A 103,150-nucleotide genomic window follows, 5' to 3' on the forward strand; every position below is an offset into this window, starting at 1 on the left:
TGCCCACAGGGGTTAGTCCTACAGATACTCTGTGAACAGGGACTGCTGACAATACATCCTAGACACACACACACACACACACACACACACACACACACACCTTGTTTCTCATGGAATATGTGGAAGATTGCAGTTACTTCTGTAACAAGCAGTCCTCCCAGAAGACCTGTTTATTGAGCAAGCATCCAGATTAGACAGCTGTTTAATGAGCATCCATCCTGATTTGTCTGCTGGGAGGTTAGATGCCATTGCATCCAAGCAAGTGTCTTTTGGGGAAGTGGGTTTGCTGTGCAGGATCTCCCATTCAACTCTCACTGTGCAGCCCAAATTTGCCAGTGTATGTGTGAATCCTATTGGAAGTGGGCAGGGTGGATAATGCATCTTGTGATTCTGCTCCTAGTCACCAAAGTAGCCACAGCAGTGTCCCACATGTGGCCCGCTTCAGACATTAGCAGTGCTCATGCAAGTATGACAGTGGCATGGAGTTAGCCAGCTGCAGCAAAGCCTGCATTGCCCCTAAATGGCACTCAGAATACCTTGGGCAGCTTGCCTTGTGGTAGAACTCCCTTTCCCAACAACATCTCACACCTCCAGATGTTTGGACAACAACTCCCACTGGCTGGGGCTGATGGGAGTCATAGTCCAAAACATCTGGAAGGCACCAGATTGGCAATGGTTGGTATGGCACAGTGCTGTCCATCCTACACTGGGAAACTTGGAAGCAAGAGAAGGCAAATGGAGCTTCTTTTGGTGGGGGCATCGAATCTAGCAATGATTCAAGCCTCCATAAGGAGGCCTACACTTAGAGGAGCTTAGCCATGGGCATGGACACCCCCCAAACCTAGGGTTGCCACTTGCCCCCTGAAAGATGGTCTGAACCCTGAACAGGTTTTTTGGGGGGTGGGGTGAGGGAGGAAACGCCAGGTGAAAGTTTTCCCCACATAAATATGTGGTGCAGCTGAAATGTCACCTATTAGATTTCTGCCTGTGAAAACTACAGAGCATTTGTCAAGGATGCAGCAACTCTACCTGTGCTAGAACCCAGAAAGTCTGGGGATCTATTCCACTGAGTAATTTAGGTGTGTGACTGGGATGGAAGAACAACAGCTCCAAAGACACACACAAACACACACTCACCCCGCTATTGACTTGGGTTACCCTAAATGGAAGAAGGCTGTTTGCCCTTTGCATATGTCAAACCCTGGGAATATTGCTATCTGTTTCAAGAGGTTGGAGTATTCTTGTTTGGTATTGAGGAAGTTAAACATTGGGACATTGTCCTCTGTGCTATACCTAGCAGGGAAAACGGAGCAGCATTTATGTTCAAGAGAAATGACATAGTTATGCTCTGCTCCAAATCTGTCCATGTTGTCTCTCTCAAGCACCCCAGGGTGAGCAGGGAGGACAGGAACTGTAAACTACAGATTGATCATCCAATCATTATCTCATCTCACACTGTGGGGGGTCAAGAGTGACCCCTGCGGTGTTTTGGGACACATTCAATGTGGTCCCAGATGTAAAAGAGTGGCGAACAGCCAGAACAAATGCCTCCTCCTGTCTTTGCTTAAAAGGAAAGTAGTTGGAGTAGATATTTCATTCACAGTTACGTAACTGGAAGCCAGCCTGATTCTATGCAAATTTGCTTGGAAAAAAGTTCCACTTTGTTCAGTGTATCTTGACCCCAGCTAAGTGTGCATAGTAGAAATTTAACCTCTGTTAGGGTATAAGGATCCCCCCCCAACTTTTTTGCAGTAGAGAAATAGACACTGGAATGTTTGATTCAGCTCAAGGAACCTTGTTCTGATTCTTCTTACTTCCTCTCTACACTTCTGTGCCTTTGCGGCAGCCCTTAAATCCACTTATGAGACATTTCCACCGCGTCTTGTGTCATTCATTCATCGCTCCCGCTAGCAGACACTATGATTTTCAAAAGTGCATTTGAGTTAATTGATCCGCATTAAAGTGCCCTGAAATAACTAACTGTTATTTCTTTAACCATCCAACAGGGGGAGATGTTGATTTACAGGTACGTAATAATAGTTGGAAACCAAAACTCTGGTTAGAAAATGAATGTGGGATCCGGGGCGAGAGACAGCCCAAGTACGCTCCATGTTTCACATGGTCCTATCGAAGGATGCTAACTTCAACACATCCACTTGGATCCCCCTACTTTGCCAGAGCTGGAGACTGACCAGAGGAATTTCGTCCCCCGGGCATCCTCACGCTCCATTCTTCCTCATTCATTTGCTGCTGTTTCCTCCGACAAGGCCTATGTCATAAGCCACCAGACCTTATTCCTCTCTGAACTTAACCCACAGGTGACTCCTGGCTACCCAAGGCCATGCTGACTCCCCACCAGTAGCCAGGAGAGAGAAAGCCAAGACGCTGAGCAAAATAAAGAGTGGCCAGCGGATCAAAACAAAAATGGCTGATCCTGTTGAGAGAGCAACCTTTGCTGGATGCTGAGAGCCAGCCAGCTTGATGCATGCGATAGGACTTGTGGCTCGCTTGATACCTAGAACGGTATCCGCCATCCCACCCAAGTTCCTTTTCTTTGCTTTTCTGCCAGGTTCGGTTCCTTCTCCGGTGAGCACACGGAATGGTGCGAGGTTTTCAGGACCAAGTCTCTTTCTCTCTCTTGATCATAACCTAAAAAATGTCCAGAGGCGGAGGAGGACCACAGACCACAGCCCTGCTCTACAGGTCTGCTTCAGTTCTTCACAGCGTATCTTCCGTCCGGGTAGGCGGGTGGGGTAGGAATGGGGGACACGGCTGCACATGCCATGTGGTGCTCTGTAGCCGTGGGCTTTGGATCCCACTCTTCGGAGGTATAATACACATGCACAGTCTCGATGCTACGCAGTGGGGTGCAGGGCTGTGTGGGGTGTCGGGAGAATGATACATGAGATTCCCATGAGGTGTCGTGTTTTGGTGCAATAGACTTTTTTCTTTTTTCTTTAAAGTGCAGTTTCCAAGTTACAGAACAGGTATCGGGAGGAGGGCAGAGAGAAAAAAAGGCAGAGAGATAGACAGGGAGACGGGGGCTTCTAAGGCTCCGTCCGTCCCAGAAATGGCTCAGCCAGGAGAGGCAGAAGATTGGGGGTGGGGGGGCGGGAACTGGTTGGAAGCTTAGCCGGTTCTATTTCCATCCCTTTCCCCTGAAGGCTTCCTCATCTTTAGCTGGAACAAATTCCAGAATCCCTTGCTCTAACCAAAAGGCAATACACCCCCCCCCCACTCTGACCATGCTTAGGACCAGAATCAAAGAGCCTCGATCCTCAGAGCTCGCCTTTCCATCTGCAGATGGAAACCCCCCACTCTTGACCTCCCTCACCCAACAATCTTGCAGTTCCACTATTCAGACCCCTGCCCTCCACAGCCAAAGGTAGGATCCAGGAGCCCCTGCTCCCTCTCCCTGCTGCTGTAATGCCCCCTAGCCCCTCTCAGAGTCAAACCAGGGATTTTGACTCAGCCTGATCCCAACCTAAGGAGTAATAGGTTTGGTATAGTGTGGAAAAAGTCTTCCGGATATGTTCCCGCTGTTGGGATATGTTCCCTATTACCACTGAGGTCCACCTGCCGGAACCCAGTTCCCCCCGCATCGCTCCACCCCTTTGCGGTTGCATAGCATCGGGGACCCACCTCCCCTCCTATATGGCTTTGATTGTAGAGGGGGAGCTGGCCGGGCATCGGAACCCCCCCTCGTGCGCCAGCTCCCCCTGTTGGTGGCCAACGATATCGCTTCTGAGGAAGGGACTGCGCGACACACGCCCCCTGCTGCCCTCCTCCAGCTTGCAGTTCGACGGGCGGGGTGGGGGGCACGGGCAGAGGACCCCGTCCCCGGCTCATAAGCAGGACCCAGGCAGCCAGCAGCCACTCTGGGCAGAGGAAGGAGTCGGGACAAGCACCCCGCCCCGCCCCAGTCTCCCCTTACAAGGAGGAGATCTTGACCGTCTCGTGCAGTATGTAGGGGGTGGACAGGCTGGAGTTGCGCAGGGGTCCGCCAGGGCCTCCGGGAGATGGGGGCTGGCTCTCATCTGGCGTGTTGGCAGGAGGGGTGGGGATGCAGATGATGGCTGCTGTGAAGTCTGTGGTGTCACAGTTCAGCTTCAAGTTGTCGTGGGTCTTGGCGTTCAGGTTGGAGCGGCTGGAAGAAGGGGAGACAATGGGAGAAAGAAAGGTTAGGAAGGGGCTTTGGGGGGGGGTCTGTAGTCACCTGCACCTTCCCCAGGCTCTGTTCTGGCACATAGTCTGGAAAAAAACAGGAGGTGGTGAACTTAAGAGTGCTTCTGATGATTCACAGAAGCAGGAGTGGGCAATGTTGCTGGTCTGCATCGCCCATCAGCCCTGACCTTTGACCTTACCAGCCAGGGCTGATAGGAAATGTAGTCCTACAGCATCTGGAGGGAACATGCAATTTCCTGGGAGGTCTGAAGCCCAGCACTGCTTTTATTTTAAGAGGAATCGTCCCATCCATTCCTATGACCATTTCCACCGGGGCAGTTTCATCCATTTCCACTAAATCGGGGGTCTGCAACCTTTAAGACAAAAAGAGCCACTTGGACCCATTTCCGAAGAAAAGAAAAACTGGGAGCCGCAAAACTCGTCATTATAAAAATAACTTTTTTGTCACTTTTTATTATTTCTTTGTTTGACCCTCCTCATAGAAATAAACATTAAATTAACAAGTTACCTTTTTGTGTGTGTGTGTTCTTCACTCCCCTTCAAAACAGTGACCAGCGTACATGCCCCCTTTCAATGCAGTGACCAGCGTACATGCCCCTTACAATGTAGCGGGCGGGAAGGTGACGTCGGGACGGTGCGTGACTAACGCACGCGCCGCCCCCATGCGACGTCACAGCCAGTACAGCTCCTGCCACAGTGGGGAGTATCGGGGCGCACAATGCGCCTCCTCCCTTCGCTAGTATCTGCCCCGGAGCCGCGGCAAAGGTGTAAAAGAGCCACATGCGGCTCCGGAGCCGCGGGTTGCAGACCTCGGCACTAAATACATTTAGCGGTGCATTGAGCATATATTTGCTGATCTGCGTATTTTGCACGTGTACTACAAACGTCAAGCTGTTCTTGGGCCAGCGTGTTTCATAACCCATCACTGTTCTTGGAAACAATGCCTTGGAGAACAGGGTTTAGAGTAGGGGCTGGCAACTGCAGTCCCCAGCCAAGTTCAGCCCTAGAGTGTGGTTATAACCATTACTACTACTACTACTATTATGACGACTAATACTAAATGTATATACTACTCTTTATCTGAAGATCACAGGGCAGTTTACAGTAAAATATTTAAATAAACATAAGCAAACAAACAATCGAAGTTGCAAACAGCAGAGCCAGAAGGGAATGAAATGCAAAGAAATAAAAAAATAAAAAAATCCTTCCAGTAGCACCTTAGAGACCAACTAAGTTTGTTATTGGTATAAGCTTTTGTGTGCATGCACACTTTTTCAGATACACAAAAGCTCATACCAATAACAAACTTAGTTGGTCTCCTGGAAGGAATTTTTAAAATTTTGTTTTGACTACAGCAGACCAACATGGCTACCTACCTGTAAAGAAATAACAGAAAGCAACAGTTTGGTTCCAGCTAGAAAGTATGCAAGGGATTACAATAGCAGCGAAGGGTGATAAAAAGCAATCAGTTTGGCAATGCTGAGTTAGCAGATAGCTGTGCTGGAAAAAAAGAAAGCCTTTGTCTCTATTCAGACCCAAAGGAGCATGTGCAGAGTGCTGGTCAACCAAAATGGTCAAAGGCCTGGAAACGATGCCTTATGAGGAACGGCTAAGGGAGCTGGGCATGTTTAGCCTGGAGAAGAGGAGGTTAAGGGGTGATATGATAGCCATGTTCAAATATATAAAAGGATGTCACATAGAGGAGGGAGAAAGGTTGTTTTCTGCTGCTCCAGAGAAGCGGACACGGAGCAATGGATCCAAACTACAAGAAAGAAGATTCCACCTAAACATTAGGAAGAACTTCCTGACAGTAAGAGCTGTTCGACAGTAGAATTTGCTGCCAAGGAGTGTGGTGGAGTCTCCTACTTTGGAGGTCTTTAAGCAGAGGCTTGACATCCATATGTCAGGAGTGCTCTGATGGTGTTTCCTGCTTGGCAGGGGGTTGGACTCGATGGCCCTTGTGGTCTCTTCCAACTCTATGATTCTATGGTCCCTCATCAGTGATCACCCCACTATAGCCAGATGCCACACATCTGAGGTTAGGGGAAACAGTTTCAAAGATCAAAGAATGCAGCTCGCAGGTGGGTTTGAGCCCAAGCAGTGAGGGTGGGGGACACTAGTTGCTCCTTCACATGACCAGTGTCTGGCTGGAGTATAGGAGGCAGCAACCAAAGTTGATTCTCTCCACTTAGCCACTCATGAAGTCAGGCACTGACCACTGTTTGTGTGGCACTGCAGCTCTTCTGCCAGCAGGTGGCAGCAGATTCCACACTTCGGGAAAAGGCCCTCTAAAATATGCCACAGAAAAAGCAATACAGTTTGGCTCAGCAATACAGTACTGGAGACTTGTAGCTGAAAAGCTGCTTAATCCCCCATTTTCAACACTGGAACAGACTCCCTTGGAAGGTAGTGGATGCTCCTTCCTTGCAGCTCTTTTCAGCAGAGGCTGGTTGGTCACCTATCATGGATGCTTTAGTTAAGATTACTGCATTGCAGGGGGTTGGACTAGATGATCGCCAGGGTCCCTTTCCAACCCTACAGCTCCATTGCTTCCTGGGTCTCAGACTCATTACCTTTGCCTGCCTGCATATCTTGCACAGCTACTAGATACTAAGTGGCTTGCCCCCACTCTCATCCTCTCCCTCTTTTCCTTGACTCTATCTTGTCTAACCATCTTTCTTCCAGTTTGCCAGTCCCCCTTCACCCAGCCACCCTGCCCTCCGTGCAGCCTTGCTCTGGTTCCTACCCCTCTCTCCTCAGCCTCCTCTTTCAGCCATGCACAGAGTCCTTCCACAGATTCCGTCAGCCACTGAGTGCTCACTTCCTTTCCAGCAGCAGCAGTAGCTCAGCTGGTTACTCAGAGGGAGTAGAGGAGGTTTTTAACAGTCAAAGGTTGTCCAGTGCAAATCACAAAGCTCCTCAGACTTAATCTACCCCAGTTCTGCAGCTTGCTCTGTCACCCATAGGCTCTTGCAACCAGGAAACATTTTCAGAGATCCAAGCCTTTGCTGCAACCAGTCCTTATCCTTTCCCGACGGGGCGCTGATAAGCAGTCAGTCATTCTCCCTCTTCATGACATCTCTCTTAGATATTTGAAGCCACTTTCATGAGTTTCCCCTTAATCTTCTTTTCCCTGAGCTATTCATGTCCAGCTCCTTTGGCAGTTCCTCATTCATCATTCATTCGAAACCCTACGCCGTCTCACTTCTCCTCTGAATCATTCTTGAAAGTGTGGGCACAAATTTAAACTTCCATGATAGCGGTGCCAGTGGCCCCTGCCCCGTATCACCACAATCCTGCTTTTGTCAATCCAAAATCCAAAAAAATAAAAAGCCTTTCCTTCTCTCCACTCCAATGCAATAGCACCACATTGCTGACTCATTTAGATCGCAATCCGCTATAACCTTAGATCTGTGGTCCTTGAAACAGGAGGTGGGACTCCCCAAGGAGGTGAAAGCAGTGTTGTGATGAGATCCTGCCCACCTTATCAGCAGACCGTACGTATGGAGTGGCACTCAGGCAGTGAACTTGGGGCGCATCCAGACTGCTGCTGTTTTCAAGTGGGATTCAATCATATAATCAGCAAATTCAGGTTCCTCCATTCTACTTGATAGGGACTCTTACACGACAAGCCTGCTTTCCCAGGAGATCAGACGCTTTGTGATAAGGAAGAAGAAAGGAGAGAATGCACTGGAAAGTGTAGGACATGGGTAGGCAACCTAAGGCCCGGGGGCAGGATCCGGCCCAATCGCCTTCTCAATCCGGCCCACGGACGGTCCGGGAATCAGTGTGTTTTTACATGAGTAAAATGTGTCCTTTTATTTGAAATGCATCTCTGGGTTATTCGTGAGGCATAGGAATTCGTTCATTATTTTTGTTCAAAATATAGTCCTGCCCACCACAAGGTCTGAGGGACGGTGGACCGGCCCCCTGCTGAAAAAGTTTGCTGACCCATGGTGTAGGATAATACAGTGGTATACCTCTGGTTAAGAATTTAATTCGTTCCGGAGGTCCGTTCTTAACCTGAAACTGTTTTTAACCTGAGGTACCACTTTAGCTAATGGGGCCTCCCGCTGCCGCCGCGCTGCCGCCGCACAATTTCTGTTCTCATCCTGAAGTAAAGTTCTTAACCCGAGGTACTACTTTCAGGTTAGCAGAGTCTGTAACCTGAAGCGTTTGTAACCCGAGGTACCACTGTACGTACTTGCTTTGATATACTCAAATAAACAGGTCATCTGGAAGCGCCCTATACATGATGCTAGCAGTGTGATCCTATACATCTACTCAGAAATACCATATTTTTTGCTCTATAAGACTCACTTTTTCCCTCCTAAAAAGTAAGGGGAAATGTGTGTGTGTCTTATGGAATGAGTGCAGACTGCGCAGCTATCCCAGAAGCCAGAACAGCAAGAGGGATTGCTGCTTTCACTGCGCAGCGATCCCTTTTGCTGTCCTGGCTTCTGAGATTCAGAATATTTTTTTTCTTGTTTTCCTCCTCCAAAAACTAGGTGCGTCTTGTGGTCTGGTGCGTCTTGTAGAGCGAAAAATACGGTAAGTTCCCTTGTTAAATGGTTTCAGTCCTGGATACCCAGTGCGGCTTACTTCCCAGTAAACATGCCCAGAATTAGGCTGTGCAGATGCAAGCACCCAAACTATATATAAGGGTTCATAGAATCATAGAACTGTAAGGTTGTAAGGAACCTAAAGGGTCATCCAGTCAAACTCCCTGAAATGCAGGAATCACAGCTCAAGACTCCCTGACAGGTCTCTGCGGGGAAACTTCCAGAGAAGGAGAGTCTGTCACCTTTGGGAGCCTGTTCCATTGTTGAGCAGCTCTTGCTGTCAAAAAGTTCTTCTTGATATTTGGTCAATCTCCTTTCTTGTAACTTGAGTCCATTGGTCTGGATCCTAGCCTCCAGAGCAAAAAAAACCAAACCCAAACACAAGCACGTTCCTTCTTCCATGTGACAGTCCTGCAGATATTTGAAGATGCCTATCTCCTCTCAGGGACATGGGTGGCGCTGTGGTCTAAACCACTGAGCCTAGGGCTTGCTGATCAGAAGATCAGGGGTTCAAATCCCCGCGACAGGGTGAGCTCCTGTTGTTCGGTCCCAGTTCTTGCCCATCTAGCAGTTCAAAAGCATGTCAAAGTGCAAGTAGATAAATAGGTACTGCTCCGGCGGGAAGGTAAACGGTGTTTCCGTGCACTGTTCTGGTTCGCCAGAAGCAAACTCTGGTGGGAAGATGAACGGTGTTTCCATGCTGTCAGGGGTTCAGGAGCAGAGACGCAGAGAAGGGAGGAAGCAGAGAGCGAGGGGGAGGAATCCGAAGGGAAAATGAGTGATGATGACGACCCGAGATCTCCAAGCCTAAGCAGTGAGTCAGAGGACTCCCAAAAGGGAGCCCCAGTGAGCAGAGCAAGGGGGGGATCCGGGGGGACACCCCAGGAGGAAGGGAACAGAGGAGATTCAGAGAGCAGCAGCTGGAAGTCGGGACCCACGCTCATAACTGAGGGCGGCAGCAGCTGGAAGTCGGGACCCACGCTCAAGACTGAGAGCAGCAGGGAGGAAGGTAGCCAGGCATCGGGTTCCGGAGGCTGTCAGCAGGAGGGAGGGCACGAGTCAGGGGTGGTCACGCCCTCCTCAGAGAGCGAGGCAACGGTTAAGAGGAAAGTAGAGAGTTGGGCGCGCGCGCCAAGTTCAAATGCAGCGGAAGCTGGAGCAGTAAGCAGCCCGGAGAGTGAGCCAGGTCCTAAAGCCCGCCGCAAGGAGGCAGAAGGATCAGGGGGGTCAGCGTCAGAGGAGAGTAGAAGGGAGGAGGCCCAGGGGGGCAGAAGGACCCAGAGACGTAGGGAGAGGCGAAGGAGGTGGAGCAAGGCTAGGGTATTAAGCTGGTGTGCAAGAGGCGGGGACTCAGACGGGTCTTCGCCGACCTAGGGCAGAAGGTGTAGAGCTGCACGCTGCAGTTCAGAAATGAAACCTGTAACTTAATAAAGACTCTTATAAAGTGAACGCTGGCGGACTTGGTCCTATGTGAGCTGGGACTGGGTGGCAGCCCTGACACATGCGCTGCTCTGGTTCGCCAGAAGCGGCTTAGTCATGCTGGCCACATGACCCGGAAAAACTGTCTGCAGACAAACGCCAGCTCCCTCGGCCTATAGAGCGAGATGAGCACCACAACCCCAGAGTCGTCCGCAACTGGACCTAACAATCAGGGGTACCTTTACCTTTACTTCCTCTCAGTCTCCTCTTTTCCTAGCTAAACATACCCAACTCCCTCAACTGTTCCTCATAAGGCTTGGTTTCTAAAACCCTTGATCATCTTGGTCACACTCCTTTTTACATGCTTCTGTTTCTGGACTTCCTTCATCCATAATCACTGAAGGGAGTCCAATACCATCTGGAGGGCTGCAGGCTCCCCCATCCCTGCTGAAGGTGAAGGGGGGAAAACCTCCTAGTTTACTAGGGAATCTGTCGGGATAGTCCTTCCAGGACTTCTCCATTTAGCAGAGAAAACCCACAAGTAGAGGATATGGTTCTCCAATGGTTTTCCTACCATTGCTGGAGATTGCATGAGGAAGTCATATTTACCAACATTTCAGAGATGAAAGATGAGACACTTCTTATGTAACAGAACATCCCTTTGCTCACACACCTGAGTCTTGCAGCACTACTATTACGTATTGCTGATGGCTTTTCCTGGGCCACCGTATGTTATTTTCATTTACTCTGAAATCACCAGTCCTGCTGCCGCAGAGCTGCTGCAGGTTTTGTTAGTAAATTGGCCATAAAATTTCCGTCAAAAGAAGAAGAAGAAAGCCTATGAATACTCTCACCGCACAGTTGAGCTGGTTATAATTTTAGTGCAGTCGCCCTGTAAGTGCCACTAGTTCAGTTCTGCAGTTAAACAAATGCTGCAAGATCTTATTAGCTAGATAAGCAATTACGGAACTGCTTGCATATATTGTTTTCAAGCAATTTGTGGAGGGAGTGTGACAAAAGGAACATCCCATCCAGAAACACAGCAGATATTTCATAAGAGGCTACATGTACCTTATGTTATATGAAATAGCCCAGGATATGTCTCTACTCCACCCCTTTTTAAACTTTAAAAAGAAGTCTTGCTGCTGCACAGGGCAATAACAAAGCTCTAGAACAAAGGAGGGTGGTGCTGTGGGTTAAAGCACAGAGCCTAGGACTTGCCGGTCAGAAGGTCGCGGTTCGAATCCCCGCGACGGAGTGATCTCCTGTTGCTCGGTCCCTGCTCCTGCCAACCTAGCAGTTCGAAAACACGTCAGAGTGCAAGTAGATAAATAGGTACCGCTCCGGCGGGAAGGTAAACGGTGTTTCCGTGCGCTGCTCTGGTTCGCCAGAAGCGGCTTAGTCATGCTGGCCACATGACCCGGAAGCTGTACACCGGCTCCCTCGGCCAATAAAGCAAGATGAGCGCCGCAACCCTAGAGTTGGTCACAACTGAACTTAATGGTCAGGGGTCCCTTTACCCTTTACAGAACAAAGGAACATCCCATGTTGTCTTCAACTGAGCCACACCATTGGTCCATTTAGCTCAGTATTGTCTGCAACTGACTGGCAGCAGCTCTCTGGGGTTGAGGCAGGAGTCATTTCCAGCCCTGCCTGGAAATATCAGGGATTGAACCTTGGACCTTTGGAATGCAAAATGCATGTTGTTATCCTGAGCTACGGCCCTTTGCCTCTGCAGCCTCAGCCTCACGCGCATTTGTAGCCGCATTCCCAGGAACAATTTGCCTAAGGAAATGCAGTCAGTAGGCTGTGGCGAGCCTTGCCACTGCTAGGGCTGGCAATCAGCCTTTATTTTTTACTTATAAAACAGGGGGAAACAAACCTTTGAGCATCTGTCTAAGGAAAGCCAACTGCCCTCCCCCCCCCCAATGTAAAAGAAACTTGAACCTCCCTTACCATCGCTTTCTTGGGGGCACAAAATCTTGCAAAAACGGGAAGGGGGGGTGGAAAGAGAATTTCAGCCTAGTATTAGTTAGGACTTGCTGCTGGGTTGCATCACACAGATGATGGGGTTTTAAAGAAGAAATTAAGAGGGGCCCCAAATGCCGAGGCAACGAAGGCTCGGGAATCTGTTGGAAGCCACAAAGGCAGGCCCAGCACTCTCTCTCTCTCTCTCTCTCTCTCTCTCTCTCTCTGGAGGGGAATTATGGGGCAGGCTTCCCACAAAAGGAAATAATAGTTACAAGGTTGAGATCTTTGCCCTGAAAGCCACAAAAGCCAGTCAGTGAGTCGTGGACAGGAGGACCACCTGAAGTCACAGGACAGGTCACAAACACACACAGACATTTGAATTTTTGTGTTGCCACTTAGTCTGCTATGTCTTTTCAGCTGCTGCCTCATATTCTTGTTAATACTATGGGTTCACTGTATATTTCAGTGTTTTATGTTGTTTGCCGCCCTGGCACCTACTGGATTCTTCCTGGGGCTGGGGGCTGGGGGTGGCAGGAGGATGGGAAGGGGCAGGCAGGACTGTTGCCCTGCTTCTTTCACAGTTAATGGACCAACAGACATTATATAGTCAGCTCCCTGGTCTCTGCCAGCCCCAGCAGTAGCCTGGACCTAGACGCAGCCAGAGGATATACTGTGGGAACTGGTGGCTTCAAACTATGCAGGCTCATCACAACGGCACCCTCTGTTGGTGCCAGTGAGAGTTCATGGCATGCTGTGTGGGGAAACAGGAATTGCATCTTCATCTCTTCCTCTTCCAGATTCCCTGGGTATGCTGACCTATCAGGCAGGGTGACCCACTAAAAATTAGCCAGCATTTGACAGATGGACCAGAGTCAGAGTTTTGCCCCCTCTGAACCAGTGGTCTCTCCTTTTCCACCCCCATCATTCAGCCCGGACACTGAGGTCCAGCGCCAAGGGCCTTCTGGCGGTTCCCTCACTGCGAGAAGTGAGATTACAGGGAACCAGGCAGAGGGTCTTCTCGGTAGTGGCGCCTGCCCTGTAGAACACCCCCCCACACACACAGTGGCGTAGCGTGGGTTTTCAGCACCCGGGGCAAGGCAAGTAATTTGCGCCCCCTAACCCGTGGATTTGCGCCCCCTAACCCTAACCCCCAGATGTTGTGCCCGGTGTGGCCGGGCCCCCCCTGCACCCCCCACGCTACGCCACTGCCCCCCCCAGCAGATGTTGAGGCAATAAACAACTATTTTACTTTTAAAAGACAACTAAAGGCGGCCCTGTTTAGGGAAGTTTTTAATGTCTGACGCTGTATTGTTTTTAATATTCGGTTGGAAGCCACCCAGAGTGGCTGGTGAAACCTAGCCAGATGGGCAGGGTATGAATGAATGAATAAATTACTATTATTATTATTTTCTGTTTTCATGCATTAACATTCTCCTGTTCCCAGTCCTCAAGCCCAGGAGGACTCTTCGCTTGAACTGATGCAGCTCCCTCCTCTGAGGTCAGTGGCCTGCTTGATGTAGGAAGTGAGGAATTGGTTCCTGACCAGCAAAACTTAAAAGTTTGTGTACTACCATGACATTTGATGGGGCAGGGGAAACCCTTCTGGACCCATATGCAAAAAGAAAAATAAGTGTCTTAAATTTATCCAACTGGCAATGTTCCTTGACCCAGCAATATTTCTAAGATATCTTAACTTGCCTTTGCTAAAGACCAGATTGTAGTAGATACATAGCCTCCTTTTATGTGACTCCTTAATCTCCTATAAAATATCCCCCTGCAGTTAAGCTACAGAGCCAAAGCTCATTCTCGCACATGGGAAAGGAACTGCTCAGATGCAACATAGAGCTTATTCACACTTATTATTGTCCTGCTGCTTCCCCCGCACACCCTAGGAAAACTGCTCTTTAGTGCTCAATTGGAACAAATGGCAATTTGGGTTTTCTCCAGAGAGACATTTGCTCCAATTTAGCACTAAAGAGTGGGTTTGCCCTGGGAAATGAGAGGTGCAAGGGGGAAACCATCTGAACCCATGATATCTAGGCACAGCACAAGCAGAAGTGTGGACGAGCTCAGAGCTGATCTCTTGTTCCCACGGCGAGGTGTGACGTCATGCAAACATTAGCCTTACCTCTGGGGGGCAGCACTTTTCTGGCTGTTTAGCGTATCGAGCTCCTGAGCGCTGGTGCGGCTCACGGACATGGTGGAGTTGGTTAGGCGGGTGGTGCGGCGCTTGGTCCGGCGGGGGCAGCACGAGGTGCTTAGGCCCCCTTTGCCGCCTTGCTGGGAGGAGAGGGAGGTGCTGCGGCTGGTGCGGTAGCCCAGGGGTTCCGTCAGGCAAAACTCGCTGTAGGAGTGCTCATCCGTAAACTCGTGACTCTGGGAGGGGGGAGGGAGAGAGAAAACAATGTCAGGGGGTTGGTGTGTGGGCATTCACTCTTACAGCTGGGCCCCACAACATGTACGTTCCTGCTTGCGACACCACATTGATAAGGGCGCCATCACAACTATGCCTATTCTGTGGGTCTGCTACGCGGTATTATGCAAACTAGGAACTTCAAGTCAGAGGCAGAATTCATTGCTCCAAGAGCATCAGCCGATTTTCTCAGCCTTATGGCCTCAAAGATGCACTTGAAGCCATGTAGGGAAATCCACTGTCTGAAGGGTGTTCGGTGCAGTGGCGTAGCGTGGGTTGTCAGCACCCGGGGCAAGGCAAATAATTTGCGCCCCCTAACCCGTGGATTTTAGCACTCGAGTCTCTTCCGCGCCCCCCCCCCCAGATGTTGCGCCCGGTGCGGCCGGCCCCCCCTGCACCCCCCACGCTACGCCACTGGTTCAGTGAACAAGCACCAGTACGTGATCCTTGTTCCAAGGAGAAAAGATTATGCCGAACAGCCATTCATATAACTTATTCGGATTGCAGAATCTGGTTTTTGAATCGGTACAGAATTCGTGTGTAGAATGTTGGAGTTGTAAAGGATACTCAACAAGATGATCATTAAAAAAAAACAAAACACAACCCCCAAAAACCTTGACAGGGATGGAGAACTTGTGGCCCTCCAGACATGACTGAACCACAACTCCTGTCATCCACAACCCAGAATGCAGCAGCTAGACTGGTGACTGGGAGCGGCCGCCGAGACCATATAACCCCGGTCATGAAAGACCTACACTGGCTCCCAGTACGTTTCCGAGCATAATTCAAAGTGTTGGTGCTGACCTTGAAAACCCTAAACGGCCTCGGTCCAGTATACCTGAAGGAGTGTCTCCGCTCCCATCGTTCTGCCCGGACACTGAGGTCCAGCTCCGAGGGCCTTCTGGCGGTTCCCTCGCTGCGAGAAGCCAAGTTACAGGGAACCAGGCAGAGGGCCTTCTCGGTAGTGGCACCCGCCCTGTGGAACATCCTCCCACCAAAGAGAAAAATAACTACCAAACTTTTAGAAGACATCTGAAGGCAGCCCTGTTTAGGGAAGCTTTTACTGTTTAATAGGTTATTGTATTTTAGTGTTTTGCTGGAAGCCGCCCGGAGTGGCTGGGGAAACCCAGACAGATGGGCGGGGTATAAATAATAAATTATTATTATTACTAAGGCATGCTGGACTGCGGGGGAGGCGGAGGTTGAGGGGGGTTGGAGTCCAACAACATTTGGAGGGTCACTGGTTCCTTTGTGTCAGATCTAGGCAATCCTGGATCAAAATCAGATTCCATTGGCCGTCCTAAAAGCTCCTCACAGTGACTAAGTCTAGCTTCTTCCACTTGTGTTGTCCGAACCCCTTTCCTTCCTTTGCACCCTCTCCTGCTACTCACGGTAGTTTTCTCCAGGCAGTGCAACAAATGATGGTGTTGCATTTCAAAGGCTGATCGGTTTCGCACAGCCAAGACGTGAGCATCAGGGTCTCTGTCCTGTAGAGGAAAAGAGAGGAGCGCCAATTAATTGAAGCAGACCGTCTGAAGGTGCATGAGGCCACCGCCACCTTGCTGAAGGGAAGCAGGTCTGGCTCAATGCCTGGATGGGTGTTTGCCCAGGAACATAAAGGCAGGAATAGATATGTATGCAAATAAATAGGATACATACATACATACACATTTGATTTCCACAGTTGGCAGCACTGGGTGCTATCCAACAAAGTAAAACACTGAGTAAAACATAACGCATAGTTAAGCGATGAAATTCGCTCCCGCAAGAGGCAGGGAGGTTCCAATAGCCTTGCTGACTTTAAAAGAATTAGACAAATTCATGAAGGAGAGGGCTATCCGTGGCTACTAGCCATGTTGACTATGTTCCGTCCCCAATGTCAGAGGAAGGATGCTTCCGAATACGACATCCTGGGTATTGTAAATGAGGAGAGCACTGGCGCAGTCAGGTCCTGCTGGTGTGCTCCCCACTGGCATCTGATTCACCGCTGTGATGGTGGACCAGGTGGACCTTGGGCATGATCCAGGAGCGCTCTGCTTAGAGCAGACCTATTGAAATCAGTCATGTTCATACATTTCAATGGATCTGTTTTGAGGGAAGCTATGGCTTGAATACCAACATACAGGTGGTGGTGGAGGAGGAGTTTGGATTTGATATCCCACTTTATCACTGCCCTATGCAAGTCTCAAGTGGGACACGGTTGGCGATGTGAGTTAAACCATGGAACCTAGGGCTTGCTAATCAGATGGTTGGTGGTTTGAATTCCCACAAGGGGGTGAGCTCCCATTGCTCGGTCCCTGTTCCTGCCAACCTATCAGTTTGAAAGCACGTCAAAGTGCAAGTAGATAAATAGGTATCGCTCCAGTGGGAAGGTAAACGGCGTGTCTGTGCGCTGCTCTGGTTCGCCAGAAGCAGCTTAGTCATGCTGGCCACATGACCCGGAAGCTGGACGCCGGCTCCCTCGGCCAATAAAGCAAGATGAGTGCCGCAACCCCAGAGTTGTCCACGACTGGACCTAACGGTCAGGGGTCCCTTTACCTTCAAGGAGTCTCAAAGCAGCTAACAATCTCCTTTCCCTTCCTCCCCCACAACAAACACTCTGTGAGGCAAGTGGGGCTGAGAGACTTCAGAGAAGTGTGACTAGCCCAAGGTCACCCAGCAGCTGTGTGTGGAGGAGCAGGGAATTGAACCCGGTTCACCAGATTACGAGTCCACTGCTCTGAACCACTGCACCACACTGGCTCTCTTAGGTGACAAGCGCCTATGCATCGGGGCACACTTTGGGTATAGGCGCATGTGCATACATGCCCACATTAGAGCCAATCAGCACATTCAGAAAAATCACTTGGGACGCAAGTACTTCGGGCTATAGCTGGGTGATGCAAGTTTGACTGTTTTCGCATTTAAAAGGGATTCCCCTGCGCAGAGAAAACTAGGGCATTGTGGCTAGGACTTGGCTAGGACTTGTAGGCAGAGCCTGTGGCCAACCAATTCTAGCTCTGCCCCCACCCATCTCCCTGCTGAGCTCTCTAAGGGAAACTAAGGCTGAGGAGGAGGCCAACGCAGCCTTGATGTAAGCAAGAAAGCAGGTCGGGGTTGGCTGAGGGCAGACTTCCGGTTGGTGGGCCAATGCCTAATGGAGCCACCTCTATTTTTACGTCCCGCTTTTCCTTTCCAAGAAAATCCCAAAGCAGCCGAGAAAACCAGTGTTGAGCATGCAAATGCGTGGTCCATACCTCGAGGCCCCCGTTCTGCTTGTACTGGAGGAAAGCGTTGGTGGTGCCGCTCTTGGCGAGGCGGATGCGGGCCAGGCGAACCTTCTGCAAGGGGGAGAGATGGAGGACTGTGTATGGAATGAGAGGCAGGTGTGGCCCTCCCCTCCCTCCCTCCCTCCCTCCCTCCTCCCATCGCCCTTCCGCCTTCTCTCTTCCGCCTGGCCGCACAGCTACCTGTTGAGCTCGCCGCTTATCTGCCCGCTGGTTCTGGTGGTAGATGCGGCTGAAGTTGGAGACGATGACAGGTACAGGGAGGGCGATGACCAGCACCCCACTCAGAGAGCAGATGGAACCAAAGATCTTCCCTGCAATGGTGCTCGGGACCATATCACCGTAGCTGGAAGGGAGACGGTAGTTAGTGAAGTTCTTGGGGTCTTGCCTGGCCTTGCCCTGTCGCACATGCGCATGGCTAACCCCCTTTCCTCCTGCAGCACATGGAGCTGCACACCTTCCTAGGACAATACTGCATGTGGGTCATGGAGGGATTGGTTGACAACTCAGAGGGGAAAGGAAGGAGGTTAGAGTCAGCTTTTTCCTGTTTGCTGGCTGTTGATTATCTTGGGGCATATTCTTGATGCTGCTTTTAGCAAGTTATACAATGATTAGGCTGTGATAATGGAGAGTGGCAACGTTTGTGTGTGTGTGTGTAATTCTGGTAGGGATGCCAAGTTTCTCACACGCACACCCCGCAACACACACACACTGAGCTGCCTCCTATATGTTTAGCAGCAGTTTGACACAAAGAAATACAGCAAAGTAGAGGTTTCCTGATTTGCAAACAGAGTTCGCACATCACTGAATTTTGCAATGCAGTTCTTCAACCACATAATGTGAATACTGTACATTAGGGAGAAGAGCACATAAAATATATATGTACCGGTGCAAATAACATTAAAAATGCATTACATACTGAGAAATTTCTCACCAAAATATGTCTATGAGTCAAAAATGCATGCAAAAATGTGAATATTGGAGAAAAGGCACACAAAAATGCTGGTGGATTTTCATGAGGATTCTTCTTCTTTTATTTTACATAAAACAAATTTCACAAAGACGAAGAAATTTGTAGAACTGAGCTTAAAGCCTGGGAAACTGAGAAACTGAAACTGAAACTGACAGATTTGTCCCTCCATCGTGGCACCCCTCCCACATGGTCCTTATTTTACGTCTTGCATAAAGGTTGCATAAGCATGGAATTTTACTGAGCATAACACTGAGCTCCTTCTTCCTCAAACAAGCTTGAAACCATGTGAGCGATGCCTGGTTAAATTGTAGAAACTGGAAGAGGACCAGGCAGGGTTTCCCGTACTTGGGAGAACGCTGCATTGCTCCGCATCTCTTTCGAAGGCGAGTGAGAACAGCATAAATTATGCAAAGCATGCATTTGCAAATTGCATTTGTAGAATTTATTCAGGTCACAGAATCTGGTATTTCAGGTCACAAAATTGGTATTGCTTTAGCACTGAATTTTAAATTTGTTATAAACCGCAAGGAGTACACAGCCAGCCACAGACCTTGCATTAGGGTACAGTCTGAACAAGATGACCTACAAGCCCTTTCTAGGCTCACTAACTTTCCCACCAGCCACTCTAGCTGAACCTTTGAACAGAAGCTTGTGCAAACATTAATAGGTGATAATGTGGTCATTGCCAAGAAAACTCCATGGACATAAAAAAGGAGAAGCTTTGAGAAGAAAGTGAGAGTTTCCAGGGCATGCTCTGTTCACAGAGAGCCGGACATGACTAAGACGACTAAACAACGACAACAATGTAGTCATGCTCATCTCTGTGCTGTGAAACTTTCTCATTTCTGCACATTGCACTGTGTTACAAGGCCCAAGAGCAGACCAGGAGAAGATTCTTGTCAGTTGGCAACACTAGTTTGCTGAAGGGCATATGAATTGAGAAAGCTTATCTCAGCATCTCCATCTATGCAGGAAAGGAAAGTGAGTTTCTTACCCACCCACCTTTGGGTAACTACAATCTCAAATAAGAATAGGGTCTCAACCTATAAAGTATGCCTGCCTCAATGCCTAAGAGAAATTTGGAGGAAAAGTTCCCTGAAGAAGATCAAAGTCAAATAACTGCATAGGCTCATAAGAACAAAATTCACACAGGCAGTAAAATGATTAGGACCAGGCCGCGTTCAAAATGCAAGTTTGTGAGGTTTCAAGTTAAATTTTATCGACTTTCCAGCCTGAGAAGGAACTCTATGCAACTCAAAAGGTCACATACTGCATTGTGAACATTGCTTGGTCCTGATAAAGATATTATTTTTACTAATTCTATGAGTTCCCTTACCCAACTCTCCCTGCAAAACAAAGGAAGAGTCAAAGCCTGAGCCTAGCGCTTGAAAATAGCAATTAATTTTTATTTGAAGATTGCCCAACTCATTTTGAAAATGTTCATTCTCAAGGGCAAAGGGCCTTCATTTGTCCTAGTCTGGTACATCAGCCCAAAGAGAGTTTACTCCCTGCTGTGCTGGGATAAGACTCTTGGTCCCTGGGAAAGATAAGTTTTGAAACACGTCAAACAAATTTCAAAGCATAAGAATAATAATTGCTGTTTTGCAAGCACCAGACAAAGGTTTTGCCTCTCCCTGTGCCCCTATCTCCCCTAGTCTGTGAATGACCCCAAACAGGAGTATGCAATGGGTGACCAAATACTGTTGGACTCCAACTCCCATCAGCCCCTGCCAGCAAGGCCCATGGTCAGTGATCATGGGAACTGTAGTCCATCAACATGCCAAAGGCTCCCCACACCTTGTCCTAAAATATACCCATCACCTACCTGAACATTGCAGAGAGAGACCTCTAAATGTTCTTCCCCTGGAAGATGGCAAGCTCTCCTTCCTTGGAGGTTTCTAAGGTAGGTGGGATGGCCATCTGTCATGGATGCTTTAATTGAGATTCCTGCATTGCTGGGTCTTGGACTAGATGGCCTTTGGAGTCCCTTCCAACTCTACAATTCTATGGCTTCATAAGAGGGAGGTCTACAGCCACAGATTCCCTGGGCATAATAAGCTTGTGCCCACAGTGGCTGATTCTCCTTCCCTTGGACAACTTCCAGAAGATTGTCACCCCTCCAGTATACGGCTTGGAGCAACGCTCCACGAACCAAGTAGTTGAGTTATGGGCCAGGGATCTACAGCTCTGTCAGAAAACAGCGGGTTCTAAGAATTACAGCCTTAATAAGTCCTCGGTTCTCTCTGATGGACGGGCCCTTGGGAGATCATTAATGGGAGCAATACTGAGCAAGGGAGTAGGGGAAGCAGGTAATTGAATATTAAGACGCAGCAGGGACTGGGATGAATGAATGAATGAATGAATGAATGCTAGAGAGCTCATCCAATCCAGTCTTGTTCTCCAAGATATTTCAGGAGTTTGTACAAATGTACACACACTCCTTCCGGCGGGGAGGAGGTGGGGTGTGGGTTGTTTCCCCCCCTGAATTTATTTTTTACAGCCTGAATTTAATTGCCTTCTCTTACAAGGCACTCTGTACTTAAGTACAAAGTACAAAACATACACACATTACACAGAGCATGATGTGTCTCCATAATTAATACTGACTTGCTAGATCTGATCAATGGTGCATCAATCTCACCCCGCATTCTGTATGCAGCCAGCCATGTGCCTCTTTGTTCTGAGCACTGGTACTTCACAGATAGACTACCACTGAATACGGAGGTTCCATTTTGCTATGTATCGCAGCTAATGTCCACTGAAAGGTGTACACAAACGTATCTAGACCTTTTCAAAAACTCTTCTATTCGTGCCTTGCCGCATCAGAGTGCTCCCAGCTGGTGACCCAGTCTTTTTTCTGACTCCCATTAGGGAGTATTCCCCTCCCCCCATAATATTCTTTATTGGTTTTCATTTGCACACTTCACATACACATATTGTATTACATTTCACATTTACACCTGCTCCCCAGAGCCAACTTCTTCCCTCTTCTGGCCTTTTATATCACATCTAACTTTTTCGCATTGTTTTCATCCATTTTGTATATTATTGTTCTCCTTTCGTATTTGTCCACAGAGTGTCTATAGTCAAATAAATCCTCCTGTATATACAGTTCTTATTGTCTGTCTATATTCATTTACAACTACCATTGGTTACATTGATCACATTGTACATTTTACTTTCTGCTATTTTCTTTATCCAGAAATTTTCTTTGTATTTCTCATTATGAGGTTTATTTCAGTTCTACTGGTTTCACTATTTCACCTTATCCTTCCTATGTATGACATAAAATTTTCCCATTCTTTTTGAAATGTTTCATCGCCCTGTTGTCGAATTTCCCCCGTTAATCTAGCTATTTCTTCATATTCCATTACCATTAGGGAGTATTTTCAAAGAGAAAGCGCCACCTGAGACACAAATGTGCCCTTCAGGCTTGCTGCAGTGCTTGTATCTGGTATACTCTAGTACCAGTGTATGAGTGCAAAATAAGTTTAAGCAGCATTTAATTGACAGTCCCTGGCCACAGCAAGTCTCAGCTGACTCTCTGCATGGTTCCTTATCATATTGTCCTTGAACAAACAGGCACCATATTATCATAGGGAAGGGCGGTTTCTAGGGCCCCATTTGCACAACACATTTAAAGCAATATTAAAACGCTAACAGTCACGGCTCCCCCCTCAAAGAATCCTGGGAACTGTAGTTTGTGAAGGGGGCTGAGAGTTGCAGGAGGCCTCACAGAGCTGCTGCTTCCAGAGTTTCCTGGGAAGAGGGATTGATTATTAAAGCACTCTGGAAGTTGAAGAAGAAGAGTTTGGATTCCATATCCCGCTTTATCACTACCCTAAGGAGACTCAAAGTGGCTAACATTCTCCTTTCCCTTCCTCCCCTACAACAAACACTCTGTGAATTGAGTGGGGCTGAGAGACTTCAAAGAAGCGTGACTGGCCCAAGGTCACCCAGCAGCTGCATGTGGAGGAGCGGGGAATCGAACCTGGTTCACCAGATTACGAGTCCACTGCTCTTAAACACTACATCACACTGAGTCTCCAGTTGTAGTCCAGGGGTGGGCAACCTAAGGCCCAATTGCCTTCTCAATCCGGCCCGCAGACGGTCAGGAAATCAGCATGTTTTTATATGAGTAGAATGTGTCCTTTTATTTAAAATGCATCTCTGGGTTATTTGTGGGGCATAGGAATTCGTTCTTTCCCCCCTTCAAAATATAGTCCGGCCCCCCACAGGCTCTGAGGGACAGTGGACCGGACCCCGGCTGAAAAAGGTTGCTGACCCCTGTTGTAGTGCCTGAATAGGGGTCTCCTAACAAGTCTCACTACCCTTAACAAGCAACAATACCCAATATTCTTTGACGGGGGAGCCATGACTATTAAAGTGGAATAATAGGGTGGTATTCAATTAAACATTTGCACAACTACGGCAAGGATTAGCACAAGGCCAATAGGTTTCCCCCCTTTTCCTCTGCCAGGCATGTGCCCTGTGCTATCCCCAGATCTGCTCTGGAAGGATGGGGGGGCACATATATCAGACTTAGGGGGTGATTTGGGGAAAGAGAGGGGGATAATGCTTCATTGTAGAAAGAGAAAATACTGCACCGAGGGAATATTCTCCTCAGCACCACATGGAGTGCAACCCACAAGACTTTAAATGTATGGTGCAGAATTGGCCAGGAACTGAGGTCAGTGGCAGCCACGATAGTACCCAATCATTTCATTGCATAATGTTGCCCCCAAGACCTGCATTCTCCCTTCATCTTGATAGGAAGGAAAAGATATTCTGCACACGGTTAGAATCACTGTTGTCTCTGTTTATAAAATATTTATCCTACCCTTCTTCCCAAAGGAGCCCAGGATCAAACATCAAAGCAATAAAACAATACAATTAAAAATAAATTAGATAATGTATTTAAAACACTTTAAAGCAATTAAGAACATCTGATTCTTTTTTAAAAAAAAACCCCGTTAAGAATATCTGAAACCATTTTGAAACAACCACACACCCTCACAAACAATAATTCCAAAGTTACTGCAAACAGCATCTTTCATCCATCCAACGCCCAGGTGAACAGGAATGTTTAAAAATTCTTCATGCACGTTAATAACGAGGGAGACAGACGCACCTCACCAGGGAAAGTATTTCACAAACAAGGGGCTGCAACCAAGAAGGCCCTGTTGCGAACTGATGCCAACTGGGCAGCTCTTGGCAGCAGCAGCAGAACCAACAGGGCCTCACCTGCCAATTGCAGGGCCCCAAAGGGTTGATATGATTACTTGGCATGCTCTAGGTCAGGGGTCAACAAACTTACCATGCCTTGGGCCTGTGTCTCCAGCGCTGATCATACGGTGGGCCGGGGGGCAGGGGAGTGCCCATATGTGTGTGCACACGCTATTTCCAGTGCACTTCTGGGCCGGAGGAGCACCGGAAATAGTTGGTGTGCATGTGCACAGGCCTCCTCCGACCCGGATGTGCACCGGAAATAATGCTTACGCATGTGCACAAGCTATTTCTGGTGCTCCTCCGACCCGGAAGTGGGCAGCCGTGCAGCGCAGCACCAGTAAGAGCAGGTGGCGGGGGTCGCTGCAGGCCGGATAAACGAGTCCCGCGGGCCGGGAGACCCCTGCTCTAGGTTTAAGCCTTGAAAACAAATTCAAGGGTAACATCCCTGAAAGTTCTGGCTCACAATAAGCCCTGTGCTGATCAGAGAACACCAAACCCGGGACCCTTTTGTGGTTTTTATACTCTCTCCCCACTACTCCACAAGAGAGTGCAGCCCCTGGCAGCTGCCCCTGGTCATCTATGACGCAGACCTAAATCTTGCTTCTTTATGCCTTTTTGTGCACTGGAAAACAATTAGAGGCTTTCTTGCTCTTTGCCTCCTTGCCTCATTGCTAAACAAGGACTGTTTCTTTCATCCTTCTCCCATGAGTGCTGCTTTCTAAATCCTTTAACATCTCCGTGGCTTTCCTCTGATCTTTGGTTCATTTACATCTTTCTTTCAATTGGGCTCACACCACGGCACAAGCTGCTAACCTGAAATCTAGCATGTGCTCAGCTGATACAGACCTGGTTCTCCCCAGCGTATACAGATGGGGAAACATTGTGGAGATGCGTTGAGGTAAAGAGCTGTGCAGCTGCTCCAACCACTACCACCAACTCCTCTGACCGCGCAGCTCCTATTCTCGCTGCTTTGACTAGGAGCTTTAGGCAAAGGATATTCAGAAAAAGATGGGTCTTAAGGAAGGAATCTAAAGCTGAGAGAGGGGCACTTGTGGAAATGGTCATGTTCTTCAGGTGCCGGTATAAGCCTATTGCGTGGCGAGTTCCCAACCCCCACAGGTAGAAATAATGACACATGAGACAATTATTAAGGTTAATGGGCTAAAAAAGGCCACAACTTTCTTGGTTACAGGTGATGAGTGGAATTGGCTTAGGCATTGAACCTAACTGACTATATCTGACACCAGACCGTCTGCTGGAAGTCCGGGAAGGGTTAACCACTAGTAGGAGAAGTCCTGCTAGGAGCTCCCTGGGGTCGCCGATAGGGGGCGTGCCTTAGGTCCTAACCTCCCTAGGCTTCGGACAGGGCCACGCCCCCCAGAATCCTTTAACGGACTACCCTTCAATATGCGGGGCAGGTGATGGCGCTACCTCCCCTCTTTCCATCTACAGAACTATTCCAATGCCTCACCGCCAATATCCAGAAAGTTGTGACAATTTGCTACGGGGTAGGCGAAAACCAAGTGACTGGAGCCAATTTGCCAAGTGGAAAAATTCCTACCAGGCCCCTGAATGGCGACCAACCAAAGTCCATAGCAAGGTCAAAGAAAGAAAACCTTAAAGGGCGGGAGGGTGAGAAAACCGGAGCAGCTGGAAGGAGGCAAAGAGGGAGATCCCCAGCTGCGTCCTGGCTTTATGGGGCAGGTCACACACCTGGACCAACCCGATTGGCTGGCTAGGGGTGTGACACAGCTGGGAATCACCCAGTCACGCAGGGCTGGCCTTCCACCCCCCTGCGCACGTGGGAGGGTCGTGAACCCCGCAACTCCACCTCCTCTTCAAGGCGGAAGTGGCTTTTCTTGAGGGTGACATGGACTCAGGCGCACAGATAAAAGGGGTGTTGCTTGGTTCAGGTGTGGCTACTTAAGTCTCTCTTTCTCCATTATGTGGAGATAGGATTAGTAGGATATTCCTCTGAATACTTTGACAACAGAATATCGGCACCCCCACCCCCAGTATTGATTGATTGATATTTATTACAGCCATTGGCCCGTCACACGACAGTTTCCCACCAACATATATGTACTTAAACCTCCAAATTTAAAACAGCCAAAAACTTACAAAAAAACAGACAAAAACCATAGGAAATAAGCAAAAGACCAACACCATACATTACAATAAATTTACAACATAAACATCGCCCTCTGCTCATAAATTAATAAAAGACATCAGTGGTGATATCATCTAGTTACATCCTAAAACATAGATCATGGTTTAAAAGGGTTATCCGAGCCGCACAGTATTATAGGGAGGAGGAACCTCAAGAAGTTGTTGGGCTCCAACTCCCATCAGCTCAAGCCAGCATGGCCAATGGACAAGGATGATGGGAGTTGTAGTCCATCAATATCTGGAGGGCCACAGGTTCCCCACTCTGCCACAGCGGTTCCAATATAGAAGAGTGTGAGCCTTTGGGACAAGCACCTATGGCCTCAGTGCAGCTAGAGTTCGATATGTCTGAGGTCTAGTTCTGACACATGATGGAAAGCCACTTCAGACTGTAACTGGTGGCTACCCCTAAGGTTCTTCCTCTGTTTCTTCTTCAGTTCTGAGGGTCGACATAACTGGACATTTCACTGTTCAAAGGCAAGGGGAAACTGGTATGTCACGGAGAAGACTGTCAGGCAGCAGAGGAAACAACCCCAACGGCAGGTTGCCAGGAACGGATAAGACAAAGAAAAGTCCTTACCATCTGCTTTTTATTCAATATTTACAGAGAGAGGCTTGGAACGCAGACCCTTTGAATAATGGTGTTGTCCCGAATGACTCTCCACTGCCTTTTTTATCCCACTTCCTCATTCATCATCATCTCCTCTATGGGTGGTGCTGAAGGCCCTTCTCTTCTGAGCCCTTTGCTGTACTACTTTCAAGGCTTGCCAGGCTCTGGGAGTGGTGTGTGTGTGTGTGTGTGTCCTGGAATGCTTTCTAAAAACACTGTGTCCATCAGCTGTTGCCCTTCGGGTGGTTCCTTTTCATCCTCTCCCATGATTTCCCAGCTTCCCCCCTCATCTGCCTCTGAGCTGTGACCTGCCTGAAACCCCTGTTGTAATTCTGAACTGTCTCCACCATTCCTCCAGTGTGGTGTAGTGGTTAAGAGCGGTAGACTCGTAATCTGGTGAACCGGGTTCGCGTCTCCGCTCCTCCACATACAGCTGCTGGGTGACCTTGGGCCAGTCACACTTCTCTGAAGTCTCTCAGCCCCACTTGCCTCACAGAGTGTTTGTTGTGGGGGAGGAAGGGAAAGGAGAATGTTAGCTGCTTTGAGACTCCTTCAGGTACTGATAAAGCAGGATATCAAATCCAAACTCCTCCTCCTCCTCCTCCTCCTCCACTTCTACTTCTACTTCTACTTCTACTTCTACTTCTACTTCTACTTCTACTTCTACTTCTACTTCTACTTCTACTTCTACTTCTTCTCCTGTGCCCAGTCCCTGACAAAGACTTAGCTAGAAACTTTCTCCCTGACTTCAAGTTTTCTGGTACTGGCATTGTGTGTGCATAGCGGCATTTGACTACATGAGAGCAGGGGCATAACGCCATCTGCCAGCGCCTGGGACGGGTGCGTCCAGACACACATGGAGGGGCAGAGCGTGCTTGCGCAGCCCTTGCCCCTGACAAGCAGGTGTTTGTGCGCTAGGTGGGTGTGCACAGGGTGAAAAGCACCCTCCATGCTCTCCAGTCGCCGTCTCCAGGGCAACGGCCCCCCCCGCCACCCCCATGCTATGCCACCGCATGAAAGGCAACCTTTGGTCTGATCACAGACCAGACACAGGTTGCCTACTTCATCTGCTGTTTACAAGACCTCAAACCTATCTCCTACTGAAGCCAGTCAGACAAGTCAGCCATCATTTGTTCCTGTTGCTATCAATTAGTTATGATTATGGTTACGTGGGTTGTGGCCCATCTATGTCGTTTATAATTATGTCACACTGCTGTTTATTTGTTTAGGAATTTTTATGCCACCCTTACAATGCACATGTGGGACGCGGGTGGCGCTGTGGGTAAAAGCCTCAGCGCCTAGGGCTTGCCGATCGAAAGGTCGGCGGTTTGACTCCCCGCGGCGGGGTGCGCTCCCGTTGTTCGGTCCCAGCGCCTGCCAACCTAGCAGTTCGAAAGCACCCTCGGGTGCAAGTAGATAAATAGGGACCGCTTACTAGCGGGAAGGTAAACGGCGTTTCCATGTGCGGCTCGGGCTCGCCAGAGCAGCGATGTCACGCTGGCCACGTGACCCAGAAGTGTCTCCGGACAGCGCTGGCCCCCGGCCTCTTGAGTGAGATGGGCGCACAACCCCAGAGTCTGTCAAGACTGGCCCGTACGGGCAGGGGTACCTTTACCTTTTACAATGCACATAGATGATACAAAGCAGCTTACAGTAATTAATACTTGTTCCGATCCTCTCGTGCTAAGGCAGATTACCAATCAAAATACTTAATTACATCTAATTGCATCAGATGCATGCTTATATCTCTTTTGAATCCATGAGGTTCTACAACCAAGTCATTGCTCCCTAATTTGGCTAATACAGTGGTACCTCTGGTTACATACTTAATTCGTTCCAGAGGTCCGTTCTTAACCTGAAACTGTTCTTAACCTGAGGTACCGCTTCAGCTAATGGGGCCTCCCACTGCTGCTGCGCCGCCACCGTGTGATTTCTGTTCTCATCCTGAAGCAAAGTTCTTAATCCAAGGTACTATTTCTGGGTTAGCGGAGTCTGTAACCTGAAGTGTAGGTAACCTGAAGTGTATGTAACCCGAGGTACCACTGTATGTATTTATTTATTACATTTATTCATCACTTTTCACATACAGAAGTATGGTATGTCCCAAAGCAACTTTCAGGACAAAAACTCAGTGTAGAACAATAATAAAACACAGAAACTACCCCCCCACAAGCAATAATATTTCTACAAAGACAGATCCTACCCACCCCACTAACAGATGAGCAGTAGAAAGGCACAACTCATGACACTTCCAATTAACAATTCAAGGCCTAGGTAAACAGAATTTTTTGGCCTGGTGTCTAATAGCAAACAATGATGGAACCAGGTATACATCTCTGGGGACAGCATTCCACAAAAGCGGGGCCACCACTGAGGAGACCCGTTTCTGTTTTGCCACCCTCTGCACTTCTCTAGCAGGATGCACATGGAGAAGGGCTTTGATGAGCAACACAGTGTCTGGCTAGGCTCATATGGAAAGTTGCAGCTCTTAAGGTACTGCAGCCCTGAGCTGCATGAGCAAATATTGGTCAAAACCAAATGCACTTCAAATTGAACCTGGAAACTAACTGGTAGCTGGTGCAGTTGTGCCAGAATTGGTGTTATATGTTCAGATCGCCTTGCCCCAGTCAGCAATCCGGCCTCCAAATTCTGCACTAGGTGCAGTTCCCACACAGTCTTCAAAGGCAGCCCCACATATGTCTCGCTGCAGCAATCTAACCTAGGGGTTAACAAAGCACAGACCACAATAACAGCAGGGACAAAATCCCTGGGTCAGTCATTGTTTCTCAGACGAACCCATCTCACAGGGTTCCTGTGAGGAAAGGCAGGACGTAAATGACATAAATAAATACATAAATCAAATATCAATGGAGAAATATGCCTGTTAACACCTGCAGAATACATTTCCCTCACCACACAATGCTCTCATGCTTAATAACATTTGCGGTTTTTATCAGTTCATTCATCCTAAGAACATAAGAAGAGCCCTGCTGGTTCAGACCAAAAACCTACCTAGCACAGCATCTTGTTCCCACAAGGGAAGCAGGTGGCGCTGTGGTCTAAACCACTGAGCTCCTTACGTTTGCTGATCGGAAGGCTGGCGGTTCGAATCCCCACCACGGTGTGAGCTCCCGTTGCTCTGTCCCAGCTTCTGCCTACCTAGTAGTTCAAAAGCACACAAGTGCAAGTAGATAAATAGGTACCACTTTGGTGGGAAGGTAAAGGCGTTTCCGTGCGCTCTGGCTTCCATCATGGTGTCCCGTTGTGCCAAAAGTGGTTTAGTCCAGCTGGCCACGTGACCCAGAAAGCTGCCTGTGGACAAACGCCGGCTCCCTCAGCCTGAAAGCAAGATGAGCACCGCACCCCATAGAGGGGTCCAGGGGTCCTTTATCTTTACCTTACCCTGTTCCCACAGTGGCCAACCAGATGTCTGTGGGAAGCATATTATTATTATTATTATTATTATTATTATTATTATTATTATTATTCAAGTACAGCATGGGAGCAGCAGCATTCTAACCACTTGTGACTCCCAGCAACTGTCATTCAGACATATGAAACCTCCGACAGTGGAGATAGAATATAACCATCACAGCTATTACTCCCTGATAGCTGGCAACTTTAAAAGAGGATTAGGAATAAAGCTATCACACCACACCATCATATTCATAGCTCGCCCTTCTGCCAAGCGGCTAGCATGCATAGTTCTTCCTCTCAATTTTATCCTCACAATAACTCTGTCAAGGAGGTTGGGCTGACAGATAATGACAGAACTCAAGTCTCTCAGTGAAACTGATGTCTGAGGGGGAATTTGCACCCAGGTCTCTTCGTCGAAGTCTGTAGTTTAACCACAACACCACAGTGGCTGTCTGGGTTTGAGAGGTAGGCTTTCTACCAAGCAGTCCAGATCCCTCATTCCCACTGTCAGTTCCGTTTTCAACACGTCTCGTTCTTTTTCAGCACGTCTCTTGGCTTTGCTTTCCACACAGCACTTTATATTAATCTCGCCCTGAATTTCATCTTCTTGATGACAAGGCTGACTCGTCAATCCACCCAAACTCATTCTGGATTCTAATCCTGACCTCCAAAATGTAATGCAGTGCAATCAGTGCCAGCTTTGCTACGGCTGGGCGTTTGATAAGGCTCTTCTGTACTCCTTCCTCTGAGTCCTGCACGAAAGTACTGAACCATTCCACACCACAGTGAACCTCTGTGCAGGAGCTGGCAACCTCATTTGGTTACTGCCCTACTAATACTTACTCTCCAGGTTCCCACCTCCTATTCGCAGGTTGTTGTTGTTGTTGTTTTAATGATAAATAATAATAATAATTTATTATTTATACCCCGCCCATCTGGCTGGGTTTCCCCAGCCACTCTGGGTGGCTTCCAACCGAATATTAAAAACAATACAGCGTCAGACATTAAAAACTTCCCTAAACAGGGCCGCCTTCAGTTGTCTTTTAATAGTAAAATAGTTGTTGATTGCCTTGACATCTGCTGGGAGGGCGTTCCACAGGGCAGGTGCCACTACTGAGATGGCCCTCTGCCTGGTTCCCTGTAGCCTCACTTCTTGCAACGAGGGAAGTTTTACACAAAAGAATATTAAAAATTAAAAAATTAAATCTTCTGCCCACAGTCTGAAGTGGCACAATCCCTTCGTCATGGCCCCTGACTGCAGGGGTCGCAATATCTTGAGGAACACTCAAAGGAAAGGGGCGCACAGGTTGCTCCACCTGAGGAGGAACCTTTGGTATCTGCCCTCTCTGCTGAAGGATGTGGCCTGACCATCGTTCCTCAGACTCAGAAGATGAATTGTCAACAGCACCTTCCCCTTCCCCGCCTTTGCAGAAGGTAACATATACAAAATGAGGCAAAAGACCTCTGAAAAAACACAGCCAGATCCTCCAGGGTGAACAGGGCCAGGCCTTGTACTATGGCTCCAACTCACCAACGAAGATGATATATCTCTGTAACCGCAACAGAAGGGGAGAGGTCAGAGCAGCAAGGACTGCTGGGAGCTGTCCTTCTTCTTCTTCTTTTTCGGCGATCACTCGTAGCCGAGTAAGATTGTCTTCCATAAACACGGTTTTAATAGTGAGTCTGTAAGTGACTGTGGAGGCCAATTCTGGATCCACACGTCCTTCTACAGTGGGGACATTGGTTTCCGGGTGGGAGTTGATCACGGTGTGGATTTGCCAAGCGTGCCTTCCTCTTAGCACGTTTCTCCCTTGCATCCTGAGTTCGAGTGTCTTCAAGGCCCATGACACCGTTGGTAAAGGCTGTTCTCCAACTGGAGCGCTCGCAGGCCAGTGTTTCCCAGTTGTCAGTGTTTATACTACATTTTTTTTAGATTTGCCTTGAGACAGTCTTTAAAGCTCTTTTGTTGACCACCAGCATTACGCTGTCCATGGTTCTGATGTCTGCTTAAAAAGACTTGACCTGACTGACTACATAACTTTTAGAAGACATCTGAAGACAGCCCTGTACTGGGAAGTTTTTAATGTTTGATGTTTTATTATGTTTTTTTATATGCTGCAAGCAGCCCAGAGTGGTTGGGGAAACCCAGCCAGATGTGTGGGACATATTACTATTACTACTACTACTACTAGGCCCACCATAGTAGTACTATAAAGAACCATAAAGTACCCTAGCCAGACCATAAAGAAGGCTGATCGCCGAAGAATGGATGCTTTTGAATTCTGGTGTTGGAGGAGACTCTGGAGAGTCCCATGGACTGCAAGAAGATCAAACCTCTCCATTCTGAAGGAAATCAGCCCTGAGTGCTCACTGGAAGGACAGATCCTGAAGCTGAGGCTCCAAGACTTTGGCCACCTCATGAGAAGAGAAGACTCCCTGGAAAAGACCCTGATGTTGGGAAAGATGGAGGGCACAAGGAGAAGGGGACGACAGAGGAAGAGATGGTGGGACAGTGTTCTCGAAGCTACCAGCATGAGTTTGACCAAACTGCGGGAGGCAGTGGAAGACAGGAGTGCCTGGCGTGCTCTGATCCATGGGGTCACGAAGAGTCGGACACGACTAAACGACTAAACAACAAGTAGGCCCACCCAGAAGAGACTCAACTTGACCACATCCACTTCCACCATGAGTCTCAAGCCCCAACAGAACAGGATAGTTTCCCCCCACCGTGACATGCTGCCAGGTGATTCCCACCTTATCCCTTCTGCGTGTGCAGTTGCTGTCTCTGGCACACATTGCAGGGCGGCAGGGAGGAGTTCACACTAAGCTCCGCAACCCATCCCCAACCCTACCATTAGGGTAGATGGAGGTGGCTTCTGTAGAATAAATTGAGAGGGGAGTGCCAAGTTGTCCCTTGCCTCAGGCAGCAACACGTCTTGGGCCAGGACCACGTTCAGCAGGAAGGCCAGTCTCATGTTTTAGAGAAAAACAGAGCCCTGGATATTTGGGGCATGGGGCGTGGAGGAGACTGGCTTGACATGAAACGAAGCTGTGACACTTAGGAATAACAGATATCTGAATATAAAAGGATGTCTGGCAGCTTTAAAGATAAGACAGCTCACTGTTATCATCCAGTGATGTTGAATGCTTGTGGGACAGGCTTGTATTAGACCTCAACTATGATTTCAAGAATTGGTGTCTGAATTTGCTTGCTCTCCTTTTCCCTTTCCTCTCCATTCAGTTTTCTTTCTGCATCATGTTAGGAACTGTCTCTGTACAGCACTAAGACAATTTTAGGTGCTTCATCAGTAACAATAATTAGAGACAACAACAACAACTGGATTCTGCACACAGGCCTAGGGTTGCCAATGCGCATTCTGGTTGGTTTTCACCCAAATTAGTTCTCATTTCACACATATACCCAGAATGCCAGGGCAGAGAACAAGGCTGTTCATGGTGCGCTGGTGAGCTTCTGGAGAATTTCTGTTTGTCTATTTATGGCCTACTGGTTGTGCGGGTTTCTCATAAAAAATAGTGGACAAGGGGAAGCTCAGTCTGATCCAGCAAGGTACTTCTTCTGCTCTTAAGTAAGAAGGGAAGGCCATTTTCAACCCATTTAATATAGATTCAATTAAGTCTTAATTGTTAAAATATCCTGCAAATGCATTCATGCTTTGTAAATTCAAGAGTGCACTGATGGATCACTGGGATCCCACAGCTTCCCTATCTTCTAATATGTGATCTGCTTTTTAAAAGTGCTCTGTGATTGCTCTTTGTGGTTTGTTTCTTTTGTTTTGTTCTTAGGTTGCAATTTTATCTCATTTAAGGTTGTACATTTATCTTATTTTGCACTGTGTTGGTTTTGTGCACCTTTTGTAGAAAGGTGGGGTATAAAAGTGGCAGTAAACTAAAGTCAAAGAATGAAATAATGAAGTCAACACATTCCTGCAGCTTCATTTGTATGAAACTCCTCTTTATCCATTTTTTTTTTGGCAGCATTCAAAACAACAACACATGTGGAGGCAGCTTTCATGGGCAAATTATTTCACCCTGTCCCATCAGCCCTGAGTGTTGTGTGTTGTGGTGGTAAAACACTGACTGGAGGCCTTGCCCCATGGAAATCACCACCACACATTGGACCACAGAGGTGACAATAACAGCATCTTAGTTAATCTCAAATTGCCCTGTTTTCCTTACTTTTTTGTTGCTGTTTTCACTGCAAATGCCTGCACATAAATGAGCAATGCAAATTATGCAAGTCATTACAGCAGCAGCAAAAGACATTATCTAACTAATGTGCTTTGCATTTCAGAGATACGTTATGGATTCATATAACTGCAGTCATATTTCATGTCCAAAATATTTCTCAATTAAAGCATTTGTATTCCATTCTTTTAATTAATCATAGATTGTATTTAGCTGCTGGGGGGGCTCTGATTCCAGGTTCCACCTGGTTCCTTCCCAGCCCCATTCCATGAGACAACCTGCAATGGTCTTTCCAAAGGATGGAAGACCAAATGGAGAGCCCTGCTGGATCTGACCTAAGGCTTATCTAGTCCAGCATCCTGTACCCTACAGAAGTTAACCAGATGCCCTTGGCAAGCCCACAACAGGACATGAGAGCAAAGATCCTGCTGCCTCTGATCCTGGAAGAAGCATAGAGCTATCATGACTCAATTGAAGCATCCATCACAGATAGCCATGCAATCTCTGCTTAAAATACTTCCCAAAAAAGAGAGTATACAATCTCCTGAGGGAGACCGTCCCATTGCTGAACCGCTCTTATTGTCCGAAAGTTCTTCCTGATGTTTAGTCAGAATATCATTTCTTGTAAGTTGAAGCCATTGGTGTGATGGCCTGGGATTCGGATTCGGATGCTAAACCTGAGGAATCCCAGCCTGCACAGGAGTCCCCGCCTCCAGAACCAGCTGAGCCGGGGCTGGGGCATGAGCCTGAAGGGTCCTCACCTGTGCTGGATCCTCAGGTGCAGGCACCAGCTGAGTCTGCTCTGGCTCCCGAAGTGATGGAGGACGCATTGCCTGCAGGTGCTCCACTCTCAGCCCCGTCAGAAGAAGCTGAGGTTGCCTCTGGGTCCGGTAACCCTCCAGCCTCTCTTGAGCTGCAGAGGCTCAGGGCAGAGAGGCGGAGGGAACTAAGTTCCCGCAGGAGGAGCGCTCGCCTCCATTATTATTATGCGGAACCAATAATTGAATTTAAACCCAAAGTCGCCAAGGAATAATCACCATGACATGGTATGAAATATAGGCATAGGTGGGTGAGTCACCTGTGGGTCGGGGCCACCCTATGCCTCGGGGCAGATAAAAGCCAGTCAGCCCCAGTCCCAAGTTGTGGGAGCAACATTGTTGGTAGCCAGTTCCTGCCCGAACCCTGTCCTGCTTTCCTGCCAGAGCTTCTGACCTCACCCGACTCCCTGCCCTGCACCCAACTTCAGCTTTGACGGACTGCCTCCATATTGAACCTTCGACCATGGACTGGACTCAGACCTTGCCTCTCGGTAAACCCACAGGACCAGCACAATTGGTTTGGATCCCAGCCTCCAGAACAGGAGAAAACAAGCTTGCTCCATCCTCTGTGTCAGCCCTTAAGATATTTGAAGATGGCTATCTTATCTCCTCTCAGTCTCCTCTTTTTCAGGCTACCACAACACAACCAATTCCGTCAACTATTCCTCATAAGGCTTGGTTTCCAGACCGTTTATCATCTTGGCCACCTTCCTCTGCACATCTTCCAGCTTGTCGATATCCTTTAATTGTGGTGCCCAGAACTGGACACAGTATTCCAGCTAGGGTCTGAACAAGGCAGAACAGAGTGGGACTATTATTTCTCTTGATCCAGACATTATTTTCATAGAATCATAGAATCATAGAGTTGGAAGAGACCACAAGGGCCATCGAGTCCAACCCCCTGCCAAGCAGGAAACACCATCAGAGCACTCCTGACATATGGTTGTCAAGCCTCTGCTTAAAGACCTCCAAAGTAGGAGACTCCACCACACTCCTTGGCAGCAAATTCCACTGTCGAACAGCTCTTACTGTCAGGAAGTTCTTCCTAATGTTTAGGTGGAATCTTCTTTCTTGTAGTTTGGATCCATTGCTCCGTGTCCGCTTCTCTGGAGCAGCAGAAAACAACCTTTCTCCCTCCTCTATGTGACATCCTTTTATATATTTGAACATGGCTATCATATCACCCCTTAACCTCCTCTTCTCCAGGCTAAACATGCCCAGCTCCCTTAGCCGTTCCTCATAAGGCATCGTTTCCAGGCCTTTGACCATTTTGGTTGCCCTCTTCTGGACACGTTCCAGTTTGTCAGTGTCCTTCTTGAATTGTGGTGCCCAGAACTGGACACAGTACTCCAGGTGTGGTCTGACCAGAGCAGAATACAGTGGCACGATTACTTCCCTTGATCTAGATGCTATACTCCTATTGATACAGCCCAGAATTGCATTGGCTTTTTTAGCTGCCGCGTCACACTGTTGGCTCATGTCAAGTTTGTGGTCAACCAAGACTCCTAGATCCTTTTCACATGTACTGCTCTCAAGCCAGGTGTCACCCATCTTGTATTTGTGCCTCTCATTTTTTTTGCCCAAGTGCAATACTTTACATTTCTCCCTGTTAAAATTCATCTTGTTTGTTTTTGCCCAGTTCTCTAATCTGTCAAGGTCGTTTTGAAGTGTGATCCTGTCCTCTGGGGTGTTAGCCACCCCTCCCAGTTTGGTGTCATCTGCAAATTTGATCAGGATGCCCTTGAGTCCATCATCCAAGTCGTTGATAAAGATGTTGAATAAGACCGGGCCCAAGACAGAACCCTGTGGCACCCCACTAGTCACTCTTCTCCAGGATGAAGAGGAACCATTGATGAGCACCCTTTGGGTTCGGTCAGTCAGCCAGTTACAAATCCACTGAGTTGGACTTCAACTCCCATCATGCCTGAGAACCAACCATGCTGGCTGAGGCTAGTGAGAGTTGGAATCCAACAACATTTGGAGGGTCACAGGCTCCCAATCCTTGAAAAAAGAGAAATCTGGGACTCAAAGAGGAACATGGGAATGTGGGAATGTGGGAGCCTGCCTTATACCAAATCAGACCATCGGTACTCTGACTGGCAACAGCAGCATGTTTACTGTGAACTAAGCCCCACTTTATTGAGATAGGTTTACCTCCAAGTAAGTGCACAAAGAACTGCAATTTAAACATATATATATGTAAATTTGCTTACTTTGCAAAACAGAAATCACAGAATCTGGTTTTAGTTGACAAAGGAGCTGGCTTTAACACAATCAGTAAATACCATTTATTCTTTTTCCACACAGCCCTGCCTGTAGCTCACCCAGATGGCAGAATCGGAAGCCGGGCACGCTGAGCCATCCAGACAGTCATGTTTGATGATCGAAGCAGTCCCTTGAAATCTATTAATCGCTAATGCTCAAAGCACTTTTACAGCCATGAGTCAGGCACTATATCAATTCTGAACACTAGTGCCGATATTATTTTAGGTCAAAAAGGATTAGACAGGGGAGAACCACAGATGGCCCTTAGCCAGGAATTGTCACAGAATCTAGCCATCAGGATATTGGGGAAGGGGGTGTGCACAGGCAGGGGAAGAGTACAGCCCCTGGAAATCTGTCAATTCATCTGCAGTCCTGGGACCAAGAAAATAGGATTGCCAGAAGGCAAGCAAGTATTCCTGACTAACAGGAGAAGGAGGAGTCTGCAAAACTAAGGAGGGCAGAAGGGGTTCTCAAACCCACCTATGCCTATATTTCATACCATGTCATGGTGATTATTCCTTGGAGACTTTGAGTTTAAATTCAATTATTGGTTCTGTATAATATGTTATTTTTGTTGCAAACAGTTAAGTGGTCCTATGTATCAAAGGTATGCAAGCCTTTTCCTTCAGAAAAGGGTGACTTTGGTTGACCAAACTGCTACGGTTCTTAGGTTCATCATTTCAACGTGGTCACAATAAATGCTGTTAAAACATACGCAAGCTTTTTCTTTTTTTGCATCTCCTCATCTTTTTAGAATAACTGAGAGAGAGCTTTTAAACCCTGGCGAGAATGTTGACCCCTATACCCCCATCAACTCCCTATAACTTGGTTTCCAATCAGAAGGGTAGGCAATGAGAAGAATTACTGATGAAAGAAGAATGGACTATGCAGAATTAGATAAATTAACAGGAAGGATTCGAAACCTGCGGGACCAGAGATTCTTAGATATATGAACTATTTGAAAAGCAACTGTAATGAACAGATTACGCTAGTAGGACTGCGTAATCCTTAGTGCATAATCCTTATTGCAAGAAAGACCATGAGGAGAATTATTAGTTAATGATAACTAAGAGTAATAGAGAAATTAAGAAATGCAGAATAAGTGGTAAAAAACGGAAACTTCCTAGAGGTTGTTGACGGAAGTCTAAAATGTTGTATAAGATAAGAAGTTATGTTAAATGACTGTTGGAAATGATATGTTAAAAAATCAATAAAAATGTATATAAAAAACAGCAACAGAAGGTTAGGCAATGGCCCATGCTAGGGGGAGATTCAATAATTCCAGGGCTCCAGACAAAAAGGAAGGCAAGATCAGCACCCTGGAGAGAGACAAAAGAGTAGGTTTCAGAACCATGGTTGGTGATTCTGCAGCTGAAGCAAAACATACAAGTTGCCTCAGTAGTGTCCTGGAGCAACCGGCAGATCTTTATAGCCTGGGCTAGGTATTCATTGACTAGAAGCCCCACACCCTGAATACTGCATCTGAATACTGCAGTTAAAGAACTGGTGCCTTCGCCTGCACCAGTTGGCTTCTTCTATGCCCTAGTGATGTATGGAAGTGAGAGCTGGACCATAAAGAAGGCTGGTCGCCGAAGAATTGATGCTTTTGAAGGAGGAGACTCTTGAGAGTCCCATGGACTGCAAGAAGATCAAACGTATCCATTCTAAAGGAAATCAGCCCTGAGGGCTCACCTGAAGGACAGATCCTGAAGCTGAGGTTCCAAGACTTTGGCCACCTCATGAGAAGAGAAGACTCCCTGGAAAAGACCCTGATCCTGGGAAAGATGGAGGGCACAAGGAGAAGGGGATGGCAGAGGACAAGATGGTTGGACAGTGTTCTCAAAGCTACCAGCATGAGTTTGACCAAACTGCGGGAGGCAGTGGAAGACAGGAGTGCCTGGCGTGCTCTGGTCCATGGGGTCACGAAGAGGCGGACACGACTAAATGACTAAACAACAACAATGCCCTGGGGTATCAAGCTGTAGGGATACCACCTTGGCAGAGTCCTGAAAGACCTGCTCCCTGTCTTGCAGGCCCTTTCCCACCTGGAAAGATGCAAATAAAACGATTGACTGATCCTCTGAGGAGTCTGGTGGCAGGAGTGTTTCCTTGGGGTTGGGGGGGGGAGCCATCCCCATTGCCTGTAGATTTGCATTGGACAAACCAGAGTGGCTCTATCCCCTCCTTAGGGCTGCCATTGCTGGAGGACTTTGCCTCCAAGGTTTCCTGGTCTGGGGCCATCACACCCTGCTGCCAAATCTGAAATGGCCCCCTTGGCAGATGTACAATAGGGAACGAGATCATCAACAGAGCAGTGGAGCAGAAGCATTATAAACAAAAAGGAAAGACAGTTTTGGCTAAGTACAAGGACTTACTACAGGCTGACCTGGCGCAGGAGGAAAGTAACCTGAGGCTATCTAGCAAATCAGAACTTCTAGTATTTTTTCTCACTGTCCCTCCTTATAAAAGGCTTGTCCATGCACTGACGGGCACAGCCACCCCCTTGATGGCTTTCCCACCTGCTCTGTTAACAGAACTTTCTGACTGCAGAAGCAAAAATGCAACAGCAATATTGCTAGGGATTGTAAAGGATGACGGGGTCTCCCTGGCGTAGCGTCCAATCTGGGAGAGCCAGGCCAGGATCCCAAACTGTCCAGCACCTGCCTTGTAGCCTCCGCAGCAGTATTGCCAATGAATGCAGCTTCTGGGAGCGACAAAATGTTTCGGGATCAGGGACAGCTCTCCCATTAGCCAGAGTGAGGCAGCTGCCTCGGGCAACAGATTCTGAGTCACGAAAAGGCAGCAAATTGCTCAGTTTTTAATTTGTAGCTGCCAGGGAAAGACGCTTGTGAGATTTTCTGCCTCGGGCGCCCAGATAAGTTGACTGGCCTTGGGGTCCTTATATATCTGCAGCTCAGGTGCTCAGAAGAGACACAGTAGAAGTGGGGCCTGAAATGGAGCCCCTTTATCTTTTCCTCAGATGTTTCAGTTCTTCTTGTTAAAATAATCCCTGTGGCTTTCCCAGCTTTGACCACCTGCTTGCATTCTGCTGTCCCGGGCTGGCTCCATTCCTGACAGTCTGCCTCTCCACCCACCTACGGTTCCCATTCATATTCATTTCTATATTCTGCTGCTGAACTCTGTCGACTGCGATCTTATCTATCCATCCCAGCTGAACTTTCACAAATAAACCTGCAGGTTGATCCTTGGACATTGCTGAATATCTCCACCACCCTTAAGATCGATGGTGTCCTTATTTTTTCACTCGCTTCTTTTCAATAGCATATCTTCCCCCTCTTTCTTCAATTCCTTGTCTATATTTTTGCCTACCCCTCCTCAAGGCCTCTGTTTTTGTCCCTTCAAGTATCCTGCACCTGGTATCCCTACCTGCTTCCGAACTTAGCCTCCCTGAAGGCCTTTGCCTCAGTTTCCTGTCCTCATAAGAACAGAGGGCAACTCCATTCTTCCACAGGCTTTCCCCCCGCCAAAGATCTTTATTGAAACTTAACATATATACATAATAACCAAAATTCCCAATGTTTCCCTCACATAAAATATAATATCTAAATTACAACAGCTGCATAATTATACACTTAATTATAAAACCCACCACCCACTCTTTACTTCTGTCCACAGCAATTCAACTTCTTTATATTTATTTCTACCTCTTCCCCCTTGAATTCTATAATAAATTATTTTTGTTGAATTAAACTTGCAATTCATGTGGTATGATAGTGCTTTATATGTACGGTGCATTGCTTCTTCGCCTGCTTTATTTATATCCCATCTTGCCTTTCAGGAGCTCACGGTTGGCAAAACTAAACAATGGACTATATGGAACTGACAGAAATGACTGGCAGAATCCGTGACCAGGGAGAAGAGTCGGTGGAAGAAGATTGGAAGAAATTTAAAGATTATTTGCAGAAATACTGTAAAATTAAGGAAAGTTAAAGAGACGCTGGAGGGAAAATAAGTGGTATTGGTTAAAAGTTTTTTAAAGTGTATGTAAGTATAGATTGTTAATATTTAGAAATATATATTTACAATAGGTGATGACGCAGAGTTACAAAAAATGACAGAGGGTAAGGATTTGCTGAAAGGACTTTTTAAATGGGAATACAAAAGGGGAGGTGTGAGGGGGTCAAAGAACCAAGGTGATGAGATAAAGGAGATTAATTTTAAACTTTAAACTTTTTATGTTTGTCTTTCTTTTTATCTATATCTAATCATTCTTTTTCTTTTATGTCTCTCTTTATTTTTCTTTAAATTGTTAGTCGTGTGAACTGTATTTTATAATTTTATGTGTGTTTTAAAAAATCTTAATAAATATTTTTAAAAAGTCAAAACTAAACAAGACTTCAAGAGCAAGCTGCTACCAACAGAGGCCAGGGTAGATACTGATCTGTGCTCCTCAGAATGGGCCGAAGATGTCTCACTGCCTCAAGCAAATAACAAGATGGTGCTCCCTCCTTCCATTTACAGAAGCTGACTGGATGGGCAGCTGAAGCTAATTTCAACACCAGCAAGAGGATAGTGTCCACTACCACACCTGAGGGCAGCACGACAGCTGAGAGGGCACTCTAAAACTCCATTGCTAATCACCCTGCCTAATGGTGGAGTTGGCCCTCCCCTCAGCCTGTTGAGACTCCTGCTGTGTATGGATTCGAAACCTGCGGGATCAGAGATTCTCAGAGGACTGGAGTAAATATGTGAACTATCTGAAAAGCAATTTTAATCAACAGATTACGCTAGTAGGATTGCAAGAAGTTTTGGAAGGAGGACTATGTGAAATATCACAGAGAAAAGTATGAAGAGAACTATTAGTGAAGGACTATTAAAAGTAAAGGGACGCGGGTGGCGCTGTGGGTTAAACCACAGAGCCTAGGACTTGCTGATTAGAAGGTCAGCAGTTCGAATCCCTACGATGGAGTGAGCTCCCATTGATCAGTCCCTGCTCCTGCCAACCTAGCAGTTCGAAAGCATGTCAAAGTGCAAGTAGATAAATAGGTACCGCTCCGGCGGGAAAGTAAATGGTGTTTCCGTGAGATGCTCTGGTTCGCCAGAAGCAGCTTAGTCATGCTGGCCACATGACCTGGAAGTTGTACACCGGCTCCCTTGGCCGATAAAGCGATATGAGCACTGCAACCCCAGAGTCGGTCACGACTGGGCCTAATGGTCAGGGGTCCCTTTACCTTTACCTATTAAAAGTAATAGTGAAATTAATGAAATGCAGATTAAGTGATAAAGATTGAAAAATCTTCCGATGTGGTTGATGGAAGTCCAAAACACTGAATAAGATGAGAAAATATGTTGTATGGGGTTTTTTTGGGTAAAATTTCATGTAAAAATTAATAAAAATATTTTTTTTAAAGAAAAAGAGACTCCTGCTGTGTACACATTTAAAGCACAGGACCACAGGACTTCCCTCAAAGAATCATGGGGACCGTGGTTTGCTAAAGGTGCTGGGATTTGCAGCTCTGTGAGAGCTAAACTACAGTTCCCATGATTCTTTGGGGGGAAACGATGTGCATTCGTTGTATGGTCTGCATGCAGTCTCTTCCTCCGCTGACAAGACTGTTTTTCTCCTAGCTGAACCTATTCTCAGGCTTCAAGTCTGGCTAGGAGAAAAGAGGGTGGAAGAGAAGGGCTTTTGAAGCAGTGGGTTGGGGGGAAAGCCCACCACCCCCACGACTCTACTGTGTAACAGCTTGGCACACTCCATGCTTGAAAGGCCGGGTCTGCTTCTGGCACGTCAAGTTCTGTCCTCCGTAACAGGACAGTGACCTGAGAGAGGATTGATCTGACCGAGGTTGGCAGTCCTTTTTGTTCTCTGATGAGCCGGCACCTTCTCTTGGGACGGGGACTGGTGCTAGAAGATTGCAGAAAGCTAAATAGCTTATATAGCAACATCATTAATCTAACTAAAGTGATCTGCTATTATGTAATAAAATACGCTCAGAAATGACATTACTAATTTAATGGGAGCGGGGATAAATCAAATGGCTCGTAAGGAGAAAAAGAGACCCAGCAAAGCCATCACGGCAAAAGAGGAACCCTGCAAGGATAAGCCTGGCTTTCATTAAAAATACCCAAGGCCGATTCAAGACGCAGGCATTTCTCTGGAGGAGCCAGGCAGCAGGGGAGAGCTAGGAGGGAAGGGGCTGGTTTGCCCCCCCCCCCGGGAAGCAGGAGGGCTGCCATCGTTACAAGCACACGATCTCCACACTACAAAAAAAAATATTCACCTGCTTATTTCTGCACATTTAAACTGTTGTGAAAAGCACAAGAGCATTCTAGGCTGCTCCCCCCTCCCCTTCCAGGCAGTTGGCAAACCTATACTCAATCACTTTTGGATGAAGCAGTTGGGAAATAGATGCCATGGAACATAATATTGATTCTGTTACTTGGCATTCATATTGTGCTTTAGGTGTATGGCGTACCTCGTCTCAGTAATCTGCACAACAGTCCTGGAAGGCAGGCCAGTAATATTATGATTATTTTTATATATAAATTTTTATTAATTTTCAGCATATCATTTTCAACAGTAATTAAACATATTTTAACATCTTATGCAATTTTTTGACTTCCATCAATCTCGTCTGAGAATTTTCCAATCCAATCTAATCTAATACACATTTCTCACTTCTTCAATTACATTTAATTCATAACTAATATCCCTATTCTTTCTCTAATTTGCAACGTTTCATACATTTTTCCTTACACAGCTTCTTGTAGTCCTACTAGCATAATTTGTTGGTTACAGTTGCTCTTCAAATAATTCGTATATTTCTTCCAATCTTCTGTGAATCTCTGGTCCCGCAGGTTTTGAATCCTTCCTGTCATTTTGTCCAATTCTGCATAGTCCATTAAGGCCAGTAATATTATTAATGCTCATATTTCAGATGGCAGGCTATGTTGAGAGAGAGTAGATAACCCTAAGACCACCTAGCCAATTCATGGCTGATGTGAGAGATGAACTGGGAGCTTCCCAGTCTGCCCTCTTAGCTACTATGCGACACTGTCTATCTTAAACATCCCATGTCTAAAAATTCTGTGCTAAGATTCTAGAAGAGCTCTCAGATTGGATGCACGAAACCTTAAAATCAATGATACAAATCAATAATATATGCACATCGTGTACATTTTAATATAATTCTGGGATGGTCTAGGCTGGGATTTGTTTGCAAACTCTGCCTTTGCCACAAATTCATTCCCTGAGTTAAAAACATAGGGAGGGCTGTGCTGGATCAAACCAAAGGTGTCTGAAATTCTGTTCCCAAAGTGGTCAAACAGACGACGATGGGAAGCCCCCAGTTAGGACTGGGGAACTCTCCGGCTAGCGATTTTAAATAGTTGAATTTTAAATTGTTGTGACTTGCCTTGAGACTTTAATAATAATAAATAATTATTATTTATTTATACCCTGCCCTCCCCAGCCAGAGCCGGGCTCAGGGCGGCTAACACCAGTAAAATTACTTTACTGGCCGAGGGAGCCAGCGTACAGCTTCCGGGTCATGTGGCCAGCATGACTAAGCCGCTTCTGGCGAACCAGAGCAGTGCACGGAAACGCCATTTACCTTCCCGCTGGAGCTGTACCTATTTATCTACTTGCACTTCATGCTTTCGAACTGCTAGGTTGGCAGGAGCAGGGACCGAGCAACGGGAGCTCACCCTGTCGCGGGGATTCAAACCGCCGACCTTCTGATCAGCAAGCCCTAGGCTCTGTGGTTTAGACTACAGCACCACCCACGTCCCAGGTCCACCACTTAGAGATATTTTTAATATATTAAGTGGTATAGAAATTAAATGATCAATAACCAATTCAAGTTGATAGCAGTCACTATATCTTGCGGCAGCGAGTTCCATCATTTTAAACTATGTGCCATGTGGAGAAGTAAGCCCTTTCTTTTGTTTGTCCTGAATTCAGCTTCGTTGGATGAGAGAGGCCTACTTTCTCTGCATCCTAATTTCACATCCTTCACTCCCAACTCAAACCAGATATGTTGTAACCCACCCTAAAGGGGAGTTATTCTAGTACCTTCGTTGTTTTAGTTACCTTTTTCTGCATTCTACACACACACACACCCTCAGTTATTAAACCGCCTATTTTCTGTGAAGCCTTTGGCTTAATCACTTAATCCTACACCCAAAGCAAAACAGGGCGAAGTACATGTAACTACATTTCCTCACATTCATCCTTTGTTAACCCTTGCACTGCCTTTTCTTTTGTTCCCCTTTGCGGTCTCCCTTAACTGCTGAAATTTGTGCTGTAGTCTCCTCAGGGCAGAGACCTAGCCTCTGTTTGTTTGTTTGCCTGTCTGTCTGTCTGTTTGTTTGTACGTACAGTGAAGGAGACAGCAGAAAGGAGCAAAAGAAAGTGGGAAAACATTAACGAGGAAGGGCTGTGAAACAATGAGTGACATATGAAGGTACATATGAAGTTACTATGCAAATAAATAAAACAGAGTCATTATTTAACAATTGCAGAATCCAAAAGATGGAGTCCAGTCCTCATCCCAACAGCCTGTCATTCCACATATGGGCCTAAACCAGATGTGAGGAACCTTTGGCCCTCCAGATGTTGCAATACTGCAACTCCCATCACCTATAGCAAGCACTGTGAATAGTTAGGCATGGTGGGTGTTTGTGGTAAGGTGCCTCTCCCTGTCACTTTCCTCATTGCAAAAAGCCCAGTCCTTTGGAGAAGGGAGCTTGTGTTGCAAGACCTCCAAATCCACTATAATTCTGCAAACGGAATTTACTGATATGTGGTTGAATCCCAGTCATAAAAAAAATGGTCAACTCTAGAATATCCCTTTGCCCTTTCCCTAAGGCTCCATCTGCATGACACATTTAAAGCAGTACTATATCACATTAAGGGACGCGGGTGGCGCTGTGGGTTAAACCACAGAGCCTAGGATTTGCTCATCAGAAGGTCGGCGGTTCAAAACCCCGCGACGGGGTGAGCTCCCATTGCTCGGTCCCTGCTCCTGCCAACCTAGCAGTTCAAAAGCACGTCAAAGTGCAAGTAGATAAATAGGTACCGCTCCGGTGGGAAGGTAAACGGTGTTTCCATGCGCTGCTCTGGTTCACCAGAAGCAGCTTAGTCATGCTGGCCACATGACTCGGAAGCTGTAAGCCGGCTCCCTCGGCCAGTAAAGCAAGATGAGCGCCGCAACCCCAGAGTCGGCCACGACTGGACCTAATGGTCAGGGGTCCCTTTACCTTTACCTATATCACATTAAACAGTCATTACACCCCCCAATGAATCCTGGGAATGGTAGTTTGTTAAGGGTGCTGAGTGCTGTAAGCAGACTCCCCACTTCCTATTAAGAGAAGTGCAGTGGTTTAACAGTTAATCCATCTTCCCAGGGAACTGTACCTCTGTGAGGGGAACTGGGGTCTCCTAGCAACTCCCTTACAAAACTACAGTTCCCTTGATTCTTTGTAGGGAAACCACGGCTGTTTAAAGTGGTATGATTCTGCTTCACGTGTATAGTGAAGATGGGCCCTAGGTGACAGCCCTTCAAATATTTGAAGAGTGCTAACGTACCCTGTTATTTCAATCTTTCCTCACAGGATTTGTTTCCTAACCCCTGGCCATCTCTGGCGCTCTCCTCTGAATACATTCTAATTTGTCTATAGCCTTCTGAAAGTGCTGTGTGTTGCTCAGGGCACCGGAATCCAGATGAGCAGTGACTTGTGCATAATAAAGTGGAACTATTACTTTGGATTTGGAAACTGTGGTTCTATTAATGTAACTTACAACCTCATTAGACTTTAATGTCCAAGAAGGAGAAGGCAGGAAGGGGTGGCCGGGGGGGGGGAGAGAGACAGAGACCTATTTCCTGAACTTAAAGCTTGACCCACCACCCTAGACATCACAATATATCCTTCCCTAAACATATTCATATCTCTTGAAGCGGCGAGATTCTTTGTTCTAGGCAGACCAATCTCTTCAACAATTAGAAACAACAACAACCTTTCTATTGCATTAAAAGCTAAATCTCCAAGTGCTCAATATACGCGGTGAGCATCCTCGCTCTGTTTGCTAATTTGTTTACACAATTATGAGAGGCTTTTCGCAGAAGGTGCAGCGAGTTGAGAGAGTGAAGAAAAGAGTCTTGAGAAAACGAAGGGCCCTGGAATCATTTTCATCGAGAATCATGAGTAATGTGGCCTTAAAGGGCTTTTTTCCAGCCGGAACCGAGTCCTGGCACCTCTCCGTTGGGCACCATTGCCATTACAGCGGTACCTCGGGTTAAGTACTTAATTCGTTCTGGAGGTCCATTCTTAACCTGAAACTGTTCTTAACCTGAAGCACCACTTTAGCTAACGGGGCCTCCCGCTGCCATCGCGCTGCCGCCGCCCGATTTCTGTTCTCATCCTGAAGCAAATTTCTTAACCTGAGGTACTATTTCTGGGTTAGCAGAGTCTGTAACCTGAAGTGTCTGTAACCTGAAGCGTATGTAACCCGAAGTACCACTGTATAAGAGAACAAAAGAGTCCCAGCACCTCTTTTTCTAGGGAAATAGCACTGAGGCCTTTGATGCTGTAGCACCATGGACAGAGGAGAGGCCTTGCAGAGCCTTAGAGCTCACCCACACGGGACGCTTGTCCATCTAGTCCATGGGTAGGCAAACTAAGGCCCGGGGGCCGGATGCGGCCCAATTGCCTTCTCAATCCGACCTACGGACGGTCTGGGAATCAGTGTGTTTTTAGATGAGTAGAATGTGTCCTTTTATTTAAAATGCATCTCTGGGTTATTTGTGGGGCATAGGAATTTGTTCATTTTTTCTCTCCAAAATATAGTCCGGCCCCCAACAAGGTCTGAGGAACAGTGGACCGGCCCCCTGCTGGAAAAGGTTGCTGACCCCTGATCTAGTCCAGCGACCAGTTCTCACAGGAGCCAGCCAGATGCAACAACAGGCAGGGAATCGCGGGGTAATTGTCCTCTCAGGCTTCTGAACTCATACCCTGTGCATTTGCCATCTATCCCAACTGCACTTATGTCTCCCACTCCATGACTGTGGGACTGGGCAGTAAAAGGTCTTGGGTCAACCTTAAGCCCTTATTACCAAAGCAATGTCCAGACCCAACCTCCAGAGTGACAGGCTTCGTCTTTCCCCACTGTTCAGTTTTTCGCTTCTGCCCACCCAGATGGGGGGGGGGAAATCAAAGCAAAGGCAAATTGGCAATTAGAGACTAATTACCTAACTTGCTCTATTTCACCTCTACGGGCGTCAAGGCGAAGAGAGTTTGCAAAGGGTAGGAAATGGGAGTGACAATAGGGCTGTAAAATAAACACCAAGGATCCCTCCTCTCCGCATTGGAGAAGGATATATTTTGCTGGCACAGATTATAAATACGGATGGCATGAAATATTCATATAATCCCCAGGTACCAGCTCACAGCATTTCCGCTCCAGTGGAAAGAGGATGCAGTAACCTTGTGTTGCAGATTGCCACAGTACGGAGGGGTGAGAAGCAGCGGGCAGGGGCTACCGATTCTGCACCGATGGGATCTGCTGGCTCCATGCAGGGAGGGGATTTCAAAGCATGCAAGCTGGTAGGCCCCGGGTTAAGTCAGAGAGCCAGGAAAGTCTGCAGCCGCCACAACAACCCACCCATTGCATTTGTAGTGGCAGCATCTGCCACTAGGAGCCAAGATTTGGGGTGTGGGATGTGGTGTGTGTGTTTGTGTGTCTGGAGATGATTTGGTTTGTCAGGGAGTGTTTCCCTTGTGGTGGATGCACTAGTTCACATGTTTCGGAAACAGTCTGCCTCCCTGCATCTTTGCTGAAGGAGAAGGATGAGTCAGAAACATGCAGGCTGCCCAGGACGCAGCGGTGGTGTGTGGCAAGGCACTCTTCTGACATCCTGCCTTGGCAAGTAGGGAGGGCTGCAGACCTTTAAACCCGCAGATCAATCCACTAAGATCCCGAGTTGATTAACCAGCTAAAGCCAGTTTGAACAGTTTGCGCAGTGCCGAGAGCTGTTTTGGCGCCGTTGTGTTAGTGTAATATAGGAAGTGTACAGGGCACAGTTTGACAAGGGTGACTGGAGAGTGCAAAATGTGGTAGCAAGGGGCAAAACACAGCTTCCTGAGAACTGCCGCTCTGACTTAACCGTGGGAGGGGGGCAGGGGGAAACCAAGTTTGAATGGTCCAGCAGAGGCAGCTGAAATATCAAAACCCAGAGGGATGGCTTAGTAAGTGTTTCAGTGTGTAGCGGGTAGGATGACTTGCAAAGCTCCCTCTTCCTCCCCATGACTAGCAAATCTGGAGTCAGTTATACAAAATAATAGAAATTATGCAGATAGGCTCAATGTGTACAGGCTTAATGTGCTCATCTCAAAGGTACTACAAGATTCTTTGTTGGTTTTGCTGCAACAGACTAACACAGCTGTCCCCCCCCCCCCAACTCCTGTCTCCTTTTCCACACCCTTAAGGGCACAGTTATTGTTCTTCATCAAAAGCCCATGACATTGCTTCAGGTCCCTTCTTCTCTGCCCATTTTCCCAGGCTTTCTTCTCCATCATCTATGCTCCCCTCAAGTTCTTCTTTCTCTGGTCTCTTCTGACCCCTGCCTTGCTCCTCAACTACCTGCTCCCTCCTCCATAATGAACATGCCATGCCATCACACCAGTTCAGCCAATCAGCTTTGGAAGCTTCACCCTATGCACCATGCAATACTGAAATGATATGGGGTGGGGTGCTACCAGGGGCTCCCAGTAATTTTATTGATTGATTAATATATTTGTATCACACCATTCCTTGAAGGAACTCAAGATGGTGTATACACATCTTTTCCCCACTCCCATTTTATCACACAGGAAACCTGGGAGTTAGGTTAGGCTGTGGATGATTCTGTTCCTCATTCCAGCACATCCCTTAGAATGGAAGAGAATCAGGAGAAAAAGAGAAAGGGGACAGGAAAAAGTTGCAGCCCTGTCCACAGTTAATCTGGGCATGTCTACTCAGAGAAGTCCCATTGAATGGAATGGAGTTTACTCATTATGTCATTTCCAATAGCAGGTCACCCTACTGCTTGCTTAGCTCTTTCATGGCATTTGGCTAGATCTTGATGTCCTTCAGGGGTGCAACTTGAACAAACTATTGCGGGGGCCCAGGTAAGCCCCACCCCACACAATCAATCACATGATGGCAATGCCCATCAACCGTGGGGGGCAAAGCCCCCTTGGCCCCAAAGAGTTGGCTCCTTTGATGTTCTTGGTTGATAAGGTCTAAGAATTCTTTCCTCACTGACTCTTAAACAACAACATAAATCCCTTTTGTGAACCTCCAGTTCATGGTCCAAAAGAACCTTCTAGTCATCTCTGAAGTCCTGTTAAGAGATCCAGGCCACCCACCCTACTCTGATAAGAATGTAGGCATGGCTTCTTGAAGGTCTTGATCTCCTTGAGTAGCATTTGGGTTGTGACTGGGTTTATTTTCAGATGCTAGTAGAGAACCATGCATAGCCCAGACATACCGTAAATCTTTACATCTTCTAATTCCTATTTGCATCGTCATGGCAAGGTATTTGCCATGGCCAACTTTTTTTCTAGGAGTATGCCAAGTCACTGGGTTGAATCTCATAATTCTTCTTCTTATTATTATTTATTGAATTTATATACCACCCTATACCCAGGGGCCTCAGGGCGGTTCACAGATATTAGCATTGCCATGGTGCTTGATCGAAATCTTTTCCTTTTATCAAGGTCACCAAAGATGTCAGGAGTCTGAGGGACACTCCAGGGTCCTTTGTTATTGCACATGCATGATTATTTGCGATCATGATGGTATCGGGGGTGGTTATATGCAAACCAACATTCAGTACTGTTTGCACCTGCAAAAGGTCTGGGGTGAACATGCTGTTTCATTTCCAGTCACGGCGTGTCCTGCAGTTTCCTGCTGAAATCCTGCAACTGAAATTCTGTAATCCCTAAAAGAAGGTAGGTTAAATAGGTATCTGTAAAAGATTTCACATGCCCTAACGCTAGCAAGGCACTGTTTGTTAAATATTTGTGAAGAGCATTTTTCTGCTTTGGTAGAAGTTCTGGATCAGAATGCAAGTGGTGTCTGTTCTAAAATGTGGAATTACTCCACCGACTCCCTAGCTGCTTGCATCAGTGCTGAACATGGTAGGCTTCCTGGCATCATAAAACTGTAAGAATGGAACATTAGCTCTTATATTCTTTATATTTGTAAAGGCTGGTCATTTCCCCCAAACCAGGATGTTGTGGATTTCAGTAGTAGATTCTGTAGTAGGTTTCAGTAGTGTCTCTGTTGAGATGCCTAACAAATAACGACATTGATAATGGCTCACCCTTCTCAGAAGGCATCTCAGTTCTGTGATGTTAATTGGTGCTTTCAGTTCTCTGATGAGCATAGCTTTGTTCCGTGTAATGCAATTATCTTTCCCAAGAATTCGGTTTCACTTTGATGCAAAATACACTTGTTTTTGTTTGTTTGTTTAGGTGAAGCCCAGATTAAAAAATCAAATTGAAGGTAATGCGTGCATTTGTCATGGCCTTCCACTGACGTGCCATGCATTAAGGTTAAGTTGGGTTAGAATTAAAAATGTGAAATGCTTCTAATTGTTGTAGGAAAATTATGTACATAGCTTTAATCCAATGTAAATATATAAAAATGTAGTCAAAAGAGATAAAACCGCAAGGCTGATACAATAACAAATTGACTTCTCTTTTCAGGTCAAAACCTGATAAAAGCCCTCATGGAGCCAATAAATAACAGTGACATTTGTCAAAGACCAGTAGTCAACATGGATAAAATTGCAAGATGATATAGTAACAACTTGACTTGTCTATTTAGGTCAAAGCCTGATCAAAATCCTTATATGTCCAAAGACGGCAACAAGATTTGTCAAAGTCCATATGTATTTCAACCCAACTGATCTTCTTCAGCAGTCAGAATAAAATTATTATCTGCAACTGGGTCACAGAGTTCATCCACTAGGTTAGTCTGTCTAAACACTGTTGTGAAATGGCCAGCAATATAACTCACAACCCTAAGATTATTATGCGTAAGAGGTATTAGCTAACACAAGAAGTTTTATTGTTTTGGTAACTGTTCCCAGTCTTTTGGGCATCTCCCAAAACTTAATCATCTGACTGTCAGATCCCTACAACTGGAATCCTGTCATCATCCTTTGAAAAATCTCTGGAGCCCTTGTACTGGTGTGAATTTTCCCATTTTTCTTGATAGCCAGGATTTCCCTAATTGTTCCTTCATCCTTTCCAGAGCCACGTTGTGGAGAGTAAGACACTGTATGGTTCAACTGTATGGTTCAATGTCGGATCTTAAAATAATGTCCATAGCATCATCTTTTGGTAGACCAATGTCTTCAAACACTCCCATTCCTCCCAGCATTTTCAGTAGCCCAATTCAGGCAGCTTCTCCACAATTCAGGTGATGATCCAGGTTATGAACTTATATGTATCACATATGCAGTGAACAGAAACTGCTCCCTCTTTTAGCTTGTTTATATGAGAAAGTGTCTAAGACCATGCAGGATACTCCCTGGGAACCAGTTTATGCCTTTCTTCTTCTTTCTTCTTTCTTTGGCGATCACTCTTAGCCGAGTAAGATTGTCTTCCATAAACACAGTTTTAACAATGAGTCCATAAGTGACTGTGGAGGCCAATTCTGGATCCACATTTCCTTCCACAGTGGGGACATTGGTTTCCAGGCAGGAGTTGATCACGGTGAGGGTTTGCCAAGCGTGCCTTCCTCTTAGCATGTTTCTCCCTTGCGTCCTGAGTTCAAGTGTCTTCAAAGCCCATGACACCTTTGGTAAATTCTGTTCTCGAACTGGAGCGCTCGCAGGCCAGTGTTTCCCAGTTGTCAGTGTTTATACTACATTTTTAAAGATTTGCCTCGAGACAGTCTTTAAACCTCTTTTGTTGACCACCAGCATTACGCTTTCCATTTTAAAGTTCGGAATAGAGTAGTTGCTTTGGAAGACGATCATCAGGCATCTGCACAACATGACCAGTCGAACGAAGTTGATGTTGAAGAATCATTGCTTCGACACTGGTGATCTTTGCTTCATCCAGTACACAGATATTAGTTCGCCTGTGTAAAATTTTTCGGAGACACCATTGATGGAATCTTTCGAGGAGTTGGAGATGGCGTTTATAAGTGGTCCATGTTTCACAAGCATATAGTAAGGTTGGTAGTACAATAGCTTTGTAAACAAGCATTTTGGTTTCCCTGCAAATGTCCCGGTCGTCAAACACTCTGCACTTCAATAGGGAGAAAGCAGCACTTGCAGAGCTCAGGTGATGCTGAATTTTGGCATCAGTGTTGGCCCTTGTGGAAAGATAACTGCCTAGGTAGGAGAAGTGATCAACATTTTCCAACGTTACACCATTGAGTTGGATTTGTGGTGCTGCAGAGGGGTTATCTTGTACTTGTTGGTGCAGCACTTTGTTTTTTTGGATGTTGAGTGATTGGTCAAACTTTTGGTAAGCTTCTGCAAAGATATTTAGGATGTTTTGGAGGTCATCCTCTGAGCGTGCAAACACTACGTTGTCATCAGCATACTGAAACTCTATGATGGAAGTTACAGTAACCTTACTCTTTGCTTTCAGCCTGCTCAGATTGAAGAGCTTTCCATCTATTCGATATATGATTTCTACTCCAGTGGGGAGTTTTCCTTCAACAAAGTGTAGGATCATGGCAATGAAAATAACGAATAGAGTTGGGGCAATAACACAACCCTGTTTAACACCAGATCCCACTGTGAATGGTTCACTTTGAGAGCCATTGTTATCTGCGATTGTTGCTGTCATTTTATCATGGAGAGGCCGAATGATGTTTACAAATTTATTTGGGCAGCCAATTTTCAGAAGAACAATCCACTGGGCATTATGATTTACAGTGTCAAAAGCCTTAGTCAGGTCACTAAACGCCATATACAGGGGTTGGTTTTGCTCTCTGCATTTTTCTTGAAGCTGTCGAGCGGTGAAAATCATGTCCACTGTCCCTCTAGAAGGCAGAAAACCATTTTGGGATTCAGGAAGGGTCACCTCGGATATTGTTAAGAGACGGTTTGCTAAGATCCTTGCAATAATTTTGCCGGCTGCAGCTAATAGAGAGATGCCTCAATAGTTTCCGCAATCAGTTCTGTCACATTTTTTTAAAGAGATTAATAATTTTGACATCCCTAAAGTCTGCTGGGATCTCTTCTCTTTCCCAGATTTTTTCGATGAGCTTGTGAAGTTGTTGTGTAAGTTCAATTCCGCCCACTTTGAAGATTTCGGCAGGTGGGGTGGTTCCACCATCCTCTATACATCACCTCTGAAATAACTGCGACATCAGCTGCTGAACGTGTTTTGAAATTAATGGCTGTCCCACAAATAGTCTTGTTCCCCAGCTATGGAGGCTGTGAAACTTGGCTGTGATCACTTCTTGCACCATCTGGGGAGTGGGCTACATGTGAAAAGGATCTAGGAGTCTTGGTTGACCACAAACTTGACATGAGCCAACAGTGTGACGCGGCAGCTAAAAAAGCCAATGCAATTCTGGGCTGCATCAATAGGAGTATAGCATCTAGATCAAGGGAAGTAATAGTGCCACTGTATTCTGCTCTGGTCAGACCTCACCTGGAGTACTGTGTCCAGTTCTGGGCACCACAATTCAAGAAGGACACTGACAAACTGGAACGTGTCCAGAGGAGGGCAACCAAAATGGTCAAAGGCCTGGAAACGATGCCTTATGAGGAACGGCTAAGGGAGCTGGGCATGTTTAGCCTGGAGAAGAGGAGGTTAAGGGGTGATATGATAGCCATGTTCAAATATATAAAAGGATGTCACATAGAGGAGGGAGAAAGGTTGTTTTCTGCTGCTCCAGAGAAGCGGACACGGAGCAATGGATCCAAACTACAAGAAAGAAGATTCCACCTAAACATTAGGAAGAACTTCCTGACAGTAAGAGCTGTTTGACAGTGGAATTTGCTGCCAAGGAGTGTGGTGGAGTCTCCTATTTTGGAGGTCTTTAAGCAGAGGCTTGACAACCATATGTCAGGAGTGCTCTGATGGTGTTTCCTGCTTGGCAGGGGGTTGGACTCGATGGCCCTTGTGGTCTCTTCCAACTCTATGATTCTATGATTCTAGGCTTCCTTTTGTCCTTCTTTTGCAGAGATCTGAGGAGGAAGTGACTTTTTACCCTTTCCAAAACGGCTTCTTTAAGTGCTTGCCTCCTCCAAGTCACTCTCCAGTTGTCTTTGCTCCCTGATCAGGATTTCAATGAACTCAGATTGCCTTGCCCATCTCAATGGCTTTGTGAAAGGTTAAGACCTCTATTAGCTTGCAATTCTTTGCCTAGAATTCCAAGCACCAATTTATCTCTCAGGCACTCACCATGTTTATCTGCAAACCCATGGGTCTTTCCACTGTCAAACAGCTCTTACAGTCAGAAAGTTATTCCTGATGCTTGGATGGAATCTAGTCCAACCGCTGCAACGCAGGAATCTCAACTAGATCATACATGACAGGTGGCCATCCAACCTCTGCTTAAAAGAAGAGTCCAGCACCTCCCAAGGGAGTCTATTCCACTGTTCAACAGCTCTTACTGCCCAAAAGTTCTTCCTGGTGCTTAGTAGGGATGTACATTCTTGTAACTTGAATCTATTGGTTCCACCCTCCAGAGCAGGGGAAAACATCACCTCCTGGCAAATAGAAGGGGAAGAAATGGAGGCAGTGAGAGATTTTACTTTCTTGGGCTCAATGATCACTGCAGATGGTGACAGCAGCCATGAAATTAAAAGACGCCTGCTTCTGGGGAGAAAAGCAATGACAAACCTAGACAGCATCTTAAAAAGCAGAGACATCACCTTGCCAACAAAGGTCCATATAGTTAAAGCTATGGTTTTCCCAGTAGTGATGTATGGAAGTGAGAGCTGGACCATAACAAAGGCTGATTGCTGAAGAATTGATGCTTGTGAATTATGGTGCTGGAGGAGACTCTTGAGAGTCCCATGGACTACAAGAAGATCAAAAATATCCATTCTTAAGTAAATCAGCCCTAAGTGCTCACTGGAAGGACAGATCGTGAAGCTGAGGCTCCAATACTTTGGCCACCTCATGAGAAGAGAAGACTCCCTGGAAAAGACCCTGATGTTGGGAAAGATGGAGGGCACAAGGAGAAGGGGACGAGAGAGGACGAGATGGTTGGACAGTGTTCTTGAAGCCACCAGCATGAGTTTGACCAAACTGCAGGAGGCAGTGGAAGACAGGAGTGCTTGGCGTGCTCTGGTCCATGGGGTTACGAAGGGTTGGACATGACTAAACAACAACAACAACAACAACTTTCTTGTAACTTGAATCCATTGGTTCCACCCTCCACAGCAGGAGAAAACAAACTTGCTCCATCTATGTGGCAGCCCTTGAGATATTGGAAGGTGGCTATCATATCTCCTCTCAATCTCTTTTCCAGGTTAAACATACCCAGGTCCTGCGATCTTTGCTCATAAGGCTTGGTTTCCAGACCCTTGATCATCTTGGTTGGCCTCCTCTGCACACCTTCCGGCTTGTCATTACCCTTCTTATATTGTGGTACCCAGAACTGGACACAGTATTCCAGGTGAGGTCTGATCAAGGCAGAATACATTGCGACTATTACGTCCCTTGATCTGGTCACTATACTTCTGTTGTTGCAGCCTAGAACAGCATTAGCTTTTTTTTGCTGTTGACTCATGTTAAGCTTGTGGTCCACCAAGACCCCTAGATCCTTTTCACGTGTACTGCTAGTAAGCCAGGTGTCCCCCATCTTACATTTGTGCATTTGGTTCTTCCTGCCTAAATGCGGAATATTACATTTGTCCCTATTGAAATTCATTTTGTTAGCTTGGTCCCTGTTTGCCAATCTGTTAAGGTCATTTTGAATCCCGATTCTGTTTTCTGTGGCATTAGCTACCCCTCCCAGTTTGGTGTCATCTGCAAATTTGATGAACATCGCCTCAATTCCTTAATCCAAGTCATTTATAAAGACATTGAACAACAAGGCGCCCAGGACCTTGTGGCACCCCACTTGTCACTTTTTCCCAGGATGATGAGTAACCATCAATGAATACTCTTTGGGTTCGGGAAGTCAACCAGCTACAAATCCACCTAACAGTTACCTCGTTCAGCCCACAATTCACCAGCTCCCTTGCAAGAGTATCATGGGGGTCTCTGTCAAAATCAAGATATAGCAACCTGATCTCACAGTGCCCAACCAGATCCCTACAGGAAGCCTGCAAGCACAACTTGAGTGCAACAGCACTTTCCTCATTTGCAGTCCCCAGCAGCCATTACTCAGAGGTATACTGTCTCCAACTATGGGGACAGAACATAGACATCATGGTTCTTAGCCATCGATAGCCCTCTCCTCCTTGAATTTCTCCAGTCTTCTCTTAAAGCCAGTCAAGTTGGTGACCAATACTATTTCTTGTGGGAGTGAATTCTGTAGTTTTGCTGTGCACCATGCAAAGAATGACTTTATTTTGCACATCTGGAATCTCTCGACATCCAGAGTACTTTTGTTCGGCAAAGTGGTAGCAGAGAGATGAGGATGTACATCATTCACTACACTGAGTCCATATAGACTCATGGGTAGGCAAACTAAGGCCCAGGGGCCAGATCCGGCCCACGGACGGTCCAGGAATCCGCATGTTTTTACATGAGTAGAATGTGTCCTTTTACTTAAAATGCATCTCTGGGTTATTTGTGGGACCTGCCTGGTGTTTTTACATGAGTAGAATGTGTGCTTTTATTTAAAATGCATCTCTGGGTTATTTGTGGGGCATAGGAATTCATTCATTTCCCCCTCCCCCAAAATACAGTATAGTCCACCGCCCCCCACAAGGTCTGAGGAACAGTGGACCTGCCCCCTGCTGAAAAAGTTTACTAACCCCTGATATAGACTCTGCTTAAGCCAAGCCCCTCTTCACAGCACATTGATAAAATACATGTATGACAGCATGTCAAAGGGCACCAGAAAAGTCCCAGTGTTTGCAGTCCCGGTGTCAACGCCAAGAAATATTTCTGCCCGAGGAGCCCCAAGAGAGCCGGGTTGAGACCTGAGAGTACTGGATCATGATGAACTACCGGTTTGGCTCACTGTAAGGCGGCAACTTATGCAAAACTGGAGAGTCCTGCCTTGATCCTTGGTGCCTCCACAACCTGGCAGCTAGCACAGCATTCACAAGATGACAGGGTTAATGATTCAGCAAATCCCATCAGGCCTCAGGGTAGCCAAAGGGAGGCTAAAGGGAACTGAACTCTTTCTACTAGGTCTGCTGCTGCTACCTTCCCCTCACTCCCAAACCACAAACCCCATTGATTTCTGCTCAGAGAGTAAGAATTCCCTCCTTCATACATGCCCATGCCTCTTCACAATTAGACAACAGCACTCTCTTGACCTTAATATTTGTCTTCATACATCAAAAAGCACATATTCCCAATAGCAGCGCATCAATTAGCAATGCTATTAAATTCACTGCTATCCACACGCCTCCAAAGATGGCATACGAAACATAACAAAAACAGCTGAAAATGTACATAATAGTTAAATAATAAAAATAGCAGAAGACAAGCTTATAATACAATACGAAATAGACCCCATGGCAGAGATCCATTATGAAATCCTATTGGATTAATTTCTAAACAGGGCTCAGATCTGCCCCAGAGTCAGAGCTGTATGTGCCATGATGCTACTTGAGTTCAGAAAAGCCACAAAATGTGGCTCTAGGCACAGAGTTCAGCTTCCTGAATCTCAGAAGCCAAACAGGTGCCTGGATAAAATGCTTTAGTGCTTCACATTGCTCCAAGTTTCCCATGACTAGCTGGAGAAGAATATACACAAACAAAGATTTTTTTATTTTTTTTTTGCAAATGTACTTAGTGTGAATAATTTTAATGTTTGTTTTGAATAATTTTTATTAGGTTTTATAGATAAAAAGACAAAACTTAATATCAAATAAATTTTCTTTTTTTGTCAAAACTAAAATTTTGATCTAAATACAATAAAAACATAAAGAAAAGGGGTGGGGAGAAAGGAATAAAGAAAGAGAAAGAGAGAAATGAAGAAAAAGAAAAGAGGTTAAAAGAGAGAGAGAAATAACATTCAGAAGGTAAGGGACTTCCAGTTCTTCATCTGTCGCTATTATATACATAATTATATATGTCGCATATATATATATGTATACAGTATATATATATAATTTGTATGTGTATATATATAATTTGTATGTGTGTACACACACACAGAGAGAGAGAGAGAGAGAGAGACAGAGACACATTCACTTCACTTACTCCAATATAACACCCACAAAGCCACTTTCTATAAACAAAATTATCTTCAATCTTCAAATCCAAATGTCATTATTTCTTTTTCTTTTCCACGCAAAAAGTCTATGAGACATTTCCAATCTTTAACCAATGTTAATCCTGACTTTCCTCTGATTAAACATGTCAGTTTTGCCATCTCAGCTAAGTCTTCTGTTGTTGGCAATAACGGGTCCTTCCATCTTTGTGCATATCAAAATCTCGCATGTATTGTTACAAAGTTCCATAGTCCTTTTCTAACTGTATATCCATAAGTCCCAGCAGGAAGAGTAGCGTGAATAATTTTACACAGAACACAGATTCCTGCTTTCTCTGGTGCCCAATTTGGATTATCCTGCTACAGAATATTTATTTCTTTAGTGTGGCTTACACACAGTCTGGAAAACAGTAAGATCTTCAAATCTGGAAGCCTTCCACAATAGATAAGATTGGCTGTAGTTTGGGGTACTGAAGGGAATGTACCCTGCACCTCAGCTGAAATATTCCCTGCCTAATTTTTTGTTTGTGTCCTAGTAGTGGCAAGAGATTCTGGGGTTGATGAACCCATTTCAAAATGCATTCTGTCTTTACAAGAGATTTCACCAAAGCCAAACCTGGACATTTTGAAGAATGGATTTGGTGGTTAGGAGCAAGTCTTATCCTGATAGTCAGCTCTGTCTCAGGCCCCTGACTTATTTTCTTTCTTTCTTTCTTTCTTTCTTTCTTTCTTTCTCTCTCTCTCTCTCTCTCTCTCTCTCTCTCTCTCTCTCTCTCTCTCTCTCTTCCACATGGGTTTTTGTGGCATTTTGGTATGTGCTGCATTTTAGAGTTTTAATGCATTCTCAGGCCTACGTTCCACTCAAATGCTGGGAAACGCACTTCTACCGGCGGGCAGTTGCCAACTTTTGATTTGAAAATTGCTGCCTCCCTAACCAGAGCCAGTGCAGGCTAAGCCCTGGCAGGATGGAGCTGTGGAAGAATCCGCAGCGTTGAGATGGAACCCAGGACTTCTGGCCACAATAGCGAAGTTCTACCTTCACTTGCCAGAGGCAGTATGCCTTTGAATGCCAGTCGCTGTTGCACTCGGGTCCTGTCCGCCGGCTTCCCATGGGCATCTGGTGGGCCACTGTGAGAGCAAGATGAGGTATGGGCCTTTTGTGGGCTGTGAAACACAAGAGCAGTCAAGTACAACATTCCTAGAGTGAACATGTTTACACATGGGGAGGAATGTTTGTCCAGCCAGCAGGTAAACCTCTTGTTTCCTTCTGGGCTGGGACAGACTTCCTCTGCATGTGACTAGAGGTGGGTGTGGCCTCACCTGTGCAGGTGACAACAAAAGCACAGGGCAGGGCAGCCATCTCTCTCTCTTTGACTACATGCATTGAAGAAGCAATATCTGCTTAGTCAAAGATGCCCTCTTGGCTTCCAGCCAAGAGAGGACAAAGGGACTGTCTTCTTAAGAGATAGTTTCTAGGTATATGTTACTTTTCTAAGCTAAGTCTGCCTTCTGGGATCCTATTGTGAACAGAATGATGTGTGAGTAAACCTTTTTATACTTTTATAGAAGACTGTGCCATGTCTTATCTTTTATGAGGGAATAAGGGGAAAATACCAGAACAGTTATTTTAGAGGCTTTAGAGAGCCTGAGCAAACGCATATTGTTGTTAGCCGCCCTGAGCCAGGCTTCAGCTGGGGAGAGCGGGATATAAATAGAATTTATTATTATTATTATTATTATTATTATTATTATTATGCACTGCAAGTTTAAAAGGGGGAATGTTACTCTGCTAAATTGTGAACTTGCTAACACAAGTTGGAAAGGCTGTTATCAGACAATATATCCTCTCCTGCATCCCTGAACATTCCCACACCTTTGACCAGATCCAGCAGGCCTATTATTATGTTCTTATTTTCTTAAAAACTAGGCTTGTTATGGGCAGGGAAAGTCTCCTAGCTTCTAAAGGCCACTACTACCCCTTCCCCAAACCTGGTTACCTGTCTGAACACAGATTCAGTCAATAGAGTTCTTCCTGGACTCCGTCTCTGCCCCCCCACCTGCCCCATCCCATGGCCTCCCTGCCTCCAGTCATTCGCACCCCACTTCGGTCTTCTTCTTGCCCCCCATGCTCTCGCAGCCGACACCCTGCTCTCCGGCAGAGTCCTTTTTTTTTTTTTTTACATTGCAAGTGTTTGATCAGAATTCCAGTTTCAGTGGCAGCCAGTTCTCTCCTCTCTCCCCAGTTGACCATAAATAATTCAATTCCTACGGACGCTCCTTCACTGCCTGGAAATTTATTTATTTCATTCTCCTCCCTTTGGTTACACATTAAGTGACTTAGCCCATAAAAAGAAATTACTCAGCAACAACAATAAAAGCTTGAAATTGCTGACCTGGCTTCATCGGGGTTGGGGGAAGCCCAGGGCTGGAATCACCCCCAGCACAAGAGGCCAAGCGGGCAGTTCCCCTTGAAATCCTCCAGCGAAAATGAAGAATCAAAGGGGTAGGGTTTCCCCCCCTAGAGTACAGCAGTTGAGGCTGAGGTGCAGCTGTATCTGGAGTGGTGTGGAGGTACAGGAAGAGACACTTGCATGTTCCTGAATGCCTTTCCTAGCGCTTATGCTCAGGATGCCTGTTTGCACAGGACTGCTGCACCAGAACTGCATTTAATTCATTATGCCATGCATGGAGAGGTTTTGCTAAGTCCTTGGAACCAGTTAGCTGGGCGAGTGTGAGGACGAGAAAACCGAGTGAACGCTGGTCTCCTAGGTGGTAGAGAAGCCTAAAGCAGGGGGAGGGAAGCTTTGGTCCTCCAGTTGCTGAACTACATCTCCCATCAGCTACTGGGGCCAATAGTCTAGGCTGATGGGAGTTGTAGTCCACCAACATCTGGAGGGTGAAAGGCTCCCTTCCCTAAGGGATCCTGAGAAGCAACATAGCAAGGGGGGCACACAGTGAAGGGGAAGTGGAGGAGGCAGGAAATTGAGAAGGCGCCAATGAAAGAAGGGTGTCTTTAAAGCAGAATGAGGAACCAGTTGCCATTGGACTGCAACTCCCATCATCCCTGACTATTGGCCGTGCTGGCTGGGGCTGATGGGAGCTGGAGTCCAACAATATGGGGTGGGCCACAGGTTTCAAAACTCTAGGACTTATCGTCCCAGGGACAAGAGAGGCCCTATGCTGTTGGCAGGATGGTGCAGAGGCAGCAGAGATGCTGTATGGTTAAGGAATGCTGTCCAGGAGTCAGTAAAGTGAAGGCAGGGTACTGAAAAGCAGAGATCTGTCTGTAGAAGCTACCTGTAATGGAGGCAGAAGGCATGGAGAAAGTAAAGACTTGGGCAGGTCTGGGGAACGCTGAACCCTCCAGATGTTGCTGAACTACAAGTCCCACAATTCCTGCCTATTGGCCATGCTTGCATGAAGGGCCTAGGGATTTTAAAAATAAAAATAAAACTGATAACTGAAAATGGATATTTATAACAATAGGTTAACATATGGAGTAAGGTTGAGAGTTAAAGGGTAAGGATTTGCTAAATTAAACACCTGAACTGGAATACAAAATGGGAGGTGTGAGGAGGTCAAGAAACTAGTGAAGAAAATATATTTGAAAATATTAATCTATTTTTCAGTTTTGATTTTTGGCTTTTTTCTTTGTTCTTATTCTTTATTTCTGTATTTCATTTCTTTCTATCAACTGTTTTTCTATTGTGTATCTTTGTTCTGTTTTGCTTTTTGAATTTGTTGGAACTTGTCTTTATTGTTTTATTGTTTATGAAATAATAATAAATATCATTTAAAAATAAAAATAAAAAAGGCTCTCTGCAATTGGTGTGAAGGAACTGGACAGCCTGCGGCTCTTGCGAACTTAGGAGACAAAGAGTTGCCTCTTTAGATCCTGAGAGGAGTTCTGTCCATTTAAGAGGCAAGTAGAAAGGAAGAATTCTGCTCTGTGTGGCTTCTCCCTACAACAGCACTGTGACCTGATAACTAGTTAGACAGCGAGGCCGAGAGATAGCGGGATTTGAATGAACCAGCCAACTGCAGCCAACATGCGTGCTTTGTTTTTTCTGTTACATTTATACCCAACTTTTCCTTCAAGGAGCTCAAGGTGGCATGCAAGGTTCTCCCCATCTCCATTTCATCCACACAACAACCCTGTGAGTACTGGGTTAGGCTGAGAAATGGTGATTGGCCCAAGGTCACCTAGTAAACTTCACAGATTTGAATCTCGTCTCCCAGGTACTAGTCCAACCCTCTGACCACTACTCCACACTGCTGTGCATGCACACACACAGAGACAAAATTTGTATTAAAATGTGAGGTAATTCACTGTTACAGATGGAGGGAGTTCAGTTGTATTACAGATGGAGGCAATGAAATTGGACTTGCCCAGGTGGTGGAAGAAGACTGGAAGAAATTTAAAGACTACTTGCAGAAATACTGTAAAATTAATGAATGTTAAAGGGATGTTGGATTGAAAATAAGCGGTATTGGTAAAAAAGATTAACAAGAATATGTAAATACGGATTGACAATGGTTGAAAATATATAGTTATAATAGGTTAAGATACTGAGTAAAGATAAATGATAGAGGGTAAGGATTTGCTGAATTAACCATGTGAACTGGAATACAAAAAAGGGGTGTGTGAGGAGGTCAGGAAACAAGTAAATGAAATATAAGATATGAAAATATTGATTTTTTAAAACTTTTTTTACTTTTTATGTATTTTGTCTTTGTATTTTTGTATCTCTTTTTCTTTTATTATTGCTATTCTTTTTATTTCTTATTTTTAATTTTGTAACCTTTTATTGTCTGTAAAATTTCAATAAATATCATTTTTTAAAAAAAAAAGAAAGAAATTGGACTTGCCCAAGACTTTTCTACCAGTCATGGCTTCCTCCAAAGCATCCTGCAAGCTGCCATTTGTTCAGGGTGCTGACCTCAAAGACCCATAACAAATAACAGCTCCCGGGATTCTCCATGACTGTTAAGGTGATGCCAGAGTGCTTTGAACGTACAACTCCACGACTGCGTTGGCTTTTGACTCCAGATCTTTGTGTTTTTGTGAGGTGCAACAACCAGTGCCCTAGGCCGTGCCAGCCCTACTGCAAGGCACTCCGCAGGAGGCAGAACTGAGATGGGGCTGGTTGCTGTCAGGGGCTTCCTGTGAAGCAAAGGGTACAGGAAGGGAACGGCAGGTGATAGCCTCACGGATGAGGAATCGGGAATTGCCACTGTTAGGCCAAAGGAGCTGCGGCCCTCGGTGGTTGTCGTGATGATAGTGAGCCAATGTTAATATTCTGACCGCTTAAGGTAAAGGTAAAGGGACCCCTGACCATTAGGTCCAGTCGTGACCGACTCTGGGGTTGCGGTGCTCATCTCGCTTTATTGGCCAAGGGAGCCGGTGTACAGCTTCTGGCGAGCCAGAGCAGCACACGGAAATGCCGTTTACCTTCCCGCCAGAGCGGTACCTATTTATCTACTTGCACTTCGTGCTTTCGAACTGCTAGGTTGGCAGGAGCAGGGACCGAGCAACGGGAGCTCACCCTGCCGCGGGGATTCGAACCGCCGACCTTCTGATCGGCAAGTCCTAGGCTCTGTGGTTTAACCCACAGCGCCAAGGTATCAGACTGCTAAAGGCCAGTCTGCATTCACCCAGCATAAAGGGAAAGCGATGCAGGAGGGCAAGATGGAAAGGAGCCAGCAAAGATTGCAGTGAGACACAAAAGAGTCTTTTTATTCAGAGCGGAGGGGGGTGCGTTGTGGAAGAGGATGCCCAGGACATCTGCCATTGTGGCTCAGTTCCAGTGCGGGGTGTTAGGGGGGGTTGAAAGTGGCCAGGGCACCTTTAGGCCCCTCTTTTTTGTGGAAAAGGGACATCAGCAGAAGCCAAAGCCGCCGTTCGTTAATGCGCTTCAGGGTGTATTGCACAGGCAGCTCATCAATGCTGGGAACTGGGGTGGTGGTTTGCAGACAGCGGGTGCCTCGCTGGCACACGCACAGGCGAGTTATTAAAACTTAATTGAGCGGATGGGAACAAGGCAGCTAATTAAAGCTTCCCAATAATGGGAACTGCTGGGTTTCAGGAGAGGAGAGAAGGGGCAGGAACCAGGGCTCCCAAGGTTCGATATACCTCAGCTCTGAGGGCTGGGAGAGGATGAGGAAGGGCTCGGGAATTGTGGCTTGGATTTATTGAGGATTGTAGTTCTCAGCAGAGGCCTAGTGGAGGCTGGGGAAGGGGGGAGCCAAGAGTTCTTGCTAGCTCAGCTGCTGACACTGGGGAAATGTTATAGCAACCAGTGGATTCTCATTAAGTTTGGACAGGGCAATGTGTAAAAGAAAGATGATTCCTTTTTCCACCCTAACCGGTTGCCACCTGTTTATCGCCTGCTCCTCTGCCGTGAGCTCCCATCAATCCTGACCCACAGCCCCAGCCTTTAATCTGGATTTCTGAACCAAGCCTCAGTTTGTCCCAGCTCTGCAGGAACCGGTTTCCCTTCACTGGCTTGAAATGTGCAGAAAATGCCACTGCAGAGGAATGCTGGTTCACTGGGGAGGGGAGCATACTCCAGAGTGGCTCTGAACAAGCGTGCTCCTTCTGCCCTATAGCCCTATAGCCTTATTACTGGCTGTCCTATTACCTCACTGAACCGCAGCCTCCCCTTTGGGGTGCAGAAGATCGGAAGTCACCTCCAATGGCTTCCTCAGCTCATCCATCATCCAGACTCTCTCAGCCTCAAGCAGAGCAGCAGTTCCAATTGGTAGGATAATAAATAGCCCCCTCCCACCCATCCAGCGATCTGGGAAATTGCTCATTCATTCATTTATTCATTCATTCCCTGATCGGAAGCAGGCCAGAAAACATTCACAGAGGCCAGCTGGTACCCCGCAAATTCCTTATCTTGTCGCTTCCCTCCCTGCGACGATGAATTCTAAGCCATAACCTAGCCTGGTCCTTGCATCTGTTTGGAACAGCAGAGCACATGCGAAAAGTATCTCTGAGCATGTGCAAAGTGCCTGGAAAAGCAGGGGTTGCATCTAGATGTGGGGGGGGGCAGCAAGGCTGGAGGAGGCTGTGGCTTGCACCTAGTGGGATGGGTGGCAGGATCTGCCCCTGTGTGGCATGTCTGGTATGGCAGTTGATGGACAGGGAAGTGGGATCTGGCCGCCAGCAAGCGCTCAGGCCAGGCAGTACCATCTGCTGCATTATAACTTTATAGCACTTTTGGTAAAGCAGCAGCAGCACCCCACTTTATTTTTTCATATGGGATGGGCACTGAGAGAAATTGCATTTTACTCCTTTGCCTGGAAACTCTGAGAAAGAGGTCAAAACCCATGACACAACACCCGGAGACCCAGGAACCCTAGATGGGCAAGCATTATGTCTCAGCTGCCAGCACCTGTCTATCTGTTCAGATCCCATTCCTCTCTGATTTGTAGACAGGACCCTGCTCCCCTCCAAATGTGGTGGGCTTCAGCTCCCACCACCCCCAGTTGGCACGTCCAGTGGTCAGGGATAGTTCAGCATCACCTGGAGGTTCCCCAGTTCTGCCTTACGGATTCCTTTTTCTCACAGTCAAGATCCACCTCTGCTCCTTCCTTCAAGCAGCACTGAGATGCTCCCAAGGCAGTAGGGCATGGTGGTTAGAGTGTTGCCATCAAGCTCACTCTGGTGGGCCAGGGGCACCTCCCTCAGCAAAAACCTACCTCACAGGGCTGTTGTAAAGATAAAATGGGGGAGTGGGTAACCCCCGTGCTCCCCTCTCTTGGAGTTTCTCAAAGGAAGGTTGAGAAGTGCAACAAATTGCCCGGCCTCCTGCAGTCTCAGTGCACTGTTATAATCTCTCCCAGATGGAAGCTGATGGGTTTTAAATCTCACCAACTTTGATTCAACACTGAACCCCTGACACCTCCCAATAACAATAAAACACCCTCGTTCAGTTGGGAATCCACTTGCGGGCCATGCAGAAATAGACGGCGCCAGTGATGGATGCTTCATTAATATATGGGGTACAAGGAAGCCCTTTGTTAATCATCCTTGGTTGCAGAGCCTCCAAAAACACTGTCTGCAAATCTAGCACAGAAAACATTCCAAATAATTCCCCCCACAAAAACACACATTGCATTCATCCCTCGCTGCTTCCTCCTGTCCTTCTGTTGCCCCTTCGGGCTCTCTAAATTGGTACTGTAAACTCTTTGGGGCAGGGGCTTGTCTTTTACTGAAGGTACACTGATGGCACGATATTAATGCAGCCCTAACAGAGCCCTGAAATAAACTGGAAAGTGAAACATTATGTAGAAATCTGATGAGACACCAGATTTTCTACTCTTGTTCTGATGTCATGGAAGATATCCAGCAGAGTCCAGACAAAAAGTGAGGCAGTCAATTGGCCCAGGAAAGCAAATCCCTGGAGGCGGCCAACATTCTGAAATGCCAGAATTCCAATACTGTACCAGTTTCTGAGGATCAGACATGCACCACACACACAACTACAAACACCCAAATCAGTATGTGATTTTTCCGCAGGAAGGGAACCAGGCTAAAATGAATATATCCAAATTCAGGATTCCAGCGTGAAATCTGAACAGGGAATACCAGTGCTACAAAACAGCACAGCAACTGCTTGCAGTCCAAGCATGCCAGAAAACCGTAGGGGAAAGGGAGGGTATGAGCATTGCACTGAAGGAAATGCTATTTGGGGAGGGGCATGATAAAGTTCTCACCCACAGTAGACGCAAAAGTGCTTCTCTTTCCTTGGAAAACGCTCCCTAGTCCCTGCCTTCCCAGCCCTTTCCCGCAATCTGACTCTTCTTCCCACCCCCACCCATATTTATCTTCGCTGCTCCTGATTCCTTGGCACCAGCAGACCACCCCACCCCACCCCACCCCTTGCTGGTTCCCTTCTGGGCACCTCCCCATCTTGCACGACACTTTTTGAAGGGCTCCTTGCAAGACAGCGCCACACAGCTACCATTCAGGACCATTCAGGTGTGAGGGGCCATGTTCTCTTCCCCACTTGGGGACTGTCAGAAATCTGGACAGCTTTTCTGGTGTTTTGGTGGCTGAGAGAAAGCTAGACAGACCCAGTTCACAGAATGCTTGACTTTAATGTCAGAACATTAAAGGAAAGAGAGATGGCCCACTCCTAGCTGAACAGAACCCTGCTTTCCCAGCATAGGCTTGTGTATGGTCTCCATGCTTATCCACCTCCTAAGCACTTGGAACTTATTTCCAACTTGGAACAAGGGAGATGCCGTCTATGCTGGTGCCACCAGAGCAGGACTTCAGGGCAGAGGTCCAGGGCTCCACTCAGCAGAATGAGCAGGAGGGCCTCTGAATGCAGCAAGGCTGGTTTACCCCATGTCGAGGTAAGTAATGCCCATCACCATCTCAAGAGGGGCTTTTCCATAAGGCCACTTACATCAAGAGTCTAAAGTGACTTTAGTGCACCAATAGATTCACTTGTCTCATTGAGCTAACATACCTCTAAGGGAAAGCCCTCAAATCCCATTGTCTGGGGCCAGTCTGGGTCAGAGGTGCTTTTGGACAAAGCAATGGTGCTAGTGGGTGGCACAGCCATCAAGAGGTCCATGTGGGGATTCTGGAAATGAGGCTTCCAGGAGTGCAGGGGGATAATGTTGCGTTGGTGGGGAGCCAAGGCGAGGCCTCTGGGGATTATGTCAAGGATGTGCACAACTCACCCAAGTGTGGTCATGGTGACGATGGTGTACCAGAAGGCAGCAGGGATGCTGGTGAAGTTGGTGGACGCAGTGCCCTTCTCAGCATAGAACATCACGGTGGCAAAGATTATGATGGCCATGGTGAGCGAAAAGAGCAGGAAGCCCAGCTCAGAGGCACAGCTCTTGAGGGTGTATCCCAGGATCCTCAGCCCTTGCGAGTGGCGCGAGAACTTGAAGATACGGAAGACACGGAACACCCTTAGTGTTACAAAGGCCCCGCTGACATTCTCGTTTTCTGGCATCACCAGCCCGATGTAATAGGGCATGATGGCAACCACGTCAATGATGCTCATCACGCTCTTCATGAACTTGAATCGGCTTGGGGCGGCAAAGAGGCGCATGAGATACTCAAAGGTGAAGATGAGGACGCAAGCTGTGTCCATGCAGAAGAAAGCCTTGGGGAACCGATCTCCACAGGGCAAGTTCTTCTTCCTCCCAGGAGAGGGCCGGCATGGGATGGTCTCCACCACATTGGCAATGACTGACACGGCAATGAAGAACCCAGTCACATAATAGAAGACCAAAGCCATGGTGCTGGTGTGGGGGTTCTCGAACGCTCTCCAGAGCCGCTGTCGGAAGGTGCTGTCCGGAGGCAGGCCAGTGTCATTGGTCATCTCTGCTTCTTCATCCTCAGCGAGGCGCTCGGCATTCTCCTTCTTGCGGTCACGATATTCCTCCAGGCAGCAGTCGCCGATGAGCTCTGGGATGATGCCGTAGAATGACAACTCTTCATCGAAGGCCTGTATGCACTCCTGGCGGGGGTAATGGAGTCTGCCAGTGCGGTAGAAGTTGAGGATATGGCGGAACATCTCTGGGTCTCGGTCAAAGAAGTACTCCTTGCTGTCTTCATCAAAGAAGAATTCCTTCTCTGAGCTGCCCAGCAGGGTATCCGGATAACGGTCCAAGGTGTTCTTCCAAGTCTGGAAGCGTTTCCCGCTGACATTGACTACCAAGATCTCATCGTTGCGGCGTTTCTTGTCAGCAGGAGGCTTGGGCATGGGCTTCTTGGCCAGTGGGAGCCAGCCCACAGCTGCTGCCCGGGCAAAAGGCAGCCATGTTGCCACCCCTGCGGCCATGTTGTACACAGTTAGATAACAGAACCTTTGCTAAAATGTCTCACCATCCAAACTCAACTGTGCTCTAAGTATTGTCCCAGGAAAAGCTTTTGATAAAGCGGCTTTCTCTGAAAGCTTTCTTGAAAACGTTTCTTTGCTCAATTATCGCCAAAAATCAATGGAGCAGAGGGCCCCATCATCCAGTCTAGTTCTTGTCTCAGACATCAAAATCCAGGTCTCCCCAAGAACGAAGGATGTTATTCTCCCCAGCCAAGGTCTTTTCAATGGATGTTAGCAAGCCCCATGGACCTAGACGCCTCCCAGTCAAACAGCATCCAGGGTTTTTCCAGGCAAGATGCCTCCTTACTGTCAGTGCTGATAACTTTAGGAGTTGTGGGCAGAGGTCAAAGGAAGGCAATGCAAGTAAGTGTGATCATGCTGCCCACGGTCTCTCTGATGTTCAGCCCATGTGGCTCTGTGCATTGTGAACAACAGCGGAAACTCCCCTCTGAAAATCTGCAATGTACGAGTGCTGTGCTGTATTCCTCTGTTGTTGCTGCTGCTGCTGCTCCACTAATTCTTTCTTCCTGGCAGGAGAGAGAATGTATAGGAAGAGAGAAAGTATTCCTGGTGTGGGAGCAGTGTCAGAGAAGGGGTCTCAGTTGATATGGTCACAGGGGTAGATTACACAATGCTGTGATAATGGAAAAAAGAGAGACAGGGAAGAGAGAGAGAAGTAAAACTATGTGAGAGAAATAATAGTGTGCAAGGCTGCAATTTTTGGACTGAATGCGGCAGTTCTGAAGTTATAAACTAGCCAAGTTTCAAAAGCTGAAAACAAGAAAGGTTTTATGTGAAATATCCATCACAGTAGCTGTTAGGGGATGAGCAACTTGAGACCCAGAACCCCTCCTCTGTTTGGGGGCAAGAAATGGGGATCCACGGACTGGGCAGGATGATGGGATCCAGGATGATGGGATCTAAGAACAGGGTGGTTACTTGAGATCAGCTACTTCTTAGTAATCTCCCTCCAGTTCTAAGCTGCTTTGAGTTGGAGGTTGGGTGGCTGGAGGAGCCAGGGCTAGTTTCATATTGGGAAAGGAGTTTGAAGGGACATTTAAGGAAGAGAGTATGAGAGCAGTTAATAATACTGTGTCAAAGAAGAGAGCAAAGGTTTTGTCAAGAAGGAGTTTGGCAGAGCAGGAATTTGGCAACACAACAAGGAGTTTGGCAAAGCGAGCTGCAAGGGTGCTTGGAGAGTGAGCAAGCAGGCAGCCCCAGAGAAAGAGGGTGGAGAGGAAGGGGTTCAGGGTCCGAACAAACTTTCCCATTAACCCTTTGTCTCCTGAAATCTCCGACCCTCAAACCCTTTTCTCTTCAATTTGGTTTGGCGAGGGCGGTAGTGAATCTACATCGCTTTGTAGACAGGAGTAAACAACGTGAAATTTAAAAAAAAGAACAGCCCCCCCTTCCCCAAGATTTGGGGAGCGTGGGATGGAAATTAAGAAAGGAGCAGGCAAATCTCTAGCACAGGGCGTGGGGGGGGGGAGAAGCAGGCAATCAAGGGATGGGGAAGGGCAAATCTGTGGCGGGAAAGGGCCACATTCGGGGGAAAGAGCTGTCCCCGTGGGGAGGGGGGTGGCGAACCCATGGGGCAAGGAGGGCAGAGGGGCACATCCGTGGGGCGACGTGCCGCGGGTCGCTGATCTCCATCCTCTTACCCCCTGGGTGCTGGCTCTGTCCCGGTAGCAGGCAGCGGCGGAGCGTCCGCAAACCCCGGTGCGGGGCCAGGGGTGTCCGGCTGTGGGGTGCCGGGCTGCCCCCCGTGCGTGGGCGAGAGGGCTCCCGTTGCCCCCGACGGCGCCGATCCTCATCGCTCCCCTTGGCTCGCCCGTCTGACTGTGCCGCGCTGCCTCCCTCCCTCCCTCCCGGCGCCGCGTGTGTGTGTGTGCGTGTGAGTGAGGGTGTGCGCGGGTGTGTGTACGAGCTGCATTCGGCAGGGAGGGGGCACGAGCGAGCGGTTGGCAGAGGCGAGTGGCTGCATCGCAGGCGGCGGAGGCGCGCACCCCAGGCAGCGAGCGCACCGACCGACTGGGGACCAGCAGCAGACGGAGGCGAAGGAGGGGACGGGAGACGCAGCCGGGGAAGGGAGCTGGGGGGCGGCGGGGGGGGGATGGCTGGGCAGGAGGAGAGGACCGGCGGGCAGGCAGGTCGAAGTAGGCAGACAGGCAGAAGTTCAACTGGACAACGCAGAGAGGAAGGTGAGGAAAGGGGGTTGGGCGGGAGAGAATCACAAGGGGCAGGAGGCTGCAGAAAGGATGGAGATGGAGAGAGAGAGATCTCAGCAGGATCACGAAGACATTCAAGGCTGCAGCCTGGTAGTCGCTGGCAGTGGCGTAGCGTGGGGGGTGCAGGGGGGGCCGGCCGCACCAGGCGCAACATCTGGGGGTTAGGGTTAGGGGGCGAAAATCCACGGGTTAGGGGGCGCAAATTACTTGCCTTGCCCCGGGTGCTGACAACCCACGCTACGCCACTGGTCGCTGGGCTAGCCAAGGAACAGCTCGGAGAAACGGAATGGCCGGAGAAGCAGAGAGGACGCGAGAAACCCCTGCCAGAAGGATCGAGAGAGACTTAGGTGGGCGAATCGGAGCAAGAAAAAGCAGATCCACAGCCAGAGCTGGAAACGTGCAGAAAGGGGAGATGGAGATGCGGAAGACGAATGGAGAAAAGGGCGCGCGGGGAGGGCGGAGGAAAGAAGGAGAGCGCAAAAAAAGAACCGCAGGAGAACTAACTTGGGGTCTTGGAGACTCGCGGCGCGAAGGAGAGGAGGCGGCCTCTCCAAGGCGCGAGGCAGCGACGGAGGGACCCAGGCGGCGCCCTCCTCTTCCTCCAGCCCTGGGTGCCTCTGCGCCCCTCGCCTCGCCAGGCAACGTCCAGCTCTCCCCTCGCCGCGCCCGGGCAGCCGGGATTTCCCCGTGCGCAGCCGAGGCGACTTTTGATCGCGCTCCCGCCGCGCGTCGCCTTTAGGAGCCTCGGCAGGAATTTCAAATTTGGTGCCACTCAGGATTGGGGTGGGGGGGGGGAGGAGGAGGGAGGGGGGTGTCATCCGCACGCCATGGGGAGGGGGTCAGCTCATCGTAAGGAGCAGCGCCAAGCCGCCCCTTGGGCTACCCCCCACCCAGCCCCACCTGCCGGCCCCTCCTGCGTCCTTTTCTGCACGGCTTCTCGCTTTAGGAGCAGCCTCCCGGGATCGTCCCGAGAGCGCCTCCTGTGGAAGCCGTGGGTACCGCTGCCCTGCGGTACAGAGCCCAGCTCCCTTCTCCTGCAGAGCGGCGGCGTCCCATCCTAATAGAAAAGGCCGCCCGTGGAACGGATCTTCTATTATTATTATTATTATTATTATTATTATTATTATTATTATTTGTACCCCGCCCTCCCCAGCCAAGACTGGGCTCAGGGCGGCTAACACACGATATAAAACAATTGATTGAAATGCAACTTAAAAAAACAAGATTAAAATACAACATTAAAACATTTAAAATGCAGCCTCATTTCAGTGGAAACTCAAATCAAAAACTTTTGGGGGATGAAAACGTCAAGACTTCACCAAGGCTAACTTTCCAGACTGGTCCTACATGGGCCAGAAAAATGCCAGGGAAGTCCCCAAATAGGAGTTCCATCACAGAAGGAGAAAGGAAAAAGGAAAGAGGGGGAGGGAATCAAATTGATTCCAAGCGGAAGGCCAGGCAGAACAACTCTGTCTTACAGGCCCTGGCGGAAAGAGATCAGATCCTGCAGGGCCCGGGTCTCATGAGACAGAGCGTTCCACCAGGCCGGGGCCAGTGTTGAGAAGGCCCTGGCTCTGGCTGAGGCTAACCTGACTTCCTTAGGGCCCGGGACCTCTAGATTCAGCCGGGGAAAGTGGTAACTCGCTGGTGCCCACTGGAGCCGCCCAGTAGGTGGAGCAGAGCCAAGGAGAGGCAGAGCCCTCTATCCTCCTCACTTCCGAGTTGCCCCGTGGCTGTATCCCCAAGAAAAAACTGCAGCGGTTGTAATGCCTGCCCCACAGCTCTGGGGAGTAGGCGACTGGCAGGCAGTGCCACCCTCTGGATCAGGCCTCCCTGGGTGCCTCCCCTGGACAATAACACTTCTTGAGGTGGGCACTGGGGGTTCCACGTTCCTTATCACTGCCCTAAAATCCCCTCCCTGCTCATCGAAAAATAACATGCTAGGGAGAAAGGCTAGCCAGGGGTCAGCAAACTTTTTCAGCAGGTCCACTGTCCCTCAGACCTTGTGGGGGGCCGGACTATATTTTTTTGGGGGGGGAATGAACGAATTCCTTTGCCCCAAAGGTGCATTTTAAATACAGTGGTACCTCAGGTTAAGAACTTAATTCATTCCAGAGGTCCGATCTTAACCTGAAACTGTTCTTAACCTGAGGTACCACTTTAGCTATTGGGGCCTCCCAACCTGAGGTACTATTTCTAGGTTAGTGGAGTCTGTAACCTGAGGCATCTGTAACCTGAAATTTATGTAACCCGAGGTAACACTGTAAAAGGACACATTCTACTCATGGAAAACATGCTGATTCCCGGACTGTCCGTGGGCCGGATTGAGAAGGCGATTGGGCTGCATCCGCCCCTCAGGCTATAGTTTGCCTACCCCTGGGCTAGGCAGAACTTCACCCTCTGGGACTCTAGGTTTCGTTTTTGTTTTTTACGTGCAGTGAGTTTTTATTGCCATGTGAGAGCACCCAGAACATGCAACTTATTCTCTGCCGTCTGAACTGGTACAATCGCGGGGAGTTGTCATTTGCTTCTGCTTAGCGGCCTGAGGTCATGCCCTTTCTCTTTTTTATTTTTTAAATGATATTTATTAATATTTCACAAACAATAAAAACAAATTCCAACATTCAAACTACAAAAGCAAAACAAATAAAAAATACACAGTAGAAAAACAGTTGATAGAAGAAAGAATAAAAAATGAAGAATAAAGAAGAAGAACCAAAAGAAAAGCCAAAAAGCCAAACTGAAAAATAGATTAATATTTTCAAATATTGTATTTTCTTCACTAGTTTCTTGACCTCCTCACACCTCCCACTTTGTATTCCAGTTCAAATATTAAATTCAGCAAATCCTTACCCTGAGGTCATGCCCTTTCTCAACTGGAATTAATAAACAACCTGAATTAACAATAACTAATGCCGAGAGGAATGATGTTCTCTTGCTTATTTGCCCACTGGTTTCATGGCTATTGTGGTGTGGGGGTGATTTTAAAGTTTTGCTATATTATTGGCTTTATGTTTTTAATTGATGTGTATTTCTGTGAGTGCCTTCTGGCAGAACCAGCTACTCACAAAAAACAATCAATTGATAATATATCACCATTTATGTACACCAACATCAAGGTGGGGAGGGGAGCGAGACAGGTCCCTTCCCTGAGAAGGTTACAGATGAACTAATTAGTGCCCCCTCCCCCCCCCCTGCCAGCCCTCTGGGCTCTCAATCACTAGCAAGAATTCCCACGCCAGCCTTACACCCACAACCCAACCCTGGCAGTGGGGCTACCATATTTTTCCTGGTAAGGTGCTTGTTTCTTTGATGGGGGCAAAACAGGCAATACATACTTTCAGAAAATAATAAGAGCTCTACTGGATCAAGCCAAAGGTTCACATTAACCGACGTCCTTTTTTTCAAAGTGGCCAACCAAATCTTCTGGTAAGCTCACAAGCAGGACATAAGTGAAAGAACACGCTCCCCATCTGTGAGTCCCACTAACTGGTTTTCAGAAGCATGCAGCAGAGGAAAACATAGCCATAATGGGTAGTTGCCGCTGACTGGCAACCCAGTCAAATGGGCGGCATGCAAATATAATAATAATAATAATAACAACAACAGCAGCCACCATGAATTTGTCTAATCCTTTTGGAAAGTCAGCCATGTTGGTGCCCATCACTACTTATTGTGGGAGGGAGTTCCACAGTTTAACTATGTGCTATGTGAAGTAGTAGGGACACGGGTGATGCTGTGGGTTAAACCACAGAGCCTAGGACTTGCCGATCGGAAGGTCGGCAGTTCGAATCCCCATGACAGGGTGAGCTCCCGTTGCTCGGTCCCTGCTCCTGCCAACCTAGCAGTTCGAAAGCACCTCAAAGTGCAAGTAGATAAATAGGTACCACTCTGACGGGAAGGTAAATGGAGTTTTCATGTGCTGCTCTGGTTTGCCAGAAGTGGCTTAATCACGCTGGCCACATGACTCGGAAGCTTTACGCAAGCTCCCTCGGCCTATACAGCGAGATGAGCACCGCAACCCCAGAGTCGGCCACGACTGGACCTAATGGTCAGGGGTCCCGTTACCTTTTTTTGTGAAGTAGTACAGTGGTACCTTGGGTTACAAACACTTCAGATTACAGATGCTTCAGGTTACAGACTCCGCTAACCCAGAAATAGTACCTCGGGTTAAGAACTTTGCTTCAGGATGAGAACAGAAATCGTGCGGCAGCGGCAGTGGGAAGCCCCATTAGCTAAAGTGGTACCTCAGGTTAAGAATGGTTTCAGGTTAAGAACGGTTTCAGGTTAAGAACGAATTAAGTTCTTAACCCGAGGTACCACTGTACTTCCTTTTGCCTGCCCCGAACCTTCCTACGTTCAACTTCACTGGTTGCCTCCATCACCCCAGTTGTGTCATTGCCAGGGAGAACTCCCTAGTTCCTGTGGACTGAGTCATTCCACTTCCTTCTTTACCTGAGAGAACCCTTTCTGGACCATGCCAGTGAGGGCATATATACCCAAAGGCAAATATTTGGTTCATTTGGTTTCCTTCAGCAGAGAGCTAAAGTGTGAATTGGCTGGAGGAAGACAAGGAGAAGGTGGGTGCTGGATGATGCTGGACAGATCAGCAGAAATATAGGATGGAGGCAAGGACAAAGAACCACACTGCCAACCTCAGAAGCGAAGTGGAGGTCCGATTTTAAAAGCAAAGGTATTGGGAGAGGGGATGTGAGAAGAGGGAAGGATTTTGTCAGCAGAATTTGATGCACAGATGGGTATACTTAAGAGACAGCGTTCCATCAATATTTTATTTAGTTATTACACAAATCACCCCAAAACCAGAGTCCTCTGAGCAGCAAACAAGCTAAACGACTTGAAAATAAAAGTCAGATAAATCACCAAATATAGTAACAACATATGAATCATATGTCAAAAGCATGCTGAATATTATTTTAAGTTTTTTTAGAGGTTAGGTCAGAATTGCGGTAGGATTTGAACGGGGAACTTCAATCATTGTAAGTCATTTCCAGAAGAGTAGCTGTATTAGTCTTATGTAAGAAAAACAACCAACAGTCTTGTGGCACCTTTAAGACTAACAAATTGATTACAGCAAAATCTTGAGTAAACGACAGTCCACAGTGTCCATGTTCTGCCTCCACAGTTGAAGGCGGGAAGTTTCTGAATAGCAGTTAGTGGGAATCACAATACAAGAGAGGGCACTGGCTTGTAGCCTTCCTGCAGGTGTCTTGTTGGCCACTGTGAGAAGAGTCAGATGGGTCACTAGCCTGAATCAGCAAGTGTTGGTCACTTCACCCCCAAAAAGGGTATTTTAGAGCTGGGAAAAGTTCACAAAAATGCAAGGGCAACCAAAACGATCAAGGGGGCAGAGCAACCCACCTATGAGGAAAGGTCACAACATTTGGGGGGGAGCGTTAGTTTAGCGAAAAGGTGAATTAGAGGGGGTATGGAAGAGATCTATAAAATTATACAAAGTGTGGAGAAACTGCACAGTGAAAAGTTTTTCTCCATTTCTCATGATATTATCAGAATTTGGGGGCATCCAGTGAAGCTGAATGTTGGAAGGTTCAGGACAGAGACAAAAAGTACTTATTTCCACAGCACCTGGTTAAACTAAGGAACTTGCTACCACAATATATAGTGAATTGAATGGATTTAAAAGAGGATTAGGCAAATTCATGAAGGATAAGGTTTTCAGTAGCTAGTAGCCATGATGCTTCTGTTCCATCTGGGCTGCTGGAGGCAGTATGTCTCTGGGTACCGCTTGGTGGGAACTGCTGTTGCTGTGCTTAGGATCTGCTTGTGGACTTCCTATGAGCATCAGTTTGACACCTGCGAAAACAGAAGGCTGGGCTAGCTGGGGTCTGGGCTGGATCCAGCAGGGCTCTTCTTATGTTCATCAGATGCGTGGAATGTTATCCTGAGTTGAAGGCAAAACATTTTGCTGCCCGAGGTGAAAGATGTGGAATGTAATCCATTGGGAGCAGTCAAGTACAACATTACCTGTTTTGCTAGAGCGGTCATGCAGGGGACGTTGGTCCAGCCAGTCGAAACTTCCTGTTCCTCCTGGCCTGGAGCATCCTTCCTTGCATGTGACTAGTGGGTGGGTGTGACCTTTCCAGACCCGGTAAAAGGCCAAGGAAGGCTGCCAGTCTCTCTCTCTTTTACATCTTCTTTTCGTCCTGCGAATTTCCTGGAATGAACTACTGGCTGCCAGCCAAACAGTCCCCCAGGTCATTTCCCTTATGGGATAAACCTGTTAGTATATATAAGTTTGGGATGTGGGTGGTGCTGTGGGTTAAACCACAAAGCCTAGGACTTGCCAATCAGAAGGTTGGCGGTTCGAATCCCTGCGATGGGGTGACCTAGCAGTTCGAAAGCACGTCAAAGTGCAAGTAGATAAATAGATACCGCTCTGGCGGGAAGGTAAACAGCGTTTCCATGCGCTGCTCTGGTTCACCAGAAGCGGCTTAGGCATGCTGGCCACATGACCTGGAAGATGTACGTCGACTCCCTTGGCCAATAAAGCAAGATGAGCGCTGCAACCCCAGAGTCAGCCACGACTGGACCTAATGGTCAGGGTCCCTTTACCTTTTATCCTCTCCCGCCACCCTGAACATTCCCACAAAAGACAAGACAGTGGCTTCTCCTTGTGGGATGTGAAACACAAGAGCAGTCAAGTACAGCATTCCTAGAGTGAACATGTTTACACATGGGGAGGAATGTTTGTCCAGTTGGCAGGTAAACTTCCTGTTTCCTTCTGGGCTGGGACAGACTTCCTCTGCATGTGACTAGAGGTGGGTGTGGCCTCACCTGCGCAGGTAACGACAAAAGCACAGGGCAGGGCAGCCATCTCTCTCTCTCTCCTTTGACTACATGCATCGAAGAAGCAACATCTATTTAGCCAAAGATGCCCTCTTGGCTTCCAGCCAAGAGAGGACAAAGGGATTGTCTTCTTATGAGATAGTTTCCAGGTATATGTTACTTTTCTAAGCTAGGTCTGCCTTCTGGGATCCTATTGTGAACAGAATGATGTGAAAGTAAACCTTTTTATACTTTTATAGAAGACTGTGTCGTGTCTTATCTTTTATGAGGGAATAAGGGGGAAATGCCAGAACAGGTATTATAGAAGCTTTAGCGAGCCTGAGCAAACGCATCTGCTGCAGGTTTAAAAAGGGGAATGTTACTCTGCTAAACTGTGGAACTTGTTAACACAAGTTGGAAAAGGATATTATCAGACAATATATCCTCTCCTGCATCCCTGAACATTCCCACACTCCTAAGGAACATAAAGAAGCCAAATGGACTGGCAGTGAAACCTTGCTCCAGTACAGGTGGGAGGGCAGTGCCTTCTAATGTACTCAAGGGCAGCAGGCTAGCATAGTTCAGGCCACATGGCACCCACAGCTCTGGCCACTCCCTGCACCTCAACATCTGCCACCTGAGGCAGCTGCCTCACTCTGCCTCAACATTGGGCCGGCCTATACCTATACAGCCATACCTTGGAAGTCAAACAGAATCCATTCCGGAAGTCTGTTTGACTTCCAAAACATTCAAAAACCAAAGCACAGTTTCTGATTGGAGCTTCCTGCAGCCAATTGGAAGCTGCAGAAGCCCCATGGGACGTTTGGCTTCCAAAAATACATAGTTCGCAAACTGGAACTCTCACTTCCGGGTTTACGGGGTTTGGGAGCCAAAACGTTTAACTATGCTGTTAGAAAACCAAGGTATGACTGTATATATCATAGGTGTGTGTGTATGTGTGGGCAAGTGAGATAAGAGAGAAATGAAATGAAGAAAAGTACAGGCAATAACTTCCCTCACCTGGGCCTGGAAGCTCTGGCTGCACCTGCCACTGGACTCCCAAGATCTCCAAGGCCCCACCAGTCAGCACTGCATTTGGTCCATGCGAGATATGGCCACAACTATGGCACACATGCCACAATATAATAGGTGGCACATAAGTAATCCACTGGTGATTTTTGCAAACAGACGCTAAATGAAAAAAGAAGACCCCTGTGCATGTGCAGCAGAAGAAAGGTATGATAAAGATTCAAGCTCCCCTTTCCTATGATTCATGTGGGGAAGTCTTGATTTCTCCCCAAAGGCCGGAGGCCAAATGGCCAACAGAATGTATTAAACTCTGGGAGGTTGGTCGCTTATATATAGTGTATTTTAAGGCAGCATTCTGAAATACAGAATGTCCCAGATCCCCACTACTCTGAGGGCCAGTTTATTATACCACTGGCAGCATTAAGTAGTAAAACATTTCTTGGACTGCTGCACCACTTTGTGCTGCGGCCGGGCTTGGCAGGGCCAGTGGGGGAACCTCTTTGCACAGAGAGCCCTTTTCCCACGAGCTGCAAGTTTTTCTTGGAGCAGACAGGGGACTTCTTCCCTCTCCCATGAGTACATGCAGTCCCTCTCCCCGCCGCTACCTCGCTTGACCAGGGCTGGATTTAGATTTGATGAGGTCCTAAGCTACTGCAGGTAATGAGGCCCTTTATATGTCCAACTGTCCTTTGTCAACAAATTGTTGCTGTTTTTTGTGTTGAATATATGCTATAGTGTCATACCTCACGTTACGTTTGCTTCATGTTACGTTCTTTCAGGTTACGTCCTGCAGTGACCCAGAAGTACCGGAAAGAGTTACTTCGAGGTTTCGCCGCTCACGCATGCGCAGAAGCGCAAGATGACGTCATGCGCATGCGCAGAAGTGGCAAATCGCAACCTGCACGTTCACAGACGTGCCGCTGCAGGTTGCGCTCTTTTCATGTTGTGAACGGGCCTCCGGAACGGATCCCGTTCGCAACCAGAGGTACCACTGTATTGTAATTTATGGACCTAATAGGTATCTAAAGCCATTTGCACATAACAAAATATGTATTTTATCAAAGTAATTGTTGAAAAGAAAGACAATTAAGAAGAAGTATATTAATAGTGAAATACAATTAAGAAGTAGTATATTGGGGGGGGAGAGAATGGGGCCCTGAGCTATAGCTTGTTTAATTTATAATTAAATCCTGCACTGCGCGAGACGCAGCTTAAAGTGCTATGTGCAGACCAGAAAAAGCTTTCTTCTTGGTCCGCCCAAGGAACCCGATGCTCTTCTGCTGAAACGGGGTGACGCCCAAAGTCCACCTGACCACCTTCTTCTGACCCTGCAGATCCTCCAGCCCCTGCGTACCAGCCATGGGCCTGGGGCTTGGGTACTTTTGCAGACCCCCTCCTCCCGCTTCCCACAGAGGAGGGGGCGATGGGGGTGGCACAGGGCGGGCACCCGTGGGGGTGAGTGAGCGCGCGCGCTGCTGTCTGGCCGGCCGGCCTCTCCGGGCGCTGCCTTCCGCCTTCCCTGGCCGGGCTGGCCAGCCATGGAGCCGCGTCTCCACCTCGCAGCTCTCCTTCCTGGAAACGGGGCGCCGAGGGAGGAGTCCGGCTCCTTCCACGCGGCCTGGGGGACCCATCGGAGACCCGCTTGGCGCGCCGGGATCCGTTAAGGGGCGCCGCGCGTCGTAAGGCGGAGTCCCGTTGCTCTTTACAGTGAAATGCTGTATTGCTACCATACACGTGAGCTTTCCGATTCATATCCGGGGGCTGCCATGATTCCGGAATTTTCCGGACGCACAGCGGATTCGGGGAGATCGCCCGGAGAGAAGGCCGGGTACTTCGCATCCCATGTCAGAAGGGTAGATGTGGGCGGATTTCCTTAAAAATAACTCAACAACTTTGGCAAAAAGAAGAAAAAAGCTCAACAACGTTTGTGTCCAGATTTTCACTTTCTCTCTCTCTCTCTCTCTCACACACACACATATATGAATGAAATGCTCAATTTCAAGATTGCTTTTTAAAATATGTATGATATGCATTTATTATTAGTAGTAGTACAGTGGTATCTCAGGTTACATACGCTTCAGGTTGCAGACTCCGCTAACCCAGAAATATTACCTCGGGTTAAGAACTTTGCTTCAGGATGAGAACAGAAATCGTGCAGCAGTAGTGGGAGGCCCCTTTAGCTAAAGTGGTGCTTCAGGTTAAGAACAGTTTCAGGTTAAGAACAGACCTCTGGAACGAATTACGGTAAGTACTTCCAGTAGTGATGTATGGAAGTGAGAGCTGGACCATAAAGAAGGCTGATCGCCGAAGAATTGATGCTTTTGAACTGTGGTGCTGGAGGAGACTCTTGAGAGTCCCATGGACTGCAAGAAGATCAAACGTATCCATTCTTAAGGAAATCAGCCCTGAGGGCTCACTGGAAGGACAGATCCTGAAGCTGAGGCTCTAATACTTTGGCCACCTCATGAGAAGAGAAGACTCGCTGGAAAAGACCCTGATGTTGGGAAAGATGGAGGGGGACAGAGTTCAGCTGCAGGATTTCATTTCTGCATTTCAGGCTAAGCTGGTAAAAAAAATATCTTCCACTTTGTCCCCTCTGATAATTACTGCTTGTTGTTGCCCTTTCACCTAACCTGGAAAGCTGGGTCACTCGAATTCTGTCTACTAAACAAAGACACAGCTGTCTAAATTTCAACATCTACCCAAAAACCACAAGATTTCCCCTGCACCCCCAGCCCCTCTCAAATCCTACAGCACTGCCATCTTTTGCACCAGATAAATGCTAGAGGGGCTGCCTTTCAGACCTGCTGTGCAACTTGACACATATGAATTGAACCGGTGAATTTTTCCTGGCTCAGACATTAACTGATAGTGGAGAAAGTTTCCCGTGCTTAATTTTTGCATGATGGGTTGATGTTTAAAGGCACAGATGGCAACTCCCTCCCCTCCCCCAAAATGCATAACTGCTGAATCATTCTTGTGCAACTTTAACATCACAGAATAGCACTGAACAATCTAGGCAGGTGTGATAAAAAGCTGTTATTGACGCTTCAAGACTACAAAATCCATCATGCAGCAGAACCGTGAGCATCGTAACACAAGCCTAACAATGCAATGGAGGGTGCTAATTGAACAATTGAAAAAGCAGGAAACGAATGGAGATGCATATTGAATTTTGATTTGGTCAATTGATTTGCCATTAAAAAATCATTACCTGAGACGGGGAAACAGAACTGGCAATATTATCCTCTTCCCCCACCCCCGCTGTAAATTTTGCACAGGGTGGTGCTTTTGGTAGCTCCCCAGTCCAGATCATGTCCACACCTATCGGCTCCAGAGGCTTAGGTCTTGATACAAGAGGAATGGCCAATATCCGGATTGGGACACCTACGCAGCAGTAGAGACCCCATGCAGCGTGTGTGAAATTTGCAGGAGGGAGACCCCTGTAAACCCCCTCCTCTTCAACTCAGCATTTCCTGCTGGAATCAAGTGATTCACCAGCTTCCACTAGAGCTGGGAATCTCCTCACCGGCCAATGTAATGGGCAACATCACTGGGCACTCCAATAATCCCCTCCGTTGGAGTTTTCCTTCCCCCACCTCCTCTGAATTGGACGCTCCAGCATGAATCAACCTCTGAATCAGCAATGAGGGAACAACCAGCACTTAGCAGCGATCAATACAGGCTCTGGCTAAGAGCTGTTCATTACATTGGCCAAAAGCCAACCTCTCCCTCCCCGTTCTAAGGCTGGCATGCGAGCAATGGCACCCCTTCCTCCTCCCCATAAAAGCCCCCTGGCTCTCAGATGTTGGCAGAGCCAGGAAAAGTGGCTTCGCTAGGCCCAGAGAGGAGCTAGTTCAGAATGCAGGCTAACCGCTCTATTCTATATGTATGATTCTATACGTATTACTAAGTTGAGATTCCTGCGTTGCAGGGGGTTGGACTAGATGACCCCGTGGGGTCCCTTCCGACTCTACCATTCTGATTCTAGGAAGAGATGTTAAAAGACCAAACCCAACCAGGAACACTAGGCCTGGGGCTCATCCATACTGCCATTTAAGGTGGATCGTAAGCTTCCTGTACCACCATTAACTCTCTGTTGGCCCCATACTTCCCCCCCCCTCCCTCAATTTGGATTTTGGAGTATTTGGGAAAGTGTGGGAATGTCATTCCTTGGGAGCAGAATGTCATATGGAAAGCAGAAAGGTAATGGAGGTACAGGAAGTCTGCAATCCACATTAAGCAACAGTAATGGATAAGAGGTGCTGGAGGAGACTCTTGAGAGTCCCATGGACTGCAAGAAGATCAAACCAATCCATTCTGAAGGAAATCAGCCCTGAGTGTTCACTGGAAGGACAGATCCTGAAGCTGAGGCTCCAAGACTTTGGCCACCTCATGAAAAGAGAAGACTCCCTGGAAAAGACCCTGATATTGGGAAAGATGGAGGGCACAAGGAGAAGGGGACGACAGAGGAGGAGATGGATGGACAGTGTTGTTGAAGCTACCAGCATGAGTTTGACCAAACTGCGGGAGGCAGCGGAAGACAGGAGTGCCTGGCGTGCTCTGGTCCAGGGGGTCACAAAGAGTCGGACATGACTAAACAACTAAACAACAAATGGATAAGAGGCAGGTGTTTGAGAGCAGGGACCCTGTGATTTGGGGCTGAAGAGAGGGGACTTGGTTCCTTCATGCCCAGTGCTCGGGGTTGCTTACAATGGTCACATTCGCTATGACACTGTTTTGAACAGCCACAGCTTCCCCCAAGGCAGGGGTCTGCAACCCGCGGCTCCGGAGCTGCATGTGGCTCTTTTACACCTTTGCTGCGGCTCCGGGACGGATACTAGCGAGGAGCGGAGGTGCATTGTGCGCCCCGACACTCCCCACTGTAGCGGGCGCTGTACTGGCTGTAACATCGCATGGGGGCAGTGTGTGCGTTAGTCACGCACTGTCCCGACGTCACCTTCCCGCCCGCTGTCAGATCGGAGGGCAGCGGCGTGCATGCTTTAAATGTTGCAATGGTTTTGCGGCTCCCAGGTGTTTTTTTCTTCGGAAACGGGTCCAAGTGGCTCTTTTTGTCTTAAAGGTTGCAGACCCCTGCCCCAAGGCATAAGTGGTATCAGAGTACTTTAAGTGTGTGGCCAGTGTGTCCTTAATGTACACGGTTTGCTGCCACAGGAAGTGGTGATGGAGCCTTAAGATGAAATCTCAAAAAATCCGTCCCCTCCAGCTCCTCAGCTCCACCCTACCAAAAACCTATCTGCACAGAAGAAATTAGCACAGCAAGAGCTGGCTGTGTCCCTGGTGTTTGTAGTGGCACATAAAAAAATAAAATAATCCCAGGAGTTTTAACAGAGGGAAACTAAAAAGCCAAAAAGGTATTTTCTCTGCAGCCTGAAGTCGTACAGTCCACAACTCCACCTCAGACTTTTACCTCAGAATTCTACTGCATGTGTAGACTAGGTCTTAGGCACTTTTAAAAAAAGATTACAGAAAACTCCTGGAGGAGGAGCCTGCTTGTGGTTAAGTTTTAGCCCTGACAAATAAACAGAAAAAAATCTATGTTCAGAAAAATGGTGTTGCCACAGCAAGACCTACTTCACAGGATGGCTGTGAGGATAAAATGGGGAGAGGAAGAACCATGTGTAGCACCCTAGGCTCTTGGGATATAGATATTATAAATAATAAATAATAAAGTGCCCCCTCAGGCTCAGAGCCATCTCTCTCCGGACCAAATAAACATTTGCTCTGATCCAGCATAGGCTGTGGTGTAGGAATTTACTTCAGCTCCCTATGTTCTTGGATTCAGCCCAGTTGCAGAAAAGCAGAGTCTCGCAGTGGTGGAATCCTGGATCGATCATCTTCATATTGGTGAGGGGCTCAACAGCGCAACTGCAAAATGGTGTCTGGTCCTGCAGTTACAACTTCCCCATCATGCTTGGGGACAAATTCCTCTAAATCAGTGGTTCCCAATGACCTAAGTGCTGTGGACCCCCTGTTTTTCAAAAGATAAGCCATGGATCCCTTAATTCAAATAAAAAATAAATAAAAAATTGATAGTTTTTACCAGTGCTATTTTTCTAGAAAAGTAGGTGCTGGAACTCACCACGAACACCTCTCTCATTCTCTTATTGGCAATGGCGCCCACCTGAGAGGTGCCAGAACTGAGTTCCGGCTGAAAAAAGCCCAGGTTTTTGCTATGTGAATGGTGCCACAGACCACCACCAATTGGGAACCACTGCTCTAAATACTAATTACAGACCAATAGCACCAGTAAGGTTCCAAAAGGCAGGTCTGGGGAGAATACATATGTTTCTTTCTTTGCAACTACTTTTATTGATAGAGCCTGGGAAAGGATGTGTATTGTGGGACACATGGACCACCAAAGGGGAGCAAGGAGCAAGGGAGCAACCAGCAAAGTATTATGGGAGGTGCAGCTTGCCATGCTATTAAAATTCCCTCTTAAAGGCACAGGAACCCTCTCCCCCTTTGCTTGTGGTCACCACCACAGAATCTCTTTCCATTCCACCAATAAGTCAACCTTGCATTCATATAGGGTTGCCAACTGATCAGAAAACAAATAGGCTTGGTCTGCTCTTGTGCCTTCAGCAGCAGCCCGGTGCGCAAAAAACAAGGAGCAAAGTCTTTCACAGCAGAGTTGAGGAACTTCCAGACTGTCACTATTTTTGGGTGGGATTTAGTCACATACCAGCAAATTGAGGCTGAGCAATTAAAGCTGACTTGGAGCTCTTGTGCAACCAACACGCTTCCGCAAATGATCAGTCTTTTGTGATAAGGACAGAGGTGGGGGAACACACCAGAGAATGTGGGATAATGCTGGCTTTGACGCAAGAGCTGTCTAACATCTCCGCAAACAAATCAGAGTGAATGCAGCTCATTAAAGAGTTGTCATCTAATCTCCCGGCATGAGTACTCAACAAACAGGGTGTCTGGGAGCACTCCTAAATCTCTCCCCACACCCCACGGATGAAGTTGTTTATTTTAAAAAAAGGAAACAGTGACTGTGGCCAGTGGGAAAAGTTGGCAACCCTGCATTTTATGTAGAACTTGGCAGGACCTGCCAGCTTGCTTGAATGGAACAAGCTCTATTTCAGCGTTTATGCTCCCTAAATCAAGCTGTCTTACAAAATGCAAATATTTACTTTTTAATAAAATGCTTTCCGTAATAAAATGGTATAAAGCACCTGCTTAAGAGTAATCAGACAAGCCTCCCTTGAGAGGCCATTTCATATCATTTTGCCACAGCCCCAAAGGCATTTGATCCCTTCATCCTCTCCAACCACACCTTGACAAAGGGATGTCAACCGAGCTTGAAAACTGAATGCAGATCTTAAGCTAGTTGCGGGGTGGGCCTGATATTTATTTTATTTTATTTATTGAGCTTTATACCCCACCCTTCCTCCTGAAGGAGCCCAAAGCTGGTCCCAAGTGGCTTAGGGCTTTTAAAAGCCACAGGCAGCACCTTGAATTGAGCCCAGAAACAAATTGGTAGCCAGAATGACCATCAGTGGTGCAGACCCCAGATGAAAGCCTGGCCACAGCATTCTGAACCAGTTAGACTTCCTGGACTTCCTTCAGAGACACCTCAACACAGATTGTATTTCAGTAATCCACCGTGAACGTGGGCATGAGTGATCAAGCCTAGGTCTGACTTTTGTCTAGCAAAGAGTGTAGCTGGAGAACCCAGTAGAGTTAGCAAAGGGCACTTACTGGTTCCACTGTCACCAGAAACAGAAATGGGTTCAAGAACACCCCGTACAATCCATGCCTGTTGCTTTAGGGTGAATGAAACTCCACCTAACACATGGGTAGGCAAACTAAGGCCTGGGGGCTGGATCCGGCTCAGTCGCCTTCTAAATCCGGCCTGTGGTCCAGGAATCAGCATATTTTTACATGAGCAGAATGTGTGCTTTTATTTAAAATGCATCTCTGGGTTGTTTGTGGGGTATAGGAATTTGTTCATTCCCCCCAAAAAAATATAGTCTGGCCCCCCACAAGGTCTGAGGGACAGTAGACCGGCCCCCTGCTGAAAAAGTTTGCTGACCCCTGGATTCTAACAAAACCGAAATACCTCTTCCCAGATCTTCAGTACTTCCACAATAGTGCCTCTGTTGTGTCTGGACTACATTTCAGTTTGTTCAATGCCCTCTCCTCCAAAACTGTGATGAGACACAAGTTTAGAACTTCCATTGCCTCCCCAGAATCAGGCAACGGAAATGAAACACAAAATTGGGTATCTCCAGCATACCCACTTGAATCCCAGCCCACATCTGTGAATGACTTCTCTCAGTGGTTTTCCTAGATCAGGAGTGAGGAACCTGTGGCCTTCAAGATGTTGCTGGACTACAACTCCTATCATTCCTGACTACTGGCCATGCCAGCTAAGGATGATGGGAGTTGTAGTTCAAAACATATGAAGGGCATCAAGGTTGAGGAAGGCTGATTGAGATGTTAAGAAGCATGAGGGGGCATGGCAACTGTGGAGAACTTTTGGTCCTCCAGTTGTTGCTGAACTGCAACTCCAATCAGTCCCCGCAAGCATGGCCAATAGTTGGGAGTTGTAGCACAGCAACATCTTGAAGGCCAAAGGTTCTCCATCACTGAGCTACAGGTTGAGGCAGTAGTTCATCGTACCAACAAGGAGCAAAGCTGCTGCAAAAGTGTGCCACTCCTCCTGGAAAGCCTATCTAGGCAAGGCAGCCCAGAAAGAGAATGTGGTCAATACTATCAAAAGCTGTGTCAATGTCCAGGAGAATCAACAGGTTTGTACTCAACCCTGTTCTCCCTCATCTCTCTCAGCACAGGTCATCAAGGGGCAAGTTTCAGTCCCAGAGCTATGCTAAAAACTAGATAGGAAGGGAGCAAAATAATCAGTTTCATATACAAAAACCTGGAGCCAACTGATCACAGCACATTCTAGGACCTTCACCAGTGAAAGGTAGAGTGATTTCTTTGTAGTGGAGAGATTCAACAACAGGAGGGTTTTTGCTACAGTCTCCTTAGGTGAGATCATGGCTCCTTTGATCCCCTCCTTGACCCAGTCACAGGCTGTCCTGACATTTATTAAGAGACCATGAGCACAGATCCTAAGCACACACAGCAAGGGGCCACATCATTCCCCATCCTCGTCTTGCGCAAACTGAAAAGTATCCATCACAAATGGACTGTCACTATATGGAGTCTCTGTGACTCTTGGAATGGAAACCATCATGACTAATGAATAGTAATAATAGTAATAGTAATAATAATAATAATAATAATAATAATAATAATAATAATAATAATAATTTATTTTTACCCCGCCCATCTGGCTGGGTTTCCCAAGCCACTCTGGGTGGCTTACGAAAAGATTAAAAATACATTAAAATGTCACACATTAAAAACTTCCCTGAACAGGGCTGCCTTCAGATGTCTTCTAAATGTCAGGTAGTTGTTTATCTCTTTAATATCTGCTGGGAGGGCGTTCCACAGGGCGGGTGCCACTACTGAGAAGGCCCTCTGCCTGGTTCCCTGTGGCTTTGCTTCTCGCAATGAGGGAACCACCAGAAGGCCCTTGGCACTGGACCTCAGCATCCGGGCAGAACGATGTGGGTGGAGACGCTCCTTCAGGTATCCTGGGCCGTTTAGGGCTTTGAAGGTAAACACCAACACTTTGAATTGTGCTTGGAAACGTAATGAACCCTAAGAGGAGGCATCCCCTATTGGTTATGGGTCCCTCAGACTCCGTCTCCCCATCCTATGCACACCACACATCCCAACACCATTCCAAAGTGGGTCTGAGTTGGAGCATGTGCCCCCCCACCAGCGTTCACTGTGCCCCACTCTCTTCTGAAGAGGCAGGATCCTTCCATAGACACGAACACATCTGAGGCCCCTGGCGCCCACGTCAGCTCTCAATTAGCTCGGTGCCTGTGACAGCCACCGCTCTTTAATCTGGAGCCTTCAAAGCCAGCTCAGCGACAGGCGAGTGACGGTGACCCCGATATGTCAGCACTTGGGAGAGATGCGCCCCAGAAAAACAACCGGTTTCAGAAGAAGGAGGCTCACTCCACACACACCCCACTCCCCAGAACCCCCTCCCCTTCCTAGAGGGGGGAATGTGGAACCATGGATGCGAAAAGAGGGAAGGGCTGTCTTTGCTCCATGATGCATGGAACACACTCTGTCGCTTGTGGAAGGTTTCGGGTTGGGTTTTGTGGCACCTTTGTGGCAAGATGGGCAAAGGCTCTAGTGAGGATAACGGCTGCAGTTAGCCACACTCCCGAGGAGACCCTGGAGAGCTGCCATATCAGACCAGGCAGGGGAGGCGTAGATTTCAGAGGGAGGTCAAGATTCTCAGCAAAGATGAGAAGATATATTCAAGATGACACTGCAAAAAAAAAAAAAGCTGCGGCGTCATCACCTTTTTGGGTTTTTAATACTGTCACAAAATAACTGTAGCAAGGATTTTTTGTGGCACCTTAAAGACTAAGGGCAGTCTTCCTCAACTCCGTACTCTTCAGATATTTGTGTTGGCTGCCGATGAAGGGAGTTCTGCTCCCCAACACATCTGGCAGCCACCTGGCTGGGCCACAGTCTGCGTCACAAGCTGCACGAAGCTCCATCCTGAATTGGCAAACATAAGCGCATACATGGGAGGTTTTTTTGTGCATGTAGAGAGAGGAGTGAAGTGGGAGGGGAAATAAATGAAACAAGGACAGAGTGGCAATTACCTAAGGTGAAATTGTTGCAGTGACCGATTATCTAGGCAGAATGGTGACAGGGCTAATCTTCTGGAAACTACTGCAAAGTTATCAACACACATCAACAACCTCTCTCCCCTCTATATTTTAAAGCAAAGAGAGTTGTGTCCTTTAATATGAATAGTGCATATGCTCATTGACACTGGTCATAATACAGTGGTGCCTCGCAAGATGAAAAGAATCCGTTCCGTGATTCTCTTCGTCTAGCGGTTTTTTCGTCTTGCAAAGCAAGCCCATTGACGGATTAGCGGATTAGCGCTATTAGCGCTATTAGCGGCTTTTAGCGGCTTATCGGATCAGCTGATAAGCGGCTTAGCGGCTTAGAAAAGGGGGGGAGGAAAAAAACCCAGCAGGAACTCACAAGACATTTTCGTCTTGCGAAGCAAGCCCATAGGAGATTCGTTTTGCGAAGCACCTCCAAAACGGAAAACTCTTTTGTCTAGCGAGTTTTCCGTCTTGCGAGGCATTCGTCTTGCGGGGCACCACTGTAATCACTAGATGCATAGGCCCAGCATGAACTGGTCCATAATACATTGTGCTACAACAACCTCCCCCACTCCAACACAAAGCATTGTGACCCCTCTCAGAACTCTTCCTCAATGGCATCGCAGAATTGTTCTGCATTCCAGCACTGAGAAGAAGAGTTCCAACTTTCCCCATTTTCAAACTACCCCAATCCATTGCAACCTACTGTTGATTTCTAAAGTGAGCTCAGTGCCATTGTGGAAGCTCCCTCCATTCCCAGATATGCATGCTTAGCTGGGGAGGGGGGGATTATAGTCTATACATGCTCAGAGGCACTCTTAATTGTTGGTTCACACTTCCATTGCCAAGTGGCAATGATTCAGAAAAATCAATGTTTAAAGAAAAGCAAGCGGCACCTGCTGAAATTCCTGCTCTTCTGCGCAATTACTGAAGCTGCAAGAGTCTGGTCCTCTTTTTTCGCCTGGAGACCCTAACCTCATTTTGCAGCCTCAGTCAAGCCTAATTCGAAGGAAACACTTGCTCTAGCAAGCCCACCCTTAAAACGTTAGGGGAAACTGAGCACTTAAATGCTGGGAAGAAGAAGAAGAAGAGTTTGGATTTGATATCCCGCCTTTCACTCCCCTTCAGGAGTCTCAACGCGGCTCACATTCTCCTTTCCCTTCCTCCCCCACAACAAACACTCTGTGAGGTGAGTGGGGCTGAGAGACTTCACAGAAGTGTGACTGGCCCAAGGTCACCCAGCAGCTGCATGTGGAGGAGCGGAGACACGAACCCGGTTTCCCAGATTACGTGACTACCACTCTTAACCACTACACCACACTGGCTCTCTGGGAAGCCAAGTAACATGACCAAAAGTTAGCTTATTTCCCTGCAAGGGAAACAGTGGCCAACAGGCCTCATGCAAAGTGAGGGGTTCTATTCTGGCCCCCATTCATAGGAGCCAACTCCTAGGGGCTGAAGTCCCTTTGCCCCCCCAAATAAAATATTAGAGGGAGCTGGGACCCCCCAAAGTTGATGGATATTGCTGTGTGTGCACTGCATCTTGTGATCAATTATGTGTATGGGGTGTTACCTGCCCCCCCAATATTTTATTGCCCCCCTTGCCCCCATTTGTGTGCATTGATTAGCAGCTTGATCACCAAACACTGAGTGGTGCAGTGGTACCTTGGTTCTCAAACTTAATCCGCTCCGAAAGTCCGTTCCAAAACCAAAGCATTCCAAAACCAAGGCACACTTTCCCATAAAAAGTAATGCAAATGGATTGATCTGTTCCAGACTTTTAAAAACAACCCCTAAAACAGCAATTTAACATGAACTTTACTACCTAACGAGACCACTGATCCATAAAATGAAAGCAATAACACTGGTCAACAACAAATTTGTTGTCTGCATTTTTTCAGTTGATTTAGGACGAATCTGATGCGCTGAATCCAAAAATCACATTGGTTTTGCTCAATCAGGACAAGTTTTTGAGCTATGGCCACATGTCATTTTTTTACGCTTTTGTTCACATGTACGCTTGTGTGGAGCATTTTAGAAGAAGTTGGTGGGGGTAAAATGCCATGTTGAATAATTGTTTTGATTGGAAACGATTATTTTAATGACAAGAAGTATTCAGGTCCGATAGTTCTGGGTGATTATGTCAAAAAGGGATCAGTTTGAAGTCATAAAACCTCGAAATCTTCCATAAATTGGTGCGGCAAAGCATAAAGTTATTTTGGTATTAAACTTGGTGACCATGATAAAGCTTGGGCGCCACACATGGTGTGCAAGGCATGCACCGAGACTCTACGTGGGTGGACCAATGGCAAGAGGAGTCTGAACTTTGGAATTCCCATGGTTTGGAGGGAGCCGACAAACCATGTCACTGACTGCTACTTCTGTGCTGTTGATGTGACTGGGATCAACAGAAAGAACCAGAGCAGCCTCAAGTATCCTGATCTTCAATCAGCACGTCGTCCTGTAGCTCAAATTCCAGTGCCTATCTTCAGAGAACTTCCTGGCATTAGTGACGAAGATGCCTCCAGTGTTGAAGGACATGAAGAAGAAGAAGTGGTTCTTGAAGATGATGCTCCACATCCATTTTCCCAAAAGGAGTTGAATGATCTAGTTCGCAACCTCAGCTTGTCAAAGGACTCTGACAAACTGTTGGCATCCAGATTGAAGGCAAAAAACCTCCTCTCTGACAGTGTTGGCATCAGCTTCTTCCGCAACAGGCATCAAGAGTTCCTAAGTTTTTTCTCGGAAGAGAAGGACTTGGTGTGCTGTACAGATATTGCACATCTTCTACTCAAGCTTGGAGTGCCACAGTACGAACCCAAAGATTGGAGACTGTTCATTGACAGCAGCAAGCAATCACTGAAATGTGTTCTGCTACACAACGACAACCAGTTTGCCTCTATACCCCTGGCTCACTCGACTACACTGAAGGAGAACTATGAAGCGGTGAAGTATGTGCTGGAGAAAATTGGTTATGATCAGCATAAGTGGTTTATTTGTGTTGACCTGAAGATGGTGGACTTTTTGTTGGGACAACAGTCTGGCTTCACCAAGTACCCATGTTTTCTGTGCATGTGGGATAGTAGGGACCATGCTCAGCATTACACGAAGAAGGACTGGCCTGTGCGGGAGGAATTGGTGCCTTGCAGAAAAAGGAACGTCATCAACGACCCTCTGGTGGACAGAGACAGAATACTCTTCCCACCGCTGCACATCAAACTCGGCTTAATCAAGCAGTTCACCAAGGCTCTGGACAAGGATGGTGACTGCTTCACTTACTTGTGCCAGGCTTTTCCAGGATTGACCATGGAGAAGTTGAAAGCTGGCATCTTTGACGGTCCTCAGATCCGTCAGCTCATCAGAGATCCAGAGTTCGGAAACTCAATGAACGAAGTGGAACTGGAAGTGTGGAAGGCATTTGTTCTGGTGTTGAAGAACTTTCTTGGCAACAATAAGGCCAGAAACTATGCAGAACTTGTCAACAACATGCGGACTGCTTTCAGAAACCTGGGCTGCAACATGAGCGTCAAGATGCACTACCTATTTTCACATATGGACCGGTTTCCTGAGAACCTGGGTTCAATGAGTGACGAGCAGGGGGAGAGATTCCATCAGGACATGAAAGAGATGGAGACCAGGTATCAGGGTCGCTGGGACGCAGTCATGATGGCTGACTACTGTTGGACTTTGAAGAGAGACCTCCCTGAAGCTGAGCATTCCAGGAGTTCCAAGAAACGGAAGTTCAAGCCCTGAAGTTTGAAAAATGGTGAAGCAACATGCAATTTACGTGTACTTACCTTTATCAATGCCCACCATTCAGTTTACAGTAATCGATGTTTCTATCAGGTAATCAATATATGTTGTTGGAAAAACATTTTTTTCTCTTAAAAACATATTTAGGATGATATGTGTTGATAATGCCACAAAAATGTAATCGATTTTGTCACAAGATCTGATTTTTTTTCAAATCAACATAGCACAAAAACCTGACCTGATGGAGAGAAATGTACCGTACTATAAAATAAATAAAACAGTATTGTATATGATTAAAAAAAAAAATTAATTCTTACCTGCACTGATGATAGTCATTGTTTGGATGGGGGGCTTTTATCCATTTCTGCAGTCACACAATCAATCAGCAGCTGAACTGGGTTCCACACAGTCACAAAAACAAATTAACTGGAAAAGTCTCAAAACGCAAAATAAATAGCAAAACAAAAGCACCAAACTTACCCGTAATCTGTTCTGGAAGTCTGTTTGACATCTGAAATGTTCGAAAACCAAGGCACAGCTTCTGATTGGTGCAGGTTACCCAGAAACAATAGCTGACAGCCACATCAGATGTCCAGCTTCCAAAAAACGTTTGAAAACCAGAACATTTACTTCAGGGTTTTCGGCATTTAGGAACCAAGGTGTTTGAGTACCGAGGTACCACTGTATTCAACAAGTAGACCCTTTGAAATGAATGGACATGATTAAGCTATACTTCATATTGCGAAAAGCTTCGTCTGCACATCAATTTCCTGGCCGAGACAGGTGGTGGTGGTTTTCTGGTCCATTGGCCATGCTACATCATGGCACATTGAACATGTCAATATAGAATTTTGGGAGCTCACAGATAACCATAACAGAAAAACGAACAGGCATCATTTTCAAGTTGCTGATAAAAGCAAAGAAACAGGCCAGAATTTTTTCTCTCTGATCAGCTGGCCAGCATTTCCAGTGGTCAAAGATGGTGGAGTTTGGAGTTTAGCAACATCTGGAGGGTGACATTTCACTGTTTCGGGACCCTAACTGGAAGGATCTAGGTCTTGCTTGAATCCAGGTTTGGGGCTCTTAGGAATACAATTTTGCAAGGGAGGATGTAACAGAGTGCTTTTCCTGCAAATTCAATTTCGTGTCCCACACTGGCTCCTTCCCATCCCTGAATATCCATCTACCTGTCATCCCCACATTGAATCAGACTAACGGCTCCATTTATAGATTTTGAAAGAAAGCTTACAATCCTTATCCTTGTCATCAACAATGACAGTTCCAATTTTACAATTGCAGACCTTTGCTTTTAGCAGTTGCGTAACAACGGAAACTTCACCTGTGGATTTCTGCCTATTTTGCAACTGCTAAAGGCATAGAGACAATTCCACATGGCCGATGTTTTCAGGTGAGTTTCAATCCCATACTGCCTCATTGCAGCTGAATGAGAGATCTTGCGCAACAAACCCACTTCCCCAAAGGTCAGGTTTTTTGCAGTAAGGTAAGTGATAGGAAAATGCATTGGAAAGTGTGGGGTTACAATTGCTATAACACAACGTTCCGTCTAACCAACGTAATTTAATACTCATTCCATAGCCAGTGTTGTCTCATTTCCCTGCAAACAAATCAAGATGAAAGCTCAATAAACAGTCCACCTGGAAACACCAAGAGAATCTATCCACAGATATGGTGGCAACTTTAGGCATCTAGTGCTACAGGTTCCATGCTAAGATTGTCAACTGACTGGCAAGGATGGGATGACTGTGGTCTTCCAGACAGTGTTGGACTCCAACTCCCAGCAAGCTTGGCCAATGGTGGGGAATGATGGGAGTTGGAGGGCATTCCATTGTGAAAAACACGGACAAACATTTAGGATGTACAGTGGTACCTCGGGTTAAGTACTTAATTCGTTCCGGAGGTCCGTTCTTAACCAGAAACTGTTCTTAACCTGAAGCACCACTTTAGCTAATGGGGCCTCCTGCAGCCGCCACACCGCCGGAGCACAATTTCTGTTCTCATCCTGAAGCAAAGTTCTTAACCTGAAGCACCATTTCTGGGTTAGCGGAGTCTGTAACCTGAAGTGTCTGTAACCTGAAGCATATGTAACCCGAGGTACCACTGTATATAGCACAGAAGAGAAGCCAGCTGATTTCTCATCCAGATCACCCCAGATAAAATCTTCAGTTAATCTGCACCTAACCCCCAGCTCAGCTTCTCTTCAATTCAGGCACTGCCAGTTTATTTCCAACAGATCCTATACCCACACAAGATCAGTTCAATTGTCTTTCCACTAAACCCAGGCATTATCTTCCAAATCACCCCTAGATAAAATCAAATTGATTTACCCACATTCATATCCTACTTAGTAACCCAGATCAGGCCTCCCCACCCAGAATCATTACTTACTCAAGAAGAGGAAGAGGAAGAGGAAGAGGAAGAGGAAGAAGAAGAGGAAGAAGAAGAAGAGGAGGAGGAGGAGGAGTTTGGACTTGATATCCTGCCTTTCACTCCCCTTAAGGAGTCTCAAAGCAGCTCCTTTCCCTTCCTCCCCCACAACAAACACTCTGTGAGGTGAGTGGGGCTGAGAGACTTCAGAGAAGTGTGACTAGTCCAAGGTCAGCCAGCAGCTGCATGTGGAGGAGCGGGGAAGCGAACCCGGTTCACCAGATTACGAGTCCACTGCTCTTAACCACTACACCACACTGGCTCTCAAGACACCTAGAAAGGTATTTGGGGACTGTGCTCCTTGGCCCATCCCTATAAGCAACACCTCTCTGCTTGACTTGCTTCTGTGGCTTTAGCAGCAGCTGAAGCTTTCCAGTAGTAGGGGCATAAACTGTAGCTACTGCTAATTTGAAACTGATGCTAAGGCACAACTATGGAGCCTGGCTAAGAAGTTGGCAGCCCTCCCACAGAGAGCAAGTATCAATACTTGCTATCATGCCTTTGTCGCTGAGAATCCTTTCCCCACTTATCAATTCCTTTCCACCAAACTAAATTAAGGATTATTAATATTATGGTCATTAAAAATATATATTATGGTCATTGATCTATTCTACCCGAGTGCTTTGAAAACTGATCAATGGCAAGCCCTCTCTACTGACAAGGCAGGAAGGGAGCAGAACAGGCACAGAGGTGCTGCTACTGCTGCCTAATTTAAGTTGCTAGATAGTCCTGCCTTGTATTAGATGGGGACAGCCAAAAAACACACCCCAAGCTCTTTTATTTCTTTGAAAATTGGAATTCTTACAATTTTATCAAGAAAAGTTTTTCTCCTTGCCAAGAAAGAAGATTCATTGGGGATGAACTTTGCATACTGCCTGATCCTAGCCGAAAGTGTTTGCCAATCAGGAATCTGGATCCGTTTTTGTATAGAAAATTTAAAATGCAAGTAAAGGACAGAGATGAAGCCATTATGGGGAATCAAGAAAAAATCCTGCAAATTCCCTGCAGGGTATGTGTGTCAGGCTAATCATAAACGGCTCTCCTTGATTTGCTTACACAAACCAAAGCTTACATTATGTTTGGGCAGCTGCATACACATCACACATTTAAAGAACACACCCCTTGGCAAAGAATCATGGGAAATACAGTTTACTTCTCACGGTGCTACAATTTCCCAACTACTCTTAAGAAACTACAGTTCCCAGGGTTCTTGGTGTAGTTTAAACTAACTAAAACTAGGTTGCAAAGGGACAATATTTTCTCCGTGTCCTGCATCAACTGCACCACAATGGCAACTAGGTATTAGGCCAGGGCTTAATGCAAGCAAGGACTCGGCTCCAGAACCTCTTTTCCTGATAGAACTGGAGAAGGATATTTGTAAAATGCTGGAAGGCAAAAAAGGCTCCCTGGAGAGTTATTAAGGTCTCTCCCCCCCCACACACACTTTTCTTCTTTTCTTTTAACAGCACACCTGCTCCTGTGCTTTTAAAAGCAGCCTGACAACCTCACTTTAAAGAAATTAATCATTGTCCCAAACTCTCCGGATGCTTCAGCAAAGGCTGGCTCAAGATGCTTAGATGCCCTCGGCAGAAAACCTAAATATGCATAATACATACTGAATAACGAAGGACTGCCAACTTTTGAACTGGCCCTTTAACAACCGTGTAATTTGCAGCCATCGGAAAGTAATAACATCTCTCCCCTTCTGCACTGCTAGCCTTGGAATCCTTAATATAGGCTGCTAATTCCTGCAAATCGAGTTGCTGTTGGCTAGTTGGCAGTCCTGAACTAAGAGCACATTCCATCGGGAAGTTCTTATTGAAATGGAGGAGGCTCAGAAGAGTTCTAGCGCATAGAGCACTTTTCCTTCTGGACTTGCGTTCCAGCGGGAGGTGGGCATTATAGAACCCTGGAGTAGTTGCCAACTGACAGGGAAAATTCACTGGCACAGGGGGCTCTTGCAACAGCAGCTTGATCCACAGATACAAGCCAGATGATGTTTTTCACAGCATGAGGAGCTGTTAGCACCTGCTAATTCCAGCCAATGAAGCTGGTGTTCAAAGCATGGGTACAGAGGCATGTTGAAAAATTGACTCTACTTGACTGTGGTGCAACAGTCAGCAAAGTGTTGAGTTTGGCCAGAAAAATATGGATTCAAATCTCTGCTCAGCTAGGAAGCTCTGTGCATGACCTTGGGCCAGCTGCTGTCTCTCAGACTAAGCTACCTTATAGGGCTGTTGAGAGGGGGGAAACTGTTCTTGCATAGCTCATGCTCACTTCAGTGAGGTGTGCACACGATCCACTGGACTCCATAGGCCTGAGCCTTCTTTGAATAAGCAGCTGGGAGCAGCCCTTCACACCTTTCCTCATGGTCATGGCAGTTCCTGGGCTTGACACTTTCACTGGTCCAGACCAAAGTCTCCCTCCAATGGCCAGATTCGCTTTTTAAAGTCACTTTCACCCCACCTTTCCTGACAGGTTGATCGACAACCTGGCACACTCACTACAGAGGCAATCTACCGGTCCCAGAAGGCCAGGAACTGTGACTGTTTCTGCAGATACTCAGCATATTTAAAGGTAAAGGTAAAGGGACCCCTGACCATTAGGTCCAGTCGTGGCCAACTCTGGGGCTGCAGTGCTCATCTCGCTTTATTGGCCGAGGGAGCTGGCGTACAGCTTCTGGGTCATGTGGTCAGCATGACTAAGCTGCTTCTGGCGAACCAGAGCAGCGCACGGAAACGCCGTTTACCTTCCCACCAGAGCGGTACCTATTTGTCTACTTGCACTTTGATGTGCTTTTGAACTGCTAGGTTGGCAGGAGCAGGGACCGAGCAACAGGAGCTCACCCCATCACAGGGAGTCGAACCGCCAACCTTCTGATCAGCAAGCCTTAGGCTCTGTGGTTTAACCCATAGCGCCACTTGTGTCCCTCCACTCAGCATATTTAGGAGCAGGGAAATCACAACAGCAGCATTCACAACCCAACCAACACACACACACACACTGATTGTAGCCTTATTGCTTTGGCTGTTCAATTCTTTTCTGCTGTGCAGTTAAGCTTTAGAGTGGCCCTGGAGGACAAAGATGTCTCCATTCGCAATGGCTCTGCAGATGGAGTCGGAACCTCTCAGGAAGTCTTGCTCACTGCAGCTCACTGTCCTCTTTTCCTCGGATCTCTTGTTATCCAATTCCCCCCTGGAATCCTGGCTGGTTGTGATGTAACATACACAGCAATCTCTGTCTCTCCCCTCATCTGGTCCTGCCCATCCCTCTGTCCTAGGGCTTGCCACTTTTAGGGACATCAGCCTTGCACACGCATAAAGGAACAAAAACTTCACTGGCTGAATTTCAGCATCAAGCAAAAAGACCCTGATAGAAGGAAAAGGTGGCAAGACGCCTGAAGTTGGTAGATAGGATTGCCAGCTCCCCTTTTTTAAAGCAAGCTCCCATTCCAGTGTCTTTTACCAGCAGCATGGAAAAGTTTCCCTGCTGCTATCTGCAAACAAAGCCATTGTTAAAGGCAAACGCGCAGGGGAGGTGGTTGCTGTTTTTCCTGGTGAATTAGCAAGCCCATTTGGTAGATGGGAACAGGGGGCTTAGTGCTAAACAGCAGCCTCTCTGTATCCTTGCCCCCCTCCCCAACTGGTCCACGCATGTGCCATAATTACAACATCCAGGCTTAATGTTGCAAAAGGTTGGCTGTCCCATTTCATCTATTTATAAAATAAATATAGTATTTATACATCTATCTATTTATAGTGACATCTTAATCACGCACAAGCTTTTTAATTGCAGGGTGTTTATTGTTGGGCTTAAAAAAACAACACCCAAATGTACACAGGGAAGCATTCATATATACAGTTCCCCACATCAAGTGGCACAGTCTCAGTCTCTGTGTTACGGTACTTTACAGCTGTGCTCTATTTCTTCAGCATTACAATTTTTATTTTTTAGTAAATTGCTGAGTGGTCTCCTACTGAGTGGGCACTATCTATTTTTGTTAACTAAAATTAATGTGACTCTTTCTGAATGTGTGTGTTAGGTCTTAGCAGTCGTGAGCTGGGTTTGCTGCCTCTTACCAAGAAAACGCCAGGCATAGCTTGGAATCTCCAGGTGTGACTCTGTTGCCTTCCTTCACATCTGAGCTGCCTGCCCTCCTCACCTGCTCTGCAGCACCTGTCCCCAACTTAAGAGATGGCAAGGAACTGTGGTGAGCGTCGCATGAGCAAGCGGTAGTTACTCTGGATTCCTTATTGTAGAGCACAAGAACCAGTTGCGCATCTATACAGTTAACGCCACTCACGTTACAGGCTGCATCTTCACTCACAGGGGCTGTAGTGACAAGAACCCAGATTCTAAAAGTAGCTTTGTGTATTAAACATGCGCCAAATTATGCAAAAATAATAATCCTGGATGTTTATGTAACACTTTCAGTGTTCAAACCACTTGACAAATGTTATCAGAGTAACATTTTGCATTGTTTAGAGAGAAAAAGAGTTTGGATTTGATATCCCGCTTTATCACTACCCGAAGGAGTCTCAAAGCGGCTCACATTCTCCTTTCCCTTCCTCCCCCACAACAAACACTCTGTGAGGTGAGTGGGGCTGAGAGACTTCAGAGAAGTGTGACTGGCTCAAGGTCACCCAGCAGCTGCATGTGGAGGAGCAGGGAATCAAACCCGGTTCTCCAGATTACGAGACTACTGCTCTTAACCACTACGCCACCAGTATGGTGTCATGCTTAGAGTGTCAGGCTAGGGCAGGCGTCGGCAACCTAAGGCCCATGGGCTACAAGCGGCCCACAGGGGTCATTTAACCAGCCCATGAGCTGCTCCCGAACCAAGCCATGTGCTCAGTGAGTCCTTGCATGCCACGCTAAACCGGCGCGGTGCGGGGACTCGCTTCCGCTGCACCAAAAATCTCGTCTGTGCATGCGCAGATGCCGGAAATCGCGTCTGTGCAGATGGACACTGGAAATCGCAGGCACACAAACTCATGCGCATGCGCAATCTGGCCTGCAGAGGGATCTCGGCTGGAGTGAACCAGCCCAGGTGAGGTAAACCTTGCCGATCCCTGGGCTAGGGCCTCAGGGACCCGGGTTCAAATCCCCACTCAGCCATGAGGCTCCCTGGCTGACTTTGGGGGCTATTCACTGCCCCTCAGCCTAACCAACCTCATAGGGTTGTTGTGGGGATTAAATTGGGGGGGGGACCATGTACAGTATATTACCTTCAGCTCCTTGTAGAAAGAGAGGAACAGAAATGCAATAGATATATAAATACACCCTGTGAGGCAGATCAGTTGCTATTATCATTATCATTATCAGATGTAAGCACCTAAGACCAAGAAGCTGTGGAGTGGGAAAACTTTCTGGAGTATTTGGAAAATAATTGTAAACAGGTGAAAATGCTAGCAGCATTAAGGTCAATTCAACAGCATAAGAAGTCCTGGTGTAACTGGT

General features: G+C 47.1%; 1 protein-coding gene across 2 annotated transcripts; it reads right to left on the minus strand.

Moving 5' to 3' along the window:
- Window positions 1–2,416: 2,416 nt before the first annotated feature.
- Window positions 2,417–73,672, minus strand: KCND1 (potassium voltage-gated channel subfamily D member 1). Of its 2 annotated transcripts, none has more exons than XM_082205436.1 (7): window positions 73,419–73,672; window positions 69,533–71,320; window positions 18,000–18,162; window positions 17,787–17,870; window positions 15,942–16,037; window positions 14,266–14,513; window positions 2,417–4,147 (listed from the first exon to the last, which is right to left on the minus strand). In XM_082205436.1, exons 2-7 carry the CDS (start codon window positions 70,645–70,647, stop codon window positions 3,931–3,933), a joined length of 1,923 nt encoding a protein of 640 aa, XP_082061562.1. In that variant the 5' UTR covers window positions 70,648–71,320; window positions 73,419–73,672; the 3' UTR covers window positions 2,417–3,930. The 2 variants fall into 2 exon arrangements, with proteins under 2 accessions (XP_082061562.1, XP_082061561.1); XM_082205435.1 differs by lacking the exon at window positions 73,419–73,672 and adding an exon at window positions 72,348–72,767.
- Between the last annotated feature and the right edge of the window lie 29,478 nt (window positions 73,673–103,150).

Source organism: Podarcis vaucheri (assembly GCF_965113315.1).
Source record: "Podarcis vaucheri genome assembly, chromosome: 17".
NCBI classification, from domain to species: domain Eukaryota; kingdom Metazoa; phylum Chordata; class Lepidosauria; order Squamata; family Lacertidae; genus Podarcis; species Podarcis vaucheri.

Excerpts from the sequence above, each read along its gene's own strand:
- KCND1 (XM_082205436.1), bottom strand. The coding sequence starts at position 70,647 with ATGGCCGCAGGGGTGGCAACATGGCTGCCTTTTGCCCGGGCAGCAGCT. Across the intron at positions 18,163-69,532 it reads GTCACCATGACCACACTTGG|CTACGGTGATATGGTCCCGA; the intron begins GTGAGTTGTGCA and ends TCTCCCTTCCAG. Across the intron at positions 4,148-14,265 it reads AAAAGTGCTGCCCCCCAGAG|CCGCTCCAACCTGAACGCCA; the intron begins GTAAGGCTAATG and ends CCCTTCTTCCAG.